This window comes from Myotis yumanensis, unplaced genomic scaffold, assembly GCF_028538775.1.
Source record: "Myotis yumanensis isolate MYYU_CA2020_CCGP unplaced genomic scaffold, mMyoYum1.0.hap1 SCAF_10, whole genome shotgun sequence".
Classification (NCBI taxonomy): Eukaryota; Metazoa; Chordata; class Mammalia; order Chiroptera; family Vespertilionidae; genus Myotis; species Myotis yumanensis.
In genome coordinates this window covers 29,353,606-29,497,784 of record NW_027223761.1, presented here as the reverse complement: position 1 = coordinate 29,497,784, position 144,179 = coordinate 29,353,606, and the positions used below count along the sequence as shown (strand labels likewise).

The 144,179-nt window shown below is 42.1% G+C and overlaps 3 protein-coding genes and 1 long non-coding RNA gene across 7 annotated transcripts; 2 read left to right on the top strand and 2 right to left on the bottom strand.

Moving 5' to 3' along the window:
- The first annotated feature begins 27,039 nt into the window (after positions 1–27,039).
- Positions 27,040–70,311, top strand: ZDHHC13 (zinc finger DHHC-type palmitoyltransferase 13). Its single transcript, XM_070428170.1, has 17 exons — positions 27,040–27,133; positions 34,650–34,795; positions 37,818–37,940; positions 39,219–39,296; positions 40,478–40,622; positions 42,014–42,078; positions 43,964–44,126; positions 45,803–45,928; positions 48,715–48,848; positions 52,253–52,355; positions 57,078–57,200; positions 58,034–58,096; positions 58,792–58,885; positions 61,162–61,245; positions 65,481–65,638; positions 68,153–68,250; positions 69,769–70,311. The coding sequence occupies exons 1-17, from the start codon at positions 27,107–27,109 to the stop codon at positions 69,905–69,907; spliced, it is 1,869 nt and encodes a 622-aa protein (XP_070284271.1). The 5' UTR covers positions 27,040–27,106; the 3' UTR covers positions 69,908–70,311.
- A 6,158-nt stretch (positions 70,312–76,469) lies between these two features.
- CSRP3 (cysteine and glycine rich protein 3) lies at positions 76,470–95,095 on the bottom strand. Its single transcript, XM_070428169.1, has 6 exons — positions 95,010–95,095; positions 85,262–85,401; positions 81,070–81,238; positions 79,327–79,459; positions 78,133–78,226; positions 76,470–76,774 (listed from the first exon to the last, which is right to left on the bottom strand). Exons 2-6 carry the CDS (start codon positions 85,371–85,373, stop codon positions 76,698–76,700), a joined length of 585 nt encoding a protein of 194 aa, XP_070284270.1. The 5' UTR covers positions 85,374–85,401; positions 95,010–95,095; the 3' UTR covers positions 76,470–76,697.
- On the top strand, positions 89,058–99,927 carry LOC139019022 (uncharacterized). The gene is made up of 3 exons (XR_011472971.1): positions 89,058–89,142; positions 95,365–95,460; positions 99,626–99,927. It is a non-coding gene; the product is annotated as an uncharacterized lncRNA (long non-coding RNA).
- Positions 99,928–114,044: 14,117 nt separating this feature from the next.
- Positions 114,045–131,478, bottom strand: E2F8 (E2F transcription factor 8). Of its 4 annotated transcripts, none has more exons than XM_070426640.1 (13): positions 131,319–131,478; positions 129,963–130,090; positions 127,606–127,884; positions 127,081–127,237; positions 125,095–125,409; positions 124,753–124,914; positions 122,919–123,056; positions 121,080–121,283; positions 120,680–120,767; positions 119,902–120,433; positions 116,218–116,350; positions 115,109–115,503; positions 114,045–114,731 (listed from the first exon to the last, which is right to left on the bottom strand). In XM_070426640.1, exons 2-13 carry the CDS (start codon positions 129,975–129,977, stop codon positions 114,549–114,551), a joined length of 2,601 nt encoding a protein of 866 aa, XP_070282741.1. In that variant the 5' UTR covers positions 129,978–130,090; positions 131,319–131,478; the 3' UTR covers positions 114,045–114,548. The 4 variants fall into 4 exon arrangements, with proteins under 4 accessions (XP_070282741.1, XP_070282742.1, XP_070282744.1 ...); XM_070426641.1 differs by having other exon boundaries at positions 131,331–131,478; XM_070426643.1 differs by lacking the exon at positions 127,606–127,884.
- Between the last annotated feature and the right edge of the window lie 12,701 nt (positions 131,479–144,179).

Sequence of the window (144,179 nt, the reverse complement as noted above, 5' to 3'; positions counted from 1 at the left end):
CACGCTGCTCTATCTTGATATTTAGGGGTCTGTCCTTTAGGTTGGGAACTTCCTGAGAGCAGAGACCATTCGTTCATTGGTTTATTCATCCACTTATTAAATAAATATTGATTGAGACCCATTGCCTGGCAGGTTCTGCTTTTGGTGCTGCAATTTGTGCAGAGAGCCAGGCCTGAAATCCATGTCCTGACTCCTGGCCCAGTGCTCTTTATAACAGACGTCCTACCTCCTGCTCACCTCACCCGGAGCCTGAGCCCCTAGGTGTACATCAGGGGAGCAGTGCCCAGGGTCCACCTTCTCTCAGAGCCCTGACAGGTGATACCCTGCAGTATTTGTGGGCAGGTACAGGGAGCTGGGAGGCACCTCTCTGCCACCTCTCTCTTCTTCCTAGATAATATCAGGCAGCAGTAATAGAGACACACACTTTCCTTTCCTGCCTCTGCCCCCTTCTCCCATGGGGCCATAGAGACCAAGCTCACTGGGTCTGGCTGCAGCCCTGGTCAGCCATTCCTGGCCATGTGACCTTGGGCAAGTTCCACCAGCTCTTCAAGCCTTGGTTTCCTCGTTTCTAAAAAGGAGATAGCGAGAGCATCTTCTCCCTGAGGTGTGAGGAGAATCTCTGTGGTTCTGCACCATTGATAAGTGGCAGTTCCTGTCCTCCCTGCCCCACCCTCACTCCCACCCCACAGGCCTGAGGACTGAAGTCCACTCCCATCCGTGGTAAGTCAGGCTCCAACTCAGCAGATTCAGAGCTAGGAAGGTTGATCTTCCTCCTCTAGTACCAGGTCCTAGATAGAGTAATAACAGTAATGACAATAATAGTGATGATAGTAATTACAGCACCATCTATCTGTGCCAGGCATTGCTAAAGCACTCTATATTTATTAAATCATATAATCTTCACTACAACCATATGAACTAGGTACCATTATCACCACCCCCCTTTTCTATGTGATGAAATTAAGACACAGAGAGGTTAAGAAATGTGTCCAAGATCACACAGCTACTGAGTAGCTGTCTGAAAGTAAGAGATATTCTGTGTAGCTGTGGTACAGCTGGTTGCCACAGCACACGGCCAAATGAAAAAGATGAGCCTAGGATATGTGAAGTGGGACATAAAAGATGCCCAGCACATCTAGGAACCCTCTTCTCAGGGCACCCAGACACCCTGTGAGCCAGGCCTCTGCTGACTCTTCCTCCTATTGGGTGCTGCCTGCATCAAAGTTCTGGAGGAGGAAAAAGGCAGGGGTGGGAGTAGTTGGTGGTCCATGCTTCCTCCTCAGGACACACAGGGCTTCCAAGAATTCTCCCAAATGTCCAGAGTCCATGTGGCACAATATTCGCTGTGCTTTGAAGTACAAAAACACAGAGCTCACACATGGCCCTGAAATGAATCATCAGGTTTTCATTTCCTCATGAAAATGTTCTCCAATACACTGGACTCTAACCAATTCCTAAACTGCTTATGACAATTCAAAATGTCATTTTCCATTCTGCCTCTGTTCTAAGGACCAGAGCAGGGTAGCCAGAGAAATGGACTGTGAGAATCCCACGGAGGCAGACAGTGGCTGAAGCATGTCTAACAATGTGAGGGTGTGCCCATCCCTGGGGGTGTTAGGTGTCTGGCAGAGGGTGACTTGCGAATTTCCTTGGGCTCTGATAGTCTGACGCATTGTCATTCTGTTAGTTAATCTTGGAAATCTCTGGAGAGGATGACTCAGAGTCAGCCATTCTGAGCAGGGTAGTCAGAAGAATACAGTCCTGGTTGTTCTAGTTTCTAGGAAGTATTTGGAAAAGTCTTGATTGATGAGTGATTAACGACTCTCAGAGAATCTTCTTTCCTCCATTCCAGCCTCTCCCAGGGCCCGTCACAGGGGCCGTCAGAGGGGCCGTCACAGGGGCCTGGTTTCCTCTATGCACACAGAAGGAGGGTTTGTGGCCCAGCAGGTCTCCATCTTGGGTTTCAGCTGGGAAAAAATTAAAACCTGAAGTAAATGGAACCCATTACGTTTACAATTGAATTTCAAAGGGCCGATTCCCTAAAATGCTCTCCCCCAACCAAATACTCTGAGCTCAGAGCACTCAGAGCTGTCCTCTGGAGACAAGGAATGTGTACCGTCCCCTGCCCGCCAAGTGTGTTGAGTCAGTCTTGCTGAAGTCCGCCAGCCTGGGGCTTCAGCCACCTTCTTTATTACACTGCAAAATCTTCTAAGCAGCAGCAGTGACAGTAAGGATTTACATTTGTACAGAAGATTGCAATTGACAAGGTACCTCCGTGTTCATTCCCGTTTGATCCTCAGAAGAGCCCCAGTGACGGGGGAAGTGGGACATGTCATTCCATCAAACAAACCAGGAATGTGAAACTCCGAAGACATATCTTAAGGACTTGAGCAAAGGCAATTGGCTTTCAGGAGCAGATCCAGGACTTGAATCTAGGGTTCTTGGTTACAAATTATTCAGCTCCAGCTACTGACTGCCCTTCTTGGGAGAGATCATTTGACTCCTTGCATCAGTGCAGCCCCTCAGAATAAATAAGCCTATGAAAGGAGAAGAGTTTCATTTTCACAACCTTGAAAGCAAAAATGCTTCAGGGGATCATCTTAGGCTACAACCGGTCCCTGCCCACTCCTCTGCATGCCTCCTCTCCTGTGTCACAGCAGAGAATCCTTAGGTGGCTTTAGTGTGGTTACATCAAAGTTCATGCTTGTTTTCATGAAGGAAGGCAGCCTGCATAGTGGCTGAGAGCACAGTTTCCAGGCTTCCCTTCCCTTCAGCTGTGTGGTCTTGGACAAGTTAACTAACTTCCCTGAACCTCAATTTCGCATGACCCATCTCATGGGATGTGATACTGACTAAATGAGCTAAAGTACTGGAGAGCTTTACAGTGTTTGGCACATAATAGGTGCTCATTAAGTACAGCCTGAACATCTATAACAATAAAAGTTTAATATGCTAATTAGACCAGACGTCCTTCTGGACGACCTTCTGGATGACCTTCTGGATGAAGCTGCAGCAGTGCAGGCTGAGCCCCTTGCACGATTTTCATGCATTGGGCCTCTAGTAGCTATATAAAGCAGACTGTAGGTAAAGCCCCCAAACTGCCAAGACTCATTCTTGCAGCCTTGACAGAACACATGCTCCATGCCAGGTGCTTCGGTGTGCATTGCTCACTGGCTCCACCCAGCAACCCTACAAGATAGGTATTATGCCCATTTTACACACAAGGAAATGAGGCTTACTTGCCAGCTATTGTCTTTCTTAAGTGTCAGAACTGGGATTTGAATTCAGCTGTCTGGCTCTTATTCCAATTGTCTACTGCACCGTAGACGGTCACCATTATGTAGAGATTGGAAAGGGTGTGTTATTGATTAGGAGTGGTTACAGGAGCCCCCAAATTGGGGTGTCCAGGGGATGGACCTCTAGAGTTGTGGCTCTCTCACACTTGCTGGGCAACTTTGAGCCAGTCACATCATCTCTCTGGACCTCACTGGCTTTATCTGCAAATAAGGAGGTTGGACAGATTGTCTCAAAAATCCTTTCTAGCTATAGCCTGATGCAATGCACCTGAGATTTCAGAAGAGACTCCAGAACAGGATCTTTGAATGGAGGAAGCATAACAGTGACCCCTGAAATCTCAGATCAGTTTTGCTGTTTGAACCCTTGTGTTTCTGCGCAAATTCAGAATCTGCCAGAGGAAAACTCTCTAATTATCCTACAGGGACAAGCCCAGCTAGTAATTACCCCTATTATTTTTAATTGTATTTTATAAGGTGCCTTTCATCCAAGATCTCAAAGGGTTTCTCAAACATTCATTAGTGGAGCCCCACCCGCCTCCTGTGTGGATATGAAAGACAGAGACTGATTTTAATGTCAGAAAGAAGAGGTGGCGGTGGGGGGCTTCATTTCACCCCTGAGTTCCCAGGAGTCATTTCACCTCTGAGGTCAAAGGAGAGAAGAACAGATATATGCCGGGGAAATGCCTACCTTCAGAAGGAGTTCAAGTGAAGAGGAGATGGATCAGAAAATGCTCCTAATTTTTCAAAAAAAATCAACTTCTGTCTGGAAGAGCCTAGGGGAGGGCCATTCAATCTGACTGGCTTCATTTCACGTTAGACTTACCCATCAGTTGTCCTTTGAGCTGGTGTGTAGCACACAGGACTGCGCTAGGTGACATGAAGCATTTAAGGGAAGTAAGGTTTTAAGCATATACCCACTGCAAATTGGGGTACATTGGTGTAAGCACAGGCACCTCCCTGGAGAGCCCTGATGCCTGAAGCCAAAGCTAAGATGCTCCAGCTTGTGGCCTTAGCAGTAAGTGCAGAAAATGAGTTTGGGTCCACGTGCTAAGTCCAGGAACATGATTCACAAATGACATAAAGGACTACTCTGAGTTGCTGATCATGAGAGCCACTCCTTTCCTTTCCTCCCCACTCCCTTGAACCTCAACCAAGCCATTTGGGGCAGTTGTACCAGGTTCCTTTCATCCACGTTCCAGGGAATGAATAGAAGCGATCACTGTGGAGGTGTGAGAAGCTTCTCTCCCAGGGTTGGGTGGGGAGTCTTTCCTGCTGGTTTGTGAACTCCTGAAGGACAGGCAGGACTCTGCCTGCCTCTTTACCACTTTCCCCAGCACATGTTCTGGGCACAGAATGGTGGATGCTCAGAAGATATTTGTTGAATAAAGGAGCATATCTCGAAGCTGCCACTCTGCTTCTGGCCTTGCAAGATGGTGTGATACAAGCTAGAGAAAGATCTTTTCCTCCTCAGCTTGGAAGTGGCTAGATCCAAAGGGCAGCCAGGGCCACAGAGCTCTAATGGCTTCATAAACTAAAGATGGAAGTCACTGTTAAGTTGGGCGTGAGGGTACCAATGTTGTGGTAACTGAGGGCCTCAGGATGAGATGGTGTGGGAAGCAAGGCACATAGTATGAGGCAACAGAGAGGAGGACTGTCCTGGCTGCTGGGAGCATGGGGGTCCTTTAAAGAAGAAGGTCAGAACCCATGGGGTAGGGCTTCCAACCATGTCAGTGGTGGGGCCTCCAAGGGCCCTTGACTGGTACTCTCCACACTTCATCTTAGCCAAAAAGCCAAGCAGCAAATGATTGATACTCTCAAGATGACAGAAGGCTGAGGCATGGCCTTGCCCACAAAGAACCGCTGGTTTGTTTTGGGGATGAAACTCATAGACAAAGCAATTAGGAAACAATGCTAGATTTGTCACTAACTACATTGGGAGTCTTCTATGTGGAAAGAGAAGGTTTTATTCATTGTAATATTTCTTGTTGGGTCTGGCAAGAGTCTAGGCACTTTTTCTGCTCCAGATATACTTGATGATTAGTCATCCAATGGGTGGCATGAAAAGTTAAATGGCCTAAGTCAGAAATGGGAGGAATTTGAAGGCCAGCATATTGGGGAGGGCTTCAAGGAGGAGGAGGAGGAGCCAGAGGAGCCATGGTGGCTACTAATAAATGACCAGAGAAAAGAATAACCCCACCTTGTCAAAGGACTTTCACATCACAAGAAGCCTGTGCAGTGAGGACAATCGGGGTCCGAGTGGCAAAGAGACTGCCTTACGGTTACCCAGAGCAAGGATGGCCGAGCTTTTTGCCTGCCCAGCATCCGTTCCCTCCTCTGGGAGTGCCTTCCTGTCCTCACTATCAGTCCATAGGGCTGGAGCTGACATCACCTCTAGACTTTGTGGGAATTCCCAATCAATCAGAATGTTGCAGTCTCCCAGCCATGGGATTTGTCCAGGGATGAATACGTGACCCATGCTGGGCCAGTGAGAACCCTCTTAAGGACTTTTTCTAGAACTCTTGGGAGAAAGGCACTTTTTCTTTTGGGGTTGCTAAACTAGATGAACGAAAGCCTGGAGCTGCTGATTGTGCACCTGGCCACTGGGTAGGGGAAAGACTGTCTAAAGATGAAGCTAACACAGAAGAAACCAGAAGTGCAAGATAAGAAGGGACTTTTTTAAACTCTTGAAGAGTTTTCAAATATATAAGTCAATGCATATCTTATTCCCTCATAAGCTACTTAGATTTAGATTTATGGCACTTGTAACTGAAAATATCCTGGTTCATATGTCCAGATGGTAAGTAATATTGTGAACCAGGTCCTGGATCTCTCCATCCATCCATCCATCCATCCAATACACATAAATTTAATGTAAATAGCAATTTCTCATGCACATTTTTGAATGAATGGCTAATTTGTCATGATGTATTTAATGACAAAGATACATCCACCTCCTTATAATCCGAGTGGAGATTGGTCAACATAGGGCAAATAAAGTTCTAAACTCAGAACTTGGAACTCAGTCAATTCCCCAAGGTAATATTGGGTTTCATCCGTGCCATCAGCCCACATCCAGACAGGATCCATCCTTTGCCAAGCATGGCTTGGTCATGCTGGTGCCACAGCCCAAATGGGAGGGTTTAGAATGTCATTGACAGGCATGCGGGTTTTCCTGTTGGAGCAGATGCCAATACTGTGAGCTCTGCGGTGACCTGAGTGCTAATTGCCAAGGCGGACTTTTCTGCTTTACCCTTACGGGACCTGTTTTGCCCCTTGTAACTGCGGTAACCACATTAAGTGCAGATCTGCCTAAAAACCACAGAAGTCTATGGCTGGCATCCCAATATGTTCCAATCTTCACTTGCTGCATGTTTTCTCAATGTTCACATATGAAGAGTCTCTGCTCTGACCACAGTATCTTCTTTTCTTTTCCTGCTGTGCCCACCTTAGATACTCTGACCTTTTCCATCCCACAGCACCGCCTCATTCTTCTCACCAGCTGATAACCCCTGTCCTTCAAGGACTACTGGTAGCTGTGACCTCATCTGCTCCGTAAACGCATTCTCTCTGACCACCCATTCCCTCTCCTCTCTCCTAAAAATGTTACATAGTTCCCGAAGTCAGAACCAGTGTCCCACCTCTGTTTTTCTAACAAACTCCACACCCCACACCAGTCAGTGGTTAGTCCTTGGTGTCGTGATTCTCAGCAGAAAAAAGGCAGGAAATCCATTTCTGTCTGAGGCTGGGTCATGTGCTCCCAGCTTGCCTACTGTCAGAGGTGAGTCAGTGGAGGCCTTGTCAAACCTGTTTCCCCACCTGAGGCTCTGAGCCCAGTCCTGTCCCCAATGCCCAGGGTGACCACAGATCTCACTGGGGGGATGTAGGCTCTAATGTTCAGGGAAGGGAGGCAACTTCCATGACAAGGGCAGAAGTATTGGGTGGAGGGGTGCTGGGAAGGAATGTCCAGGCTCCAGAAAGGGAGGCTTGCTGTTCTCTGGCTGAATGGGTTCTATCCAGGTTTCTGACACCAGGTGATTAAATTGAAGATAGGAGGTAGAGGACTACCGAAAGAGGAGGGGTGGGAACCATGCCAAATGAGACGTGATTATAGAAACTAGTTGTAAGTTGGAGAAAAGAAAGTTTGTGAGAACTTGACTCATGTCTTTAAAATGGTCAAGGGCTGCTGTGAACTAGCAGAGGTGGACTAGTTCTGTGTGGTCCCTCAGGGCCAAAGTTGGACCAAGGCAAGGAAGTTACAGGGAAGCAGAATTCTGCTCAAGCAGGACTGTCAAACATGGAAGGGTCACAAGAGTCACTCGCTCTTCCTCAGTAGGAGTGTCCACACAATGGTTCCAACCGCAACTGATTCCTCAACTCACTTCTGTTTCTCTGCACAACTCTGTCCCCCACTTCTCAAAGTGATCTCAAAACCTCATCCTCTCCCCATAAGCCACAGATTCCACTCCAATGCTAATGCATCAACCATTCTCCACTGTCCCCATTCTGGTCCCATTATCTCTTGTAACAATCTCCTGACCAACACCCTAGCCAGTCACCTAGATTCCCACCAATCTGTCTCCATGGTGCCAGAGAAAGTTCTACACTGTAAATGTGGATCTGTTACATCTCTGCTCAGAGCCCTCCAGTGGATTTCTGGTGTCCTCATGAAATGGCTGGATTCCTTGGCCATGACTTTCTTTTGGCCATAAATTCCACAGTGACTTTTAAGGCCCTTCATGGTCTGACTTATCCATTGCCCTTTCCCCTTGGATAGTACACACTAGTAATACTGGATGCTTTAGATCCACACCCCGCTGCATGTACTCCCATGTCTGGGCCTTTGTACATGCTCTTTCCCCTCTGGAAGACTCTTCTTTCTTATTATCATTCCCACCCACTCTACTCCACTCCACTCCACTTAACTCTCTACTAGCCACCTGTGAGGTCTCAAGTTCAGTGTCAACTTCTTCCAGGAAGCATAGTGTACCTATATAATTACCTGTATTCTACCAGAGGGCGGGGACATCTGTTTTGTTCACTACATCTTTCATTGCCTAGTTCCTGACATGTAGTAGCTACTCAATGTATGTTTGTTGAATGAAAGATTGTTCTTCTTTTCAAAGAAGCTATAGAAGGGATTCCTGGTTTGGGCCCTTGTCACCTCTGAGACCAGACTTCGGATAAGACACACCCATTCCTACCCTTAAATAATATGTTATCATGTGCAACAGGGATTTCCGATGTTCATTTCCTGCTTCAAACAGAAATTCACTCGAAGCTGTGATGCAAGAGGCAGCAGGAGTCTCCTCAGGGATCCTGTATGAACAGTATTTAATTGCACAATAGGATTGCAGAAGGAAGACTCACTGATGAAATGCTTGGTTTCCATAGCATCAAGCTTATTCTAGATACACCTGTAAGGGTGATTACTTTTCTGCAAGGGACTGTTCAGACATCCCACCTCCCTGAGTGCTATCTTACCTTTGGGACTCCTGTAGAACCTGGTGCTCTTCTCTCACTTGGCAGAAACAAATGGATAGGACATCAATAGCCAATAAAATGAACCTTGACCTATACACCTCAAACCTTATACAAAAATAAACTCAAATTGGACCAGAGATCTAAATTTAAAATATAAAACCATAAATGTTTAGGAGAGGACATAGGAGAAAATCTTCTTGATCTAAAATAATAATTCATTTAAAAAATTAACAAAAAATTAACTAATTGGACTTTATTAAATTAAAAGTTTTGCTCACCAAAAGACTTGGTTAGGTTAAGGGAATAAAGTATGGACTAGGAAAAAACATTTGCAATTTATATATCTGACAAAAGAGTTGTTTTCAGAACGAAGAACCCTTTAAGTTCAACTGTAATGAAACAATCTAATTAGAAAATGAGCAAAAGATTTAGACACATCACCAAAGAAGATATGCAGATGGAAAATAAACTTCAAAAGATGATAAACATCACTAGTTATCAAGAAAATGCAAAGTAAAACCACAACGTGACACCACCATGCACCTATTAGAATGGCTAAAATAAAAAAAAATGTTGAAAAACAAATGCTGGTGAGGATGTGGAGAAATTGGATCTTTCATATGTTCTTGGTGGGCACGTAAATGGTACAGCCACTCTGGATACCTGTCTGGCAATTTCTTAGAAGTTAAACATATACTTGCTATATGACTCATGAATTTTAATCCTGGGCATTTATTTCAGAGAAGTGAAAACTTACGTTCACACAAATCTTCACAGCACAATTTTTTTCATACAAACTTATTTCACACAAAATGTTCACAGCACATGGTTCACCAAAAATGTCCTTTACACGAGTGTTTATAGCAGCTTTATTTGTAGTAGCTCCAAGGTGGAAACAACCCAAATGTTCTTCAGTGGGTGAGAATTAAATAAACTGTGGTACATCCCTACCATGGACACTACCCAGAAATAAAAAGGAATGGATTATTGATACAGGCCAACAACTTGGATGTGTCTCAAGGGCATGTGCCTTAAGTGCAAAAAGTGAATGTTAAAAGGTTGGATGCTGTATGATTTCATTTATGAAATGTTGTCAAATTGACAAAATTGTAGAGATGCAGAAGGAACCTTTAGTTTGTGCTAGGTGCCCTTAGTTTGCTCATTAATTCGGTGCATTTATTGAATGCCTGAATACCAAGCACTGTGCCTGAGAATAGAAGAGTAAACAAATGGCCTTTGTGATACAGTTTAGCTCAAAAGTGGTTAATTAACTAGTCCAAGATCACACACTGGTAAGTGATGAAATTGGATTCAAACCTATGGCCCTGACCTCAAAGAGAATGTTGCCTCTAGAGTTTTTCTTAAAATTTTTTTATGGATTAAGTTATTACATATGTGTCCTTATCCCCACATTACCCCCTATACCCCCCAACTCATGCCCTACCCCCATGTTGTCTGTGTCCATAAGGCCTCTAGAGTTTTTAAGTGCCATGTGACCATGATATGTTTATGCTATTGGTTTTGTCACTTAAAAATAAAACTATCTAGAAAGCAATTACTGGGAGGTGATTATTAATTGAACCTCTAGAGCAGTGCTTCTCAACCTTCATAATGCCGAGACCCTTTAATACAGTTCCTCATGTTGTGGTGACCCCAACCATAAAATTATTTTCGTTGCTGCTACATAACTATAATTTTGCTACTGTTATGAATCATAATGTAAATATCTGATATGCAGGATGTATTTTCATTGTTACAAATTGAACATAATTAAAGCATAGTGAGTAATCACAAAAACAATATGTAATTATATATGTGTTTTCCGATGGTCTTAGGCAACCCCTGTGAAAGGGTCATTAGACCCCATAGGGGTCGCGACCCACAGGTTGAGAACCACTGCTCTAGAGGCTGTCTTGGCTCTGTTAGAAGACTTGATAAAGGCTTTCTGATTTTAAAAAGTATTGAGTTATTGAAAAATTATTCAGTATCTCATCCTTTTTGTTGTTATGGACTCAATAACAAACACAGAGAGAAAGAAAATTAAAAAAAGAGAGAGAAAAGAAGGGTAAATTTTCTCTTTCTCCTCCCAGAAAGTTCATTCAAGTGTTCAGTTATAAGATCTGGGCTCCCCCTCACCAGGATGGTTGTGGGAAGGTGACAACTTCCTGTTTTAGCTCTAGGGTGGGGGAGTAAGGTAGATGGGTCCATAAGAAAGGAGTTAGAGTCTTCAAAAGCACAAAAGCCTAGCCTGGGGAGCTGGGGTGACAGGACTGGGTTAATGGAGGATTGAGAAGCCCCACCTCCTTCCATTCCCTGGAGGTAGAAGGGGAGGAGGGCTATGAGGCTGCTGGTGGACTAGGCACAGAGCACCATGGCTTGGAGCCACATGAAGGCCCAGCAGCCAAGTGTACCTGAGGTGGTGTGATCACCACCAGCAGAGCCACCGCCCTGAAATGGATGACATGCACTGGCTTGACCAGCAGCATCTGCGTGGTTGTCTGAGGATCTAGGCCTCAGAATTTCTGGAATGTGCAAGATCCACCTTCATGTACAATCTCAGGGGATTGTACGCAGCAACCCTCAGAATGACCAAGATTGTATCTCCTGACTCTGCCAACCAGATAGATGAGGGCTGAGCAAGATTTGTGTTGATTTAGAAAAATGTGAAAAATGATGTACTTCTATCTGAGTCTTGTGGGTTACGCTGATTTCTGTGTGTGTGTAAATATGAGAGAGAAGAGAGAATGTGTCCTTCATGCATTTAACTAGCACTTGATTTACATGCCACCTTGCAGGGACATGCTGACCAAATTTGAGCACAAGTACCCTCCAGCATGTCCTCTATTTTAAATTGGTTTAAAACTCTGTGTTGAAGAATTCAGATGTGGTAGTGCGAGGAGGTGAATCCAGGTCTAGCTGACTCCAAAGCCCATCAATAGGCATGAGATTGAGGTTAATTCACCAAATTCTGCCTGGAATGGGATTGAATCCTCTTGGGGCTCAAATCTCAGAGAGATGCCTGCCATTGCTCTCAACAGTGAACTGGAAGGGAAGGTGGAATCCACTCTCATCTCTGCTCCTTTGCAGGTCCTGTGCTCCTGCCTGACTGGTGACTGTTCCTTAAACCGAGTCCCTGTGCCAGTCACAGCTAGACTGTGCTTGACGATGACCGTCATTTGCTTTCATAAGTGACCCCCCGCCTTGACTGTTATCTCCAAGAGCTCCAAGTCTTTTCTACTTGAGCTGCCACAAATTCCATCTCCCCAGAACATCCTTGCATAATTAAAAATCCTATTTCTAGAGGCAGGACTTCAACCTGTCAGGTGTTGTTGTTTTTTTTCATGTCTGATTGCCTCAGCCTTTCCAGCACCAAAGCCCAATGTATTGTAGAAAGGCATTGGAAAAAGAACAGATTTGTGTTTTCTTTTTTTTTAACATAAGACTTTGAACAACTTTATTATAATTTTAGATTAGTTATTATGATTAAAAGTTAATTTTCAACAGATATTTCTGTAAGTCAAGAATGAATAATTATTTATAAATAATTATAAGAATTTTATTTATAAAAAATAAGGCTTGTGGTTTTATTTATACGAGAAAGTTGAACCCGTCTTCCTGCAAGGCAACCTCTGTCAGCACATGACTTTAGCAATCGCTGTAAGCTCTGTGAATGAAAGGAACCAGAGGAGCTCAGAACTGTGCCTCTCGGGTTTGCATCCTGATTCTGATCTGGCTTCCTCACAGTCCTTTCCTGGGAATGCCCATCTCTTCTCCCCAAGCCCTGCTCTGCCCAAGTCCCTGCCCCGCTTCTTATGGTAATTACTTGTGTTGAGATGTCTGAGTGCTGACATCACCTGACTCTTAGGATGGGGCAGAACCAAGGAGCCAAACTCATCATTACTATTAGGGTTTATAAATCCATAATCCAAACAGTTCAGATATCAGGGGAAGACAGATAGCATTGCCCCAGGACACCCCACAATCACCAGCATGTCATTTCCTTAATCCTGAAGTTCCTGTTTACCTTCCAAAAATGATGCTGACTTTGTGGTATTTTATAATTTTAAAAGTCATAGACACACTTACTTTTTAAAGTGAAGAAAGGTACAAAAAGAGAGTAAAAATCAACCAGAATCTCACTATATCCCTCCAGATATATCAGGAATAACTTTCTTTTTCTAGATATATGTAAAAGAAGTCTTTTTATGTCTCAGTATTAAGACTAGTATTTAGTGGGTTAAGCAAAAAAAAAAAAAGTTGAAATAAGGAATTATAATATTAAATGTATATTTTAAATCTTCAATTTTAAAGGAAAATATATCTGTGTTTTGATATAGCCTTTTATGTCACTGGTGAAGGGAGTGTACCTTTGACTTTCTTATAGAGACACTATAACATTGTGTCTCCAAATTCTTGTTTTGGTTTCTTTGAAGAAGAAAGAAAACTAAAAATAAATAAATAAATAAATAAATAAATAAATAAATGTTTGTGCAGCAGTCTGAGAGAAGAATCTTGAATTTTTAGGAACCTCTGTTCCTATTCCCAATACAATAGCACTTACCCTATTTAAAAAACTAAGTGAAATTAGTTTTTTAAAGTTGCTTTTTTCTGTTTTCACTCATTTATTTTCAATTTATACAATTTTTAACCACGAAATTACAATAACAAGTCAATAGGAATAAAGAGGTTAGAGAACTTCATAACTGAATCCACTAAGCACATGAGCTATCTGGTGGGAGAGCAGTGAATGGGTGCAAAGGCCCCCAGCTCTCCATCCAGAAGCCTGAGTGGCTCGAGCATCAGCTCCGGATGTTTTCCAGGTGGAAGGGGAGAAGTGACTCAACTGGTGAGTCAGCTAAGTGGCTGGATGTTAATTAGGAGAGTTCACACTGTATAGAAACACAAACACACTCTATAATGTATTTACAAAAGATGAGATCAGACTATACATACTATACATATGGCCCATTTTTTATTTATCATGTTTATTTACATAACAATAAATATGGACAGACATCATCACTTCGATTGCATGGTGTTGCATTGTATAGATACCTAATCTCTTACTGAAACCTTTTGGACTTTGTTTTTTCTTTTTTTGCACTTGGTTGTATTTTAATTCACTTGTTTGATTATTTCCTCAGGATAAATTTGTTGTAGGAATTGCTGAATTAAAGTGTACCCCTATGGTTAAGACTTTTGATACACATTGCTACCGACTCTCCAGAAAATGTGTACCACTTTATATACCTCTGGGAATGTAACCCCCAGATTTTCCTATTGGCCTCATAGCTGCTCCCTCCTCCCCAGGCTCCTGATGAGCAATAAGGGCTCTCGGGAGGAAAGGGTTTGAAGGATGAGATCTGGCTTCTCCATAGAGATTCCAAGTGAACTGAACAGTGGTACCAAGGTGGTAAATCCATTAGAGACAGAAAATACTGGAGGGAAGGGGAGAGGGGAGGGGACCACCTCTTCCTTTCTTAAAGTCTCAGGGCAGCCTGGTGTGGCAGAGAGCCAAGGATGAGGCTCCAGAAGACCTGGACAAGATAGACAGCTCTGTCACTTACAGGTTCTGTGACCTCTAGGCAACTCATTTCACTTCTCTGAGCTCCAGTTTCTTCATCTATAAAATAGCATTATCATCTCAGTCTGCTTTGCATTACAATCAGCTAGACATGTTGCAGCCAGACTCTCAGCAGAGAATTGTTGCCTCCGCAGGGAAGGGGCTGACCTTGGACTTCTGTGCATATAACCTGGGTCTTGTTAACTTCTGAGAACAAGCCCTTCCTTGCTACTACAGTTGGGGTACTCGATAACCACATTGCCCATATTCTCAATTCCTATCAGCCTGGGTCCAGAAGCAGCTAGAGGCGCTAGACTGAAGGGTGAGGGGAACGGGAGGAGAGATAGTTGCTCCCTGAATACAAAGGTACGGTGTTGACATGATGGTTGTTAGAAATGTGATGGAAAGGCATTGAAGGAAACTGTGTGAAACTACACAGAGGGTGTAACCTTTTAAAAATGCTTCTTTTTTTTTTACAAACTGTAATGTCTTTGACTGTGCAGCCTCAATTTACACTCATGCCCTGGATGCAAGCTGACCCTTGCTCTATCAGTGATGGTCACCAACAAACCCATAACCCCAATCTCACCTGTCCTCCTAGGTCCCTGACCCTGAGGTACTTGGCATGGGTGGGAGTCATCTTCCTTATCTCTCAATAATCCGAAAAGTCCAGGGAGTAGTGCCTGCCTCCCCCTTTCTGCCTGCCCAGCTCTCTACAGTGTCCTTTTGTCCCAATTTGATGGCACTGATGCAGGCAAGCAAGCCTGGGACCTGGCAAGTGCCCAGTCAGGGAATGGTGTGTCAGTGTCCTCTTTTTGTAGACACCAAAATAGCTATTGATTCTCTTAAGGTGGCAGAAACCGTCCATTGCCTTCCCAGTAGCCTTTACAGCTCCCTTTCTTTACTTTGCGCAGGCAGAGATCCCATGTTATCAGGAGAGGAGCTCTAAGAGATGCATTTTGATTCATCAAAGCCAGTCATAGAACCTCTTGCCCGTTGGCAGATGATGGCCTTTAGGCAGGCAAGTGACCCAGTTCTGGCCACGGAAGCATGCAATATGTGTGTAGGGAGCAGGGGCAGAAGGCTGAGCTTGCAAGGAGAGTGTCCTTTGCCCTTCCCCCTTCTTCCTGCGTTAAACACTAGAAAACCTGGAAGTGAAAAAGCCCTTTTGCATCTATAAAGTGACAAGCTAGAGGATGGAAACCAACACAAGGATGGTGGGACAAAAAGAAATAGCCTGTGTCCTTGATGGCATGGTTGAGCATGCCCAATAGGACCTAATAGAGCAACCACCAGCTCAAGGCACTTCAGGTCACTTTTTCTGTTACTTGCACCCAAATGCATTCCAGCCAAATGCACAGGACCTTTGCTCCAGAGAGAAAAACCAGTCAAGAGCCCTGTGCACTTCCCTCTGGGGAGGTGAGCAAAGGGGATAGATAACCTCCTCTTCAAACACGGCTTTCTCCAAAAGCCAACCCTATCCTTATGCCCAAGCCTCCTCTTATCTGGCCCAAGTGGTCGGAAGGTGATGGCAGAACAGGGGATGAAGCTGGTTCAGCTTGCCTGGTCTCTCTCAGTTGACCCTGGGAGTGTGGGGAAAGGTTAGCTTTAAACTTGGAAATCTTGGAGGTGAGTTTTAGAGAATTCACTTAAAGGCTTTTTGGTACAATCCCATGAAACCTCTGTGGAGACAGGGATGTCTTGTTCCTGTCCCTATCTAAGGGAAACTTGAAATGCATATGGCAAAATGCACAGGAGCTGGGAAAGAGCACTGGATGTCCTATCAAGGAAGACTTCCTAGAGGGGTGCATATTCAATAGTCCTTGAAGGGTTATAATTTGAATAGACAGAGCTGGTGGTACTTGGATACCTGGAAGGATACTTGGATACCCGAAGTCTTGACTTCAGGCTGACACATACCACATGGCTATTGTGAGTCAAGAAAACACTAGCACAAGATTTAGGTGCCTCTTGATGTTATTTTCAAGCTATCCTTGTTGATTTCCTACCTGTGTCTGTATACCTGCACGTCCTCCTACAGTCATCTATGAGCAACATGCAGTAGGAAAAAACCCTGGGCTGGGAATGAGGAAACCTGCACCCTTTAAGCTCAGTGCTCAGGGCAGACATTGCTCATTGAACACAGCACTAAGAAATGGTACAGAGTAAATGTTCAGTGTGGTAGGAAGAAAAAATGGTCCTTCAAAAGATATTCATGTCCCAATCCTTGGAATCTATGAATGTTGCCTTTTATGGCAAAAGTGGGGAGGGATGGGAATTTTTGCATATGTGATTAAGTTAAATATTTCAAGGTGGGGAGATTATTCTGGATTATCTGTCTGGGCCCTAAATGCAATCATGTGCACACTTATAAGAGGAAGGCAGAAAGAGATTTTATACATACCGAGCAAAAGATGGTACAAAGATCAAGAAGAAAGAGACTTGGAGATGGGTCCACAAGCCAAGCAATGCTGGTGGCCACCAGAAGTTGGAAGTGACAAGGAATGAATTCTTTCCTAGAGTCTCTACAGTCAGTGCATCCTGGCCAACAACTTGATTTGGGCCCAGTGACACTGGTTTTGGATTTCTGGCCTTCAGAACTATGAGAGAATTAATTTCTGTTGCTTTAAGACACCAAGTTTATGTAATTTGTTATAGAAACTACAGGAAACCAATACCATAAGTAAGTGTTAATTTTCCCTCTCTTCACAATTTTTTGCTGAGCTCTGGAAAATACACGTGCACATGTATATGTAACAAATGATACACATTTCCATATATATTATTTCATTGCTGATAAGAAAGACTTTCATTATGAGTAGAAATCTAATGCTTATGATTGCTTAGATATTTACTATACAAGAATGTTTATTCTACACGGATGCTAATTAAGAATTAATCAGTCTGCTCCATTTCTTGCTAGAACAGTTATCCATCTGATGTTTTCTTCTGTCCATCTTCAGTAGCCCATGGATAGAATAATAGCCTTTTGAACAAATGTGACCCTTTCATTCTAAGGAAATGTTTGCCTCTACATTCTAGGATTTTGTTATTGTTGTTGGTTGGTTGGTTGTTTTTGACGGTGTTAGGGCTACAGTTTTTCCTCCTTTGGGAAGAAGCTGATGAAGAAGCAGAAGTTCAGCCTGCCATAAAATCAGTACACAGGCAGAATTAGTATCCAAGGCCAGCAACCTGGGAGCAATAAATCATGTCACCACAGCGCATTGCTCATGAAGCCTAAATTAGAAATAAAATCCATTATGACAAATGAAATTCTTAATAATGAAATCTTATTCATGGATGGATGTGCGTTGGAGCGGTTATGAAATATGACTAGGGAGAGGTTTGGAATGTTAATATCTGAGGATTCAGAAGACAGCTGTCATAGATAATCACAATGCAAATATTAAATTGTGAGTCACCGTGCCACTTTTGTTTTGTATTTTAATATTCTACACACGCCACACTCAGGAGAAAACACCTGCTGCAAGAAGGTGCAGAAAACATGAAGCAGTCAGAAAAATTATTGTCAAAAGATTTTCACCAGGCTGGACATCCCTGGTGGCCAGCCAGCAGTCTGGGTGCTCTGCTTGGGCTGAAGGCATTGAACCCAGCCCTTCCCCAGCCCATTTCACAGATGAGGAGCCTGAGGCCTAGAGAACCTAAGTTCAGTGGTCTGTAGCAAGGTAATGTGTGGTAGAAACCTTACTCCTAGGCCTCTGCCCCTTCCCATTGACCATACTGCCTCCCGGGACACACACTGTTTACCTTGTCAAAGCCAGTGCCTCACCTCCAGTCTTCCTTATGCACTTGTTGAATCAAGGTAATCTTTAACAAGCACTTATTGAGAGGTATTAAGAATCTGGCCATTTCATACTTGGCTGAGTAAGAAAAAAAGTACTGTTTAGAGTATGTTGATCTGGCTTATTAGGCCCTCTGCCAGTTACCTTTGGGAATCAAGGTCAAGTTGTGTTGGGGCACCAAAGAGCTAAGAATGAGCAGGACTTCAGTAGCCCTTCAGTTAAGCCATGGCTTAAATAAATTGTGGCCTAACATTATCTCTAGTCACCGCTGTCTTTATATACAGAAGCCTAAAGGAATCCCACTTGAGCTGATGCATCGTATATCTTCCCTACCACCCAAAAACATTAAACCAGGAATTGTGATTGGGTAAGTCTCTCATGTATTAGATGATGTATTAGAAGCCCACTGGCCAGCAGACCTAAACCCCTTTCTCTAATAATAGTTTCTGTCACTAATAAAGCTGAATTTTAATCTCTATGCATCTGACTTTTGTGTATGTCACTCATAATGTGTTCTGAACTTGGGTGGAGGAAAAACAGGCATCATTTATTATCCCCAACACATCCAGAAAACAATGAAGCACTTGCTTTGTATGTTCAATTGTGCAGGACACGCACCCTAGACTCAGAGTCAGAGACTGAAGGCAGAGGAAGACAGGTAGACAGGAGGTTGCGATACAGTGAGACAGGTGCATTGGAGAATGCCGTGGTGCAGAGAATGGTATCATGGGAGCCCTTGCACAGTACCGCCAATCTCTCTCTCCTTCCTCAGCCTCTTCTTCCTCCTTCCTTTTTCTCTCCTTCTCTCACTAAAATCTCCTGAGTACCTATTGTTTACTAGACATTGTCCTAGGTGTTACTGCGAGTTGGCTCTGGATTCCTGTGACCTCTCAGTGGGTCCCGTGCCATGGTTTGTGAAATAAGTAAAAGTCTATCTTTTTTCATTTCCCAATGCTTTTTTTCCTCAACCGCTGAGTATCCCAGTTCCCTTCATTGCCTCCTTGTTGTCATTACCCTACCTTACCCTGGCCTCTCCCTACAGGAAGTGCCTCAAGTCCCAGAACTACCTCTAGTTTAAGTCTGCCTCCTCCCAAATAGAAACTGCTGTCTTCTCAGGACCTCTCAGACAGACGCACTGGGATTAAGTTAATTCTCCTGACCATTCTTACCCTCTATTGTGGGTTGAATTGTGTCCCCCCAAAAGATGTTGAAGTCCTAACTCCTGGCACCTGTGAATGTGGAAATAGGGTCTTAGAAGATGTAATCAACTTAAGATGAGAGCATATTGGATCAGGATAATCCAATCCAATGACTGTTTTTATAAGAGGGAGATTTGAACACAGAGAGAGACACACAGGGAGAATACCATGAAGGAGGCAGAGATTGGAGAGCGATGTGCCCACAAACCAGGGAACAATAAGGATTGCCATCAACCACCAGAAGCTAGGAGGAGGCAAGGAAGGATTTTCCCCTAGAGCCTTCAGAGAGAGTGTGGCCCTGCCAACACCTTGATTTAGGATCGAGCCTGCAGAACTGTGAGAGAATAGATTTCTGTTCTTTTAAGTCACCCAGTTTGGTATTTTGTTACGGCCGCCTTAGGAAACTAATACATCCTGATGAATGTGTTTACTTGTAAGTGCAAATGAATTTCTGATTCATAGCATTTCAGGTAATATAGGTACCCTTCCCTGTGAATTGTCCCCACCTACAGTGCTTGCTAAATCTCTTGGTGATCATGGCAAAATCAAGCCATTCCATCACAGATGACTGGTCACAGTAGGTAAGTGACCGTAGGGCCATCTAAGCCACTAATTAATAGCAGCCAAGTGGATTCTCTCTTTCAATAGTCTAAGTGAAGAGGCACAGAAACAGTGACAAGCAGGTCACTGTAAAATCTTACAGAGTCAAGGCTGCAGTCAATGGCATGTGCATGCAGAAGTTGTAAGTAATCAGAAAACACGAGTAAGCAGAAGGCCCTGAATTAAAGAGAGGACAGGACAGATGTCCAGAGGCACAGAGACACAAGAGGGGAAATAGAGAGAGACCATGGCTACCTTGTTTTTAAAAAGGTGTCTCAGGGTTCAACTCCAGTCCCACCAAGAACTTTACAGCAGGCAATAGGGAGACAGAGAAAGTCCAAAAAGTGGCAGAATTTGACCCTAACATTTTATTCAATGTTCTGCCACTCCTGCCATCTCACCTACTGTCATTGCTGACAATCTGCACCCTCAGTGGTCAGATTCAGCAGGAACTCAGTGGCCTTAGGAGTGACCTTAGTGCCTTTAGCTTGGGAAATCCAGATGTTGCCTGGATTCACCGTCTATTCAAAGCACAGTGTGGGTTTTCTTCATTTAGAAACAGGTAACGGTTAACTAATTTGGCCTCCCATGGCCCTTTCTTCTATTTTTTGAACAACTTGCACCACGGCAAGCCAGCTTGGCTGGTTACCATGGACACCACTCTGTTGCTATAAATGGAGCTCGAAAGGCAATAGCTAACAGCAGATTTAACCAGTGTCTTGTCCTCTGGTGAAGGCAGAGCTGAGGGCCATGCGGCTTTTCTCATCAACACAAATAGTATAGTGTGTAGGGCAGGGTGGTGGAGAGAGAACAATAATTCCTATTAAATGTCACAAACCAAAGTCCTCTTTGAAATTTGGAACACATTTTGGCCAGTGGAACCTTGGTCATTATATTTCCTATACAGTCATGAGTATTCCAGAGTTGGGTTCTGATCAATGTTAAGGCCACGTTTCCCCTCATATTTCAGTCTTTCTCAGTTGCCTTTGTACCTAGTAACGGCCAACATTTATACAGCACTTAGTATATGCACACTACATGCATTCTTTCACTTAATCCTGACAACTACTTTATGAAGTGGATTCTATTACTATTCCCATTTTACAGATGAGAGCCTGGAGGCTCAAAGTAGAAAGGTCTCTTTCTAAGTGTACACAGAAAGTGAGCTTCTAAAACTCACATCTCACTTGATTCCCTGAAGCAGGTAGGAATCTGAAAATACTTTTGGAAAAAATACCTGTATGAGTTTTGAAAGACCCTGAACCTGCAGTTAGTTCTGAGGCCCTGAACTTGATTCTTGTCAGTAACAGCTTTGGCAAGGCCACAGCCTTGTCACACAGGAGACAGTCCTGCCACTGTCATCAGAGATTCTGGGCCTGGGCTCTTCCATTCTCTAGCCTGATGCTCTGGAGTCGTGGTCGGCAAACTGCGGCTCATGAGCCACATGCGGCTCTTTGGCCCCTTGAGTGTGGCTCTTCCACAAAATATCACAAAAATACCATGTGCGGGCACACACATACAGTGCGGTTGAAACTTCGTGGTCCATGCACAGAAGTCGGTATTTTGTGGAAGAGCCACACTCAAGGGGCCAAAGAGCAGCGTGTGGCTCGCAAGCCGAAGTTTGCCGACCACTGTGCTAGCCGATAAGGGTATAAATAAAAATGAATAACATAAGGTTGTTTATTCATTCAACAACTGAACATTGAGTGGCTCCATGGGCCAGGTATTGGCTATGCACTGGGAATTAATCTGTGTCTGAGACAGGGCCAGACTGCTTATGGTATACAGAGAAGACAGATAGTCAAAACATGAATTAAATAATGTTTTATGGTGCTGTTAGAAGAATGACAGGTGATAGGGACACTTACCAGGGGGCCTAACCTGGTCTAGGAATCTAGGAAGGGTTTCCTGAGGAAATGATATTTAAGTGTCTTATTGGAGCATAGAGGCTAGGGGGAGATGAGTATGTAAACCAATTAATACAGAGCTATGATAGATGGATACAAAAGATAGAGAAAAGATTTTTTCAAAATCTATATAAGAGTCAAAGTAGATTTATTACCTAGTCTGGAGTGTTGCTGTTGCAATTTGGACACATCCAGAAAACTTTCCGTAGGAGTTGGTATTTAAATGTGTGACTGCAAGCAGGTGACTAAGACTCAAAATAGCAACCAGCAAAATATAGTAGGAATACTTCCTGCTTTTCCTTCCCTCTCCTGCCTCCTCCCTCCCCCACTGCACACACCCATAAGAATCTCGTTATTCTGGCAGGTAAAATATAAAATAAAATATAGGAGGTGTGCACCATGATCTCCACACCCAGATCATATTAACTGTAGTTCTTAGAGTACTTAATTACCAGACCTTGGTGATTTGTATATAAAATGAAGGGGAAGACTCACACTTTTTAACTGTGAAGCTTTTCATAGATAGAAGATAAGAGATGGCACAAGACTTCTAAGCTCTCTCTGAGCCATCTTGCAACCGCCAGCTGTGAGAATCCAGGAGGTTGGTTATAGTTAGAAATCTGAGGCTGCTTGAGGGCTGGTGTCCTAATCCTATCTGCACCACTAATTTACAGGGTGATCTTGGACAAGTCACTTCCCTCCTGGAGCCTGTTTTCCCATTTATAAACAGAGGAAATTGGAAAAGTCCTTTGAGCTAGTGTTATAAATTATGAAAAGGGCCTCTACCCTACCTTATCCCCCCAGGCTAATGTGTTCCCTGTGTTATATTCTTGGTACTTTTTCTTGTTAGCACTTATCATTGTCTCTAGTTCTTTAAACACACACACACACACACACACACACACACACACACACACACACACCCCTACCTCTATCAGTATTTGCCTCCCCAAAAGACTTGAAATGCAGAAACTGCAGAAGAATAGAGACTGTACTTACATGTTTTAGCCTGTGCTTGGCACGTATTAGGAGCTCAATAAATATTTGTTGCCTGAAGTGTTCCCAGCGAGCACTCATCCCCACCCCAGCCCTGCTAGCTTTGTACCAGAGAGCAGGGGGCTTTCCTAACTGGTATCTGTGAGAAGCTTTGTGCTGACAGGTGTGTGTGTGTGTGTGTGTGTGTGTGTGTGTGTGTGTGTGTGTGTTTTAACATTTCAAATGCTCATTTTGATGCCAATGTTGAAGTAATTATAACCAAAGCCCCTGTTCCAGGGTCGTGGAAGAAACAAGGCCAGAATCAAAAGTTCAGTAAAAAAAACACAGTCAGTTGCCATCCATAGTGTGACAGTAAGGATTAGCAAACCCTAATGTGGAATATTTTTTCAAAGCCAACGATTGTGAAGCACTGTAAAGTCAGTACTTCTTAGAGTGATTTAGGGAGCTGAATTGCCTTAGATGTCCTTTTGTAAACCATTGGTTTAGCTGTATTCCTTCATTTGTTCATTTGTTCGGACAGCACTTCTTATAGGCTTTAGCACATGCCAGATCTTGTGCAAAGCATGGTGAGAGACCTTGAGATGGATGTGCACCAGGAGCCCATGGCCAAGTAGAGGAAAGAAGACCTACCCAAGAAGACAAGGCTGACTCAAAGAGGTCGGTATTTGTGAGCCTGTTTGATTAAGTATGTCATTTGCTGCTAGACAGTAAGCCCCAGGAAGCCAGGGAATAGGTGTTTTTGTCTTGCTCAGTATTAAATCCCCAGTGCTGAATGGTGTTTGGTACATAGTAGGAACTCAATACTATACATTTGCAGAATTGGGAAAATCGTGTCATTGAAAAGAGATTTTTTTTAAAAAAAATAGTGCTATGGGGATTGGAGAGGTAGAGCTTACATGATGGGGAAATTACATGATGGAAGCTGAGTGGGACATTCCAGATTAGTGTTGTTGCTAGTACTCTCAGCCCCATAAGGAAACTGTCACAGAGAGGGAACGTGATTTGCCCAGGATAACACAGTGTTATGGCCTACATTTTGCACTCCCAAAGTCATATGTTGAAACCTTAACACCCAGTACCTCAGAATATGACTATATTTGGAAGTAGGCTCTTTAAAGAGGTAAGTTAAAATGAGGTCTTATGGGAGGGCCCTAATCCATTATGACTTATCTTCTATATATATATAAAAGCCTAATATGCTAAGTGTCCGACTGTTCGGTGGACTGCTCGACCAGTTGCTATCATGCACACTGAACACCATGGGGCAGACAATCCGACCAGTAGGTTAGCTTGCTGCTGGGGTCTGGCTGATAGGGACTGGGCAAGATGGGTTGGGCATGCCCTGGAGCCAACCTCCCATGGCCCCTAACAGCCTCTAAAATATTTCTTCTAATTAATTTCCTTTCAATGTGCATGAATTCCTGCACTGGGCCTCCAGTGTTTATGTATGTGTATACACACACACACACACACACACACACAATGCAAAACGTCCCCTTGGGAGTTCGACTGGGAGACCAGGAGTTCAATCGCTCACTATGACATGTGTTGACCACCAGAGGGCAATGAGGAACGAAGGAAGGCCCCGATTGGCCCTGATCGCTGGCCAGGTGTAGGGACACTACCTGTTCATGAATTTCTTGCACCAGGCCTCTAGTGGTCTTATAAGAAGAGATTAGGACACAGATACCATGCACAAAAGGAAGACCATGTGAAGACACAGAGAAAAGATGGACATCTACAAGCCAAGGAAAGAGGCCCCAGAAGAAGCCACCCTGTGGAGACATGATCTTGGACTTCTAGATTCCAGAATTGTGAGAAAATAAATTTCTGTTGTGAGCCACCCAGTCTGTGGTACTTTGTTATGGCAAAGTTAAGTGAAGGCAAAGTTAGGACAAGAAGACAGGTCTGCTGAATCTCTATCTTAAACTCTTTGCATGACACCACTTGGCTGGTCCACTCAGTGCTCTCCCCCACATCCACTCATGTTGGGGACACTGGCGATGATGGTAAGAGCTAACCCATATAGTATAGTGCCTATCACATATTAGGAACCCTTCTGAGTACAGATGAGAAACGGAAGCACAAAGAAATTGAGCAACTTGCCCAAGAGCATACAGATACTCTGTGCTGGAGCTGGGATTCAGGCTCACGCAGTCTTCTCCAGGAACATGTTTCCATGTATCATGCTATTCTACTGTGGTATATCTACAAGCCATAGGCATTTTCAAAGATGAAAGGTAATGATGGCACATCAGGCCTCACTGGGTTTGATTTCATATAGCCATTAGTTATGCATAACCTTATCCCAATCTGAAGTAGTTCAGTGGAGGCATAAAAGAAGCAGAGGGAAGTGTTAGGACTTACTTGTCCCAGAACCTTCTGATGTGTTAGGTTATTAATGCGCAAGCGTTGAAATAGCAGATATCAAGCCTCCCTCAAGTTCAAAAACATCTTCTAATTCAGTCCTTGAAAATGAAATAACCAAACCACTTTAGTCAAAGCACTTTGCATTAAGAAAACTGGGTTTGGCACTAACCGGTTTGGCTCAGTGGATAGAGTGTCGGCCTGGGGACTCAAGGGTCCCAGGTTCGATTCTGGTCAAGGGCATGTACCTTGGTTGCAGGCACATCCCCAGTAGGGAGTGTGCAGGAGGCAGCTGATCAATGTTTCTCTCTCATTGATGTTTCTAACTCTCTATTCCTCTCCCTTCCTCTCTGTAAGAAATCAAATATATATATATATATATATATATATATATATATATATGAAAACTGGGTTTGAATCTTCTCTCACCGTTTATCAGCTGGGTGACTTGGGGGTTTATGATATCAGTCTGAACCTCAGTTGTTTTCTTCTGGGAGATGGGAAAAATAACACTCATCTTACAGATTAGACATAATGTATGTGAAAACACTGTCCTGGGTGCCAATGCATAGGAAGTGATCAATAAACAGTGTTCTTATTAGCTAAGCAAAGTGGCCATACTAAAGACTCTCTCCTCTGTGCAGCCTTGCCCTATCCTAGCTTGACCAAATTAATTGCTTGCTCCTCTGGCTCTTCCAGAAGTTGCCTGCACTTCCATTTGTCACTCAATTTGTCCTTCCTTGTATCATAGAAGTTGATGACACACCTATCCATGTGCTCCTCCACTCAATAAAATTATACTGAGCATTTTCCATATCCCTGGGCTGTGATGGGCCCTGGGAATTCAGAGATGGGTACCAATGGTTCCCACCCTAAAAGGGCCTGATGATGGGCTTTTGGGACAACTCATGGTTGGTGTGCCCAATAGGCAGGGGTGTTATAATAAAAACAACAATACATTTTAACAATTTTATTTATTATAGTATTTATCATGGGAAAAACCAGCACTTTGTTCGATTTCTAGACATTTATATAATGCTTTAGTATTGCTTTTATAGAATAAAAGAATCAGAATACGTTCAGTTTTTCCCCAATTTAACTCTTAAAAGTCTTAATCTAGTTTAGCCTAGCAACAGATATTTGAAAGAATAATGACAAAGATTGTGTTAGTGCCGGGCTAGAAAAGCTCCGGTTTTCTGGGGACTGAGTGCGAGAGCCCCACTGCACCACTGGAGCTCCCCAAGGTCAGGGACCAAGGCTTAGCCTATGTTCATAGCTGTCTTTTGAGCTGAACAGATCTTAGATGCCAGCTCCTTCAGTGCAGACATTAAAGAGGCGTGGGGAGTGCAGGTGGCGGCCTCTTGCCCAATCCTCCTGTAGCCTGAGCTGTGGAACTCATCTATTTTCTGTGTTGTATGAAGAAAACAGAACCCCAGATGGTGGGAGCGACTTGCCGAAGATCGCAGAAGAAGAGAGTGGCAAATGTTTTCAGTTAACATTTGTTGATTCCGTACTAGATTCAGACATTGGCGGGGGACGGGGGCAGCGGGCTTTACAGGACGGGGCAGGCGGGGCGGGGACTCAGGCTGTGCAGGAGCTGGGATTCAAGTTCCGAATGCGGTCTTGACCTGAGGCTGGAACTTCACCGCGGACTGGGGGCGGGGCCTCCAGCTCCCGGTTCCCCACTCGCCTTCCCGGTGGCAGGAAAGTCCCGCCCCCAGGCGAGAGGAGAGCAGGGATTGGCTTTCTCGAGGCCGACTGACGGGTACAGGCGTGAGCGGGGGCTGCGGCGGAGGCGGGGCCGCGAGCAGGAAGTGGGATACGGGAGGCTCGCGGCGCGCTGGCCAGCGGGTTGCATCCGCCACTTCGCGGCGTCCCTACAGTCACTGGGGCGATGGAGGGGCCGGGCCTAGCCTCGCAGGTGAGTGCGGCCCGGGATGGCTGACCCGGGGGCCTGGCGGGGCGAGGAGCGGCGGCTGCCGCGGGGCGAGGGCGTGGGTTGAGGAAGCTCCCCACGGGGCCTGGAAACCCCGAGAACGATGCTGGCGTTTCTCTGAGGAGACCCGGAGGAGGAGGCCTGGACAGAGGATTGAGTGCCTTCGCCAAGCCTCCAGCCTTCTCGCTCGGGCCACAGCACCCCCGGGGACCGGTACTCCCCCGGTGCCTGGCCGGGACCGCTGTGGGGCCTGGGAGGGGAGGGTGGCTGTTCCTGGGAGAGGTGTCAGGTGACACACCTGAGTTGGACCCGTCGGTCTTGACCTTGGGCCGGAGTCATTGCGGTTCTGTTGATTTCCCTTCTGGCTGAGGCGCCTGGGCACCCGCCTTCGCACCACCCAGCCCTGCTGAAGCTCTGGTTCCCACACCCCTGCTTACTCCTTGGAAGAGGCCAGGCTGCTCGTTTAGGCTGGAGAAGGGGGGCTGGGAAGGGAGGTGCGGGGATAGCTGCCTGCAGAACCCAAAGGACTCTCTAATGTGGAGGTATTACAGCAGCCAGATGTAGTTCCAGAGAACAGAACGGGCCGCTGGGGGGCGTTACAGGAGGCACACGTTCGCTCCAAGAGAACAAGATTTTTTTGTTCTTTTTTTTGAAAAAAATGGCCCTTTCCCAATGCATATTGTAGCTGGTCACAATATGTTGAACAAATGAAGCATACCCAGATTCAGCCAACTTTTAGTGAGTGTTTAGCATGTGCCAAGTGCCTTTAAATGCATTATTTTATTCCAGAATGGACGCATCCTTGAGAAGATGGCAATCTCTAGATACAGATGAGAACACTGACGCTGTCTCCGGTTGGAGTGAGTTAGGCAGTGGATTTTCTGTTGCCAGCAGGGTTCAAGCAGTGTTGGATGATTGGATTACTTGGCCTCTCAAAGACGCCCAATCTAGAGAGCGTTTCTCATGCTCCCCCTGCCCCTTCCTTCTTCCAACAGTCTGATGTAGCTTTAAGTGAGGAATAAATAAGACATGGAGGGAGTTGTCAAGGCGTTCTGAGTAGGTGTTCTTGGATTTTGACAGGCAAAAATAAAAAAGGTTCGTACGCAGGCTGGATTTTCCAAAAGAGTGTAGAGTTTTCACATGGGAACTATCTCATTCTCCCCCCCCCCCCCCCCCCCCCCCGCCCCCCGAGTTTCAAGGAAAAGGTGACAGGAGTAACCATCATATCTTAATTACTGCCACTCATTTACAAAAGCCTTTAAAGGGCTAAAAGTCCACTCCCTCTTGCTGAAGGGAAGGCAGCCCTGCCCCAGTTCGGTGAGAGATGGAGGGAGAGAGTGATTCAGAGGTTGAAATTAATGGGGCAAGGTAGAGATATCATTGTTGTTAATAATAATTGCTACTAAGTGTTTCCATAGTTGTGTAAAGATCTTACCTACATATGGTATTTAAAGTTTGCAAAATATTCTCCCATTCTTGACCTTCACTGTGACGCTGTGAGGTGGGGAGGGATCATGATTCTAGTTTTAGAGATTAGGCCTGAGGCTTAAAATATGGACGTCATCTGTGAAAAGTCTAATAGCCGCTAAGTAACAGAGCCAAGACTTCATTTGTTCTACTGGGAGTTAGGTACTGTTACAGGTGCAGGAGATAAATCAGAACAGTACAGACAAAAACACTCCTGCTCTGGTTGAATTTGGTTCTGGTTCCACCTTGAGAACTGATGTTTTTTTGGGGCAGAATTTGCCAAAACAATTTGCATACCTTGTTTTATTGTGCTTCGCTTCGTTGTGCTTCGCAGATACTGCTTTTTTACAAATTGAAGGTAAGACCCTTCACCAGCAAAAAGATTACGACCCGTTGAAGGCTCAGATGGTGGTTAGCATTTGTTAGCAATAAGGAATTTTTAAGTTAAGGTATGCACATGGTTTTTGTAGACGTAATGCCATTGCACACTTAATAGACTACACTATAGTGTGAACATAACTTTTATAGGCACTGGGAAACCAAAAAATGTGTGTGACTCGCTTTATTGAGATACTCACTTTATTGCAGGGGTCTGGAACTGAACCCCCAGTATCTCCAAGCTAGGCCTTTGCCATCTGGCTCCCAGTTTCCTCTCTGACCTCATTTTCTATTACTTTCTTGCTTGCTCAATTAACCCTGGCCATACTGGCCTCAAGGCCTTGGTACTTACTATTTGCTCTATCTGGAATACTCTTTCCTCATACCCGCATGGCTTATTTCCACACCTCATTAAGGTCTTGACACAAATGTCACCTCCGTGTGGCAAGCCCTCCCCAGTATCACCACTACCAGCAACATTCCCTAGTCTCCTTCCTTGCTTTTATCTCTTCTCAGCATTTAATACCATTTAACATACTTACTTGTCTTGTTTGTTGTCTCTTTCCCTCCACTGAATTAAGGGCTTTGAGGGCAGAGATGTTTATCTGTTGTGTTCACTGCTGTGTGCCTAGCACTAGGGGGTACTCTGTAAATAATTGTCCAATGAATGAACTTGGAAACTGAACTCTGGTACTTCTGTTAATGTCTTGAGAAATTTTAAAGGTTATCAGTCAGATCTCTCTTTTTGTTTTATTTGATAACTTGCAGAACAGTGAACCTCATCAGAGTTTAAAGCATACGGTTTTGTAGATTTGGGGTTTCTCTAAAATTAATGTCTATTGTAACTTTAAATGTATTTATTTACTATTTAGTAAAATGATTTGATTTGTGATATCTCATGGAAATATCATATGATCCCTTATATCTTAAAGATGTTCCTGTGACCTATTGCTGTGGAACAAGTCACCCTAAACCAGGGGTGGGCAAACTTTTTGACTCGAGGGCCACAATGGGTTCTTAAACTGGACCGGAGGGCCGGAACAAAAGCATGGATGGAGTGTTTGTGTGAACTAATATAAATTCAAAGTAAACATCATTACATAAAAGGGTACGGTCTTTTTTTTTTTTTTAGTTTTATTCATTTCAAACGGGCCGGATCTGGCCCGCGAGCCGTAGTTTGCCCACGGCTGGGCTAAACCATAGTGGTGTAAACCACCTATTGCCACGCTCATGGATTCTGTGTCAGGAATTTGGACATGTCAGGAATGGTTTGTTTCTGCTGCACCATATCTGGGGCCTCTGCTAGAAAGACTCGTCAACTGGGATGACTCAGCACTTAGGGCTGGTGTTGTCTTCACTCACACGTCTGGCAGTTGATGCTGACTTTCAGCAGGGTCACCTACATGTGGCTGGGCCTCTGCACAGCATGGTGGCTGGGTTCCAAGAGTGAGCATCTCAGGAGACAGAAGGAGGAAGCTACCAGTTTCTAAGGCCTGGGAATCACTTCTGCAGAATTTAGTAGTGGAGCGTCACTGAGGTTCCTCTGTGAGGAAGGACATGGACCCTCTCCTCTTGATGGAGAAGTATCAAAGAAGTTGGGGGCTTTGCTATAAAAATCACCACAGATGTGATTTTCATAATATCTTGTTATGCCCGTGAAGGAGAGTAGTCAGCTAGCTACGTGTCTCTTTCTTGGTATCCCACCCCTCCTTTTTGTAAATCTTGTCTGTTGTGTTCACTGCCATATCCTGTGTCTAGAATAGTACCTGGCACATAGTAGGCATTCAGTTAATATCTGATGAATGAATGAATGGATTGTAGTAGGAATTGTGTCTTACTCGATTACCTAGTTACCTAGTTACTTAGTACTGTGATTGGTAGGTAGTAGGTGTTCTTTACATTTCCCTGAATGAATGATTAAGGAAAACTCAGGAATTTGCTGGCTTCCTGAGAATTTGCTTCATCTATTCTGTTACCTTAATATTGTAGGTAGCCATGTAGCAGTTAAGCTTCCACTGCAAAAGGATGTTTGTTTGTGTGGTGAAGTCTTTACCAGTGCGCATGTCATTAATGACTCTTGTAACAATTCCTCTTACCATACAACATGGAGTTGGAAGGAACTTCATAGCTATATGACCTGCTCCTTCCATTTTACAAATGTAGAAGCTGAAGCCAAAAATGGGGTAATTCGCCACCATCATACAGCCAACATGAAATCTGAGACTTTGACCTTGTTCTCAAGGAGTTTACATTTCAATGTAGTAAAAATGAAACAACTAGAAAATACCATAAAAATAATTTTTTGATAACTAGAGAGTAATCTCTAAGAAGGATTTCCTATCATGACATAAACTGCTTTAATCTTTGTGATGGGAATATATGGTTGGTTTCCTTAAACATCTTTATGGGACTGTCTCTAGTTAGTTAACCTCCCCCAAAGCAGGTCCTCTCCTTTTTCACCTATAACTCTTGTGGAAAATTTTGGGAAGGAGCAAATCTAGAGCAAAGGAGATAACTTAGAGCTGTAGTCTCTAAACTTTTTTGATCATGCACTACTATCAGTAAAACAATTTTGAACTTGCACCCCTAGAATAAAGCACTATTATATTGTGAAAAGTAGGATCCAAAATTTTCATTTTTGTAAAATATCACTAATTTTGAGCTGAATGGAGTGATGAATGGAGCCTGCACTGCAAGCTGGCTGGGAGCTCAGGGATCCAGCTGCACAGTACAGATCATCCAGGCGCTGACTGCAATTTATCATCACTTGTTGGCAATGGATAACTCTAACCCCTATGCACTGATGGGAATGATTCTCTGTTATATGGTTGTCTGGGACTTAAACAGTTCAGCACCCCTCTATTTGATGTACATGGGGGCTTGGGACAGGGGTCAGTCACCAAATTCATATTGTCATGGAGCATGTTATTGTAAGATTTGACAATATATTTCTAAACTATATTCATTCATTAATAGGTCAACATATACACATGGTAAGGTTTTGAATTAAAGATAGTAAATATAAATTTGCTTCAAATCACCCTTTTTGGTAATTTTGAATATTTTTGGAGGGAAGCTGGCATTTTGTTTAGATTGTCTTTGTTTTTACTTTGTGTGACTAGTGAAGATTACCTGCTCTGAAGAGAAGTGTCAGCTCTGTAGTACTCTTGTTTGTGTGTACTTATGTTGTCATTATCTTAATTCATGGCCTCTTTATAGTTTAACTCACTTGCTCATTTTGGGAGGGCAACTTAGTGCTCAAATCAGTAAAGCTTAAAGAGGCCAAGTTTGTAAAATTTTGCAGCTTTCTCTTAAAAATAAAGATCAAAGGCATTGTAATAGAATAGAAGCTTTAACATTTTCCCCATTATCTAATGGGTCAGTGCATATACAGCCTTGTGTACACTTGCCTCACTTCAGAGACCATTGACTCTGAAAGCAGGCTTTGAGGTTATATAATCATTTTTAGGTTTTACTCTGATCTGGATTTAGGGTCCCCCCCCCAAAAAAAATGCTGACATGAACAGAAGGCACCTCCTGTTCTCTAGTCTTTATCACCCATTTTTGCCATTTAATCACATATTGCCTTCCATATGTCTCTGATTTACCTGCACTATTAGACTTAAACTCCTGGAGGATAAATACCCATGTCTTCATAGGGTGGGGGCCATGTACATCATAAGTACACAATAATTAATTGTTGAATAAGTAAATAAATGCTCTTAATTGCCCATGTTCTTTACATTGACATGTGTAATCCTCCCTAAGTTCCTACATGAAAAATGAAGCTGATGTCCTTAATGCCTTAAGACATTATTAGAGGAAACAAATTTGTATCTTTAGAATGAGTCAATTTTCTGTGATGAAAAATCTGTATATAAACAAAGGGTTAATCTTCCTAACATACAAATGGAAAAAGATACACAATCTACTAGAAAAACAGTAGACTGTGAAAAGGCAGTCCACCAAAGAGAAATTATGAGAGCTAGTCAACATAACAAACAAACAAACTACCAAAATTCCGATTAGCTATGAGGGGCACACAAATGAAAAACAAGGTGTCATATTTTAGCCATCAGATTGGCAAGAATGTACTGGATGTTAATTATAGGATTATTTGTAGAAGTGAAGACTGAAATCAACCTACAGAACTAACAATAGGGAAGTGGTTGAATAAATGATGCTAGATCTATACAATTGAATAATATTCAGCTATTACTGACCAGCAGAGCTGTACATGGTACATGGTTAAGTGAGACAAGCAAGTTGATGAATGCAATCCCATTGTTTTTAAAAAATAAATATTAAGAAGAAAATGATAAAAGCATATATGTATATATACTGTATAATGTCAGTTATGTTAGAGTATACAGTAGGTCCTCAGGTTATGTCGGAGATCCGTTCCTATGGTGTGACATAAGGTGATTTTCTCTGTAAGTCGGAACCCACCTACATAAGCACCTACGTCACTCACATGGAGCACATACGCAGCAGTAATGAAGTGAAACAGTAAAAAAAATTTAAAAGAAAGATAACAATTTCTGACCTTTATTTGTGGTAAATAAATAATAAAAAACATAAAGCACATATGTACATATGTCGAAATGACGGAACTTTTCTTTTTTTATAAATAAATGGGAGATGGTGACGTAACCACGAAATGACATACGTAACCTGAGGACTGCCTGTATACACAATGACAAAGGATACCCCAAATTAAATAATAGTATCTCTGGTAATGTAAGATTGGAATATTTGCAAATCACATATCTAACAGAGGACTTTTGTCTAGAATATATAATATAAAGAACTCTCAAAACTTTAAGAAAACAAATAGCTCAGTTAAAAAAATGGCAGTTTTCTTAACTTTTGTCTGAAAAAGTGTATATTTCATCCCTGTTTTTGCAGAATATTTTTGCTGGTGTTTCCAGGTTTACAGTATTTTCCTTCAGCTCTTCAAAACTATTGTGCTTTTTTTTTGTCTTTTGGCTTGCACTTACTAATGAGAAGTCTGAATTCATTCTTATCTTTGTTTTTGAACATAATGTGTCTTTTTCCTTAGGTTGCTCTTAAGATTATGTCTTTATTTATTTAGTGATTTGATTATGATATACCTTGGTATGAGAATTTGAGGTTTATTCTGCTTGTTTTTTTTTTTTTTTAGCTTCTAGGAGCTGTGGGTTTGTAATTTTTCACTAAATTTGGCAGATTTTTTGCTATTGTTTAGTCAAATATTTAAAAATATCTCCCCCTCTTCTTGTGGGACTCAAGCTATACATGTTCAAGAACTTGATTCATTAGGGATCTCTTTAGTGTGTATCTGCCACAACTCCCAAAACAGAGGCATGGCGACCTTCCTATTTGTAATGTCAATAGCCATGACCTTCCACCTCCTATAAGAATTAAGATCTATTTGTGTGCCTTTGCTTTGTCTTAAGACAAAACATAGATATAATTTGGAATTTTCTAATATTAAGCATCTAATCCTCGTGAAGAGAATTAAGATGAAAATCTTCCCTTGTATTCAACTCTAAGACTCAAAACATTTTAAATTTAATAACATAGATATTGGTGATAGTAGCAAATTTTTCATTATGTAATTGAATGTGACATTAATTCTCTTCCTGTGCTTTGTCACATTACTCCTACTCTCCAGTGCAGGAATCACAGCCATGGCCCCCACCCTTCAGGATTTGGTCGACATGGAGTCTGTGCACATGAAAACAAAGAACTTGCCAAGGCAAGAGAAGCTCTTCCTCTTATAGAGGACTCTAGTAACTGTGACATTGTAAAAGCTACTCAGTAAGTCTTCCCAGTTCTTTGTTTTACCTTTATGTTCTGTTCAAGTGTAATAATGTATGTGCAGTTCATGGCATACAGTGTATACCCAGCTCACTTCCTACTCCATTGCTAGTATGTTTGTTATAGCAGCATCAGACCACTTAACGCAGTGCACCTTAGCTGTTTATTTCCAGTCTGTCCCATTAGATTGTGAGCAGCTTCTTAGCAAAAGCATGTTTTTTTTCATCTTTGTAGCCCCATGCTTTTGCACAGTTCCTGCCTTGTATTAGGTGCCCAGTAAATGCTTTTATTGTCTTCTGGCTTGAATGAATGAATCATTTTAAGTGACACTAAAACTAGACCAGTGATGGCGAACCTATGACACGCGTGTCAGGTGACACGCGAACTCATTTTTTTGGTTAGATTTTCCTTTGTTAAATGGCATTTAAATATATAAAATAAATATCAAAAATATAAATCTTTGTTTTACTGTGGTTGCAAATATCAAAAAATTTCTATATGTGACACGGCACCAGAGTTAAGTTAGGGTTTTTCAAAATGCTGACACACCGAGCTCAAAAGGTTCGCCATCACTGAACTAGACTCTGAGTTTGAAACACAAATCTGAGTCTTCTAAAATGTACTACAACCAAAATATATAGGTGGGATGGAAAAATACCAGCTCACACCTTTATGGATATTTTAAACATTTATTTAGTGAGTACTTTCTGTGTACCTACTGTGTGCCAAAAGAAAGTCAGTAAAGTAGAATTAGGCTTCCTGACCACTTGAAACATATAGTGGGTTGTTTTGCTTGCACCAAAAATGAAATTATGTTTTGAAAGGAGATCCTTAAGATCTCTAGATGTGGGTATTAAATCATTTCCAACATTTTTATCCTCGTGAATCTCATTGATTATTAACATCCACCCATCTCTTGCCATTGAATATATTTTGAAATATTTTGTCCATCAAGCTACATTGATTTTTAATACATTTTCTTAATAATCAAATATAAATCTGACTATCAGAGCTTCTAATCAGCATGAAAAGAACTAATGTTGCCACACTAACTTGATATAATTGTTGTCAAAAGCAAGGATGTTTGGTGATTAATTAGCCTGTTTGGCCTTAATGTAGACTAATATATAATTTATGTTAGTTAAAAAATAATTGACAGTTATTTGGATATTCTAAATATTAATTTATATGAATTCTCGAGGCCCTGGGAACCACTACTTTACATGAATATTATTTGATATCGTTTATATTATTATATTTATATGAATATGAGAATGTTCTTAAGATAAATATTAGCTTTAATTAGAATGGAAACTTTTAAATGTTTCTCTGCTACTGGTAAATTTCTATAAGATAAATGTAAAAAATTAGGCTATGCACACAGGAAATTAAAAACTCACATTTTAACCCTGCCAGTATGGCTCAGTGGTTGAACATCGACCTATGATCCAGGAAGTCACTGTTTGATTCCTGGTCAGGGCACATGCCTGGGTTGTGGGCTCGACCTCAGTCAATGATTTTCTCATATCATTGATGTTTCTATCTTGCTCTTACTCTATGAAATAAAAAAATACATATTTAAAAAAATCTCACATTTTATATCATTCCTAAACTTTCCTTTGAGGTCTTAGACCTTCTTAAGTCATTGTGGGAAGATCTTTAGATAGATGTGGGAAGGCAAAAAAACCCCCACAAAAAACAAAAGCCAGCGTGTGTGTGTGTGTGTGTGTGTGTGTGTGTGTGTTTGTGTTTTCTAAACCATGAAAATCCTCATTAGTGTGTACTCTTATGTTTCTCATGTAAAGGGACTATTTTTTTTTCCCAGTAAAATGTTAAAGTTGACATTTAAAAGATGAAAAATGTATGTATCATCAACAATTTACTTCTATTAATATTTTCATTTAGCATTGTACGATAGTTACCTCTATCTTAAAAATGCCATAAAGACAGGTAGATAGGGACACACACACATTTTGGTGAGGTAGAAATGATTTAATTTTACATCATGCTAAATGTGGTCTGTTGGGACTTAATATTTTTTGTTAAAAGAAATATTGCTAATGAATTATTTTAAAAGTTATTATGGTCTTAAAATATATACTTCTCTCCTGTTTCTCATTCTTATAGTCAATCAATTAAATAACTCTCTTAAACATTCCTCAAGTCCATCCCTCACTGTAGGCTCTCATTGCCTCTCACCTGTATGTATTGCAAGAGCCTCTAAACTGGTCTTTCAGTCTCTGCTTCACCCTCTGCAAATTAGTTTCCATACTGCCACTAATGCGATCTTCCTTAAAACTCAAGAGTCTCAGAGCGTTCCTCTTTAAAACTTGCAGTAGTTTCCCTTTGAACAGTAGATGAATTATGAACTTCAAAGCATGGCATAGAAGGCCGAGGCAGTCTTTGCCTCTCTATTCTATCATATTTTACCATTCTCTTCCATATGCTTTATCCTTCCTCAGTGTTAAATTGCTTATATTTCTCTGAACATCTGTGCAGTTTCACATCTCTGATTGTTGTACATGCTGTTCCCTCTGCCTGAAATGACCTCCCTTCAGCCTACAAAACATAGTTCATAAACCATGGTTCATCCCCTTCAGAATGTCTAATTTCTTCCTTTGCCATACATACCTTATGCTATGTTTACATTTTATTGTTGAATTTATCCCATCCCAAGTTTTAGTCTCTCTCCTTAATTGGGAGGTCATTGCATGGGCTTGGTTTGATTCAAGAATGAGATTATAGTCAGGAATCAGCACCATACATTCCTGGCATATAGTGGAGAATCTAAAGAAGTTTATTGAAGAAAGGCAAATGTGAATGTTAAAGTTTATTTAAGAAAATCAAGTTCAACTCCAAATGGATGTTGTTTGGCTTTACAATATGGCCTCTTGATATGTATCTTTGTTAATATATTTCTGTGTTGACTGAAAGATCGGATGAAACCTGGTAAAAGAAAGAAATTTTGATATTTGAAATTATTTTAATGTTATCAATTATGTCCTTTTTTTTCTTATTTGAGATACGGGATTTTTGAACGATGTAAAGAATTGGTAGAAGCAGGATATGATGTCAGGCAACCAGACAAAGAAAATGTGTCGCTTCTTCATTGGGCTGCTATTAACAACAGACTGGATCTTGTAAAGTAAGATGGGATATATGTGTTTTAATTGTGTATTTATAATTCTAGACCTCTCCTTCATTTGTGTTTTCTTCAAGTGCAACTTTTAATGTTGAAGCATCCTTAGTCCTTTATTGTAAATGAATTCCTGAAACTGTGCCACACACATCAGTTATCCGAGCGTTGAAAAGGACCGAGGAGATCATCCAGTCCAGGGTTGTCATTGGCTTAAAAGGAAAACTGAAGACAAAGCCACAGGGCCCATTATAAAGATAAAGTTCAGGCAATGTAATTGAACATTGTTTTTAAAAGAAAAAGTGTAAGATAAACTTTCTCCGGAAAGTTTCAGGTAGTGTAGAAGAAACATTGAAATATTTTTACATTGCTTAATAATGCCAGGGGGATTGGATGAATAGGGGAATAATTTTACCTTTTTAAAAAGCTAAATGTGCAATACATTTTTAAGTAGGCATGTATTGGATTGTAGAAAATACTTTCTTTTCGTAAAGCAATACTGCCTAACCATTATTTTTTATTTTATACCTTAGCATGTAAAATATATGTATGTATGTGAATTACATGTAATTTGTATTATATATATTAAATTTTGGAGGTTTAAGAAAATAAAACTATACTAAAGTTTAAAATAAATACACATACAGATAAACCCCTCTTCTGTGACAATAAACTGATGCGTTGTTTGATAATGATATGCGAAGCACAACTTTGAGATAATGAGGCTAATTCCTGTAAACCACAGAAGAAAAGTCTCTTTGCCTTACAGATTCACTTATTCAGTGTATCATATCTGTGTCTCCAAATAGAAAGCAAAACATTCAAAATGTCTAACTTTTCTAAAAGAATTTTGAATTATTTTTTACTATTTTTAAAATTCATTCCCAGATAGTAATTCTAATCTTAAGCTGTTTAAAGTGATATTATTTCACTTTTTCTTTCAATTTAAGTAGCATATCTGTGTGATCCTGAACCTTTTACATATAAACCTTTAAGAGTGTTGTGGTAATTAGAATATGCAGAATAGTTATCCCATGCTCAGTATGTAAGTTATAATTGAATGCTAATGACACCAGGAGTAATTACTTATATGCTATGAATATTTCACTAGGGTTCTGTTTGATGCTGTTGTGTGAATCTTTCAGACTTCTGTTGATCTGTGAGGTTTTAGGGAGGGTTCTTATTATAATTTCTGTTTTCCAATACATTTATTACTAAGAATAAAGTTTTCTTTCTCAGCATGAATTTTAAGTTTTAAATCTGTTTATCTATGTCTGTTTTTAACAGGTTTTATATTTCAAAAGGTGCTGTGATAGATCAGTTGGGTGGAGATTTAAATTCAACTCCTCTTCACTGGGCCATCAGGTAAAGGTTTTTTTGTACACTGACATTGCTATTCAAAGTCAAGTGACTTAAGTTTATTTTCTGAACATTAATGATCAGCATTTTCCACTAGAATTTTCTGGGATTCTCTTCTGTGCTATCCAGTATGGTAGCCACTAGCCATATGTGAAATATGAAATAGGGCTAATGTAACTAAGGAATTGAATTTTAAATTTAATTTAAAATTTATTTTATTTAATTTTAACTAATATGAAATCAAATAGCCTCATGTAGCTATTAGCCATCATATTGGAAACTGCAGTTAGAGACCATTTGAAGGGCTTTCTTTCCTCCCCCCTTCATTAAACAAACAAACAAACAAACAAACAAATGTAGCTTTAAGGAGTTTCCAAAGACGGATGTTTTTCATGTTTAACTTGGGCCTCCAGTGTGATGCTCAAACTCAAATGTGTGTCTTATACTTTCTTTTATGTAATCAAAATACATATATTTTGTACTTGATCACATGGTTAAAAATGATAGTTTAGTGAACTATAAATCAATTTTTTTTCTCTTATAAATCTTAGCCATCTGAAGCTGAAGTTAATAGGCCTGTCTAAATACCTAACAATTTCTGTATGGTTGATGGGGTTGACATGAACCTGAAACTAAAGTGAATAATTGTTCATTTAAGGCAAGGAATTGGATCTTTTCTCCATAGCCAATAAATTTGAAGAATCTAGGGTGAACTCATCCGCATGTAAGCTTCATGTGGAAAATGATCCATATTCAGGTGTAAAAATATCTAATTTCTAAGAATAATATTACAGTATACCAGCAGTCTGAATGTTATATTGCAGGGTATCTGGCTCATGATTATTTTAAAGTAGCAACAGTGAAGTCTAACTGGTTTTAAAGTTTACATTTTTAGCATTAGTCATGTAACATTATTATTTATACATGGTAGCAACGTAAGGTTTAAGATAGATTGGGAGGTTATTAAGGTTATTACCTGCCCTCAAGAAGGACTGTCCAGATAGTTCTAAGTGTGGAACACCTAAGTAAAGGACATTTAGAGAATCTCCAGAGTTTTAAAAACCTTATTGTTAGGAAATACTTTTTATATCTAACTAAAATCCCTCATGTCTCAGGGATATCAGTTTCTCCCTGCATTTTTTATTTTTGCTACAGAATACAGTATACTTTTTATTCTTTATTTACAGACAAGGACATTTACCCATGGTCATATTATTACTGCAATATGGTGCAGACCCCACCCTCATCGATGGAGAAGGATTCAGCAGCATCCATCTGGCAGTATTATTTCAACACATGCCCATTATAGCCTATCTCATCTCAAAGGGACAGGTATATCTTGAAACATATCTTATACTATAGCTATTATAAATTTGAAGAGATTGAGAAGATGAGTAGTAGTCTGTTCTCATTTTTAAAGTATTAGTGAAAAATATCCAGATATTCAAATATTAGCCTCAGTAGGTCTAGCTATTGAATATTCCTTTCTAGCTTCATTGGAGCAAAAAGGACAGGTCATTTAACTCAGTAACATATAATAGATGTTTTTAAGCTTGTAAGCCAGTAATAGTTTTCCTTATGATTCTTGCAGAGATTTTCAAAAACATGACTTCAAAGCCTATATTTTTCTTCTGGCTGAATGTAGAAATGGTAATCAGATCACTGAATTAACCCATCATTGCTTTCATTGTTTGAGTCTAAATGGGAGACCAATTTGAATGTGTGCTTCTTATTGTTCTCTAAAGTAATTCCATGAAAAATGACTTGCCTTAAGAGGCATCCATTTATGGCACAGGTTAAATTATAGGTTATTGGCAGTGGGAGTGTCACTGTCAGCTATATTTGTCTGGGATATGCTTTCTCTTAGCAAAGTAGTTTATGCATTAGCAGACTCGCCTATAACAGGCGTGGACACATGTTTGCACAAATGCTGTGGAATGACTGTGTTCTCTGTAAATAAGCACTTTCTCTCAGACTTAGCCAGTTGAAGTAGAATAATTATAACCTCCTTGGGCTCACTTTGGAAATATGTTTGAGGAAGAATGCTTCCTGCTTCTCTTTGTGTTCCTTCCCATGTTGTACTCCTCCAAGGCCCATAAGGATCTTCAATAATTGAGACTCTTTCTTTGGCTTGGTTGGAACCATTATTGTATACCTCGAACCTGGGCCCATTTTATTAAAAGGTGGTATGATTCTTTTTTCTTTTTTTTATATACTAGGAAAATAGAAAAGAATTTTTCATGTGTTACCTTTTAAAACATAATATGATAAATAAAAGAAAATACAATCAGAAGATAGTTGTTCACTATTACTGTTACGTGTTTAAGTAGAGACTGAATGACTTTGTTTAAAAGATGATAGTACCAGTGAATGTACTATCAGTTAAGGTTTAAAACTAGATGACTTCTAGGGTCTTTGCTTCTAAAGTCTCTTATATTTGATGGTGATTATTATTTCTCTCTTTCCCTTAGCTCTCTTCCATTCATATTATATAACACTTTGAATCATATATTCAGATATACCTTTTAAAAATATTTTCTATAAATCAGGGAACTTTTATCCTATGGCTGTGAAGCAGAACATTCTTTTATTAAATGATACTTGAACCCTCATTATAGACACAATGGTAGTGCTAATGCATTGAAGAAATACCTCTATTAAGAAAAAAAAGAGAATTTTGACTGTGTCTACAGTTAAGCTGATTGACCCTTCTTTTTGAACAGAGTGTGAATATGACGGATTTAAATGGGCAGACACCTCTCATGCTATCAGCTCACAAAGTACTTGGGTGAGTTTAATTGAATTGCCTCATTCTGATTCTTGCTTCTGACCATTTCTTTTTTGTATATATAATTTTAAATATCTTAATCTATATGAAATGATAGTACATTCTGAAGAATAAAATAAGATTTTCCACCCTGTGATTGTGATATGGACTTTTTATGTAGTTATATTTAGAAAAGCACTATTGAAATAATTTTCTCTTTTCTGATAGCTTAGGGGAAGAGTTTGAAAGCTACTATAAGAAAACTAGAGGCCTGGTGCACGAAATTCATGCACGGGTAGGGTCCTTAGGCCTGCCTGGCGATCAGGGCCAATTAGGGCCTTCCTTCCCTTGGCTGCTGGCTGCTGGCTGGGGCCTTCCTTTGTTCTGTGCCACGCCCTAGTGGTCAGTGCATGTCATAGCAAGTGTTTGAACTCCCGGTTGGTCGAACTCATGAGGGGACAATTTGCATATTAGCCTTTTATTATATAGGATAATTTCTTTATAGAACAGATAGAGATTCCATAGCATATATTTATTATTTTTTTAAAAATAAATCTTTATTGTTGAAAGTATTACATATATCCCTTTTATTTTTCTCCATTGCCCTCTTCAGCCCCTCTCCCCCACAAGCCTTCACCACCCACTGTCTGTGTCTATGGGTTTTGCATATATGCATATGAGTTCATTGGTTGATTTCTTCCCCACCTCTGCCCTCCCCGATAGCATATAGTTATTAACATGACTTACGTTTCTTATTTTGCATTTTTTAAAAATGGCAATGGGGGGAAAATTCAGGACATCTGTAATACTGTCAACAATAAAAATATATATATATGCATAAAAAAGACAAGTTTAAATGTTCTCATAATTTGAAATCTAGATGATAAATCTGCTTTGCAGAACACAATGAATGTTGAGGATCTCCAACATTGATGACTGCTCAGAAAATACTAATTGTAACTGACCTATGGAAATAGTGTATATGTTCACATTAAGTACTTGCATATTTAAGTTTTTCTGTGTATTTCTTTTATAAACACATGATAAATGACCAGCATATAGTCCATCTTCTGTGTTTCTTCTCTTAAATATATGCTTTAGTTTTCACTTTGTCAGTTTATTTCCAAGGTTATGCTCAATTTCTGATTTTGATTTTACTTTAGACTTTTCTCCTAGGAACTGAGTTAGTTCTGATGTCATTTCCTTTTCATTCATAGAGTGGTGGGGTAGGGGTAGAATTTTATTAAAAAGCTTTTTGTGATCTTTGCCAATAACTCTGAAGTCAGATACAGTGTTTAAAGATCTCGGTAGAATAAGTTAAGTAGAATATTATTTTATTAAAAGAATCTCAAGTAGTCATGAAGGGCAGGGAGGTATTGATGATAAAACAATATTTATTGAATTCTGCATTCTAGTCCATAACTTTCTAAGATAAACACATATTTTAGAATATTATTTATTCCCAACTTTATTTAATAATAGGTTAGAAGGAAAATGTGAAGTTAGCTTTTGGTTTATCTCCTCAAATATAGTATTGTACATTTAATTTTTAATTAGATGAATAACATAGAATTTTATATTGGCCAAAGTTAAATGTATAATTTAAAAGAAAAGGTTAATAAAATAACAACATGAAAGTAAAAGTTTGAAAAACAAAAGTAGTTATTTCACTGTATTGATGTGAAAATTATATTTTCTATATAGTCACACAATAGATATCTTTTTGAGGGGCATGTGCATCTCTTCTATTAGCAACTACAATAGAACTCTGCACAAAGAAAGTCCTTAGTTTTCAGAATTTTTATTTGTTAATTGATATATTAGCTTAAAAGATTGGTTATTTACATTTTCCCCTCAAATCATTCATTTCTCTAATACCCCTTGGTATTTTATTGTTTTGAAACAGGCCAGAACCAACTGGATTTCTTTTAAAGTTTAATCCTTCTCTCAATGTGGTTGATAAAATACACCAAAACACCCCACTTCACTGGGCAGTGGCAGCAGGAAATGTTACTGCAGTTGATAAACTTTTGGAAGCTGGTTCTAGCCTGGATATCCGAAATGTTAAGGTATGACCAGGTATTTATCTCCCTTAGTTTATTATATCTTCAGTTAGAAGATTGATAAATTAACATAAAGATAAGCTATACATATGACTTCAGTTATTACAGGATAGATGTAAATAATAATAGCTGGCTACTCTCAGAACAAATATGTTAAGTCTATGAATCTGATGAGGTTTTAAAAAAATGCTCTACATTACTAATCATCAGAGACATGCAAATTAAAACCACAATGAGATATCACCTCACACCTGCCAGAATGGCTATCATCAATAAATCAACAAACAACAAGTGTTGGCAAGGGTGTGGAGAAAAGAGAACCCTCTTGCATTGGTGTTGGGAATGCAGACTGGTACAGCCATTGTGGAAAACAGTAGGGAGTTTCCTCAAATAATTAAAAATGGAACTGTTTTTTGACCCAGTGATTTCACTTTTGGGGATATATTTTAAGATCCCACTTCTGAGAATATAATCTAAGAATGTGAAACACTAATTCAAAAGAATAAATGTACCCCTATGTTCATTGCAGTGTTATTTACAATAGCCAAGATCTGGAAACAGCCCAAGTGCCCATCAGTAGATGAATAGGTAAAAAAGCTGTGGTATATTTATACAATGGAATACTATGCAGCCATGGGAAAGAAGGAACTCTTACCTTTTGCAACAGCATGGATGGATCTAAAGATTATTAGGCTAAGTGAAACAAGCCAGTCAGAGAAAGACGAATAGCATATGATCTCACTTATATGTAGAATCTAATGAACAAAATAAACTGACGAACAAAATAGAAACAGAGGCATGGCCCTAGCCAGTTTGGCTCAGTGGATAGAGCGTCAGCCTGCAGACTGAAGGGTCCAAGGTTTGGTTCTGGTCAAGGGCACATGCCTGGATTGTGGGCTCGATTCCCAGTGGGGAGCATGCAGGAGGCAGCCAACCAATGATTCTCTCATTGTTGATGTTTCTCTCTCTCCCTCTCCCTTCTTCTCTGAAATGAATAAAAATGTATATATATATATATATATATATATATATATATATATATATATAAGAAACAGAGGCATGGATATACATGGGACAGACTGATAGCTGTTAGGGGGAAGTAGGGTGGGGGAACTGGATAAAAGAAGGTGAAGGAATTAGCCAAAAAGTATGTATATATAACACAGAGACACAGGCAATGGGGTGGTGATAGTCAGAGGGAAAGTGGGGTGGAGACCAGGTGGAGATGGGCAAGGAGCGGGGGAATGGGGATGGAAAGAGACTTTGTTTGGGGCACACGATGCAGTGTGCTGATGATGTTTTATTGAGTTGTACATTTGAAACCTGTATGGTTTTGTGAACTATTGTCACCCCAATAAATTCAATTAAAAAAAAAATGGAATCATACAGTAAAAAAAAAAGTCTCGTACCCATGCTATATAAAAAATGTGATTGAGCCCTAGTCGGTTTGGCTCAGTGGATAGAGCGTCGGCCTGGGGACTGAAGAGTCCCAGGTTCGATTCCGGTCAAGGGCATGTACCTTGGTTGCAGGCACATCCCCAGTAGGGGGTGTGCAGGAGGCAGCTGATCGATGCTCCTCTCTCATCGATGTTTCTAACTCTCTATCCCTCTCCCTTCCTCTCTGTAAAAAGTCAATAAAATATTTTAAAAAATGTGATTGAACTTTTTCTTTCTTTTTTTAGGGAGAAACACCTCTTGAGATGGCTCTACAAAGTAAAAATCGGCTCATTATTCACATGCTAAAAACAGAAGCCAAAATGAGAGCTAACAAAAAATTCAGACTTTGGAGGTGGCTACAGAGATGCGAGGTAACTATACTTTCAGAATGATTCTAAATTAACTAACAACAGATTTCTATGGAGAGGGTCATCATGAATACTACACCTATTTTGCATTTAGGTATTTGAGGGAGAGAGAAATAAATAATGGTTACTCCTCAGTCTCCTTTGCCAACTCCTTTGCTTTTCCCCCACCTCATACAGTAGGGTGCCCCAGGACTTTGTCCTTGGACTTCTTTTATTTGTATTCATCCATTCCCTTAGTGATTTCATGCATTTACATGTTTTAAATGCCATCTATGTACAGTATTGCTAACTCCCAACGTTTTCACTAGTTCAGACCTTTCCAGACTCATATCTCCCAGTTACCTGTATAACTTACCCAGTTCAGTGTCTGATAGGCATCGCCAATACAACATCCAAAACTGAAATCCTCATCTTCTCCCCACCCATCCCTAACTATTCCATTCATAGCCTTCCACATCTCTATACATGGCAACTCCAGCTCTCCAATCACCTGTGTCTTTTCTCAGTCATAACATGTATCTAGGCCATTAGAAAGAGGTATAGGCTACTCTGCCCTCACTTTATATCCATTAATGCCTACTCACCATTCCACCAATGGCATTTTGGTCCAGCCACCATTATCTTTCATATAAATTATTGCAGTTGTCTGACTCACCTCTAGTCTGTTCTCAACAGAGCAGCCAGATGAATCTTTTAAAATGTATGTCAGATCCTATTATTTATCTGCTCAGAATCCTAGGTTTCTTCCTTTCTCTCAGAATAAAAGCCAAAGTCCTTACAAGGCTCCAAAGTCCTTACAAGGGCTGGAGCTTTTTATGTATTATAAAATTCTCTTAGTACATTTGTCTGTCTTCCCCTGCTAGAATTTAAGCTTCACGAGAGAAAGACCTTAAATTCATTGATGTATCCGAGGTGCTTAGAATAGTGCCCACATACACAGGGTGGGGCAAAAGAAGATTTACAGTTGTGAATACACAAAACACAGAGTTTACTTTTGTATTATTTATTAACTAGAGGCCCGGTGCACAAAAATTTGTGCACTCGGCGGGGGGGGGGGGGGGGGGGGTGGGAGGGTGGGAGGGGCCTCCCTCAGCCCGGCCTGTGCCCTCTCACAGTCTGGGACCCCTCGGGGGATGTCCACCTGCTGGCTTAGGCCTGCTCCTTGGGGGGATCGGGCCTAAGCTGGCAGTCAGACATCCCTCTGGCAGCCCGGGAGCCCTCGGGGAGCAGGCCTAAGCTGCAGTCGGACATCCTTAGCACTGCTGAGGAGGCGGGAGAGGCTCCCGCCACCACCGCTGTGCTGGCAGCCATCAGCCTGGCTTGTGGTGGAGCATAGCTCCCCCTGTGGCAGCGCACTGACCACCAGGGGGCAGCTCCTGCATTGAGTGTCTGCCCCCTGGTGGTCAGTGTGTGTCATAGTGACCAGTCATTCCTAGTGGTTCTGCTATTAGGGTCAATTTGCATATTACCCTTTTATTAAATAGGATTATTGTATTTTCCATACGAACAACTATAAACCTACTTTTGCCCCACCCTGTATATGCTCTGGAATAATTGTTGAATAAATGAATAGTGTGGCTCATTTATGAGTGTTACATCTGGAGTTAAAATTTTGAGTTCCATATTTAATTCTTATTTCTGTTCTGAAGTTAAATTGCTTGTAGATTTTAAGTTTACCTTTTTTGTTTAAAAATTAAATTTGCTCATTTGGTGTTATGCAATCTAATTTGAAAAAAATTTAAAGATTTGATATCATTTGAAATTATCCATTCTTAGACTATGGCTCAGAGAAGTAAAAATTGAAGAAGATAGGGCAGAATGTATTTTCTCTATTTGCTTCCAAGGTCATGCATTATAAAAATGTGGTGCCAGCTTCAGTGCAGGTAGTCACACTGTTGGTTCATAGGCTTTTATTCTTCTGACTTTGCGAGGATATGTTTCAGTCTCTGGCCTCTGTGTGACATTGACACCAAGAATGACTCCAGTCTTGAAACTCCTCCCTGGCTTCTGGGGAACCTTTCTTTCTCCTGGTTCTCATCCTGCATTTCTGATCGCACTGGTCACTCTTTCTTAGTTACCTCCGAGGACTTAGCTTTTTCTCCTTAATCGTTTGTGTTGGCCAAGATTCTGTCCCTTTGTACCTGCACACAGTCCTTGGGATGTTGTTCATTCATGGCTTTACCACCTATATGCTGATGAGTCCAGGTTTCCTCCTGAGTGGTAGACCTGCTTTTCTGACTGCCTCCTGAATATCCACTAGGTGTCCACATTCATCTAAAATTCCACACGTGCTAAGCTAAACTCATCTTTTCTGAAAACTTGTTCCTTCTCATTCTCTTTATTAGGGAATGGCACCATCTGGTGCCCAGATTGGAACTCTTATATTCTCCTCATTAAATCTTGGGTGTATTGATTTTTGTGTGGCCTTTTGGTCTTGGTTTATGCTTTCTGGCATATAATATTGTTTGAAAGAAATTATTGCTTTTCTAAATGTCAGCTATCATGAACACTTTTCTAAACGACCACCATTTCTTGACGGGGAGGAAAGCAAAACAAAGTATGTGTAAGTAACATTTTATAAAATGTAAGGCTTTTGAAAGATTGTTTCCAAGATTTGTAATTTCTCAAACACCAGATTTATCAGTCATCAATTTTGAAGGAAAACTCTGTGTTCTGCTATTGTATTACTTGTTATATGTTTAAGAAGTAGTTCTTCTGATGAACTAATTATTATTAGATACTTAGGAGGTAAAATCCATAAAGTTCTAAAACTCTGAATCTCTTAATAGCTCTTCCTGCTGCTGATGCTTTCTGTGATTACCATGTGGGCTGTTGGATACATACTGGACTTCAATTCAGATTCTTGGCTTTTAAAAGGATGTCTTCTAATAACATTGCTTTTTCTGACATCTTTGTTTCCAAGGTGTGTATATTAGTCTTTGCAAGGCTGATTATTGCATTCCAATTTGATTGCTTATTTCTATTATTGATTAGCTGAAATTACAGGTTTTTATTGAGCTCTGTTACTTATCACATAGAAACATCCTCAGGGTTGCTGGGAAGGAAGGGCTTTGGTAGCATGTGTTTGGCCTGAAAGCTAATTAGTCAACACAGTAATTTAATTGAATTGACAACTAGTTGAAAATAAATATCCTGGCTCACTTTTTGAAATGGTAATTTTGGTGAGTAATGGGGAGATTTTTTTAACTAATTTGCATCTTGAAGCATTTTTGCCTATTTTTCAGAAATTTTGCTTTTTCCTTTTCTAAATCTAAATTCATTTTGAACTAATTATTTTTGTTCTTAATGTTATTTGGTGGAAACAACCTAGTTAAATTACAGGAGGTTATAAAATAGTAACTATGGTGTGGTTCTATTTTTGGGAAAATATTTATACACTAGAGGCCCGATGCACGAAATTCGTGCAAGGGCCTTGGCCCCCAGCTGCCGCAGTGGCTGCCTCTGCCTCGGCCCCCGCCCACTGCGGCTTTGTCCGGAAGGAAGGATGTCTGGAAGGATGTCCGGTCTAATTAGCATATTACGCATTTATTGTTATAGATGGTTCCATATAGTCATTGGTTAAGAGTCAGATTGCCGAGATTCATATAGCAGGCCAACCTTGAACAAGTTGCTTTACCTTTCTGTGCCTCAATTTTTCCATGTATAAAATGAGGATAATAATTTTGACAATGCCTATCTCATGGTCAACACACATTCAGTGGTTAGAACCATGGCTGACACACAATGCTGAATAATTTTGTCACCCCCTCATCTCTTTTTCCCTTTCCAGTTTCTCACGTTGAATAATGGCTATCATCCTTGGATTAATGCCATTCTCAATTCTTCCCTTCTCTTCACTTCCCACATCCAGCTCATTACCAAGTCCTTCTTGCTCAGCCTACATCGGGTCTGCTCTCTGCATCTCCACAACTGGCACCCTCGATCAAACCTAACTGGCCTCCTGACTCCAACTCTTATTCCCACCCTCCCCGCCTCCCCCCAGCTCATCCCCACTTAGCAATCAGTATAGTCTTTTAAAAAGGCAGATTAGGTTCTGTCTTTTTTCCCTGCTTAAAGCCCTCCATGGGCTTTCCTTGTACTCAGAATAAAATCAAAACTCCTTGCCTAGGAGGTATTATGTGATTCATTTCCTCCCCTCTGACTTCATCTCCTTCCTTCATTGTCTCTACCCTTCTTTCTGGTTTTAGAACACATCAAACTCCTCTCACCCTGGGCCTTGGCTTTCACTTGGTCTCTGTCTGACATGTTCTGATTTCATAGCTGGAGATGTCTCATTCAGGCCCAAGTTCCAATGCCACCTCCTTAGTGAGGCCTTCCCTGATACCCCATTTGTTTTCTTCATAGCACTTAACCACTGTTTCCTGGAATGCAAGGCCCATACAAGTAGGAAACCTCTCCTGAGTGAAAGAAAACTGTAATGATGATGCATAGGAAAAGACCTAAAAGTAAATAGTGTTGCTCTCTTCAGGGTGTGATTATGAGATTCCTCTGCCCTTCTTATGCCTGCCGGCATTTTCTGGAATAAGCATATGCTACTTTTGTCATAAGAAAAAACAGAGTATTAGAGGAATCTTACCATTTAAGATTCTCTGTCACTCGAGCAGGACAGTTGGCTGGAAATGAATTAGAATTTAAACATAAAGTAAAAGCTCAAATTTCTGGAAAATAGTGAAGTTTCTAAATTGTCTGCTATTCAGAAAACTTATAACTTAGAAATAGTCATTCATTTTTCACTAAGTGGATTGACTCAGTTTCCAAACAAAATTTAAGCCAAATCACCAGGTATCATAATCATCACTTTTTTGTTTTTCCAGAGAGAAAGCAAGGGTAGTATTTACTGATCTTGGATGGGGGTATTTGAGATTTTGTTTATTTTAATAAAAACCCAAATTATAAAAAAGTATATGAAGACTTTTGTTTTTTATAACAGTGAGTTGAGGGCTTCATATGTCAGGCTTGACATATTAACACAATTCAAATGGGAGACAAATGCATATGGCCACTTTATCCATACTGCTTTTATTTCTCTCACACTCCTCTGTAGAGCCCAATTTTGTGGAGGTAAGCAGCTGCAAACTTCTACTATTATTAGGCTCCAGGGGCAGTTGCTTATTGATCCAGGCTGCTATGTGATGCCTGTCAGAAGTAAACAGTCTTTTACAAATGAGATAGTTCACTGTACTACTTAATTAGTTCAAACACATTTTTGCTGCAAAATCTCAGTCAGGTCATGCCCTGGAGGTTACATGGGCTCCATATGGCCTATTCTGGCAGCATATTAGGTTTGGGATTTTAGTTCTCAAATATTTTATCATAATATCCTAATGATCTTGATAGCTTTTAAAAAACCCTTTTCATGCCTGTCATCAACTGTTGTCTTTTCCTGCTATAAATTTAAAAACAGGTACAGGTAAACGATATTCATGCCTAGATTTACTATATTGAGTATTTAATGTGAAAGACAGATTTTTTTATTTTGAAACTACAATATTAACATTTGACTAAGTTTTGTGTGGACTTCCAAGCTTCTTGTTATATCTAAGTGAGATGGTTGGTGTTCTGATGATTAGTGCCACTTTTAACCTTTATGTATCTTTTTATGTCCAGTGGCTGCTTCTCAAGCTGTTGTGGGATGAAAGGGATGTATGTTTCAGAAATAGCCTGCAAGCCTCTAGAACAGTGGTTCTCAACCTGTGGGTCGCGACCATCGGAAAACACATATAGCATATCAGATATTTACATTACGATTCATAACAGCAGCAAAGTTACAGTTATGTAGTAGCAACAAAAATAATTTTATGGTTGGGGGTCACCACAACATGAGGAACTGTATTAAAGGGTCGCGGCATTAGGAAGGTTGAGAACCACTGCTCTAGAAGAAAGCTTGTTAGATGGGAAGGTGAATCTCCAAATATTTAAAATTTGCATTTTGGAGTATTTGAACATATGATGTGACCACCCCCAATAGAAATACAAATATGATATGTCTCAATAGAAATAAAAGAATCATTGAAAATATAGAGTGATTGGGGATGAAGTAATGTGTAAGTTAGCTGTAAGAACGAGAACATTTACTTCTTGAGATCCCTTGTGCTTCAGTTTTCTCATGAGTAAAATGGTGGATGCTAATGCGTAGCTCATTACCTTGTGGAAAGTGGCACATGGTAAGCAGTAAGTGAAAGCTGTTGTTGGTATTTAAGGGAATCATTATTATCACTGTTACTATTTAATGGAATTTAGAACTAAAATTAATGTGAGTCATACTTGTTTTCACTAATACCTCCTGTTTATCTTTTTCTCTTTTAGGTTCTTGTTTGGGTATAAGTGCCTTGTGTACTTACCAACGGTCTTTCTGCTAAGTTCCATTTTTTGGATATTTGTGACTTGGTTCATCTTATTCTTCCCTCATATCCTTCAAGCGTAAATTTAAATGCCTATCTCTTTTTGCCTTTAAAAAATAGTAATGCCATTGTTAGAAATATAGATGTTATACAAGATCCAGGGAATGCAACTCACATTTGTATTCAGTTAGTGATTTTAGTTGAAGATGTTTAGTGTTGAAAATCTACTCAACTTTGAAAATAATCTCAGAGCACACAATGGAAACAGTAGGTGTCTAGTATTTATTACTCATTAGAAGGAAAGAGTAGAATGAAATATTATTTTATTTGGGTCCATAAAATATTATTGTATTGCATTGAGTTTCTCTTCAAGGTCAGATGGATCTTTTAACTTGGTCAGCGGTTATAGTTATTAATAAATCTGCTGGGTACCAAGGTGGCCTACATGGAGGGATTTGGGGGAAGTGTGACCTCCTCAGCAGTGGTCAATACAGTGTTATTAACCTAGGTGGTGATTCTTAGTCCACAATAAAAATAAGTGTACATTGCTACCCAAAACATATGTGAAGCAAACATTTCAGAAAATGGTATTCCTAATATGTGTTTTACTCTGAAATTTTATTTTATCCTGTTAGATTTCTTTTTAAAAAACATGCTGGTCACAGCTCACTTAATTCTTTCATGGCCCGCTAATGGATGGCAGCCCATGGTTTACAAACAATAACAACAAAACTCACCTAACAAGTAGGTTTATCACTTGAAGAGCAGGGCTCAGACCAAGTCCAGCGTAGGGGTGTGCTGTGCTTTTAGGGTTGACCAAAATCTAGTCACCTAGAAGTAGGAACAGGGATTACTTCTTAGTTTATAGCTATTTATAGCTCCCAGTACGAGGGAGGCATTTCCTCCAATTTTCCATCTTCCTACTTCTTTCCAGGATCCCTTTTTCCCTTCCAAGGATTCTAGGAACCCATTATAAACTTGTTTTCCTTACAGGTAGGAGAAGAAGGAACGTGGTGAATAGAAATGTACCTTTAAGCATATTCCTTTAACTTCTATGTTATTTCTATTTCTGGTAATGGCATTTTAAAAAGAAAGGGTAGTACTTATGGGAGAGATTCATACACTCAAATTTAAGAATATTTTTTCATTTGTAAAGTGAGAGGCATATGAGCTCTTAGAGTGTATACATCTACTTTCATTAGAGCACGTTTCTACTTTAATGGTGCTTCTTATTTCTGAGCATTATTGCTAATATTTTTCAGATTCCTTTAATCTAAATGAATGGTACAGCATACCATGGAGTTCATTTGACTTTATTAATTTAACCTTTGTCTCATAATTACTGATTTGGGGGCAGCTTTTTAAGCAATAACCTTATTACCACCATTTAATGAAATCTTGGATGATATCATTATGTGATATAAAAATAATTAAATTTACACGTAACCATCAAGTAACAGCACAGAGATCCCAAGGCTGGTAAATTCTAGGGTAATTGACATACTATTGAGAAGAGATGGCTGGTTTTGTTTGTTTGTTTGTTTGTTTACCAACCCATGTGGCATTGGAGTAAACAGTTTTACAATTGTGTTTCTTGATGAATTTTTAAAATTGTGAGCAACTACAGTATTTCAAATTTTGCACAAAAAGTACTGTAGTTATTATATACAATTATTTCAGGTTTATAGAATCAATATTAACCACAATGTAATTCCACTGTAGTTTAAAAACCTCAATTGCAGAATTTGGTATGCAGCTGAGTTTAAGTACAAACTGTTCACTGTTTGCAAAGATGCCATTACATCAGAAGAACTAATTTCCGTAGCCAGACAGAATGTTAAGATGTTGGAGTTGACGAGATGGGATATTTTACTCACATGTTCAGCATAAAGCCATTTGATCCAGGCATCCATATGAGCCTGTTACTGGTGGGAGAATGTCAGTCAGTAGGTGGCACACTTCGCTGTCAGATCAGTGTTTTTCAATCTGAATGGTAAATGCTGGTTGAACTGCCATGGGTATGAACTAAAGCGCTACCCTGTAAAGGCCCATCTGAGTGTTTAAGCTAGTTTCGTCTCAGGTTACCAAGTCTGGATTGTGTGGGGGCTTCTGCTTCTACAGCTGCCATATGGGAAGGGTCTGGGGCACTGTAGAAAGAGGACCATCTTTGGAATCAGCATGAATTTAAGTTTTGGCCCTTTTCCTTATTATGTACCTTTGGGCAAGTTATTTAATTTCACTGAGTCTCAGTTTTTCTATAAATTGGGGATAATAGTGGGGTGGCTGCAAGGACTACTGTGCTATGATGTTTGTAAATTGTTCACCATGGTCCCCATTATGTAATTGGAATTCTGTAAATAATACCTATTATTATTATTAACTAGTCTTATAAATAAAATCTATGTAGAAGGCTGCACGTTGAAATTAATTTTAAGGGCAGCTCTAAGTTAGCTCCTCAGATGATCAGTTTATTTTGGTTCAGGAACTAATGGTTTTTATGAGACGGTATCAAGTGAAGGAGGTAAGATCATACTGATGAGTTGGGAAGTAAGATTAAAGACTAAAGATGAAAGATTCTGGCTATAGCTGAGTTAAGTTTAAGAGGTATAAACTCATGTGAAGTCCTGTACTGAGTTTCAGAGAATACGTACAAGCACATGTGAAAATGACATAGCTTCAGGTCAAGTGAATAAGAACCAGGGGCTTTGACTAAAAGCCTGGTGTGGGTAGTGATGCGCTGTCACGGAAGCCAGTGTATTCTCCAATAGGGTTACAAGGCTTTGAGTGTCCAAGCAAAGGACAGCAGCAATCTCACTGTCCTCTGTACTGGTCAGCACACACCTGAAGTGTGTTTGTTCTGTTTTCAATTCTGTTCTTTTAAAAGAGACAAGGGCAGGCAGGAGCATAAACAGGATCTTGACCAGGAACAGTGTTTTATGAAGAATAATGTTGCTGCTTAGCCTGAGCACTGCCTTTCCATTTCAAGTGTTTGGAAGTCTGTCATTTGGAAGCCAGTGCATTGTGTAGAATGGGCACTCACTGAGCATGACTTACTGAGCATGAGGAATAGGCTTCTGTAGGGTAGATCTCTAGTGTAGAGCTGAAGTATCTAAAGAATTCTTAAGGAAATAAAGTCCAGTTAGTCCAAGTTGAGAAACTTATTGACTGCAGGAGTCACAAGCTAACTGGAAAGGTTGAGATGTCTATAAATAACTATAATTTGAGGTATAAGTACCATAGAATAAGCATTCTTAGATTCAGATAAGAGGGAGAAGCCTTTGTAGGGAATGACCTACAAAGGAAAGGGGATGTAAGTTAGGTCTGGAGGGCGTTTAGAACCTGGACATGCTAAAAGTGTGGTTTTATAATTAGACGGGGAAGGGGGCGGTGGTGGAGATGGGGGAGCATTTGAGGTCAGTGAAGCACACAAAGCAAGGGCATGGAAGCAAGGAATGTTTGGCTTTTATGTGAGGAGATAGAGTGCAATTCACTTTGCTTAGAGGGAGCGGAGTTGTAAGTTATTCAGAGCAGAAATTCAGTTAGTTTAATAAGAGGGATCATCATATGATTCATTGGTGTGTTTTTGGGAATGTGTCATATATGTTGATCATGGTTTTCTGGGGCGGGGGGAGCAGAAGGATGTGATTCTTTAACAAAAGATCTGTCCTGTATACTTTTAAATAGTGTTCTTAATTAATTCTAAGTAAGCATATTTGTTAAAATTCAATTTCACACAATTTTCTATATCCTATCTCTTTCTTAAAGCCAGGCCTATCTGCAGATTAACTAGTAAACTAAACCAATAAGATTCGTTCCTTCCTACCTGAACCAGATGTGGTTGTGCTGGTTTCTGTGAGTTACAGCAGAGTGATTCTGCTGTTTTGGGGTAAGGTTTGTGGTTCTTGCCTCTAACAAGCTCCCAGGTAAAGCCACTGCTGTGGGTCCATGGCTCACAATTTGAGCAGCAAGTGTTTAAGAGTCTTATTTTATGGCCACCTTTTCTACTCTGAAGTTTGGCACCAGACATCTTGGCAACACCCTGGAAGGAAAATACAGTTACTGTGTCAATAATGATTTAAATTGAGCAAGGACACTGGTTTATTACTGGCGTATTGGTTGATTACTGCACAAAATTTTACTGGAGCAAAATTTTAATTTTTATACAAAGATTTTGTAGTGAGGACTGTTCATTTATACTTGAAACAATTTTTATCTCAGTTTATATCATGTGCCTTTCCCAAATAATATTTGACTTATAATCACTTTGCAGGGAGAGCAGTTTCTTTTGTTTCTAAATTAACTTAGCCTAAATCAGTTATGACTAGGTATTAAACTTTGCAGTAGGAAATTTTTGCAAGCATTTAATATATAAAAAAATAGTTTTAGTTGAAATCTCTGAACCAAGAGGCTTTTTTCTTTGAATGATTTGGTTAGAATGATCAGAAAATATTTTTCTGGATGCTCTCAGGAGAGCCACATTATACCATTAGAGATTAATTTATTTGGATCTTGAATGTTTTTCATTCTTCAGGATGCTCATGTATTGCAACTCTCCCTATCAATATTTCATGTGGGTTTCAACTATTTGACGAGGGATTAATTTGTCAACCATGACCAAATTCCCATAGGATTAGAACATAGGATGGGGCCAGCTACGGGGGCAGGATGTGTTACATAAAGGAAGATGAGGATAGAATGCAGAGAAGAGAGATTCTTAGGCACCAACGATGAAATTTGCTTGTGTCATAATTATGGGAGGTCCGATATGTTCCTTAACTTGGCTTTAACATCTGGCAGGCACTCCTTTCTATTTTGTTTTTATTTTCAGCATAATAGGCTTCCTGTATTTTTTCTATAAGACTTGGGCAACGGATCCAGGCTTCACTAAGGCTTCTGAAGAAGAAAGGAAAACGGTGAGCTTTCTTTGTAATGTTACTGATTTTAAAATAGGAGGGTGAACTTCATAGCCATGTTGGTTTCTGTCATGACTGTCTAGTGCCTGGCACCTAATAATATTAAATGTGGAATGTATGAATCAGCAAAATAATATCTCTCTACTGTCATACTTTTTCATTTGTTTATATGAAAATTAAAAAAATATATTTTTAATTTCTTTAAAGTAATACCTCACCAAGACTTTTTCAGATGTAATTTCTGTTGGTAGATATGGTCTTCTGCTTTTTTATAGTAACGCTTAGATAATGATCATATAATTAAAGTCCCTCATTTAATGCATGGAGTAGGCAGGAGCTGGTGGGGGGCAGGAGGGTCCTCCTCCTTATTGACTAAGATATGAAGTTGTCAGATGACATGGCATGTCTTCCATTGCCTGTGAATGTTTAGAAATTGGGGAGAGTGTCATCTTTGTTACCTAAACCCCGTGTTCCTCAAAGACTGAGCTCTTGGTGCTTATAACCATCAGTTCTGTTGTATGCTGGTAGTTTTTGTTTCTTTTTAGGAGTGTCTGTGTTTATTTTTCTCCAACAGATTATAACTGGGAGGTCATTGCCATTGATGGAGAGAAGGGGGTATAATTTTTGTGCATTCTAATTTATTGGCTGTGGTTGAAAATGCAGCCTTGAAAAAAATTACATTATTTCAGGCACAGAATGATGTGTTGGCAAATCTTCCAAATTGCTCTGCTAGCTACCTCAGTTTGGGGAGAGAGCTATGATTATGGTATATGACCATGCATTATACATTCCCTAGTAAATGCAAATGTAAGGTCAAACTGCATATCTTTCAGAATATCATCACCCTCGCAGAGACTGGCTGTCTGGACTTCAGGACATTTTGTACATCATGTCTTGTGAGTGAGCCTTTTCTTCATAATGTTTTCCCATAGTAAAAGCAAATTCTTGTTTACATTGCTCATGTAAACATTTATCAAATCTTTGTAGTATATTTCTACACCTTTGTTTCTACCAGGTTCTAATTTTGCATTACTGTCAGGACAATTTTCTGCCTTGAACATATAGGGAATGATGTTTATGATCTCTTGACGTTGCCTATGATTAAAAATCTCTTTGTATGTTTGTTTGCTTTTTCCTGCCACGAAGCATATGTTAAAACTAACTTGGAGCCAGAGGCTCATGGTGACCCAAGAACCACTTAGTGAAACTTCTCATTTTGCAGTTGAGGTATTATAGCCTAAACAGAGAATTAACTTTCTCCAAATTATTGGCAGAGCCAGAAATGTACCTCATTTTACCTTCTCCTCAGTCCAGTGCCCACTGTGCTGTATGGTACTGCCTCATCCCATTAGTCAGTGCTGGTAACCCTGGAATTCAGGTCCCCTTTAGTGATGGCTTTGACAAAATGGACATGTAGTCATAAATATTACAATGGCATTCCAGAGCCTTTCTGTGAATTGATGGTCTGATATTTAGGATGATTTGTGCCACTGTCTTTATGATTTAGGAATAAGATTTTGTTTGTGATTTTGTTTTGTTACCAGTTTGAGAGACTGATTTTTGCTTGGTCCTCTCTTAATTGCCCACTTAGGTAAGGAAGCCACTAAGGTCACTCCATTGCCCTGTGTGCAAATCCTGTGTGGCTCGATACGACCAACACTGCCTGTGGACTGGACGGTGCATAGGTGAAAATTTTTCAATTACCACATAAAGTTAAGCTTATAATTAGTTATGTGTGTGACTCAGAAAAAGTAGAAGGGAATCCATTTTGTAGCTCTTGCTTGTCAGAGAATCATCTCTAACTGCGGAACAATCAGTCGCCATGATACACACTGACCACCAGGGGGCAGATGCTCAATGCAGGAGCTGCCCCCTGGTGGTCAGTGCGCTTCCACAGGGGGAGTGCTGTTCAGCCAGAAGCCGGCTCATGGCTGGCCAGCGCAGCAGCAGTGCCTCTGTGGCAGTGCTAAGGATGTCTGCAGGGAGTGGGCCTAAGCCTTCAGTTGGACATCCCCTGAGGGCTCCCAGGCTGCCAGAGGGATGACTGACTGCCAGCTTAGGCCCAATCCCCCGAGGGACGAGCCTAAGCTGGCAGGTGGACATCCCCCGAGAGCTCCTGGACTGCAAGAGGGTGCAGGCCAAGCTGAGGGTATACCTCCCAACTCCTGAGTGCGTGAATTTTCATGCCCCAGGCCTCTGGTATCATTTTATAGAATTTTAGCATTTGTAATGCACTTTCATATACTGTATTCTATTTGATCATCAAACTCCACTCCTATGAGGTTGGTATTATTACCTCCATTTTAGTGTTGAAAAATATAAAAGGTAAAAAATTATTTGCCTGAAGTCATTTTAGTAGTATCAGTTTTCTCCTCCAAATACCATGTTCTTTCCATAGTTTGTGTCTTGTCTCTCTTGTTCACCTTCTCCACCTGCCTTCTTAAAGGCTCAGGTAAGAGCTAGAACCAGAGATGGCGGAGATCTGGGATTGCCTTCCACCCAAGGAACATTCGTTTTCCTGATCTGCAGCCCTGGGTTTCCTCTGAGCCATCACAGTAAAAGCCAGGGGTTTATTATGAGGAACTGTGGTCATGGGTTTTTAGGAGAAGATATGCTTCCATGATCTTGATAAACAAAAGGCTGCCTCAGCTCACTCAGGTTTCCTTGGTGCGTTTTGATGCTCTTTACTTTTCCTAGAGAACAAGTAAGAGAGAATTTTTGGGGTCCCAAACTTCATGGACCCATCCCACCTTAAAGATGAGATGATTGGCATTATAACAGGCAACTTTGAATGGCAGTGGGAAGACAATAGTAATGAGTCCATATATTTTTATCACATTGCATTTAACATGGTATTTTCACATGCATCATCCTCTGATTACTTTGGGCCTGTGAAGAAGAAGATAGTATCCCTACCCCCTTCCCCCCAAAAGGATATTATCCCCATATTACAAGTAAGAACACTGGATTAGGGAGATTGAATATTGTACCTATAGTCATGCAACTAGTCATTCATAAACCTAGGTCTCATTCCAATGGGTGTTGCTCCTTCTGGGCTTTGCTGCCTGTGGAGAAGATGGGAATGTGATGGTACCTCAGGAACTTTTGTGTCACTAGCATAAAAAATGCCCCCATCTCTAACATCAGAGGGCAGCACATAGAAGAGTGGAGCTTGGTTGCCTGGCAGGCTCACCCCCTCTTTGCTTCTATACTAGTAAGCCTATATCGGGCTGCAGGTTGCCCCTCTTTTGCTATGTCCAGTCTCTTGCAACATATCTATTTAGTGCTGCTCCTCAGATTCATTTTCTCTGTTCCCTGATCAAGTCAGTCCTTGATGTCCAGAAGTTTTACCTGTATAAGCTTATCACATGGAAGAAAGGAAGAGACAGGGTATGATTTTCCCCAATTCCTGCCTACTTCTCCCTCCAGCACAGTATAGGCCAGTGATGGCGAACCTTTTGAGCTCGGCGTGTCAGCATTTAGAAAAACCCTAACTTAACTCTGGTGCCATGTCACATATAGAAATTTTTTGATATTTTCAACCATAGTAAAACAAAGATTTATATTTTTGATATTTATTTTATATATTTAAATGCCATTTAACAAAGAAAAATCAACCAAAAAAATGAGTTCGCGTGACACCTCTGACACGTGTGTCATAGGTTCGCCATCACTGGTATAGGCCATCCTAGAGCTGTATATGTTTAGTAAACTTTGTTGTATTAAAAACAAAAACAAAAAACCTCTTTTAAGTATTGAATAAATATTAGTTCAGTTAACATGGACAATTGACCATGACATGTTAGAGTGTTTGGTTTTGGTTTAATGGTACTTAAAAGCACAGCAACAGCTTATTTCTTTACTTTTGTGAAGGCTATGGACAGGAAGTGGTTAATAGGCTCTTGGTCTGGAACATAATTGTATGAAAATATTAAATATGTTGATTTTCTTTTTTATGTAGGTTTCGGCAACCATCGCTATTACATATTCTTCTTATTTTTCCTTTCCGTTGTGTGTAACTGGATTATATATGAATCTTTCATGTGTAAGTATAAATTTTTCTTACAAGCAAGCTCATGTACCCACATCTACATACACTTTTCCTTGTGAACTCTTATATATCACATTTGGGCTAGGTGACTATAAACTATACCCTAATAAAAACTAAACGGATGTTGGTAAGATTCTCGGCATTGGGAAGCTGCAGGAAATGCTACGAGAGGTTAGTTGTCAATACCTTTGAAAAGATTTTACTCTAAAATGATCTTGATAAATTAGAAAAGTGGTAAAAAATACAAATTTATTTAAGGCAAGTGCAGATTTATCACCCAGTGAAAGGAGGAAAAATCAGCTGCTCAGGTACAAAAGCAGGTGGAGTGGTAAGTAGATAAAAGGAGGCAGGGGGAGATTGGAGGAAGACAGGTTGGGGGACTTGGAAGGTTGTCATATTGGAACAAAACTCAAAGCTCATTTCCTTGATAAATCTGAGGTCACAACTTATAACTGTACCAATCATTGAAAGGTTGGAAATAATAACTTGGAAGAAAATATTAGATCACTTATTCTGCATTCCTGAGCAAGGAAAATGACTTTTTAGTAGCAGTGTAAAGGCCATCTCTGGGCATCCCATGTAAGGAGTGACAGCCAGCTGTTCCAAGGTGATCAACAAAGAATAGCTTTTAAGTTGTAGCAAGAAGGATTTTGGTAGCTCCTAAGAATGCATGACTCTGCTTTTCAAACCTTGGAATAGGTTACCTTACTGGAAAAAGCTGTAGTGCTTGTGATTTATTTTGACTTTGTTTGTTATTGTAGTTTATTTTGACTCTGTTATGTATTTATTGTGAAAACTTTGGGAGAGTTTGGCTCTAGAGCTTCTATTTCCATCCCCCCTCCTGTTGAGCATATATTTATGCTCAAGTCTTGTATTTTGCCAATAAAATACTAATTTGTTGCTTGAGCTAAAATCTGGAACGATTCAGGAAGACATTAGGAAAGTTTTTTCCTACCTTTTTTTCTTTTTCCTTTATCATCCCATGCTCCACCCCTCCCTAAGTCCTCCCTGCCCTCCTGGTTTTCTTTAGTTAAAATTTTTAGTTTTTGAAAGATAGTTGCTTCTACACTGTCCCCCAGCCTCCCAGCTTCCCTCCCCAGAAACATTCTGTATTACAAGTTTTGTTTGGTCTGGGGTTTCATTTTTAGAGGTTGCTAATATCTATGTGAAATGGTTTGTTTCTTGCCCTGCTATAGGCATGGAGAGGACTTCACTTACCTTGCCGCCCCTTTCCCACCTGACATCACTTGGGAATGCTTTTGTGGCTCAGTATAACTGTCACCATCTCAAATGGGTCTAATAGTCAGAAGGTTGTGATCCCTGATCTCAGTTCTTGCCAAAGGCCATCAGGAATCCTGCGCATTGGAATTTGAAACTTCTTAGATTATGTCCTGTGGTGTAGAAAATAAAATATTTTTTCAGTGCTTCTTTCTGTTGAAAGGGCTGCCCTTTGAAGGCCTGACATTAAAGCATGTTCCTGGAAAACCTTTTTAAGCTGGCCCATGGACCAATTTGTGCCTTGGACTTGATCCTAGGGAAAAGGAGCCAGCTTTTACACCACTCTTGTCTCTCCCCCTTCTCTCTCCACTAAAAATAGTCCCCTTTGTTTGGTGTGTCTGTCCAGCATAAGACTGTATTGATAAGGACAGAAGTGATTTTCCATTACATTCATTCTTTCCAAGTTGTTTTCTTATGACATGCATTAGTTCTTCCCTCCTCTTTGTCTGTACCCTCTGGCTCTGAACGAATTTGTATATAATGTTTTGTTTCTTAGGAACAGTCTCACCTTTACATTCACTTACAACTAGCTTAACATATCTGGTTACTTTTTATCCCATTTATATTTTGACAGTTTTTTTTTTTTTACAATGAATGAGGACATTGTATCTTTTATCATTTCACATACAGGAAAAATGAACTTAAAAAAAAAAAGTGCTCCATTTTTCTAATGCGTCCTCCCTGTCTTCCCACCTTTTTTGTTTACCATTAACACTCCTGTTGCTGTGCACCCTCTCTGTGTGATCCAGTTGCAGCTCCTTTTGGCTCTGTACAGGCACCATCCATTTCATCTTGTGAGGTCTGTTTTCAGGGTGGACAATAAGTAACTCAACGTGTCTGCATTGTGCAAGTTACAGGGAGAAAGATCTTAGATTATTGCTAGAAAGAACATTGTAAGTATCCGAGCGATCTAAAGATGAAAACAATTGACTTGGAACCGCAATAGGAGTTCCCTCTCATTAGCCAGTGAATGTGTTAGTACATATTAAAGTGTTATATTGCATATCAGATAATGTACATGGCCACTTACAGTATATCTTTTATATTAAATCTGAAATCAGTTCTATGGAAACTTCAGTTTGAGGTCATGCTGTGTTATCGAAATAATTCCCAGAGGAGAGCAGTGGAAGACCATAAGCTGAAAGAAAGTCAATACTCTTCCTACTCAGCTGTCTTTGCTGCCTGCTGGTGGAAATTACATTCTCTTATGTCATACCAGGTGCATGGGATGCTTCTTTCTGTGCTGTCCCAATGAGAAGCTCTGAAGAGTGTAATTTGCCTTGTTACCTTGATTATTGCTCTGTGATGATTGCTGTTAGAATGCTTCTGGCATATACCCATGAAAGATAGCTGGGACTTAAATGATACAAAAAAATATATAGGTATTTGGGACAAAAATGGACAGTCGGTTGATAGTGAAGTCATGGACTCATATATCCTTCCTGTCCCAGGAGCTCTTAAGTATTGCTTTGGGAAATTGCCTAAAACTGCTGATCAAATTGTCAGAGGCATTTATGAAACCTCAGGGTACAAATCTACAGATTTCTCATTTCAAAAATAGTTTGCCCTTTATTAACAGTCATGGTGCCTGTAAAAGTCATTGGCTTTATATAACCTTAAAGGTCTGTTCCCTTGTTTCTCCTGCTTCCTACCTACATTCACCTCACTACTGTCTTAGCTATATGGGTTAGGGGTCAGTTTTCTGAAGACCATAGTGAAGTCCTCTTTTAATTGGCATATAAATAAATTCTCCTGGGGGAGAAACTGAGCTGTGATCATATGAATCTTACTCTCTTTCTGTACTTTTCTTGGGGCATCTTCCTCATGCATTTCCTCACCTGGCCTTTTTCCCTCTGCAGGATAAATTACGGTGCCAATGCAGAAGTATGCTCGGAAACTGCATGCTCTTAGCTTGTGTTCCAGTGGTATCTAGGTGCTTACAGGATTTCTTGTGCCCACAACAATGGCCTGTTGATCAGAATCCTTAATAAGAGTTTATATTTAGTTCTGTGATGGCCCATATCTTGCTATAACATGGATAAGATAGAGAATTTTCTAAGACAAATATTTATTAAACTAGAGGCCTGGTGCATGAAATTTAGCCCCTGTAGGATCGAGCCTAAACCGGCAGTCTGACAGTCCTCTCAAAATCTGGGACTGCTGGCTCCCAACTGCTCACCTGCCTGCCTGCCTGCCTGCCTGATTGCCCCTAACTACTTCTGTCTGCCAACCTGATCACCCCCTAACCACTCCCTTGCCAGCCTGATTGATGCCTAACTGCTCCCCTGCTGGCCCGATCACGCCCAACTGCCCTCCCCTGCCAGCCTGGTCGCCCCTAACTACCCTCCCCTGCCAGCCTGGTTGCCCCTAACTGTTCTCCCCTGCAGGCCTGGTCCCCCTCTCCCCCCCCAACTGCCCTCCCCTGCTGGCCTGATCTTCCACAGCTGTCCTCCCCTGCCGGCCATCTTGTGGCTATGGGCGCCACCATCTTTGAGGGTGTGGCAGCAATTAGCATATTCCCTCCTTATTGGCTGTGGGCGCTGCCATATTTGCAACAGTGTGAGGGTCAATTAGCATATTCCCTCTTTATTAGATAGGATATAATCATTCCTGAGTTCTTGAACAATTAACTTCTCTGGCCAGTGCATTTTATGCTGAATATGCTGATCTTAATGATGATTTCATGGACCTTTTTTGGTTTAATTTCTTCACTGCTGACTACCAATGCATTGTTATCATAGCCATAATTAACAGTGAGGTACCGTTTTTCATCTGTGTTAGAAGAGCTGGCATTTGGAAGATAAAATCTTGAAGTCAGGTTCTGATCTGGGCCATTATGTCTTCCTTTCTTTTTTCCCCTAAAAAAACTTCAGTGATTTTTAATCTTCCTGCATAATGATCAGCAATTTATTGTCTTTTTAAATAATGGGTTCCTTTTTGTGAATTCACAGATTGGTCAAATCATTGTGCCACAACATTCAGAGAAGATGGACTATGGACCTACCTCAATCAGATTGTGGCTTGTTCCCCTTGGGTTTTATATATCTTCCTGCTGGCAACTTTCCATTTCTCATGGTCATCATTTTTATTAGTAAATCAACTCTTTCAGGTATTTATTTCTCTTCTTATAATGCCTTTGGGTAATATTTCCAATAACCTGTATTAGGGTAGAAAGACTTTAATTTCAAATCAGAAGACTTCGTTTCTAGTGACTGTCACGTTCTCTGTGGGTGTAGGCATGTTATTTGACTCCTGAATTTCAGTTTCCTTGTCTGTGAAATGGGGATAATAATGCCTGTCTCCTCTCACAGCAGGGTTTAAAGTTAGAATGATAAATTGTTAAGTGTTGGCCCTAGGAATTACTAACCTATTATTTTACAGAGGTACAGAGGTGAATTGAATTGTTCAAGGTCATCCAATGAGTAGGAAAATCTGAATGGGAAACTTACGTCTTCTGACAGTCCCATTTAAGGGCTTTTTCCATCATGCAGTTAAAATATATGTTGTGTGAAAGCATGGTATAAACTGTGAAGCATGCAAGTGTGAGGCGATTATTCTCCCTCACTTTTCCAAGCCTGTTTGTTATCATTATTATGCAGTGCTTAAGTGGATAGAAGTAGAGAAGAAATGAAATACACACCACTAACCAGTGGACATGGTAATTGCACTTCCAGAGAAGGTCATGGCCATTAGAAAGTTCAGGCTCCAGGGCAGTAGTCATCTTCAGCTTTCTATGGCGTTTCTATCCCTTCCCTGCTGCCTGTCTTCCCCTGAGCAAAACCTGGTTCTCATTGTTGTTATGGCTGCCCGTATGGAATGGACAGCCATGATCAGTCTGTGCCTCTGCGCCATTTACGGTAAGACTCAAGATAATTAGAGCATTATTCAATGAAAGCAAAATACATTCCACTTTTATGGGGAAGGAATCAATTCTACCATAATAATAATAAAATTTTAAAAGGGAAAATTGCTAAGGAAAGGAATTAAGCTAATAATACTGACTGAACTGAAGTTTCTGAACATTCATCTTAAATTCCTATCCCTCTGATATCTACAGACTCGGGCGCTAAGAATGGATATCAGCATCCACGATTATTAGCAGTAATTACTGTCATTTATAATACCTAATATTTATACTTGCTTCACATATTCCAAAGCACTTTCTCATCTGTTTCCTTACAAACATTTGAGATGCAGACTGTGCCAAAGTAGTATCTTCTCCATTATATGGATGAGCAAACTAAACCTAAAGATGCTGAATGCCTTGCTTGTGGCCATAGGGCCAGCAAGAGGAGTTAGATGTAGAACCTAAGACTTGAGGCATCAATTCTAATTTTCTTCCTCCTTTTCTGGATTCTTAGAATAAGTACAAGTACGTGGGACTATAATATTCTTAAATTTATAAACAAAAAAAGGTTAATATATTTGTGTATTATTTTCTAAGGCAGGAAAATGGACTCAATGCTTTGGATAGTTTTCAGGTATAGGAATTCAGACCAAAGTTTTCTTAATAAACAAAACAACTCAGTTATTCGAAGCCTTTCAGTTCCTGAGGGCTCTGGTGAGTTATGGTTTTGACTGTGGCCAGTCATACTGAGACTGTCGACTGCTGGTTAGGACCATGGGCTCTGTTCTCACAATGACCGAGGTGTCAGTCCCAGTTCTGCCACTTTCTAAGCTGTGGGGCCTTGGACCAGTTGCTTCACCCCTGTAAGCCTCTGCACTAGGTATTTTAAATATATTATCTCAAACCCTTAAACAATCTAATGAAGATGATAATCTCTGTTTTAAAGATAAGGAACTTGATGTTTGGGTTTTTTGGGGGGATTAAATGAGATAACTCAGTAAATAGTAGTATTTTTAAAAATATATATTTTTAATAATTTCAGAAAGGAAAGAAGAGAGATAGAAACACCAATTTTGAGAGAGAATCATTGATAGGCTGCCTCCTGCATACACCCCCAGCGGGGATTGAGCCCACAACCTAGACATGTGCCCCGACTGTGAATCAAACAGTGACCTCCTGGTTTATAGATTGATGCTCAACTACTGAGCCACACCCGCTGGGCAATAGTAGTGTTTTTAATGACATGGGAGTTTTCAAGTTACCTTAATTCTTACCTCTCCCCAAATATATGGATTTAAATATTCTTTACTTAAGATTATTAACTTTTTCACTTGGCTATTTTCAAAGAGATACTAAGAAGAATATGCAAGTTGAAATAATTGCATTGATACGGACCTTATATTATTTTATTTATCTAAAAGTTGCATGCTGAATTTATTGAGAATCTAAACATGGCCATAAGCCATGGCTTGAAGTAATTACTAAAGCAGTTATTTCATGACTCTCATTAAGTCAATACACTGTGCTTTCCTGAAGGTTAATAAAATAAGACAATAAAAAAAAGCCCAGCTACTAGATTTACATAGGAGAGTTTACTTAGAGCTGCTGAATCTTTGCCTTCACCTTAATCCTTGGTTAGAAGTGTAGGTGATACTGTTGTTGTTTTTTGGGGAGGGGGGGGGTGGTATTGCATGTTTTCCAGTTTCCCATGATGCACTGCTAAGAGTGATGGAGCCCTGATATGGTATTTTTCATGTACCTCCCAACCTTTTTCAGATTGCTTTTCTGGGCCTGACCTCCCATGAGAGAACCAGCCTGCTGAAGCAGAGCAGGCATATGAAGCAGCCATTGTCCCTCAGGAGGACACCATACAAGTAAGTGAGATCTGTTCTTTCCACTGAGTCCTAAGGAAGATGCTAGTCTAGCCATTGGTTGCCCAATCCAGTGTCACCCCCCTTGGCCATGCTGCTGTCCTCTGACTTGCTATCTGGTAGAGTTGACCCTCTTTTTTCTTGGAAGCCTCAGTGACAGGAGATGAGTGGTAAGGTCATGAGCCCCAAGGTGGTAAGAATTTGGGATTTAGTCTATTGGACTCAGCACAAATAATAAGTGACTGTGAAGTTTTGCCAAGATGGGGAATCTCTGCAGTCAAGCCACATGGTCACAAGGTTGCATATTGCTGGCATGAAGTCAATGTGAGATAATTAAGCATGTGGCTGAGAAAGGCAGCCATAAGGCTGTCTGTACAAAGCGTTAGCTTGTGAACTTTGCCAAGATTTTCAACCTGGCTTTCTATCACTAGTAATTATTTCAGCCCTATGTTTAAGGTGCCCACCTGTGTCAGGGAGAAGCCAGCTTTTGAGGTTGGGGTATGTTCTTCCTAGAGTGTTGGTTGTATAAAACCTGTCCTCAGTTGAAAATGAGAATGTTTGTATAGGAAGGTCGTCATCTTAAGATATGAAGGATCAGGCTTTGAAGCTTATCTCCCTGTCACATGTATAGGGGTCTTGGAGGCTGGGAATGCTGTGGAGGTGACCCAGAGTCCTCCAGGGATTTGAGCGCTCACTGCATATCTCATGAGCAGTCTATTTTAAAGCACATTTGTGGTACAAGATGAAACTGTTAGGCTGTTAGACAAGGAAATCAGAGCCTGGGATGTGACTCTGATGTGTATTTAAAGAGGAAAGAAAATGACTTTATTGGGAAGAGGTGGCTAAAGTGATAGAGAGCGGAGAGCGGTGTTAAGCTGGTGATGATTGTTTCAGACTGGCAGTGATATTAATAAAGTCCCTTTCTTAGTGGTTTAACCAGAGGGATAAAAACTAAAGTATGGAAGCCTTTGTGGTAGAGGTGGAATTTTCAGCTGAGCCTTGAAAGTTGTGGGGCGAGCATGATGGAGATGGAAGGAAGGGCTATGACTATATCAGAATTTTGGAGGACTAGACAATCTCCAGGATATAAAGTGAACTGGGAGGAATTGAGATGGGCATCATTTAGAGAGCTATATAGGTTTAGAAAAAACCCATCTTGTTGATTGTTTATTTTTCTGGGCTTTGAGATAATCCAAGTGAATTAGGGCAGTGGGAAGGAAAGAAAGAAACTTACTGATGGCAGTGACCATTCCAGTGAGTGGGAGACCCAAAATGAAGCTATTTGGTTGCTGGGCAGAAGCCAGGGACTCTCGAAATTAGGGATTCAGTTCCAGAACTGGAACTAGGCTTCTGTTTTAAGGTCCCATAAGCCCAGTAACTGATTCACTTCTGGATTCCTGTAGGAGCTCCAAAGGACATTATACATTGTACAATCTCAGTGAATGTTTATGGTGTGAATGAACGTTTGTCAAGAGCTACACAGGAAATGTAGTAAGACATGTTCTCTTCCTTTCTTGGCAGCCTTGGGTTCACCCAGAACCTTGCAGATTTCTTTCAGTGTGGCTGCTTTGGCTTGGTGAAGCCCTATGCAGTAGATTGGACGTCACAATACACCATGGTCTTTCACCCAGCCAAGGAGAAAGTTCTTCGCTCAGTATGAAGCAAAGCAGCCCAAAGCTCTCACTCTGATTTGTTTGTGTTTATGTTCACGCCCTGTGGTGTAAAAGTGAAGATTTAGAGTTCACCTAAGCCCAGAGGAAACACAGGTGGTTTTTAAAGCCATTTGGTGAAAACAGAAGTTGTCGATAAAGGCATTATACTTTTTTTAGAGTTAGCAAGAGCAGTCTTGGCAGACATCTAAAAAAAAACAAAACTTTTATATTTTTTACAAATGCAAGTTACTTTTGGGGGGGATAATATTCACTAATTATGGATAAAATGTGTTATTTTCAGATACTTTATTGGCTGTTTCAAAATAGTCTGTCCTTTAAACTTGTAATTTTTGATAAATTATTTGTCTTTGTTTTATCTATAAATATGTAAAAATATTTAAATAGATATACTGTTTTGCTTTCACACTTAATAAAAAAAATTTTTGTAGTTCTTTTGTAGTTTCTGACACTTAACATTTCTCAAATCTTAAATTGAGGAAAGGTACGTATAAAACAAACTGATTCATGATTCTAGTCATGAGTTGAGATCACTGTTAACACCAATAAGCAAGATTTAATTTAGTTTTCCATCTTACTTAGAAAATTGAACGTAAGAAGTCTTAAAGATGAATTATTATTTTCACTAAGTAACCTGAAAATATTAGACTGGTGTGATTATAATTGCTAATTTCCCTTGTCCTGGAGGAAATACTAACTGACTTTAATTCTTGGTATTGTATATTATACACCCTTGGATATGTCACTTTCCTGCTGAAAACCCTTCCATAGGTTCCCATTGCTCTTAGGGTAAAAGCTAAAATCCTCATGTAACTTCTGAGGCTCTGAATAAACAACAGAACATTATTTTGTTTACCGTACTCACTCTGCACCAAGCTTTGTACTCTAACCAGATTCGTTCTTTCTCCTACAGAGCCTTTGCAGGTAAGGAAATGAAAATCTAAAGAAGTTGTATCTTCTCCAAGGTTACATAGATACTAAGTGGGATGACCACTCTAGAGTCCCAATCACTTAGAATACTGTGTGACACATATGTGTTCAATAACTATTTGAGTTAATCTGTGGAATAGCTTGTTGAATGAATTGAAGGGTTTTAAGCAGGACATCATGTGATCAAGAGTTGTATTTGAAGACTGATTCTCAACTTTTACCCCAAGAGCAATGGGAACCTATGGAAGGATTTTTTTTTTTCAAGTTATAGCTTCTCTTCCTCTCTTGACCACTGCCAGGTAAGTCTTCTCAACTTGTGGTCCATAGACAGTTTACATCAGAATCAGGCTGGGCACAGGTCGGGGTGTGGCATCCAGGATCAAGTGTTCAGAGTTTAAATTCCTCATCTCAGACCTTCCAAATTACTGTCTGAGAAGTGAATTCTGAAATCCATATTTTCTCAAAGTTCCTTGGTGGTTCTTACGCGCACATGCTGTAGTTTGAGAACTATTTTTAATTAAGGAATCTTACTTTCCACCATTCTATTTTGGCTTTTCCCTCAAGTACACAGTGTGAAAGTTTAAAAAAAAAACGGGTATGAGAATCAGTGTTTTATAGTTAGACACCTTGATTCGACTCCTGGATCTACTAGTTACAAGCTACTTGTACTCTGGGCAAATGACTTAATATCCTCGTGCCTCAGTATCTTCATTTGTATTATGTGGATACTATTAGCATGTACCTCCAAATGTTGTTAAGAGGATTAAATGTGTTAATACATGTAAAGTGGTTAGAATTATAACAGGCACATAGTAAATGATCAATAAATGCTGGTTATTTAGAAATCTTTGGGAAATAGACTGGAGAGAGAGAGACAGACAGACAGACACTAACTAGTGGTAGTGGTAGGGAAATGCACCAAATTCACCCTTCTGTCCTCTGTGTTGCCTGTTCTGGGGCCAGAATTCTGAAAATTATCTCCTTACCAGCTGACTTTCTATTAAATTCTGACAGTAAACTGGAAGAAAGAGGGGAAGAAAGGAGTTATTCCATTGTACTTGCCGGCTATTCCTCTCAGTGTTGTTTGAACAATGGCCCTTCACCCTGACAGTGACAGCTGAAAATCAGTGTCTAGCTTACCCCCCCCTCCCCCAAAGCAGTCCCGTTATACCCCTTAGAAGTACCAGCAGTAACCAGGCAGGGCTCTCTCCTCAGAGGTCTGACTTAGTCCCTGGGAGACTTCTCCTCGAGGCATCCAAACTAGGATTCCTCCACCTGTTTTCTGTCTCCCCACCCCAGAGGTGGTAGACGCTTCTTGCAGTTACCTCTGTGTTAGGTCAGTGTGTTCCTCCTTACATTTTCAAAAATATTAACTGCTGTTTAGCCAATTCCCTCTATTATTTTATTTCTCTTAAAAAAACAACTACACACAACTGGTGTGGTTTCTGTTTTTCTGACTGGACCCAGACTGATAAAGTATGTTAGAGATAAGCTTTTAATAATGGTCCAGGCTAGAAGTATTGAAGGCACAGAAGCAATCCGGCAGGCCCAGATTACTGAGTGAATGTGGGGGAGAGGGAGAGGAATCACAGGTGACTTTGAGGTGTTGAACCCAGTGAATGAGAAGATGGCAGTGCTATTCTAAGGTAAGGAAAACAGGTGGAGAGACTAGGGGGTGAGTTTGGTGGTTGGTGCCTGCTGTTTGAGATACTTGCAGGCTATCCAGTGGAAAAGTCTAGAAGGCAGCCAGAAAGAGGCCAGCATCACCTGCACAGATGATGAGATTGTTATGAAGGAGAAGGAAAAAAATGGGATGAGAATGAAAAAGAGAGCTGCCCTCCTGAAATGAGAACATCAATTTGAAAAAGAGACCAAAGGTGACAATGCAAACAAACAAACAAAAAAATGTGTGAGAAAGAGGAGAAGGGCAGGAATGTGACCTTGTGGAGGAATATGGATTTGGAGAACTGGGGGAGGAAGAAAGGAATGGAAGGAGGTTGGGTAAGAGGATAATCAAGAGAGCACAGCGTCATGGAATTCAAGAAGAATTAATTTCAAAGAGGAAACAGTCAGTGGTCAGGAACGAAGGAGAGTTGAGAAAAACAACTGAAGAAAGACCAGAGAGTTTATGGTTAGAAGTTGGCGTCGCGTGGGGAGATGCTGAGATGCTAAGAACTAAGTGGACTCTGAAAGGAGAGGAGAAGGCCATAGCTTGGAGGTGAAAAGAATGGTTTTGTTTTAATTTTTTTTAAAGCTAAGAAACCTGATCATGTTATTTGGGGCCTAAGGAATGCGACTGTTAGATTATTTTGCCCTAACTTCATTTCTTTTCCCAAATGTTTGTATAGCCACATTAGAAATAGCACGTTCGAATCGGTTTCACAAATATTGGGCAAAATCCTGATGCTTCTTCCTGTGATTTAAATGAACAGGATGGACACCAAGCAGTGAGATATACACATCTCAGGTTCAAGACATCCAGTGTTTCAGGTGGGTGTTAGTCAAGGGAGTTAATGCTACAATATACATCCCCTAAATCTCAGTGGCTTAACACAACAAGGCGTATTTCTCCCTTTTACATCAGTCCATTTAGCTGTTAGCAGGTGTTCTTCCATGCAGGGACCCAGGCTCCTTCCCAACCTAGTGGCTCCACCATTGCCTAGGGCCTCAGTGCCCACTGGCCTTCTACATCCATAGGTCTGGAGAGAATGGAGGCCTTGGAGGTCAGACCTCCGTTGGCCAACTGAGCCCCACATCCCAGTCTCTGGCAGGGGAGCATGGGAGATGTAATAGAACAGTGTGCCCTGAGGCAGAGGAGAAATAGGAAGACTGCTGATCCACAATAATGTTCTGTCTTTGTTTTGTTTTGTTATTTTTCCAATACCAAGGCCTTTCACTCCAGTAGATAGTACTAGTAAACTCTTGAAATTCTTGCAGAATTTGCATTTAGTTCTGCCTGCACTCTTCCATTTCACTCACTCAACAAGTGTTTGTTAAGTGCCTGCTATTTGTCGGGCACTGTGAAGACAAGCCTGCCACATTCTAACAAAAAGGTGAGACTTCAAGGTTTCACGTGCCATATTATATACTGGCTGTGGAAACAGAGCTGGATTAATTCTCAGGTAGTTTAGCAGAGGTTTTGCAGAGGAGATGGCATTGGACCTGTGACTTGGAATTCACCAGGCTAAGGAGTTGGATGAGAGGGTAAAGATGGAGGGGATTCCATCTTGCAGACATTCCAGGCAACAGGAACAGCATTGGCAAAAGCATGATGGCGTGAGGCTACTTGGCATCTTTGGAAAGCTTTAAGTCTTCAAGTACAGGTGGAGTTTACTTATATGGAAGAGATTGTCTAAAGTTGGAGAGGTAAGTCCAAGGCCAATTCATGAAAATCCTTATATGACATGCTGTTATGGGCCAAATTATACCCATCCCCCCAAATTTATATGTTGAAGTTCTAACTCCTTGCTCCTTCCACGCTGACACCACTCCTCAGAATGTGATTGTGTTTGGATATAGGGTCTTTACAGAGGTAATTAGATTAAAATGAGGTCACTCAAGTGCTCCCTAATCCTACACTGACTGGTGTTCTCAGAAGAAAAAACTATCAGGACACACACATGCACACACACGCACACAAGACTACAAGGAGAAGGTGGTCATCTACAAGCCAAGGAGAGAGGCCTCAGAAGAAATCAGCTCTGCCAACACCTTGGTCTCAGACTTCTAGCTGCTGAAACTGAAAATGTCATTTCTGTTGTGTAAGTCACCCAATCCATAGTACTTTGTTATGGAAGCCTAGCAGACTGAAATATATACCAAAGAATAGGAATGGAGGGGTATGTTCTAGAGATGTTTTGGAGTCAGAATCAGGGAGGCTTAGAGAGTGAGGCAAGGAAGGGTGAGGGCGAGGGCAATGCTAAGGGTGACAGAAGTTTTTAGCTTCAGCCTGCAAGTCTCTAGTGTGGGGACTTCCTCCTGAAGGGCCAGGGTAGTGTACTGCGTTCAAAGGCAGGTTAAAGAGGACTGGATTTAGTTAGTTCAATTAATCACTGGTATTATTAATTATTGACAATGATGGGAATCTATAATAAAAGGGTAATATGCTAATTAGGCAAAACAGCTGAACGACCTTCTGGATATCCTTCCAGACATCCTTCTGGATGAAGCGGGGGCTGCGAGGGCTGAGCCCCTTGCACGAATTTCGTGCATCGGGCCTCTAGTCTCTTATAAAGCTCTGGCAAAAAAGTCAACAAATTAAAACTACATGGTCCTGTGCTTGCTTCTGTAGAGAATGTAAAATGTACATCATCAGGCTGTTCTGATGGAACTGAATGACCCCAGTGAGAGTCCCTGGACTAGTGAAGCATACATTGATGTGAGAGAGTTATCGATAGTTTGTCTCCTGAACATTCCCTGACCAGGGATTAAACCCACAACCAAGGCATGTGCCCTGATTGGGCATTGAACCCATGAAGTTTTGTTTTATGAGCCAACACTCCAACCAAATGAGCCACACTGGCTAGAGTTGCATTTTCTCTTTGAAAGTGGAATGGGAAACAACCTCTGCTAGCGATTTTTTCTTTCTGAACCATTCTATTAATGCCAATCAAATGCAGAAAGTGATCAGGTGTAATTGCATTTTAAGCATCAAAAAGTAAATAAGTAATAAATGCAGTGCAGGGCCTTGACCATGACAGCATATAAGCAGCCCTGAATAACTGCTCATTTTAAAGAAAGCATTCTTGGGACTTGAGCATAGAACAGCCTATGGTTCAGTTGAGTGCTTCATGATTTTTATCAATTTTTAAAAATATGTTTTTATTGATTTAGAGAGAGAGAGGGAGAGAGAGAAATATCTATAGGCTGCCTCCTGCACACCCTCTACTAGGGATCAAGCCCTCAACCTGGGCATGTGCCTTGTCCAGGAATAGAACCAGTGACCATTTGATGCATGGGACAACACTCAACCAACTAAGCCACAGTAGCCAGGGCTATCAACAGATTTTTATTTCCATTTACTCCAAATAATTCAGAAGTGCATGTGGTGGGAGAAAAGCTTTGGTGGTTAAAAGCGGAGGCCGAAGACAGATACTTGAGCCACAGAGAACTTGCTGAGGAGGCAGACAGACATTTTTAATTAGCTACATTTCATTCGCAGGGCTGGCAATTTGATGTAAGGGAAGTTTTAAGAAATTGCTAAACCCTCAGGAATTGTGCCAGAATAAAAGAAAATCATCCTCATATCATTTATGACACAGATGCCAATGCTACGTTTCATTCCTTTTCTGGGTTTTCACAAAATGTGTAACATTGCCAAGCCTGTGATGGGACAAAAGGACCTCCTCTTCAGCAGTTTTGTTAGTTTTGATTCCCTTTTCAAATCTGCTGTCGAGTTGTCTGTTTCTGCAGGGACCCTGTTTTCTTCTCCATTAGCTGAGACTACAGGAAGCTCAGCTGAAGATTCAGGAAGACTGCTCTCCTCTGGCCTGTGTGTCCTCCTCCTCGCTCCTTCCACATTGACACCAACATGTATTATGTTCTTTGCAGCTAGTTTGTTGAGCTACCTCTCTTTTTAAAAACTCTCCTCTATTTGAAAGAAAAGATCCAGAGACATATAAGTTACCGATAAAGTATTTATTGCCTCTCCTATCCCAGGAATCAGATTAAACTTTTTTTAATAATTTGCTTCTAAAGGTCTCTTCTAACTTTGGGTAAAGACTATGATCACGTCTGAAGAGAAGTCCTGTCCAACTACCGACGAGAGGATGTTAGGGGAGGGTGTCCATCTGGGCAGGATCACTGGGAAATGTTTCAGGCCGATGAAAGATCAGAGAACGGGTACACTTTTCACTCCTTCTTTTCCACTTGTTGTGTGAGACCTCCAAACCCAATACCTGTTGGGCCAAAATTTTTGGCATAGCAAACTGGGAACGAAAATAGGGTGGGGGGAGAGAGAAAGGTTGGTTAGCACCATTATTTCAGTTCCTTGTCTGCCTACAGTTTTCACCTGTCAGAATCATCCTTTTAATACATGTTTTTTTGTAAGATAATTTGTGAGTAAAATGAATACTTTACTTTAGATCTTCTGATAAAAATTGCTTATACTTCTTTGCACTTCACTATGCTCACATTTTCTCATTGGAGTTGACACAGTCTGGCCCCTGGCTGCCTGCCTAGCCCTGTCCCCCGCTGCTTCCTGCCTCTCCAGGCACAGAGAACGATGCCCCAAGTTTGGGGCCTTTGTGCTCACTGCTTCCTGTGCCTGGAATGCCCCCTCCTAAAGCCACACTCATCCTTCAAGACCAGAGGAAGCTTGTCCTCTAAGAAGCATCCCTAACATCCCACCCTGATCACTGGCCTCTCTGTACATCACTGCCTTGTGTAGGTCTCTGCTGTGAGAGCTTTTATCACTTGACATGCAATTATTTGTGTACATGTTGATCTCCCTGCTGCTCACAGCAGCATTTTAGGGTTTTATGGCTTATGAATGCTGAGGACACTGTGTCCTCTACTGCCAGGAGAAGCCAACCATTGTGTCTCATCATGGGAAAAGCCTTGGCAACTTACAGTCTTGATTAGTAATGTCCTCCCTCCGCTCCCCTCTCAGTGTTCCCCTCACCCAACTCCAGCATAGCTCCTGGGGTCTGGAAGAGGCTCTGAGGTTGAGGATGCATTACCTTGGCCCTAATGCATCCCTCCCTTTTGTAGCATCAGGGAAGAGCTATGCCTCTATTACTTCTGCACAAGGCAAAGGGATCATGGAGGCAGCTAGGGGCAGAGCTGCGAGGACCAGAAGGAAAACCTACTTGTCGGTTCTATCTCTGTTAGTAAAGTGATGTGCAACGTCAGCAGCAGTAATGTCAGGAAGGAAAGAGGGAAAGAGCAGTGGAGGGAGGGGGGGAAGAAGGATACGTCTTGATGAACTGAAGAGAGGGCAAACTGAGTTCACCCTCCCCAATCAATCCTACCTGCCACTCAGGTGGACAGAGGGCTTTTGGGTTTTCAGAAGAGAATGTGATGCTATTTTCCAGGCCTATGGTCTCTTCCTTCTCATCTTCTCTCCCCTGGGCACCACCCCTGAGCATCTGCAAGCATCATCCCCCACATGCTCCGATGGAGAGGATCAGAGCTGGGTCAGGCATATTTCTTTTTTAGGTGGTCTTCCCATCCTGAGATCCCAAACCCTGCTCAGGCTGAGCAGCTGTGCGTCCTGCAGACATGAGCCTTCTCCTAAGGACCCTCCTCAGGAAAACATCTCAAGAGAGTCTCCGGAACCACTCACCTTTGCAATAAAGTTCTCCATCTTTGTCAGTGACATTCGTGGACTCTAGGCTCTTCCCACAGATGGCGCAGCGAAAACAGGTCTTGTGCCAAGGCTGAGGAGCACAGGAGAGTTACATACTTAATGCGGTGGGCAGCACATTCTGCTTCCATGTTCACTACCCTGACCAGCGCATCTAAAGGAGTGCCACTGCCTTGACCATTCCTGTACCTAATCAGCCTCCAGAATAATTTTTCCAGGGATTTGAAGAAAATTAGATGCTATGGTCTTGGCCAGCAATTCTCAGAACCCCTAAAAAATAAACTTATCATTGTGATTTCCATATGTATCCCTTCAGAACAGGCTAGAAGACCAAGAAACTGGAGAGGGGAGCTTGGATTTGGGACAGTGGGTAACAGTTACATGGAATATAAAGTTAAAGAAGAAAAGTGAATAAGGTAATTATCCAGGTAACTCAACCTCATTTAACTCTATATTTCCGGTCGGAAGAGTGCATGGCTTGGGTCATTCAGATCACCTGCCTTCTGCACATCTGCATGTCTACCAGGCATGGCCCAGGGGTTCTCATGTGTCTTCAAATGGCCACTCTGGGGGTGGACACTGCCCTGATATTTGAAGTCAGTCACTGCTCTCCATGGCCCTTCCACCCCTCAGTGTAAGCAGGATGTTTTCCTTTCGTCAGGCCCAGATCCTTTGGTGCAGAGCCTGGGGTCAGGCCTGAAAGAAGAGCTTGTAGCGAGTGCGCTTTGCTGTGTCAGACATTTGTCACTCTCCCGATTGCCAGGACATTTGAGGGAGGTTGTGTCTTGCTGCTGTGAGATGTTTGCTCTGTCAGTGGTGAGGCCAGCAGCAGACTGAACTATGTAGTGGTGGCACCTTCTGGAAGCATTGTGGACCCCGAAGGGCAGGGAGGCTTGAGCATGTTTATCTCCGGAGCTTCTACAGAGTGCCTCATAGCTAGTGGGCTAATGCTTGTTGCACTGAAGTCACCAGTTCTGGTTTCCAAGGGCACTGCAGGGGACAGCCTCAGCCGGGGAAAGCGGGTGAGGATGGATGGCTCCTAAAGTGGTCCCTCAGAGCTAAAGGGAATGAAGGGTCTGGCTCCCACCCACAGTTCTACTTGCTTCACTCATTCCTCCCAGCCAATCCAGTGGAGATAAGGAGCTCCCATTTGGTTCATATAGAAGTCCTTACCTTGCCCCCTCCCATCACCTTCTCCGCAGCATAGACCGACTTTCCACATCGAGGGCACTTCTCTGATTCTCCGAACTTCGCAGTGAACTTGGAAGGGTTGCTGGTGGTGGCTGACTGTGCTTGCTTTGGGGACCTGATGGAAATAGACAAATGAAACCTGTCAACCTCCCTTGTTGTGTGACCTTGAGCAAGTTACGTAACTTCTCTGTGCATCAGACTCCTCATCTAGAAAATGGGGATAGTCATAGTGCCTTCCTCACAGAGTTGTTGAGAGGGTTAAATGAGGTGACATGAGCAAAGCTTCTAGAACAGTGCCTGCCTGGTATGTGTAAGGGCTCCGAAATGTTAGCTATGATTAGTTTAAACCTTTCCTTTCTATGGTAAAGCACTTAAGAAGTGTTCCATGTATGTTAGCTTTTATTATTGTCATTTTGTTACTGTGTTGTTATTATTGCTGTGACTGTAGAGATTTTTCTGTTCCATCTGGAAATCCATTGGTCTACTTTCCAAAATGAGTTGTGAAAATATTATAGGGCAAGATGGGATCTTGACTGTTAATACTAAACAAACCATAGTCCAGTCCTTGTCCCCATGAGAGCAACGTACAAAATAGGGGCACAATAACAACCCCCGTGTTTCCATATCTTTTGGTGTTTTCTTGTCCACTTATCCCTTGAGTCTCACCATAGCCTCTAAAGTAGGCAGGGCCAGTTGGAGGAAAGTGAGGGTGGAGGGGCCACTCATAAGCACTGGGACAGGGTCTCCAGACTCTTGTCCCTCTTTGTGCAGCATCATAAGAAAACCCTCACAGAAGAGTGAGCCTTGGGTAGAGCATGGCAGAGAATTCCCTTGGAGCATCTTCTTTAAACAGAGTATCTGGTTGGGATGGAGTAATGAGAGAAATCAAAATGACTAATCACACATCCTTACACTTGCTCAGGCTCTACCATGGGCTCTTCTCTTTGGAAGGGACCAGGTGACTCTTCAGATGGTCTGACTGCTCTGTGGGGCAGGCCCTCCCTGGGACACGGCCTTTCTGCCCAGTCCCACCGCAGAGCTGAGCCCGGCCACTAGCTGGCCAGACAGCAGCTGCAGGTGAGTGGCTGCCAGTCTATACTGAGTTCTGGGCTGGAGGTCAGCGTGGTCATCAAGACAGACTGGCAGACGGAGGAGACACAGTGTGAGGTCCCAGCTCCCCTAGGATAATGGTGGGGAAACCTCAGCACTGTGTTGGCAACAGGCAGCAGGGGGGACCCACAGGGTAGTGGTAATTGTTTACTCCTGAGGCACAGCCCCACCCCACAGAACCACTCCTCCTGTGGACATTAGTCATCTTACAACCCAAGGGAAGAAATCTTTTAATGACACGCACACAGCAAACGGCCATTGCTTCCCCGCCATATTTATGTGATTTACACAGAAAAGCTCAAAGGGAAGAAATGAGACTCCGTGCAGTTTTATAAAGGTCAAACAAAGAAGCATCTGTACTTTCTTGGTTTTCTCTTGACATGAAAACCAAGGGCCATGGTGTAAAAGTAATTGCCCTTTAGAAAGGCAGATGATTTAAAGAGTCTTTGGGGGAGATGGCCCATTATTAAAACTTGGTTAGTCTGAGGATTCCTATGGTGGGCAAGTCAACAATAGTTCATTCTCCCACTTCCAGGAAACGTTGCTATGGGAACAGGATGAACTGTCCTGATAACTGGGGCTGTGCAGGCTGGGAGAAGCGGGGCAGTCACTCACTCTTGGAACTGGAGGCCCAGGTGTTCGCCTGTGTCGGTGCTGAGGCAGCCGGCGCCTTGTCCAAACCCGATCCCCTTGGGGCCGTACTTGCGCCCATAGCAGGCCTTGCAGTAGATCTCCGAGTCATGAGCTGCGACCGTGGTGCTGTCCAGAGCCTTCCTGCAGGCCACTGCCGAAGAGAGGAAGGTCCGGAGGTTGGGGTTAGGCTCTTCCTCACTTCCCTGCACCTCCAAAGCCATGCTTGGGGCCAAGAGACTGAGCAGAGCGGCCCTCGGCCAAGAACACTTTGATTCCTGACTGGTGCACCTGTCCTGGGGCACAGAGAGGGAAGCAGTGTGTTCAGTGGTGCCCAGCGAGAAAGAGGTGGAAGTGGAACCAGGCGTGTGGTCTTGGGTCAGCTAAGAATATTGTCCCTGAATCAGAAGAACCTGAATTCCGGAGTGACTTCCTAAATGACATCAGGGAAGTATGTGTGTGAGTAGAAGGTAAGGGGCTGAGGCAGGAGAGGAACTTACTTTTTCTTAATCATATAAGAATTAGGATTGAGAAGTTTCTCTACTTATCATTGCCTTAGAAGGGCACTTCGACATTCAAGGAGACAGTTACCATGGAAGCTTCTTCTGATCCAGTTCCGGAAGCCCAGAGGAGGTGAGGGGGGCAGTCCTGCCTCAGAGACCCTTAGGGCTTATCTTGGCTCAAGACCCCTGGTCACCATACGTTATCTAATGTAAAGTGTCCCCCATAATGAAAAGTGTACGAAGCAAACCCCCATTTTCCCAGAGAGAGGATTTATAGAAAGGTTTATTTTGCCAATTTAAAAGAAAAACTTTTAAGGATATAAATAAAGTGTCAAATCCCTACTTACAGTATTTAATAACATAATTCAATCACATGTTGATTTGGAGATGTTATTTTTTTTCCCTAATTGCACACAAATTCGGGAAACAATGGTATCCAGATTGTTTCTCTGCATCTTCAGCATCAGCAGTGTCTCTGAGACACCTGGCCCAGCCTCCCGGGCAGCTCACCTCCACTCTCTGCAGCCCCGTTTGCACCTGGTGGGAGGCTGTTACCTGGAAATTGTGTCTCAATCAGAAGTACATGTTAACATGACATGAGGGCAGGTTTTAGAAATATGTAGGATTTCCACAAAGTAACAATGGGCTCGATTGCTTTGTAACAATGACCCTTCATGGTTGTTCATGGTGATGCTCAGTGATTATTATAGGGAAGTCACAGCCCTAGGAATAAGAATTCACATACATTCAATTTACTTGCTTCCTTTTTAATTTTTAAACCAGTTCCATCAAATGACCTCTATAAGCAATTCAGCATTGGACGAGGTTGTTTCAGGCTCATATGCCTTCCTCAAATGGTATTTTATTTTAAAAAATGAATTGAATAAGGGAGTGTGTGTAGAAGATAAAGATGTAGATGAGGTAGGACTGGCCAGAGGCTGGTGGCTGTGTGATTGGGGAGACATATGGAAGTTCATGAAACAATTATATCAATGTTATGGGTATTAAAAATTCTGTTAAAATAAAAAAAATAATTGAATGGGTAGATGGCTGGATAGATGGATGGATGAATAAGTGGATGAATGCACGCATGCATGTGTGAATGAAGACGAGCGACTTGTCCACAATTATACAACTGAGCCATGTCTGGCCTCAGAGCTTTGACTCCTCCTCCAGTGCTCATTCCTGTCACTGCAGGACTGCTGGTGCCCTGGCACACGCTGGCCCATTTGATACCACTCCTGTGCTTGACCCACTCTCAAGCACAGACACAGTGAGCTGTGCTGTCCAGTACCCCAGACACTCGCCTGCCACGTGAAGTACTGTAACCGCAAAGTGCGCACCAAATTTCAAACACTCAGTACAGACAAAATAAGAATATAAAATAATTTGTTAATAATTTGTGTATTGATTACACATAAATTATAATCCTACATAATAAAAGGCTAATATGCAAATCAACCAGACGGGGGAATGACCGGTTGCTATGATGGGACACAGGACGCTCAACACAGGAGCTTCCCCCTGGTGGTCAGTGCGCTCTCCCAGGGGAGTAGGCCTAAGCCATCAGTCAAATATCCCCTGAGGGCTCCTGGACTGCAGGCCAGGCTGAGGACCCCCCCCCCTCCCCCGTGCATGAATTTCATGCACTGGGCCTCTAGTTTTATATATATTATGTTAGGTAAAGTGTTTTACAATTGATTTCACCTGTTTCTTTGTACCTTATAAAAATATGGTTACTAGAAAATTTAAATTTACATATGTGGCTTATATTTCTTTTGGACAGTGCTGGTAGGAAGGATTAAGATTTGTCTAGAAGTTGGGCAAACACTGGTGGGGACAGGCTTAGGTAGACTGTGCCTCTCTGAACCCCATTTCTGGGAATTATAGGGTTGCCTGTGGACTTACTTTTCGATGATAATACTAAAAAGTGTGCTTCTCTCTCGGATCTTTCTGTCTACCACTTTAGGAATGTATACTGCTCAGATCCCCATCCATCCCACCTACGTGTTCTAAGGAAAACATCAAAGGGTAGAAAGGAATGCACCACCACATGCTCACATCCTTTCTGCCACGGCTCCATTGAACAGGGACATCCTCCTGCGGACCGGGAAACACAAGACCCCCTACCGCGGGGAGCTTCACTACCATTTTCCATTCCCACTCAGGTATCAAAGTTGATCAAAGGAGAATAAAGGCCTAGAAAGCTGAATTTCCACATCAAGACCTCCAGCTTTCTTCTTACAACAACCCGTATGGTAGGTATGGCCACCTGCGTTTATAGATGGGGAGATTGAGGCCTGATGGAGAAATGAGTTGCCCAAGATCTCACAGTATATGGCAGAACCCAGACTCAAACCCTAGTCATTTTTACTCCAATGCCGGTGTTCTTTCCAATATTCCTCACTCCCACTCTTTGTTAAGAACACGAGCTATTTTTGGACAAAAGCCAGAGGGTTATGGGATAAACTCTCTTGAGCAGTGACTTTTGGATAACTGTAATAATAATGACTCTGATGGACGTGTCCGGTGACTTAAAAGAATTACCCATTGTTAAAAACTCAAAGCATCAGTAAGTCTGCCAACCCAATCACTCGGAACAGTATTTTCCCCTGTTCTTCGATGATATTTATGTTTGCTGCGGGAGGTTAGAGAGAATGGAAACGCCTGCAGCAGATAAAATGTTACTGTTTCTGGCAGCTTAAGGATGGAGTGTCTCCTGCGACAACAGATGGAGCCCACCCCTTGAAGTTCTGTTTGAAACAGTGTGATGCCTTGTGGTCACTGGGCTGCAGCAGGGAGGTGGGGTGGGAGACTATAGGGGGAGGGGATCTGCCAAATATCCAGTAAAGCTGACCCTTAAGCCAGATCTACTGGAGGGAAGCAAAGAAGGTGAGTGGCCAAAACAGACTGTTCTCCCAAAATAGGGCTATCTACTAAGAAATTCCAGAATGCACTCATGTCAAAGTGTGATTTGACTAGAGGGAGTCAAAGATTCAGGTGCTATTCCTGGCTCTTCTACGGATACTTACAGACCAGGCTCACAGGTGAGAAATGACTTATCCGAAGTCACAGGAGTCCAGCAGAGCCAGACTCCCAGGTGGACCACGAGATCTTAAAATTGCCCCAGCTTCAACATTTGTGAATCTGCGTCTGGCAGGTGATGCTAAAAATTCCCTTTGCAAGTGACTGGTGCCCAGGCCCAGAACCGCTTCCTCTTCTGACTCTTAAACAACTGGCACGTGTTCCCCTGTCTGACACAAGTTCTTTCTTAGGAAAAGCCAGTTGCAGCTGACTTCAGTGACAGCTGGCCAGTGGGAAAAACACCTAGAGCCAAAGCCATCCTGTCCAGATAACCAATGGCCGTCTTTCTCTGCCAAGTCACACCTTGCAAATGTCACCACTGGGTTAAAGTTTTCACCACTGAGGCCAGCTTGCTCTGACTTTGAGCTGCAGGGAAATGGCCTCTGAGTTGAGCAAGTGGTTGGAGAGAGGGTGCTCAGGCGAGCACCGTCCCTTCCTAAGGTGGGAGCCACAAAGTCCCAGGTGATACTGATGTTGCTAGTCCCGGGACCACTTTGAGAACCACGGATATATAAGTATCGGTGGCTAAATGTGAGCTTTGAAACGCCCCCTGCATGCTGAGGGGCCTTCGTGGTGTTCACCCAACTCACTGCAGTGGAAACAGGTCTTGTGGAAACTCCTTCCGTTGCACTGGATTTCTTCCGCGTGGTAGACTGTCTTTTCACAGGCTCCACATTTTGCACCGCCTCCCAAGTTCGGCATCTTGAAGACTTTCTGACCAAGGTCAAGTCTAACAAGATATAAAGCAAATACCCCACATTTAGGCAGCCTCGGGAGTGAACCAATCATTGACAGTGCAGTGGTCTGAAGATCAGGATACCGCCCCATTTTGTTTGTGGTTCATTCATTCATTCATTCATTCATTCAATAGTTACTGTGTGCAAGTCATTGAATAAGGCTCTGAGCAAGTCACTTCACTACATTGGGACTCAGTTTACTCTTCTGTTAAATTTCAAAAGCACCTGCTCCTATGGACTTCTCAGTGTTCTTGGAGGGAATGGATGAGCTAATTTTGTGTCTATAAAATTATATACAAATATTGTCATAATTTTTTCAATCTAGGGTTTTAAGAAATATTCCATCAGAAGTGGCAATACAAAAGAAGAAGATGTGGCAATAACCTATTACAGTGGCATTATTTTCTGATCTAGTCCAGTGTTTCTCCATTTACCTTGGATCTTGGTAATAATATGCAGATTCTGGTGGAAGAAGCAGAAATTCTGCATTTCTAACAGACTCCAGGCAGTGCTGATGCTCCTAGTAGTGGACCACCCTTTGGGTAACAAAGTCTTAGCTAATCTTGCTAATAAAAATATATAATCTATAATCTATCATCTATAAAATATCCTGTTCAGATTTATTCCTCCTATTAATTCCTTTTAAAGGAAATATCCCAGCCCAGGCAATAAGCTATATTGGCACTATCCTAGATCAGTGGTCTGGACACTGACCTTGTGCTCTCAGGGCTACCCACACCTCGCTGTGCGCATTGAGAACTGCGTAGCTTTCTTACATCTGTCTTCCCAGCTATGTTATAAAGAGAGTCACTCTTTTCCTTGCTGCTTCACAGTGTTGTTTAGAGGACCAAGTGACACGATGTGCAGGAAGGTACATGACAGAGCTCCCAGTGCCAGGTGTGATCACAAGAGCCAGGTGAGGATGCTGTGTGTCTCCCCACACCCTTTGAGCACATTCTGCTGCAAGGAGCTGCTGATACCCACAGCCCTGGGCCATCATTGTCTCCTCACTACAGAGTTAAGTTTAAGAGATACTAGGCAGCCCTAGACGGTTTTGCTTAATGGATAGAGCGTTGGCTTGCCGACTGAAGGGTGCCCAGGTTCGATTCCGGTCAAGGGCATGTATCTCAATTGCAGGCTCCTCCCCGACCAGAGCCCTGGTCAGGGCTCATGCAGGAGGCAACCAATTGATGTGTTTCTCTCACACTGATATTTCTCTCTGTCTTTCCCTCTCTGTTACTCTCTCTAAAAATCAATGAAAAAAATATCCTCAGGTGAGGATGAGAGAGAGAGAGAGAGAGAGAGAGAGAGAGAGAGAGACTATGCAAGGAGGAGCATCAGAAAAATGGTTTTCTTTCTGTGTCTGTGGATAAGTATGAATCCAGTTTTCAGTTTCTCCAGAGCAAAACTAAAATAAATCATCCATACTCAGTGAAATTTCTGAAATCCTACCAGCCCCAGGAGGGCCTGAATTTTCACTGGGATCCTTTGGTTTCTCAAAGCCTGGTGTGTCATCTTGTCATGACACCAAACACTATCAGCTCATTCCAAGTGGCTGCTTCTGACCTTCTCTTTCCCTCCTGGGGAGCTAGTCACCTTCTTATAATAGTTGGCCATTGCCACTAAGCCCTCCTGGTCACTGGTCAGGAATGTGTCTCCCAGACTCATAGCAAGGACAGGTTTTGCTAAGAAACAGAAGGTAAATAGCAAACAGACCACTGAACCCGATACTCAGACCAAAGGGAACATCCCTACCTGAATGTCCCTGCAAGGAGCTTTTCCCATTTACAAAAACAGTGTGAGGTTAGCCGGGAACATCCTATCCTTCCTCTCATAGAAGCAGGCTCTTTATTTCAGTATAATTGTAGAGAACTTTTTTTTTTAAAGGGAACAATTAATGCTTCTATTTCTATAGTTCAAGTTGTTTGGTTAGTGGAAAGAATAATGAATTTTGAGTTGAAAGGCTTGGAAATCAAGTCAGTATTCATTCATTCATTCACTATGCATTTTCTACCTAACTATCATGTATCAAGCACTGCATCAGGTACTGGTGAGGGATCCAAGGGAGGAAAACATAAAAATAATAAGAGAATTGTGTCCCCCAGAACTGAGAAGTCCACATTCTATTGAGGAAGATAGGCAACAGAGAAGAGTCTTGTGAGACGTGCCATGCAGACTCAGAGGAAATGGCTACCCACGTTTAGATTAGGAATGAGAGCAATGGTGTTGAAGGATCACAGAGGATGTCACATCCAAATGGGGTTTTGAAGGGTGACTAAGAGTTCATCAGAGAAAGAGGAAGAACACTTCAGGCAGAGAAAAGAGCACACAGAAAGGCATAGAGGCCTTAATATTCCCCCCAAAGCACAAACTGCTTATTTATTTTACTTCATTAAAATTTTAGGACTTTTATGATTGGAATAGATTTTCACGATTGACCAACCCCCTCATTTACAAACAAGGTGAGGCCTAAGTAAACATTTGGTAGTATTTTCTTAGCTAACCTCCTTTCCTTAGAGTCATCTTTCCCTTATTAAAGATGATATATTCTCTGGAAAAGAATAGGATCACATAATTTTGCCCATGTTCATTTTGATCCAGAGTTTCAATAGGATATAAAATAAAGGAGAAATGTCATATACCTCCAGGAATGTGACAGTGACACTTGTGAAATTAATGATGTGGAAATTTTCAAGGAAAAAAACCCGAGGTCAAATTTCTCACTTCAGATCTCTTCTGGAGATTTCATTGGCAGGCCCTGCAAGTTAATGGGAGAGAGATATGCCTCTTGGATGTATGAGGTGTGTGTGTGTGTGTGTGTGTGTTCAGCAATCGCCTACACGTGAAACTTTTAAAAGTGAGGATAAGATTATAGATAATAACTTCTTCACAAAGTAACCTATCCTAGTACAGGTTTTTAAATAAGTGATCATAAACATCTGACATACACATGTCAGGATTTGAAACCCAAAATAGAAATCCGTAAAGGTTCTATTTAACAGGTGCCCAGTTTCATCTCTAAAGATGGGATTGTAGCAGTGGAGGCCAAACACAGAAGACACCCCCGATTTTTTTTCTTTCAATGCTTCAAGCCCCAGAGATAAGGGTGTGATAAAGCATCCTGAATTGGAGGACATGGATTCTATGCTTGACCTGGCGACCTTGAACTTGGGTGAAAAATGGCGATAATACCATCGCCTGCACGTTCCGCACAGGACCACTGTGAAGGTCGAGGAAAGGCGGGATTTAAAGCATTGCAGCAGAATCCCTGCAGGGACATGACTGGGGACCCCCGAGGATGCCTGACACCAGGCAGAAGAGTGCGCCCTATCCATACCGTTTCACTTGCAGGAGACTCTGCACGGCTCCTCTGGGCCATGTCTGAGCTGCCAGCGCTGCCACCCTCGCATTTCATTTCGGGGCCATTATTCAGTAAAATGCGGGCGACTTGAACACAGCCCTGGGGTCTCACAACAGTTGCTAAAACCGACCCGGCTACTGAGTGACGAGCGGGGAGGGCGGGGCGCGTGCGCAGCGTGAATGCGAGATTCACATCGTGGGTGACGCATCGCGAGATTTCATCCCCACTTAGAACGGCGCGGTTTCATCACACCGCGCAGAACGGCGTCCAATTGAAAACTTACGAATTGTTTACCTCTTGGAATTTTCCATTTAATATGTTTGGGCCAAGGCTGACTGCCGGGGACCGGAACCACGGACAATCAGAGCTTGGGGTAAGGGGGACTTTATTGAGAAGCTATTCACAGGCAGGGCGTCGTCGCGCCCTTTATAGCAGGGCCTGCAAACAGCACCAGCTGCTCAGTAAGTCAGTGTGGTCTGAAAGCACAGCTAGGCCCCAGCTGCCGTGCATAACCCCCTTAGCCTCCTGCATTACTTCGGCATTCCTGAGTCTCAACACTCCCCTAGCCAGGCCCACAATGTGAGTTCACGCTGGCAAGACACCAAGGGATGGGCCATGGGCTTATCAGTGTTGCCCGGCACAGGCGAGGGCCATTAAGGGGGGGACACACCAAATATAGGCTTGCCTGTCACTCAGCCCCATTTGTCCCCTGGGTTACAGTCTCCATCCATGTCCTGGGCCTGGGGTGAGGGTGGGGGGGAGATGGCTGCGTTGTCACTGAGGAAGTTGCTCATGATTGAAACGGGGTGCAGTCTGAGATTGATGGGGATGAGACAGAAGGCAGGGCCCTGCTACGTCAGCTGGTGAGAGGGGACTCCAGACTTTTGGGTCCCAGGTCCCAGTGAGAGACAACTTGTGCAGACTTCTGAATGAATAACGCTGTGGCAGAGATCACGCTGGGAAGGTGCCCTAGTGGGGGCAGGGAAAGCCCTGGTGAGATGCAGATCAGAGTCCCAGTTCTGTCTTGCCTCTTTGGAGCTATATGATCGGGATCGGGGGAAAACCCTTCAACGCTCTGAACCTCAATATCCTCTCTAAAATGGGCATCATAGTCCTGTCTGTTTCGCTCTTGCTGGTAGGACTGTAGCATTTCAAGTACCTCAAATAACCTTGTCAACTGTAGAGTATTATAAAATGTAAGAGCCCGTTAGTTTAGTACTAACTCAAAGTGGCCGTGCATCCACGTGAATTTTTAAAAGAAAAACCAACTGTGTATCTTAGGCACATTCTTCCTAATCCAACACTTTGTTTCTTTGGTTTTTAAATACCAACTATGGCATGGAAAGGTGATACCTTAGGGCAAAAGTGGGTGGGGTGGATAAAATGGGCACGGAGTGATTCAGTTTCCTCTTTGTCCATTAAAGTACCTGGGAAGGAATCTTAGGCCCTGGCCGAGCAGAGACCTCAATCGAAAATGCCACTTTTAGCTTAGTGTTGGTTCATTTAGTCATCCTATTAGATGCCTGATCATCCCACAGTGAATTAACTTGTCTGCACTGGCTGAGGCAAAGATTTTGGATCTTGGAAACTTTTATCTGGAACCTAAGAGATAATAATTGTTGCTAATATAATAACACTAGAGGCCTGGTGCATGAAATTTATGCACTGGTAGGTTCCCTAGCAGCTGCCAGCTGCCGGCTGAATACTCCCTCCCTTCCCCCAGCCGGCCCTGCCTCCTGGTCGAACTCCCAGACAACTCCTGGTGGAGGGGACAGTTTGCATACTACACTTTTATTATACAGGATTATTATTGAAGCTAATGTGTGTCTGAGGACCTGTCCTTGGGCCTGAGTCATATCTCATTTAATCTTCACAGCAGCCCTTCAAGCTAGGTAATATTACAAAATTTAGAGATGGGGAAATGGAGTCTGAGGGAAATTACATTGCCCAAGGTCACATGGCTACTTGAAACTGGGGTCTCTCTGACCCCAAAGCTATGTTCTTATATTAATGTTAACTATTACTTATTGTTAACCATGCACCCGTTGCCTTTATATAAACTATTTTTAGTGTAACTGTCCTACTAAGTTTGTTATTCCCATTTTGCAGATAAATAAAACTGAGACTTAGAGCATAAGTGACTTGTCTGAGGTCACACGGCTGGTAAATGGCAGAGCTTCAATTGAAACCTCAGCTAAGCTGGTTCTATGTCCCATGTCCTTGCTCACAACCCACTGAAGAGGGGTCAAGACTCAGCACCTCCATTAATCAAATGTCCCAGGCAATGGGCATTGGAATCTGTTAACCCATTGTCTCTCTGTGGGACAGAGTACTCATGGGTGGGAGTAACAGGGAGACTGAATTCGATTCAGTAACATAAAGGACTTTCTAAGAGCCAGTGCTATTCAAACATGGAAAGGACTCCTTTGGGGCTGAAGAGTTCTCTCTCACCATTGATTTTACTTCGACTGGGGATGGATGTCCAAGTGCTGCAGTGTTGTGAGTCTCCTTCAAGGGTCCTTCGAGCCCAGAGACAGATTTAGAGATCTGAATGGCAACTGGAGCCTCACCTTACAGAAATGTTGCCCTAGTTGCATCCCCTCTCAAACACTGCCTCCTCTCTAGTCTCTTAATCCAGGTAATGGAGATGATGTGGCATAGTGGAACTCAGGCTTTGGAAAGACTGGCCAGAGTTCTAACAACACAATCAGTGGGATTGTCGGCTAATTGCTCAACATCTCTGAGCCCAGTGTCCTCATGCAAAGACAGGATGGGGAGGCTTGAATTAGGTTTTTTTCAGGTTAAATAAAATAATAATAATAATAGCAAAGATATCATATATAGATCCTTAATACATAGCAGGTGTTTAATAATTTGTGTTGCTATTATTATTTTTACCTCTATTTTTTTAAATTTTTATTTATTGATTTTTAGAGAGAGGAAGAGAGAGAGAAACATCGACTTATTGTTTCACTTATTTATGCATTCACTGGTTGTTTCTTGTACATGCCCTGACTGGGGATTGAACCCACAATCTTGGTGTATTGAGATGATGCTCTAACTAACTGAGCTACCCACCCAGGGTCTAAATCCATTTTCTTAAAACAAGCAATTTCTCCTTACTTCTGCTCTGTGGCCCTTCTGGTTCAGACTGTGAAGCAATTCTGTTTCTCAGCCTTCAGAGTGTGCTGCGCCCAGGAAGAGACACAGCCAGGCCAGGGAGAAAGGCAGCCCCCCTGGGGGATCAGGGTGCCCGGTGACCCAGGGCAGCACTTCCTTGCTTTGGCAGCTCTGTTGCCTAACACCAGCTGACCTCTCTGGTGACCTGTGCTTTGAAGGGAATCAGCAGAGTCCCTCCCTGTGGCTCAGGGAGACAGTGCCCTTCAGCTCCCACATGTAGGACACTCAAGGTCAATAGCTTCCTCCTAAGCTTCTTCCCTGTGAAAAGGCCCTTTAAAACGTAGACACAGTAGACATGCCTGCCTGTTACTCTTAAGGTGTAACATGGGGGTCATATTACATCTTTTCTGAGATTATCTCTGAAGGAGGGCCAACTTTCACTCTCAGAAACTCACTTTGTTCTACTTTGACCTTTGTAGTTTTTTTAAAAAAAATATGCTTTTATTGATTTTAGAAAGAGAGGAAGGGAGAAAGAGATAGAAACATTGATGGGAGTGAATCAACATTGATCAGCTGCCTCCTGCACGTCCCCCAACGGGGATTGAGCCTGTAATCTGGGCATGTGCTCTGACTGGGAATCGAACCAGTGACCTTCTGGTTCATGGGATGACACTCAACCACTGAGCCACACCAGCCGGGCTGTAATTTGTTTTTAAAGACCATGTGGCACTGGATCTGTCACTTTCTAGCCATGTGACCCTGAGTAATTACTTCACTGCCTTAAACTTCTTTCTTCCCCTGAAGAATGACTTCTTGCAGGACTCATTGTGCCAGTTCAATAAGCTACTATTGTTCTCTCGCCACAGTAAACAGGGCAGTAAACAACCAGCAAATCATGATCAGCCCTTTCCCGTGATGAGGACCTTATTGAGGCTCAGAAGAGTCTCCCGTCCTCCGTGGCCCTTAAGACAATCATGGTCTTCCTCCTTTCCTTCACTGCGATCAAGAACTAGTTTTTTACATTTGAAGGCATCACATTTCTCTTTGGCCATGAAGCCCCACCCTGGACACAGTATTCCCAGATACCTGAGCCCTGCGCTTGTAACTGGAAGTCTGCCTGCTCGGGAGTTATATTTCCTGTGTATTATATTTCTATCCCGGGTCCTTCCTCTTGTAAAACGAATCAATCATCTTCTAACTCCCGCTCAGCTTATCATTCACTCTGACCTCTGGACTTTTGTCATCACACTTGCACTTAGCAGGAAATCCTCCTGCAGCCCATGGGGCTTGGCCTGCGCCTTTTCTCAAAGGGCTCGAGTATTGTGCAGCTTTATTACGCTTTGCAAAGTACTCTCCTATACTTCATCGCATTGGAATCTAGCAAATCCCTTTGGCCTTACCTTAATTTTCCTGCTCAGAAAATGGAAACTCAGAGAAGTGATGTTCAGGCTGCCTCCCTATTCTCTAATGAATGGCTTGCGCATGTGGGCCCCAGAGCAGCTGTCTGCCTGGGCTGGAGAGAACACCAAATCCTGAGGGCCAGCTGTACTCCCTGCCAGCAGCCAGGGCTCATTTTAATGACTGAGTTGATAAAAATGGAACCAAAGGCCCAGCCGGGGTGGCTCAGTGGTTGAGTGTCGACCTATGAACCAGGAGGTCAGGGTTTGATTCCTAGTCAGGGCACATGCCCGGGTTGCGGCGGGCTTGATCCCCAGTAGGGGGTGTGTAGGAGGCAGCCGATCAATGATTCTTTCATTGTTGTTATTTCTATTTTTCTCTCCCTCTTACTTCCTCTCTGAAATCAATAAAAATATATTTTTTTAAAAATGGAACCAAAGCCAAGCCAGAAGAATCCTGTACATTTTCTGGGTCATAAAGCAGTTTTACATACACTGTGATGAATTGGATGTACCCAATCTTGAGATTCAGCCCCAAAAGTAAACTGAGGACACAGGCTCTTCCTACTTCCCCACCCTTCCTGCTGTTCCAGCCCACCCTTCTCTGCATTAGTGCTGCCTCTACCTCCCCAGACCTGGAACAGGACGTGGTCAATACAGGTTCATTAAATTTGCATTGAATTGCACTGCAGAGAGACAAGATTTCTTCTACTAGTTCACCAACTTCTCCTTGTTAGAGGAGTCACAGTCCCATCTCAGGGATGGCAACAGAAATTAGAGGTGGTGGCTTTGTTCTTTGGGTAGCATCTCCGCTCAGACCATTGCTTAAAACCACTCCTCATTCTCAGTCACACTCATGCCTGTCATTCACTGGAATGTAAAAAAAAAGGGGGGGGGGGGGCGAGGAGAAGAAAAGAAAAAGTTCTTGACAGGAGCCTAGGGGAAACACTGGGAATCACCCCCTCACTCCTGGTTAGGAATTATCCTCCTACTAAATAGAGCCCTCCGTGGATTTTCAGCATAGCAGTACCTTTTTCAGATACTGTTTTGGTTAATTTAAAATTATTAAAAGCAAGCCTGTTGCTAAACATCCTTGGGATAGGAAAATCTATTTTAAACCAACAAATGTCACCAAGTATTTCCTATATGCAAGACAGAGTATAGTGAAGAATACTCACTCACACCTTTGGAATAGCACAATTCCTTGTATTTGGAGCACTGGAAAGTTGGCTTCTGCTCTACTGTACCTATCATACCAGTTTATAACTGTGGAGTATTTTACATTCTAGAAAAAAATGTCACTACATCCATACTGATCCTTGCAGAGGAGACCAAGACCCTGAGGACAGGAGCTTCTCAAAGTCACACATCCATTCATTATGTGGTTCTAGGACTAGAATTCAGGTCTTTAGGCTAAGATAATAGGAAACATTATTCCACCATGAAAATAGTTTTAGATAAAAAATAACACCTTACTCATTTACCTGTCTGTGAGGTTCTCTTAAGCCCCCAAATGTTAATTGCCCTTTTTAGGAATTTTCTAAACTGTTAGGTCCACACCAGAGTTGAGCATAACTGAATTTCCTCACACAGGACCACCAGAGTAGTTGCTCATACTTGGGATGTGAAACACATCCTTACTCTATGGGACCTTCCATAGTCCCAACCAGCCACCAAGCCAGGTGCCCACCTCCAGCCCAAACACTTGCTTTTCTCAACTTACCTGCCTGTTCGGTCTCTGTCAGCTCAACTGAGTAAGGAGGGGCTAACGTCCTTTTAAATATATGGAGGCCTTCGCCAGCCTTGGCCTGCAGAGGGAAGGGCGGGAGGGAGGCCGAGGGGAGACATGAGTAACACAACTGCTATCAGAGGCTGAAAATAGCCTGTGACCAAAGCCCTGCGTTTTGTTCCCCCCCACACCAGCTGTGGGGCCCTTGGAGAACAATATTGCTTCTGTTTTCATTGCCAATCGCCTATGGCACCTAAGGGATCAATTTGTGGAGTGTAAATTTCTGATCAATTCGTTGGACCAGGAACAAACACAAAGAAGGAATTTATGTCCAAAATCATTTTTCCAGGCTCCTACTCCTCTGACCTTTCTGGAAATCAATGCGAGGTACCTGCAAATGAATCATGAGCCATATCTGGGAGCCCTCTTGAACTCCAAGGCACAGGTCAGTACACTCGTGAAGAGAACTCAGAGCTAAAAATAAGAGTGATGGGTGTCTGAAACAATCCTTAGACACACTCTTCAAAGAAGCTTGGGGGGAAAGCTCAGTAATCATCAGGGTCCCGTCGCTCCATGGCCCACTATTCTAGGAAAAAAAGTTTTCTCTCAAAAGTTTTGAGGTACTTTGCACACCATCTTTTCTACTTAAGAATTTAACCCGACAGGCATTATATTTATGACCAGTTTTTATAAGTCTTTGTAAATCCACATTTTCATTGGAGGTTTAATTTCTTTTTGCCTGGTATGCACATATTTTGGATCAAGCATCAAGGACTCACATGAATTGTAGAATTTGATAGTTGACAAGAAGTTCAGAGATTTAATAAACTAATTCTTCACATTATCGCTGAGGTAACCTACTTCCTCAAGGCCAGACAATAAGCCATTGGTGGGTTCCAGATTGCAGTTCAGGTCATTTGTCTCTCAGGTGAAGGCACTTTCCACTAATGTTGACCGGGATGTTGAGATTAGATGTAGGTAGTTCCTAATCGAAAGGTGTATACGTAAAATTCATATTAGTTCAGATGAGCCGTATTAGCCCTTTAGTTATAGGCCCACAAAAAAAAATTGGTTGAGTTATAGACTATTTCACTGTAAAAAGGTTGTGTTAATTTCAAAAATATGAACATAGTACAATCTATGAAATATCCTTGGTCTATGTTTTCATGCAAAAGTCTTCATCGTAGAAATGAGGAAATGGTGAGTACTCTAGAATGTTAAAGTTATAAGGGACTTTAGAAGTCTCCTAGAATAGCAGCTTTCAAATTTCAAGTGGTTTTTTAGAATGATAATACTTTTCTTCCTATATTAAATGGAACTTCAATATATAAAGCTGATAAAAGAGGAACTTACTTGCTAAAAATAGGTGGTCTATCCTATATAACAAAAGGGTAATATGTAAATTGACCCTAAAGCAGAACGACTGGAAATGACTGGTCATTATGACACACACTGACCACCAGGGGGCAGATGCTCAATGCAGGAGCTGCCCCCTGGTGGTCAGTGCGCTCCCACAGGGGGAGCTATGCTCCACCACAAGCCAGGCTGATGGCTGCCAGTGCAGCGGTGGTGGTAGGAGCCTCTCCTGCCTCCTCAGCAGTGCTAAGGATGTCTGACTGCAGCTTAGGCCTGCTTCCCACTGGCAAGTGGACATTCCCCCAAGGGCTCCTGGGCTGCCAGAGGGATTTCTGACTTCCAGCTTAGGCCTGATCTCCTGGGGAGCGGGCCTAAGCCAGCAGGTGGACATCCTCTGAGGGGTCCCAGACTGCGAGAGGGCACAGGCCGGGCTGAGGGACCCCCCTGAGTGCACAGATTTTTGCATGGGTAGGGTCCGTAGGCCTGGCCAGCAATCAGGGCCGATGGGGACCTTCTGGCTGCCAGCCAGGACCTTCCTCCCCCCAGCTGACCTTCCTCCCCCCGGCTGCCGGCTGCTGGCCAGGGCCTTCCTTCCTTGGCTGCTGGCTGTTGGCCGAGGCCTTCCTTCATTCCGTGCCGCCCCCTGGTGGTCAGCGCACATCATAGTGAGCAGTCGAACTCCCGGTCCGTAGAACTCTCGAGGGGACAATTTGCATATTAGCCTTTTATTATATAGGATTATTTCTGGAGCCAGGAAATTTGGGTTTGACTATAATGTCTCTGGCTCTTTTAAAAAAAAAGCATTTCTAATTATATAGCACAGGAGAACATTTTTATTATGAATGACTAAACAATAAGGATGTGTTTAGGGTAAAATGTAAAAATTTCCACCCATAATCCTACTTGCCTTCCTAGAGTTAATAACCGATAATATTTTGGGTTTTACTAACTTGAGTCATCTTTTAAAAGGGGATTTTAACTCATTCACATTTATAGCGATTTTGGATACATAAGGAATTATTCCTTTCATCTTATTTTGTTCTATTTTTATAATGTTTCCTTTTTCTTTTCTGGCCTTTTAATAATGGTTGTAATTGTGCCATATTTTTCTCTAATGAATTAGAAATTATTCTCTTCCTCTAATTTAAAAACTAATGTTATAATAAATATTTTTATTGGCATCTAGATTTAATTGGTAGTTATATTCTGTTTCTTCCATGAGATGAGAAACTTTTAAGAACCTTAGCACACTCTTACCATCACCATGTTGCCCTCTTCCTTCACGTTGACCTTGGAAATACACACCTGCCCACCACCTTCCATGTGCAGATCATCTGAGATTTTAGTTCCAGGTTGTAATTCGTTTTGTTTATTATGCATCAGTGGTTATTTGAACCTAATTATACATTTTACTGCTTTCTTTATCTTACATTTTAAATTCTGAGAGGGTGAGATAGAATGCATTCTTTTATTATTAAATTTATTGGGGCAACATTGGTATGCATTCTTGATAAATCCATTGATAGAGTCTCTGTAAATGAACTAAATTCTCACATAATTGAAAAGGGTCTTTCTATTAGTTTACTAGAATTGCTATAACACACACCCTACACTAGGTGGCTTAAACATAAAAAATTAATTTTCTTACAATTCTGGAGGCTGGAAGTCCAAGGTCAAGGTATCAGCAGGGTTGGTTTCTTCTGAGACTTGTCTCCTTGGCTTGTAGACAATCATATTCTCCACATGTTTTCATAAGGTCTTCCTTCGTGTGTGTCTATGTCCTAATTACCTCTTTTTTTTTTTTTTAAATATATTTTATTGATTTTTTACAGAGAGGAAGGGAGAGAGATAGAGAGTAAGAAACATCGATGAGAGAGAAACATCGATCAGCTGCCTCCTGCACATCTCCCACTGGGGATGTGCCCGCAACCCAGGTACATGCCCCTGACCGGAATCGAACCTGGGACCCTTCAGTCCGCAGGCCGACGCTCTATCCACTGAGCCAAACCGGTTTCGGCTAATTACCTCTTCTTATAAGGACACCAGTCACGTTGGATTGTGACCCACTCATATGACTTCATTTTATTTTTAAAGGAAATGTCTTCAAATACAATCACATTCTGAGGTACTGGGGGTAGGACTTCAACATATGAATGTGGGGGAAACACAGTTCAGTCCATAACAGCCTTAATTTTGTCTTACACGTGGATGCTAGTTCGACAGTCTGTAGAGTTGTTCTGTTCAGTACAACAGCCAGTAGTCACATGTGGCTATTTACATTGAAATTATGTAAAACTTTAAAAAAATTAAAAATTCAGTTCCCAGTCACAGTTGCCATATTCCAAATGCCCACACATGGCTAGTGCCTACAAATTGAACGGCCTAGATAGAGCATGTTTCCATTACTGCAGATGTTCCCTTGAACAGTACTGCTGAGCGTCTTCATCTGACAAATGAAGCAAATCCCTTTGGATTCTATGAAGAGCAGATAATAGTAAGCATGTGATAGATACATAGCAGCATGCTCAATCAATATTAGCTGAATGTTGACTCAGCAGTAAGTGAATTGTAAGATTAAGACTAGAACCCACTCTTCTCTGTCCTATTATTCCCCCAGAACAACCATAAATGAGTAAGCCATTGAGAAATGTAGGACATGAAGAAGATTGGGCAAGAGAGTGAGGTGGAACAATGAGTACAATCTTAAACACATGCCTTAAAACATGACTTTTATACCCCAAGTCAGAATAAACATTATTCTACTTAATCCTCATGAAACTTTGTAAGGAAGGTATTATACCCATTGTCTGAAGGAGAAATGAAATAAATGCAGCTCTGGAAGGCTAAGTAACTTCTCCAAGGCCACACAGTGAGTCAACAGTAAGCCAGTAGCAATATCAGGCCTCGAATCCACTACTTTCGCTTCATTCACCTAAAATCACTAAAAACTGGTAAGTCATTTGGAAACACAGATCACTAAGGAGACAGAGAAATTTAAACTCAGATTGAACCCCTTCTACAATGGTGGTTCCCCAAATTGTTTGATCATGGTCCCCTCAGTAAACATGTTTGAACAATACACACATACGCGCATATGTAAATATGTGTACATATATTTATAAATTATAAAAATTACTGTAATATATACATAATGAAATATACTCAAAAGGATATACTAAAAATATAGAAATAATTATAATAAAAGTTGCAATTTATTTTCTCATACTCCAGTATTGTTTCACATGCTCCCTCAGGTGCTGGTCCCCTTAAACTTTGGAAACCACTGCTGTACACCATGCCATACAAAGAAGGAAGAGGCTGTTGATCACAGAGGCCTGGAAATCTCAGCTTCTATCTGCTCGCCCAACCACTCTGAAAGGAAACATGATTGGATCTTAATGTGTTCAATATCAGCCACATTCTTAGCGTTACTAGGGCTCTTCAGTATTTCTGTGCACCATGAGCATGATTTTTGTCTCTGGTTCTTATTGCAAAGACAGAATTAATTTAAAACTATCATTCAGAGGTTGCTCCTGGCCACGTGTCCATCCATGAAAGGCAGAGAAATGGGTAAAGTCACACTTAAATGTATTAAGATGCTTTCCCCCAAAGAGATAAAAATAAATATTGCCATCTTCACTAAAATGAAGTGAGACTTGATGAAACAAATAGCTGAATTTACATGCATCATCCAGATTTTTAAAATTTTTCTTGTTTTTATGGCCATTCATCACTTGCTGATTATAGTGATAATGTGTTCTTTACATAATGCTTTCAGCTTAAAAGCATGACCATTGTTTCCTCTCGCAGGTGTGATCTCTTTCCTCTCTCTGTCCCTCTATGTCTGTTTCTGTTTTTCTCTCAAGCAGGGGAGGATGTAGGTGTTGTTATTCCCTTTTTATAGATAGAGAACCTGACTTGAGAGGGCAGGTTACATAGCTAGTTAATGGTAAAGTCGGGGGTTGAACCAGGTTCTCTGCTCCAGAGGCAGTGCTCTGAGGGCAATTCTAACACATCTGGTTGGCGTCAGGAGAGAGGACAGTGTAGATCCCAGAACCACTGTAGGTCTGAGCACCTCCATAGCCAAAGTTCATCTTGCACTGAGAGATCGGCAGAGCTTTACATCGGTGGTCCCATGGGTTCAGTAGAAGCTGTTCCTACATTTGTTATGCAGCCAGTACAAAGCCTCTAGTCTAGGAGAAGCCCGAAGCAGTTCAAACCCCCTGACCCGTGCAAGGCCAGCAAATTGGCAAATGCAATGAACTCACAGAGGTTCAGAAGTGGATCAATGAGATTGTTTTCTTAGAAGATATTTCCATGAGTTGAGTAGAGTCCATGACAGTCCACCTGTGTCAGCAACAGATACTTCAACAGTTCTTTGAATCCAGCCCTCCTCTTTAGCCCTGCTCCTCTTATTGCTCTGGTTCGAATATCTGCCTAGATGTTTTCTGAAGCCTCCCGTTCAGTTTTCCCCACCTCTCTCCATGTCTCACGCTGCTACCAGAGCCCTCTTTCCAAACACAGGTCTGATGATGGCACCCTTCAGCTTGAAGAGCACTGTTGACACCCCATTACTATAAGATCAGATTAAAAATCTTTGATACAGGCCAGGCTGTCATGGTTCAGTTGCTTGGATCATCATCCTGTATACCAAAAGGTTGTAGGAGCAACCAACTGATCAATGTTTTTCTCTTCATATCTATGTTTCTCTCTCTCCTTCTCTCTCTCTCTCTCTCTCTCTCTCTCTCTCTCTCTCAAATCAATAAAAACGTATCTTTGGATGAGGATTAAAAACAAAAAACCTTTCACTTGGTGTTCAATTTTCTTCATCTTGCCCCAAATTAACTTTCCAATGTTTTCTCCCACCACCCCACTTTCCCTTATCCTATCTTTCAGCCTCTCCAGTCTAATCACTGTTCTCTAAAAATAGCGAGTAGTTTCATGCCTCTCTGCTTTGCTCATGATCCATCCTCTGCCTGGAATGTCCTTTGCCTCCTGAACCAGCCCCCTCTGGTGGAATCTTCTTCATCCTCCCATGAGCAGCTCAGATGCTGCCTCTTCAGTGCAGACCTCCACCCCCACCCCCACCAGGTAGAATGTGCCACTCTCTGTGCCAGGCCCCCAAACACTACCTTCACACTTCTCATCACAAGGAACTGTGGCTCGTTCACATGTTATTTTGGCTCATGAGATGGTGAACGCTTAGGAAACAGAGAGCACCTGGATTATCTTTGTTCTTGGAGTTGGCACCTGGTTAGGCAAGCTGAAAATTTGGGGTTAAATTTATTCATATTACTGAGAGGTCTTGATATATTAAATTCCTACGAGATCTGAGTTAATCAGCAAAAGAGAAAGCACAGACTTAGCAAGAAGAAATTATTTAAGCATATAGTCACTCTACCTAAACTGTTAAAGAATTGGATACATTTTTAGAACAGTTGGAAGACTTTTATTGGCTCTCCCAAAAAGTCTGTGCTGTGGCTAAAGTGGAAAGAGTTGGAATGGGTTGGAATGGACAGATACGGGTTTCTAGTCTTAGCTCTGTTATTAGCTTAGCTGTGTACCTTTGACAAGTCGGCTCCCCTTTCTGATTCATTATTTACAAACATTCATGCTGGGTAAAATGACTTTTAAGTTGTCTTCTAATTCTAAAATTTGATGATTCTTCTTTTCTAGTTAGAAAAGCTAAGTCTTTATTTTTCTTTGCGTGTGATGACCCCTTAGTAATAAGAGCAGACATTCTATCTTGTCATAAAAACACCTTTGTCCTACCGTGGCCCCACTACATAAAATCTGAGTATTAGAAAAAGTACAAAATATTTTATGAAGTTAGAGTTCATTAGAGAAGGAAACAAACAAACAAAAGAGCTGACAAAAAACTCCTTACTATCAAAACATCAGGGCTCTGTCCCTTTAAAATTGAAAGGCTATACATTAGGCAAGGCAATAACCTCAGAAATAATAGTTGCTCTGTTGGGTTCATAAAGATAAAGGAGAGAATAAAGTGGAAAGGTCATACATGAAAACAGTTTGGAGAGGAAGGAGAGGTGCTTGGATGTTGAGTTTTAAGCTCAGGATGTTAGGGAAGGCATTCTTACAATATGTCACAGGTACAGAGAAAATTGGGAATGGAATCTTCAAGACGGTGAGTGGACCTGTGTCCCTGTGTCACTGGCTCTTGCTGAGTGCTGTGGCATTTTCCTTTTGCATAACAAGAAAGCACCCCCCCCCCCCCCCCAATATTCTGAAATGCTGTTTTATCCATTGAAAAAGCTTTATTTTTTTTTAGAGCAATTTCAGGTTCACAGCAACATTGAGTGGGAGGTACAGAGAGTTTGCATACACCCTCTACACCCTCTGCCCTCACATGCAACAGCCTCCCCCAGTATCAGTTTCCTGTACCGGAGTGGCACATTCAATCACTGAGCCTCCACGGATACCTCATTATCATCTAAATTCCATAGTTTACATCAGGGCTCGCTCACTCTTGATGGCTTTTTTTATTATTATTGTTGACAGTATTACAGATGTCCCACATCCTCCCCCCCCCCTCACTCATCTCTACCCAGCCCCTCCTTCCACCCGCTGGGCCCAGCCTTCATCACACTGTTGTCTGTGTCCATGGGCTATGCATATATTCTATGAATCTTGACAAATGTATAATGATATGTATCGACAATGATAGTATCATACAGAATAGTTTCAATGCTCTAAACATCCTCTGTGCTCTATCCACCCCTTCTTCCCTCCTAACCTCTGAAAAATGGATCTTTTTATTGTACCCATAGTTTTGCCTTTTCCAGAATGTCATATAGTTAGAATCATATAGTATGTAGCCTTTTCTGATTGGCTTCTTTCACTTAATACTATGCATTTGAGGTTCTTTCATTTCTTTTCATAGCTTGATAGGTGATTTCTTTTTACTGCTGAATAATATTCCATTGTCTGGATGTACTGCAATTTAGTTACTTATCTAAAACTAAGTGAACCATGAAGGACATCTTGGTTGCTTCCAAGCTTTGGCAGTTATGAATAAAACTTCAATAAACATCTGTGTATAGGTTTTTGTGTGAACATACGTTTTTAACTCCTTTGGGTGGATACTAAGAGTGGAATTACTGTATTGTTTGGTAGCAGCATGTTTAGTTTTGTAAAAAACCACCAAACTGATTTGCAAAGTGGCTGTACCATTTTGTATTCCCACCAGCAATGAATGAGAATTCCTATTGCTCCACATTCCTGGTAGCAAAAGGTGTGTAATGGTATCTCATTGTTTTACTTTTCAGTTCCCTAATGACATATATATTGAACATCTTTTAATGTGATATTTGCCTTCTGTGTATCTTCTTTGATGAGGTGTCTTTTCAGGACTTTTTCCCATTAAAAAATGTTTTTACTAATTTTAAAGAAAGAGGAAGGGAGGGAGGGAAGGAGGGAGGGAGGGAGGGAGAGAGAGAGAGAGATGGAGAGAGATGGATCGGCTGACTCCTACATGCCCCCTACTGGGGATCAAGCCTGCAACCCTGCCTGGGAATCGAACCAGTGACCTTTCAGTGCACAGGACGATGCCCAACCAACTTAGCCACACCAGCCAGGGCTTGCCCATTTTTTAAATTGAGTTGTTTATTTTCTTATTGTTGAGTTTAAGAGTTCTTTGTATATTTTAGATAACAGTCCTTTATCAAATGCCTTTTACAAATAATTTCTCCCAAGCTGTGGTTTGCCTTCTCATTCTTTTGTCAGTGTCTTTTTGCAGAGCTGTTCTCATTTTTAATAGACCCATTCAAGCAAAATTCTACTTTTGAATTGCTTTAGCAGAAATTCCACTTATCCAGACATTTCTTTCTAGCCTGTAGAAATAGGTTTTGTTCCATTTGTATTTCCTTGACCCAGGAATTAATAGAAATAGAAGTTAGAAAAACCATCTGTGGTCAAATCGGAGTTATAACTTGCAACGTGTGTTTCAAATATCCATTGAGGGGATGTCTTGGGTTGGCAGACTTCAACCCAATTTCTTTTCCTTTTTTTGTAATCTAGTTTGTTAAAACTACTTTTGCTACATCTGAAGTCATAGACCAAGGGATTCCAACTAATGTTCCATAAACCTGCAGGAGATAAAAAATTTATTTCTTGCTGAGTGTACATATTATGATGGCAATGTCTGTCTACTGGAATGTGAACTAAGTAGATGGCAAGATGCTTTGTGACTGAAAAACAATTTCCTGAGAGGATTAGCTGGAACCTAAGAAAGGTCTCCTGTTTACTGGAAGATGGGAGGATCTTGCCTCATGAGTGTTTAAGTGGTCAGTGTAGTAAGGAGCTCTAGCAATAGAATGCCATAGTGGTGGAGGGTGGCCAAGTATATGGTATGACAGCTGTGGATATTTTTATAGATGTGGATCCTTTTATAGATGCTGAAGATGGTATTGGTGGTTGTGTTACAGTTATTGTTGACTTGTTTGGTGATGTTTTAAGTATGTGAATTCCTTCTAGTGAGTTCTCCCGAAATACTAGAATTTGAAAGTGTTGCAAGAACTCTCAGAGGCTATAGAGCCAGTGCAGTTAGATTACAAAACTTGATAGTCATGAGACCCTGTAATTTTTTCAGTCTGCAAAGGAAGATTGCATTATGCCTTCTCTGCTGTGTGTGTGAAGGCAGATATCATGGGACTGATTTCAATAAACAAAAATTTTTCCTTATAGATCCTATGCTAATTGAAACTTAAACATCATGTTTTATTTGGGAAATTGGGAAGGAATATTGACAATGAAGATCCTGTTCTGGGAAATGAATCATAAAAACATGCCATACGAGGAATAGCCCAAGGAACCAGGCACATTTACTCAGAGAAAAATTGGTGATGGTGGGAATATGAAAATGTGTAGCAAATCTCCAAATATCTGATGAACTGTTATATATATAAGGAGCGAGAAAATTGGTTCCAAGAAAGGGAAAACCTCGGACCAATGAGGGTTGTCGCTGCAGATGGGCTGATATTGTTTCAATGTAGAAGAAAATCTTTGAGCTATCTAGTAACATAGAGAATCCCTTTTCACTTTGTGGCAATAAGAGAAAAATTACAGAATTCATAGAGCTCACTGTGGAAAAGATTGGTCCAATGACTCCTGACTGCCTGAGGGCTGAGATGTTTAATATCATGGTAACCTGTAACCCGTTCACAGCATGGGGAAGCTTTGTATTCATAGGACCAGTGGCCTCTGAAAAGATTAATTCCCCATCACAGAAAATCTTCAAGCAGAGTTTGCAAACAACTCAGATGAGATGTTATAATGGCAATTAATTTTTTAAGTTTATGTACTTTTTATGTACAGTTTTATGAATTCTGAGAAATGCATGAACTCACATAACCACCACCACAATCAAGATACAGAACAATTCCACCGTCTTCTCCAAATTACTTTGTATTAACCCTTTGTAGTCAAATCCACTCCAATCCCTAACCACTGTTAACCACTGATCTGTACTCTAACCCTATAGTTTTGCCTTTTCCAGAATGTTATGTAAATGGAATCACACAGTGTCCAGCCCTTTGAACCAGTTTCTGTCACTTAGCATAGTGTATTTGAGATTCATCCATGTGGTGAGTTATCTTCCATTGTATACATCTACCATAGGGCTCATCCTTCTCCACTTGAAGAATACTCGAGGGACTTTTAGTTTCCATTCCAGCATGTAAGGACCTTGGAGGTCATTATTCCATTCTAACAAGTAAAAGCTGAACAAATTGAATATCAACAGCTTTTCTTAGAGCCATCAGAAAATTGAGATCACAGGATAAACTGCTGCTTCCCAAATTGGAGAGTTAAATAGGTGGAATCAGAGAATCACGATTTAGGAGCAGAAACTCATAAGTATAAACTTCCATGGGAACCAGTACCAGGTTTCTTTACCCAGTACAGCATGTTCTGCAAGGATGTTAGAATTATTAGTCTAGGAATTTAAAACAACTATCATTAATATGCTAAGAGCGTTAATGGAAAAAGTAGACAATATGCAATAACAGATAGGTAATGTAAGCAGAGAAATAGAAATTCTAAAAAAGAATCAAGAAGAGATGTTAGAATTCTTTGGTTAATCCCCCCCCCCCCCCCTTTCAAAATTAGTGTATTGCATGCTGTGGATCTAGTTTGTTCATGGATTTATTTTGTTCATTAGATTCCACATAACAGTGAGATCATGTGACAGTTGTCTTTCTCTGATTGGCTTACTTTGCTTACTGTAATACTCTCTAGGTCCCTCCATGCTGTCTCTAAGGGTAAGAAATTCTTCTTCTTTCTCTCCTCCTCCTCCTCCCTCTTCTTCTTCTTCTTCCTCTTCTTCTTTTTGTTAATCCTCACCTGAGCCATTGTTTTTTAGAGACAGTGGAAGGGAAGGAGAGAGAAACATCCATGTGAGAGAGAGATATTGATTGGTTGCCTCCCCCACATGCCCAGGGCCAGGGACCAAGCCTGCAATTGAGGTACGTGCCCTGGACCGGAATCAAACCCGAAACCCTTTAGCCAACCTGGCACTGGCTTGAAGGCCCAAGTTAGGGTCCAGGATGGAAGTTTGGGAACTTCTTGTTGAGATGATCTCCAAGGTGCTTTCCTAGCCACAGAACCTCAGGCTCTATGTTATTTAGAACTAGAGGCCCAGTGCACGAAATTTGTGCACTCGGGGACCGGTGGGGGGGAGGGGCGGGGGGGGGATCCCTCAGGACAGCCTGCACCCTCTTGCAGTCCAGGAGCCCTCAGGGAATGTTTGACTGACGGCTTAGGCCCGCTCCCCACTGAAGCGGGCCTAAGCCGTCAGTCGGACATCCTTAGTGCTACCGTGGATGCGGGAGAGGCTCCCGCCATTGCCGCTGCGCTCGCCAGCCGTGAGCCCGGCTTCTGGCTGAATGGTGCTCCCCCTGTGGAAGCACACTGACCACCAGGGGGCAGCTCCTACATTGAGCATCTGCCCCCTGGTGGTTAGTGTGCATCATAGCAACCGGTCGTTCCACCATTCAGTCGATTTGCATATTAGTCTTTTATTATATAGGATATCCCATTCATAAAGCTGCTTGTTAGTGAGGTGCCAATTTGCTCACTTCCTTCAAATGTCTACCTGAAGCTCTCAATCACTTAGGTCATCTCAAATATTGTAACAGAGCAGCAAAAAGAAAATTGAGAACTGGTAGAAAAAGCCAAGATATTAAAACCAACAGGAGAATAAGTGGACTCACAACCTGTAAGATTAGTTTTGTGGAAATTACAACTTCTTGCAATAATAACAGCAGCAGGTTCTAAATCTGCTTTATGTGGTGTTAGCCAGGAGGAATGCCATGGAGGCTCAAGTCTGAGGATTAGTGGTTTCATTAAGAGCCTCCTTTCCTCTGTAGGATTAGCCCTTTCCATATATTTGACACAATTCTTTTGGTTGAGTACAGGTTCTGCTTATGTGCTACGAATTACTAGTGAGTTTAAATTTATTTGTCATAAAAGTTTATTTCTAAGAGACCTCAGAAATTATTTGAGCCCATTCTATAATGATTGAAGAAGAAACCAGCCTTTCGAGGTAAGTGCCTTATTTAGGGGTCAGAACTAGGATGAGCAGCCAGACTTTGACTTCCGGGCCATGCATATTCTAGCTGAGCTGAGCCAGGTGGGATCTGGGATGCAGGGTCTCCTGGCCTGGTCACTGAGCTGGGTCAGATTGCTGTAGTGGAATGTGGCTGAGTTCCATGCAATACATTTGTAAAGGGCACTTTGACTTAAAAAGGTTTTAGCCCCTGGATTTGCGGCTATAAAAATATCGGCAACCAAAATGGCCCCTAGTTTATAAAGTTCGAACTAGCTGACTCATCCTATTCCCTGGGCACTGGGCAGTAGATAGCCCTTGGCCACCACTAAATTTCCCCCACCCCATTTCTTTTCAAAAGTGCCACATGGTATTTTATAGTCAGGGTTTAATCAGGGAAGCAGACCATGATGAGTTATGAGTAGGGGATTTCTTTGTTTATTTTTTTGTTTGTTTGTTTTGTTCTGTTTTGTTAATCCTCACCCAAGGATATTTTTCCATTGATTTCCAGAGAGAGTGGAAGGGAGAGGTAGAGACAGAGACAGAGAAACATCAATGTGAGAGAGACACATTGATTGGTTGCCTCCTATACATGCCCCAACTAGGGCCAGGCATCGAGCCTGCAACTGAGGCATAGGCCCTTGACCGGAATCAAACCTGGGACCCTTCAGTCCTTGGGCTGATGCTCTATATTCATTGAACCAAACCCGCTAGAGCAATAAGGGATTTCTTATAGAAATGAGAATCACAGCTGTCACCAACCAGTCAATCTGAAAGGCTAAGCATTCCTCTTTTTGGCTAAGTCAAATGCACAGCCACACACGAAGGGTTTTTGTGTGTGAAAGGTCGTTCTGGCTTAAACGAGTTGAGTGTAATTCCCTGTAGGCAGCCAGCCTGAAATAGAAATAGCTGTCCCGCCTTGGGAGTAATGCTCCCAAAGCTCTATTCTCATTAGTCATGAACAGTCTGGAGTCAGCCTGTTTCACCCCATTCTGAAAACACGTGACTGATGTCATGTGATGAAGCTCTGGCGTGCGGTGTTCTGGAACCAGCATGGGCTTTGTCACTAGACATACCGACAAGTACATGCTGGCTTTGCACACATACTGTGTGACTGCGACATGCTCCTTATGCCCCTTGTCAAACGGGGCCACTAGTAACCACCTCATAGTATTGTTTTGAAGTAGATATAATGAGAGGTGCTCAATAAAAATTATTATTTTCATACCTCAAGTCTCACCCTTTCCCCTAATAGATCTAGGATTCGTCCTGTTTCTCAGGATATCTCCATGTAGAAATGCTCTTATTGTCTGGGTGTTGGATTTTGATAATGAATACAGGTGTATAATTTATATTTAGCATTCCTGGCATCTTATCAGGTCCCAAATTCCAAGGGCCAACAAGTTTGGACTCCTGTGGACAATGAGAAAGACCACTGACGGGCAAGGAAAACACCTGGGAAGAAGCTCATTGCTTTCACCACACAGGGGAGAAACAGCGTTTCTTAAGTAGTTACAACTGTTAACTTGGAATGGTGTATAGAAGCAAGGGTGGTGCCTGTAGTTCCCCTGGAATCCTGCAGTTTTCCTAGGTCAGGAGGCAAGTGATTAATCATGAGAGTAGAGGGAAGAGGAAAGTTGAAGCTGATAAAAAAGAAGTTGGAGACAGCCCTAGCCGGTTTGAATCAGTGGATAGAGCATCAGCCCATGGACTGAAGGTTCCCGGGTTCGATTCTGGTCAAGCGCATGTGCCTCAGTTGCAGGCTCTATCCCTGGCCCTGGTCAGGGAGCGGGTGGGAGGCAACCAATTGATGTGTGCGTTTCTCTCTCTCCTCTCTCCCATTCTCTCTAAAAAAAATCAATGGAAAAATATCCTCAGGTAAGGATAACAAACACACAAAAAGTTGGAGACAAAGAACCATAGAATCAGAACTTGAAAAATACAATATTCTAGAGCCATTCATTTCAGGAACATATAGACCTACACATTTAATAGCCCCCAAGGCATGACTCTTGTCATAGGTGGCTTAAATTGTTTGTTGAATTTAACAAAACAGAAGTGCTCATGTGTTTCTTAAACATGAAGAAAAAGTTAAATTATATTCAAGGAACTCTATTTAGGAATTTGGGGAACTTATTTTATCATTTTAGAAAGATTTTAATCAATAGTCTAAAATAAAAATGTTTTCATTTAAGATAAACTTCTAGAAGATTCATACAGAGAATCTTTTATTATCTAAAATAGGGTAACAGGCATGATTTTTGCATAAAAAAGTGCAGAGCATAGGGTAATAATCGAATAAATATTTTAAAAATAGAATTCAGTATTTATAGGACAAACCAGACTCTGAGCCTAACTCATGAACTATGGAAGATTCTCTTGCAGCCTTTCAAAATGCAGTTAATTACTTGACTATTGGAGGACACTGATAATATATTCACTACCTATATTTTTCTGTGAATTGTTGACAATCACGACAAGTCCACATTTAGTTACTTATCCGACTGAGTAAGTAATTGACCCGAATGCATAGGAAATTGAGATGTAAAACCACTTCTTTAAAAGTTAAATAAAAAGTTATACTCTTTTTTTAAACATATAATAGTGACACATTTCCTTCCAGCTTATCTCCTATTTTAGGCCCTCAAGATTGGAAAACTACCAAGTGGTGATAACTACTGTAAAGAATCTACAGTCCACCCATAGTCTTCTATATTATTAATAGGATTGCTCAGACAGCTTATCTGCTTAAGTTTTGGAAATCTCCTTAAGTTTTGGAAATCTCCTTATCCTTTATCTGTAGGAGCACTAATCACTTGAAAAGGACAAGGCTGAGGAAACGTGTTTTAAAGCTGGATTTAAAATATATATACGTGTGTGTGTGTGTGTGTGTGTGTGTGTGTGTGTGTATTTTCATCAAATTCTATTGCTCTAGTTTCCTAGATTCTTTGTGCCTTTTATTTCAACTATTTCCCTTCCAGGTATTTTAAATGGCACTTTGCATTCATTTGAACATAGGTGAGTTGCTTGCATTTTCTGGTGAGATAAGCATATCTGAAGGCTTTTTCTATTCACTGGTTGGCTGTATTTCTCCAGGACCAGGGAACAGAGAACTAACTGGTATGGGAATTGGGAAGCTTTGTTTTGGGTTTCCCTCTGTGATTTGTAAGAGTCCTTTGGTTACTAGGCTCGCAAATGATTGGCAACTTCAATCAAGGGAAATTTATTGGAAGGATACAAAGGCCCACAGAATGGGTAGAGGGCTGAAAATCAGGTTTGAACGTGGGAAAGTGCCAAGGCCTTTCCAGAGGCTGGGAACCAGGAACCCAAGCAACATACTTTCAGGGGAACTGAAAAAGGTGAGATCATTGCTAGGATGAAATGAAACATCAGATTTCAGGGAAGTTGACCTAGCCTGGATGGCAAGCCCACCGTTGCTATAGAGGTGAGGGACCTCCAGTTACAGCCCACTGTAATTCCTTAACTGGAAATCAGAAGGCAGTTTGAAGACAGAAATTGCATACCAGGCAATTAACTTTGTCCAGTACTGTGTTATGTGGCATCTTTAAAGTTGCTTCCAGCTTTAAAAATGGGCAGTGCTTCTCCCATGAAAGCCTTTGGAGTTACCACGTCCCCCTGATGTCTACATCTATGAATGCCTATGAAAGCAATGAACAATAATAAGACAAACTGGAAGAAGACAGTTATGAGCACCAGTGTGTTGTGTTAGTTCTCTATTGCTGCATAACAGTATTACCACAAACTTAGCATCTTAAAGCAGCACACATTTATTAAATCACAGTTCCCATGCATTAAGAGTCCGGGGACAGCTTAGCTGGGTTCTCTGCTTAGGATCTCATCAGGCTGCAATGAAGGTGTAAGTTAGGGTTGTGGTCTCATCTGAGGCCCGACTGGAGAAAGAACCACTGGCAAGCTCACTCAGGCTGCTGGCAAAATTCATTTCCTTGTAGCTCTAGGTAGGACTGAGGATTTCAGTTTTTTTCTGGTTGTTGGCTGCAGGCTGCCCTCAGCTCAGAGGCTGCATACAATTCCTTGCTATGTTGGGTTCCACAACATGGCTACTTGGATTCCTTAAAGCCAGCAAGGGAGAGACTCCAGCAATACAGGCACTACAATCGTATGGAAGCACATAATTGTGTGCATGTAATCATGCCATCCCATCACCTTTACCGTGTCTATTGGTTAGAAGGGATTCATAGGTCCCACATAGGTCCCACATATACTGTAGGGGAGAGGGTTGCACAGCGACATGAATACCAGGAGGTGGGTGTTGGAGCAAACCCATGAATCTGTCAGAGTGGCAGAACTGAGTGGGATAATCCCCAGAGCTGCTGTGGAGTCTAACATACCTCTTTCTGTGCATCTGGTTTCCCTAAATGTCAATCCTGGGGAGGTATTTCATGTGGAAAACTGATGAGGGGGGCAAACAACACCCAGGCCTCCAATCGCTCCAGCTCAGCTATAGGGAAGGGGAGGGATGTAAACAGCTTCTAGCTGGTGTTTCCCTCAAAGTTGTCTGGGCACAGTTGAATCTCATAGCCTCCACTGAACTATATCTTTTGTCTGTATTTACCATTTGGTAATTTTTTTTGTTTTTATTGCATGAAAATTCTTTCATTTATTCACACGTATATATTGTCTCCCTCAACTATACAGGGGTGGGCAAAAATAAGTTTACAGTTGTGAGTACACGAAAGTTTATTTTTATTTTTTCAATAAATCTTTATTGTTAAGATTATTACAGATGTTCCTCTTTTTTCCCCCATAGCTCCCCTCCACTCAGTTCCCACCCCACCCCATGCCCTTACCCGCCACCACTGTCCTCATCCATAGGTGTAAGATTTTTGTCCAATCTCTTCCCGCACCCCTCACACCCCCTGAAAGTTTATTCTTATATTATTGTTATGACAACTGTAAACCTACTTTTGCCTACCCCTTGCATTTTATAAATAAACACCTAAAGGCAGGAGCCATTTCTTCTATCAGGAACCATTCACATGTCCTTCAAGTAGTGTAAAAGGCAGAGGCACTTTGGAATAGCTCATATTGGTTATCTAGTTGTAGGAAGGAAGAGGGGGGAATGTGAAAATCTCTCCCCTTTTAGCTGTATTTGGTTATGTAAAAAAAATATATATACATATATATTATACATATAATATATATATATTTGAAAGGGGTGACCTTACAAATGCTCAGATTATCCTGATACAATGCGTTTGGTTTCTACCAGAGTTGCTAGGCTTGCATATGGAGGCAGGCGGGTAATGGATAAAGAGGGCCATAGACATGGTTGAGTGTGACTCTGGACTTATTGCTTTAATTTCTGAGAGCCTCAGTGACCTCACAGTCCTAGCTCATAGAGGGAGTTTTAAAAAATAAATAGCACAGTGTCCGGCATACAGTAAACATGTGGGAAATAGGTATGATGATCCTTAAGACCTGACCTGGGAGGGCACATGTCAATTCTCAAGGTGCAATTTGTCCCATAACAAAGGAAGGGCAAGGAGATGCACACTCAGCACATTGTAACTCATGTTTTCTCTTGGAGCTCAAGGGATTTAGTGTAGAGCTTTGAGTGTGGAGGAAATCAGAAACTGCTGCTTTCCACTTCCTGGAGCTGGGTCATTTGGAAAGTGTGGTAAGAGGACTGTATTGCAGCCCCTCCTCTGTAGACAGCAGGCCTGGAGTAGATGCTGGTGGTGCCAGGGCAGGGTAGCAAGCACTCCAGATCCCCCTTTCATTTCTAACCTCCCCGGGTAGGAAGGAAAGCACATGAGACTTAGCTTGGTGACCTTGACCAAGCAGCAGCATCTCCGAAGCCATTTTCACTTCTGTAAAAATGGAGCCAATGGAAGATCAAACGAGAGGCAAAATGTAGGAACATTTGGTAAACTTTGCGTTTCTAAGGGAACCCAGGAGGAATGATGCTCCACACCAAGAATTTGCCCTTGAGGTCAGTTAGATAAATTTTCATTTTCTTCCCATAGTGCCCTAATTGGTAAAATGAAAATGCTAAATACATTTTAGAAAAGTTTTAATTTCAACAATTTATGATTAAAAATACATTTATAAATAATTTTTCCATAGACTTGATTGAGGATTGTCGCAGACTTTACAAAAAGACAGACTGCAACAAAAACAGATTAAAGTTACAAAAAATATAGCTATAGTTCTATTTAAAAATACATTATACATCACAGCTTTTTCTTTGTGCAAAGTTTAAGAGAATGCTGTGTTAGGCATGTCACATATTCACTCAAAGGGAAGTAAACTTTAATACAGTTACTTTGTATAATGGTATAGGCACAGGTGAAATAATTCATTCTTTTCCCCTAGAAGTTAATATACCTTAGTTCAACATTTTACTTTTATTTTTTAGGATTAATGATGAATTTAGCTTAATACAAATATATATATATATATATATATATATATATATATATATATGAATGAAAATAAGTGTTTTTTTTGAAATTAAGTAAACCCCCAACATATTTACAGTATTTTCAGGGAATGTGTTCTCCAAACCAGTCTGAGTACATTTTCTCTATTAAACAACTCTTTAGAAAATTAAATGAAGCCAAATTTGTCAATTAATGGACATCCTCCGTTGACACTTCCAGTTTTCGCTGTGGGACAAAGAGAGTTCCTATGGAGGTTTTATTAGCACCATCAAAATCCATGCAGGGTGAGCCCGTTGATTTCACTGGTCCACCTGGGGTACGGAAGAAACTTTCAGCCACTAATTGTGACCCTTTGGGTGTTACTGGAACAGGCTGATTGGAAAGAAAGGAATGGAAAAAAGAAGTCAAACCCACACCACAGACAGGTATGCTCTAACTCTAGCAGCCTTATGAGACTGGACTAGAAGGCCATGTCACACGTGGGAGCCCAGCATACTTTGAAATCGGCTAGGTAAGCCTGGATGAGTTTTCCATTCTCAGCTATTTTTGTTAAGGCAAGAAAAAAAGCTCACAGTAACGCAATAATATGCATTATTTGCACACTTTTTCCAGGCTTGGAGAGCAGGCAGGCCTTCAGCCTCCTCACTCCCCCATCCTTTCCCTCTCCAAAGAAGAAAAGCAAAAGCAAGTCTGACATTTGGGACTTAATAACCCCAGGGAAAAAATAAGTTAAATGGAAATACTCTCACCTGCTGTGCCCCCATCATAGCAAGGGACTGTCCATTCGGTTGGTTCTGGCCCAGGACTGGCGAGTTATATCGGGTGGCCCTTCCTTGCTGAGTGCCTGCATGTTCTGGTACGACACTAACAGCCTCTATTCTTGGGGACATGGGAAGAGTTGTGGGCCCGGAGCTGGCAGACACCTGCACACTGGGGGAGATGAGCCCCAAGTGCTGCAGGGTGAAGTTTACAATGGCTGAGCTTGGGTTCTGGACAGGAATGGGGTGGCTCGAACTGAGAGCCGGGCTGTTCCCTACAGGTATGGCTGCCACGGAAGTTGGTGAGACCATTAGCTTCAAAGGTGTTACATGAAAAGAGGGAAAATTAACAGCAGTGAGTTCAGATGATGTCACTGGAATAACACCTGGGAAGAAAAGGAGGGGAAATATCTTAAAAGCACAGGCATTTGTACAAGAAGTTTACAAGGCTTAAGTGAACTTGAGACTGACCCATCTATAAAACCCTAATATGCAAATAGACTTAAGGGTGGAACAACCGAACCGGTTGCTATGACATGCGCTGACCACCAAGGGGGGCACACGCAGAACATGGTGGGCATTAGCTGCAGCAGGATGGTGGAGCAGGTGAGCGGGGGTGCCAGACCAAGGTGGGACATTGGTTGCTGTCATCGGGGTGAGCCTCTGGTGGTTACTGAAAATTCTTTGCTCCCACGTGCCGCGGTCTTGCCCGGTGCTTGTACCCGCTGCCGGCCCCGATCGCCCCTGAGGGCTTCTCCACCACCCCCTGCTCCTGAGGGGTGATTGGGGCAGCAGCCACCCCTTGCACCCACTGATGGTGCCAGCCCTGCTCACACCCACTGCTGGCACCAGCCGCAATTGCTCTGTGCTGCCAGAGGGTGCGGCGCCATCAACATGTGAGAGCAGCAGAGGCAGGAGTGGGGCTGCTGGTAGACAAGGGACTGGGGGCCGCAACGGGAGGGGCCGGGCGGGGGTGTGGGAAATGGGCCAAGGCCCATCCCTGTGCCCACTACAGCCTTATGGCCCATAGTTCCTTTCAAGGTGCATGAATTCGTGCACTGAGCCCCTTGTGTTTGAATAAATGCTTGATATACACTCACCTGCGATCGGGGAGCTGTAGATCCTGTGGTTTGGGGAAAGTGTACCTGAGTTTTCTTTACTAGACAAAAGGGACTCTGCCCCCAGGGATGAGCACTGGGTAAGAGGGATTAGATATCCTGATGGGAACAGTGTCTAGAAAACAAAGAGGAAGGGTTTATTTTAAACACAAATACTGGAAGGAAAATGGCCCTATGCCTCTTCCAGGACTAATATACCTTGGTGGTTGTCTCATTAGACTGATGCTAACAGTAGGGCTACAGGCAGGACAGCTATACAGCTCCCTGAAGACAGTATCCCTCCCTTCCATTCCAACACTTGGCCTGAGTCATACAAACCATGGATATTTTTTTCCACTGATTTTAAAGACTGGAAGGGAGGCAGGGGAAGGAGAGAGAGAGATAGAGAAACATCGTTGTGAGAGAGACATATTGATTGGTTGCCTCCTGCATGAGCCTTAACAAGGGCTGGGGATCAAACCTGCAACCCAGGTATAGGTCCTTGACCAGGAATCGAACCCGTGACCCTTCAGTGTGCAGGCTGGTGCTCTAACCATTGATCCCACCAGCCAGGGCACAAACCATGGGTTTCTTAAATGCCCTCTGTGGCCTTAAGTGTCATAACGCTACCACTGAGTCTGCTTAGAGTAGGATTCACCCAGCAGATCCCCTTCACACTGACATTCTAATTCCTGCTCTGACTCCTTGGTATGATGTGGTGCTAACTGTGGGAACCAAGTTAATGCAGTTAGACACCAGAGTGGCACTGTTATGTTATTATGGATTGTTCTTAAATTACATAGAATGGTATTTTCCAAAGAGTATTCTGAGGTGCCCTATTTCAGGGGATGCAAGCAGGCACTGCTTGAATCATGCTCACATATGTTTGGGAACTGCTGAATTCAACAAAGGAAAATGGTGTTTTAATTAGAGGATTTCTTTAATAGTGCATGCATTGTAAATCTCCAAGGGGGGGCCTCCAGCCTGTAGCATTTCCAAGGCTATCTGGCAACTAAATTTTTGGTAGTATTGGAATTCAGAGAAAACACATTTTAAGAAATGTTGACTTAGAGAAGGGGGTTGCCAAACCATGGGCCAAAAGCCAGCCTCCTGTCTGTTTTTGTAAGTAAAATTGCATCGGAACATAGCCATGCCCATTCATTTACGCATTGTCTGTAGCTGCTTTCCTATTTTCTTTTTACCATGGCAGAGTGGAATAGGTACAACGGAGACATATGGTCTACAAGTTAAAAATATTTACTATCTTGTCCTTTACAGAATGATGTTTACTGACCCCTGACTTAGAACAAAGGAATTATACATCTACAGATTTGTTTCTAATACTTTAGGTTCTAATGATTATCAAGAAAACATGCTTATACTATTACAAACTAAAGAGCATGGCACTAGAATTAAAAAACTAAGGTAAAAAAAGAGAACGGATTAATTCACCTGAGAGACTCAACTGCCATGCAGCAAAAGCTTTAGGCAATAACATTACAGACCAATGGAAATGACCAAAGTGTTAGGCTGTGTGCATCTTCCCCGTGCCTGCTAGATCACTGTACCTGAGCAAACAGAGAAAGCCTGAGAAGCCTGCTTCGGTCTTACCCTGAGCAGGACTGGCAATAGCTAAAAGCAGCTCTTGTAAACGTGTGTGTGTGTGTGTGTGTGTCCTTTTATCTTCCTCCACATCTTCCTTCTGGACATTGTTAAAACAACAGTCTACACTTTGATCTAGCTGTTAATAGGTTCTGTCTTTTCCTTGGGAACCAGTCAGTTCAGAATCCACAATGCTAAAAGTGGACCACAAACTTTAAAATTTAGTTTCTTAGCTGCTTGGCACTGTTCATTCTCTTTACTGGTAGGTTCCTTGAAAGGGATAGAAATTTTTAACCAGTGAAAATAGGGATTTTACAAATCCTCTTTGCTATTTTGCTATTGTTAATCATGCTTTCGTGGTACAAGTTGCTGGTTTAATTCTTTCAAGTCTTTAGCAAAACCTGTAGTACTCCATTAATAGTTATTTTTCAGTTTTCTGCAAACTACATTCATCATAACATCTTTTAGCCTACCATGCCAATTCCCTTTTTGAAAAAAAAATTATTAAGTGAGCAGGATGAATGAATTTGACATATTTCAACTTGCATGTTATGATCTCATCTAGCTTACATTAGCCCTCTTACCCCCTCTTCCTATTACACGTTCTATTTTATTTTCACTGTAGTTCTTATTATTTACTGATATGTTTGTGTTATTTGTATACTGTCTTCTCTCCACCCTCAGAAGTGTAGAATCTTAGTAAATGTTTGCTGAATGAATTAACACACAAATTAATACATTTTCTTTGTTCTGCTCAGTTCATGCTAAAAAGAAATGGTCAAAATGAAGTCACAGAGAGAAAAAAGAAGCAGGGGGACATGGAAAATCTATCCACTGAAAACCCTAATCCTGAATAACTAAGTGAGCAACAGGAGACCATTATTAAATTACCCCATTGGCCCAAAGAGATTATGGACATCCCAAAAAAATTCATTCAGGCACAAGCCTTGTATTTTCTCCCTCGCATGGATATTAAATACAAAATGATACTATACTAAGAGATTTTGAACGGTTACCATAAGGCCATCCTAAGGGAAGACTTGACAAACTCTAAAGCCTCCTTAATAATAAGTTACAGTTAATACCCTTCATCTTATAAGAATCACATCCCTTTACATATATCATCATGTAATCAATTCACCTAGCCTCACAAAAACTGTAATAGAGCCCTGGGCAAGTACTCAAAAGTAACCATCACCAAAAGAAGGTGCTGGGTTTGGTTTGGTTTGGACCACAGCACAGTGTTTTATACCCAGTAAATGATCGGGAAAAACTGGTGGAACAAATTCGTTATAGATGTGGGAAAACAAGATGTAGAGAAATAAAATAACGCGAGTTAGCAGCAGGGACAGAATGAGAGATTAACTTCTGCTTCCACATTGAGTGGTGCTCATTCTGTGATCATGTCTTTCACATATAATTGTCCTAAGGGAGGAAAATGAGATAATGTATGTAAAAGTGCCTAATCTTTCTGACATCCAATAAATGTTCATTCCTTCTTGAACTAAACTCTACCTAGGGAAAAAATGATCTGGAACATCACAATCCCTAGAAACCAGTGTGTCAAATATACTTACAAGTTAAGATTTTTCTACTTACACAAAATAGAAATTTTGGTTTACATTTTAGAAAGTAAAAACAGGGGGAACAATTTATCTTCTAGGCAACAGGTGCCAGTTACATGACATCAAACAAACATTAGGCACCGACTCAGAAAGTAGGAGTCACTGGAACCCCACATATCCATCCATTGGGGGTTACATCTGCTTATAAATTATTTAAGACTTTCATGACAGGTGTTTGCATTCCAGTGTGTGGTGGAGAAATGGACTTAAGGACAACCACCCGTGGTGCTTTAAAAAGACAGCAAATAATCCCTTCCTCCAAAGGCTAAAAATGTCCCTGCCATCGTCCCAGCCAGGGGATTAGCTGTCTGGGGCTTTGTTTGCATTACGGATGCTAAGGAACAGTTCCTTGTCTTCTGAGAGACTGCTCTTTGCTCTGGCAGATTTCACAAGCCACCAAATTCTCCTCTAATCAATTGGGAAGTCCCTAATACTTTGCACATTGCAAGGGTGTACTTACTGCGGAGACATTTTCAAATCCTTTTAGGTTCTCTTTAAATTTCTTTTTGGAACCACTGTCTTCGAGCATGCTTGCCCTCTTTGAGCCTCTCTCTCCAGCAGGTTCTGTGTCTTGGTTCTGTGCACCATGTCTCTCCGGCATGGGCAACAGGCTTCCGGGTCTGATGGAGACATTGGGCTTGGTGGCATCATTGGCTGCTTTCTCAGTGGTGGCATCAGTGCAGTCTTTTGATCTCGTAGCTTCCGAAGAGGGGTTAGGGCAGACTGTCGGGCTCAGGCCTTGGGGCGGTGTCATGGTGTGGGTCTGGGCAGGCTGCAAGTAGATGGCATAGGACGGGCCCGAAGGGGCTTGAGGTAGGATCACGGGCACCGCCGATGACAATGGGCTGGGGAACAGAGGGACCACCCCCAGGGGCTGGATGAGGGGCGGTGCTGGGAGCTCCAGTTCAGCATTCACGGTGGAGTCCAGAGGGGCCACTGGTTTGTAGGGCCCAGATCTCACCAGCTGTGGTTTTGCTTTCTTTCTGGGTTCACTAAAAGACAATATTTAAAACATGACATAAACACATTTTCTCTAAAATGTTCTATCACTTTAGATTGCCCCAGGTTGAAAGCCTTGCTTTTATGAAACCAGCAGATAGTTTCTGTAATATTTTGCTATGAGTTTCAGAAAAGACTGTCTCCCCAGTTTCCAAGGCTAGTGCCTTTTCTTACATAAAGTAAGTAATCCAATGGTGCAACTAAGTCATTCATCTCACCTACCTTGATTGTCAACCTACCTTGATTGCTCTTCTAACTGCATTTTGCAAATTGCTGCAAGCTGAGCCATTTTACTTGGAAAGGGTGCAGAATTCTGAGAACTCTCAGCTGGTAAAATAGAAAGAAGGGGGGTGGGTATTGGTCGAAGCGAAAGAATAAATGCTCACGCAGATGACAGGTCACTGAAGCCCAAGGAACACAAAAAATGCATCTCCCCCCAAAGCACACAGCAGTTAAATGAAAAACCCCACAAACTACTTATCCTCTAATAATTAGAGTCTAATTCATGCATAAGTTAGGCTTCAAGGGGGGTTAAGCATATGGATATGGAAACAATTCTCCTACAAGTCCCATAGGGATGTAAAAAAAATCAGATAATAAGGAATTCTGAGCAGAGCCCTGCCATGATTGAAAACACACCTTTGCTGGTCTTGATAGGGCTACTTGGAGCAGAATTGATCTTTCTCCGGTCACTTTCTATGCTCTTTACCAGTTTGATAAGAGATGGGTGCCGTGTAAAGTTTGGCTTCCTGTGTGTGGAAAAGAGGTTTTTGGCACAGTTCTCTTTTGAAGGCTGCCTCACTTCCACGTCTGAGGTGGAGAAAGAAATGACGGGGTTCACACCTGAAAGAGAAAAGGGCGGGGTGTTAAAACGTGGGCGACTCTTCTTCTTGGGATGTAAGGTCAAAGCAGGTCTAACATGATTTTAGGAATTAAGTGGTAGCAGTTGTAGATCACCAGTCACATGCCAGACACTGTTATGGGCTTTTATCTAAACAAAACCTTGTTTATCCTAATAAATAAATTCTGAGATAAGATTTCATACTTAGCATTTCGAAAACCCATTGTAACTTATAACCAGTGGTGTGCTATGGCATAATTATCAGGGTGTTTTTTTTTCTTATTGATATATAAAGAATTGTGCATCTTATAATCAGTGGTCTTTTATTTTTTAATCCTCACCCCAGGATATGTTTTTCATTGATTTTAGAGAGGAAGGGAGAGGGAGAGAGAAACATTGATGGGTTGCCTCCCACATGCGCCCCAACTGGGGATTGAACCCACAACCTGGGTATGTGCCCTGACTGGGAATTGAACCCACGACCCTTCGGTGTATGAGAGGATGGCCCAAGCCACTGAGCAACATTGGCCAGAGCATCAGTGGAGTCTTAATCTGATGAAATACGGTGACCCTCACTGCTATGGACTGAATATGTGTGCTCCCCCCACCCACCCAATTCATATGTCAAAATGTAATGCTCAATATAATATTAGGAAGCAGGGCCTGTGGGAGGTGCTAAGGTCATGAGGGCAGAGCCTTCTGGAACAGGATTAGAACTCACGGAGCTCCTCTTCCCTCATGTGAGCTTACAATGAAAACTTTGATTTTGGACTTCCAAAACTGTGAGAAACAAATTTCTGTGTTTATAAGCCACTCAGTCCATGGTATTCTGTTATAGCAGCCTGAACACACTAAGTAAGACACTCTCAACAACTCCACGAGGGAGGTACTTCTCAGGAAATGCATCCCCATTTCAGACCTTAACCAACTGAGGCATGGTCTCTCAGCTGGTGGAATGTGGGCCTGAGATATGAACTCCACCAGGGTGGCCCCAGAGCCTGCACTCCACATCCCTGCACCAAAGAACCTCTCTCTGAGATTACATCCCACCTCACAGTACCTCACAAAGGCGCCACGGTTCTCCCCATTTTGCAGGTGAGGAGGCGCAGCCTTAGAGGAGTAACGTGCCTAAGGCCACACAGCTAATAAGTGGCAGAGCTGATACTGGGCACTAAGTCTCCCTCTGCCTCCACAGCCCATGTTCTTGCCACTTTCTAACACTTCTGTGCGGGAGCTGTGGTGGAATGCAGTGTCAGAATCCCAGAGTGAAACGGAGCCTACGATACTGACCCCGGAACGAATTCATTTCATATTCTCCATGTGGACAGGCTCTGTCATGGTCACTGAGAAGCATAAGAACGAGAGCCATAGTATCTTATGTTTTGTGGTGCTTTCAACTTTTCCAAATCCTTTCCCATACAGATTCTACCTCCTGGGCCCGCGTGGGAGGTGGTTATAAACCTTGGGTTGATGATGGAGCTAGTAGCCAGACCTTCCTTAGTGCACTCATCTTCTCATTTATCCTGTGTATGTTCTTCCCATGTGGAGTGTGGGTAGGCAGGGGGAGGGAGAACAATCTCTAAATATGTGTTAATTCAAAACAATGAAGCAAGGAATTTAAGAAAACAGATACATACCACTGGGGTTAGGACTGATTTCTGGGCCTGTCCATTTAAAAGCTGGTTTTCGGCCTCTTTCTTCAGTGACATGAACTTTCTTGATGAGATCCAGGCTACTCAGAACATTAGCTATATCATACAACCTCCTAATTTTTGCTGGGGAGAAAAAAATTCATATACACCACTTAATAGAATAATGAAAGATCAAAGGACTTTGCTTCTTAAGGATTTCATATATTCAAAGAGCCATTGGATCCTAACCGGCAATGTCAGGCAGAGAAAATATGATTCTTTTAAAGTTAGCCTAGTGATACTGCTTTAGTTAAAACAAAAAAGTAGTTTTAAATATTGAAAAGACTAAGTGACTGCTGGTACTGAATTGTGAAATGACAGAAGCATGTGTTGAAAAAGGAAAACTGACTGAATGAGATCACCCTGTCAGGAACATGTCACAGCTTTTTTGATAAAAAGTCACCATTCCTGGGCCATCTTCTAATGAGGATTCAGAAGAATTTTATGAACAAAAGAAATAGAGCATTAATGATAAATGCATTGCTTCCCTGCTTGTGAGAGTTTATAACAATAGACTGATTTAATATCATATGTGTGGAAAGTTCCATAGCTCATCAAAAGTTGTAAATGGTAAGACTGTCCTTATGTAATATGCAAAGACTAGATTTATTAATTCTACAGATCTTATATATCTGAATGAGTTTTGTGAGAGATAGTCTGCTTTTACCTCCAGCTTGGTAGTACAAAATTATCATTGAGCCCCTTCTTCCTAGCCACGCCAGAGATTCTGAGTTCCCTGGGGAATTCAGCAAATTACACACCTGCAGTTCCTGGAATGGTTTCCAAGACTGTGACTAACCAGGGAAACGGAGAGCTGAAAACTGGCGACTTAGAAAAGCAGGCAGCTCATTTGTAGTATCAGGACGTGTTTTCTGAAATTGCAGATCTCCCAAGCCAATTGTCAGCATTATTGCCTTTCTCTCTACTTAGTTTTATCTTGATAGAGGCACTATCAACCCACGGATGTCTGAATATACTTTCACGAGACTAGTACAGCTCTTCAGGGATGGGAAGGGGTCTGTGTGACAGCCCCTAGGTGTTCCCATAGCCTCTGCTGTTGCTTGAGGTGGCTCTTCCTCACCATACAGCTGGATCCCCAAAGTGTCCCATGCTCAGGCTAGCCTCATTCCCTACTTGGTGGTTTGCTAATGCCTCCAGGCGAGATGGGCGTGCAGCACACCCCTCCCTGTCTGCTAAGCACCTTTTTCCACACCCTTTCTGCCTTCATGGAGGTTCTTACAAAGTCTGTTATAGATGTGAGGGTAGAATTCTGTGCCAGGAATCCAATCTATAATCCTATTCCAACTTTGAGCAAATATTCTGGCCAAAACCACTCTTTCAAACTGGCAAACTGACTGTGCAGCAGGTCACTTCTGGGGACAATTTTAGAAGAGTTCTTTGTACTCAGACATATGAAAGACAGTGGAAATAGCAGAGACCTGAGTTCCAGTTCCACTTTATAATTTACTGCTCATTTAAACTTCAGGCAACCACAGATTGTATACTAGTAAAATGCGACAGTGCTACAGTAGCAAATGAGGTGACTTTTAAGAAACTATAAGTCAAAGTGTCAGACAAATAAGAGTAGTTATATGCATATCTTTTGGATCATACATATTAGTTAAAGCAGGATGGCCATGGCTTCTGGGGAGAAGTGAAGATACAAAAGCATAATTAGAGAAGACCTGTTTATATAGCAAATATATTTGGAAATCAGTTTGTAACCGAGATTTTATTGTTTAAGAATAGGTCCAAAGGTCCATGGAGTCATGACACTTACTTTTAAACTTGCTTTTATCCAAATCTTCCACGTGGTCCTCCCCAATTAAAATCTTGGCAGCAGTTTCTAGGCTCACTATCTGAGGCGTTGACACCAGAAACAGCATCACAAACTTCTGGCTCATCACTCTTAAAGACTTGTCTTTGCGGCTGTTTACAGAGGCTTTGAAGAAGGATGAGGATTAGAGAATTAAAAGGCATAAAGGGACAAGTGACTTCTAAAAATACCACCACCTGACCAGACAGTTGACAACTGCAGCATTTTAACGTGAAAGGCAGCAGTAGCTTTAGAGCAGTTTCCTAAGGAACCTTCTCTTAAGACTTTTTGAATATCAGCTCTCACCTGCCCGAAATTCCACTCCAGGGAGTTCGACAAAACACATGTCTGTGTGTCCGTTTTGGTCCGTGTTTGCCTTGGTGACATGATCCTCTATATTGCAACTCTTACTGAAGTCAAACTCTTGTTCATATTCCTTCTTCTTGATCATCATGATCTGCTCGGCGTATTTGTTTTCCTCCCCGACGCTTTTCAAAGTCCCCAGCGTTTTGTTGAGATTATGCCGCCCGTGCCAAGTGTACCTGTTTTTGGCCAGGCGGCTCACCATGTGTAAACTCTCTAGGACATTCACGATATCGTAAATGCGTCGGCGCTCAACATCTACAAAGAATGAGCAGCTGTATGTTACTAGGATCAGATTTTGGAATGTGTACAGAATTGAATAACTTTTTTTCTTCCGTGGTTATTTGTCAGTAGGTTCTGGGTGTTACAACTTATTTACACTCAACAAGGGTGAAGATGAGAAAGACATGTCCCTACTCTCAAAGGATACAAATTAATTGACATGAATTAGCGGTGCCATTTATTGAGGGTCTATATGTGCCATACGGCTTTAAGAAATTTCTAGTCTAACCGAGTGAGGTAGGTATTATCTTGTACACTTGAATGAGGAGGAAATAGAGGCTCGGGCTGGCTACGGGGCTCACCCCAGGGCACAAAGCCAGTAAGTGGCAAAATCAAATCTTTAATACTCCAAATCCCACACTTTACAACCTGTTTTTTTCTGTTACCCCCCCCCCCCAACACACACACACACACACACACACACACACACACACACACGGTTGTCATGATAGGTATAAGGAGCTGAGATTTCTTACTATTCCTGGAACCTGCCAGATACGCCTGTGCCTGAAGGCCTTGGTGCTGGGCTATTCCTCTGCCTGGAATGCCTCTCCCAGATGTCCTCACGGTTCCCCACCTCAGTTCTTTCAAGTGCTTGCTCAGATTGTTACCTTGTCAAACCGAGGCCTGACCTGACCACTTACTTTAAAATTGCAAAGCACACCCCTAGCACTCCCGCTCAATCCTTTTATCGTGGTCCACGTTTTCTTATTTCCATAGCATGTATGACCTTCTAACTAACATACGTTATAATTTCTCATTATGTCCTTTGAATAGTGTCTATTGCTCCCACTAGAATGTTGATTCCATGGGAGCAGGCATTTTTCCTTTTTGTTCACTGATGTTATCACAAGTGGCTACAACACTGCCCAGCACATAGTAGGTGATCAATAGATGCCTGCTGAATTACAGAGTACATTCAACATAGCTACAGTGATGTAGGTAAATAGATGACTATCAATGGCATATTCTTAAAATGTGAAGTAAATTGACCTTTATAAACATGTATTAGAAGATCAAAACTTTATGGCGTAATAGCTATATATTAAAATATCCTGCATATCTCTTTAATGTTTAAGATACTTTCATGATTGAAAAGGTGCTCCAAATTTGCTGTAGACCTCTTCTTAGCTATAACTAGATTTAGTCTTTAAAGAAAGGAGTAAAAGGGGGTAGGGGGACACAGTAATTTTGCCAAACGCTCAGAAAACGCATAGGTCCTCAGAATAGCGTTGAGCAGCAGGGAGCGCTAAAGCCCTGTTCCTCCCCACCCAAGCTGCTGCTCATCATAAACTGTGCAGACACCATTCCACAGCCTGGCTTTTCAACCACAGAGCCAAGAGAGAAGTTCCAAGTTGTAGCTGCTTTGAAATAAGTCATAAAACAATGTTGCCTTCCTTTAAAGCTGCAGAGCTTTTGAAATGCAGTCCCAAGCAATCTCCATTGTGATTTTTTGCTTGTTTTAAGACTCACTGACATTGGAAACTATATGCCTTTATTTCTGAATTAATAGGGCTTTAGAGATTCATAATTCTCTGTGGCCTTCTTTGTGTCACTACAAACACTGTCTAGATGAGCGTGGGTCTGAAGGGGTATGTCCACGAAGTCACTTTATTCACCCTTTCAGTGAGCTGTTTGCATACTTACTAAGTTCCTCAGCTACTTCGTCAAGACAGATGTCGTTATTCACAGCAGGGTTGGGATAGTTAGGATATCGTGCTAAGAACTTATGACACAATAATCCTAAACTTTTCTCTTTTCGACTTGGTTGGGATTTTTCACATTCGTCTCCTGATAAGTGTTCCTACAAAGGAAGAGGTAAATATGTCTCATTCTGAAATCAAGTTTGACAGATATATTAGGGGCATCTGCATTCTATGACTAACACTGGTATGAGTGCTTTGTTTCAATAGCTGCAAAATTGGGGGCTCAAGGGGAGGGGAAGTATAAGGAGTGGAGCCAGTATAAGCTGTGTGGCAGATCTAAAAGGGAAGCTTTAGCTGCAAGTAAGTCAAAGGTTTAGAATTCCCAGTGCTATAATGGATGGGGTCCAAATCTTTCTGGTGCTTTGAAGGAGCTAATAGTCTGGGGATGGTGATGCATTATATTGCTGGCATTTCTTCAATGGCTACTCTCCTCCTCCCCCCAAATCCCTTCAGTCTGCAAACCTACGTGTAAACAATCTTTGGGCTTAGGTAATCCATTTCTGTTGCTGACCAGCCCCCTTTTCTGATCTCTGTTGCGGATCTCGGGGCTCACGGCGCTAATGAGCATTTTCAGGTTGGCTGTTGGTGTCCAGGGCTCTCCCTGGGAGGTTTCCTTGGGCTTGGTGGGCGTGGTTAAAGGGCCAAAGTCGGGCTGGATCTCTGCCAACACTATATTTGCTGCAGTGGATTCTTTCAGAGGTGTTTTCATCTGTCCCCTTTTATGTGGCTCAAAAAAGAGATTTTCCTGGTTTAAAACAATAATTAAATTCACTGTCAAACAGGATTTATCACAGTGGTTCCCAAACTTATTTGGCCTACCGCCCCCTTTCCAGAAAAAATATGACTCGGCGCCCCCTGGAAATTAATTTTTTAAAAATTTTAATAGCAATTAAACAGAAAGATATATGTATTAATGTTTCTACCTTTTTCGTAAAATATAGTAAAGAAAGGTGTAAATTAGAAACATTGAAGTTTGAAATTATGAAACTATTGAACTCAGAATAGAAAGGTAATACAAAAAAAGTTAAAACAAGTGCACCTGTGGCCATCACCGCCCCCCTGGATCGCTGCAGCGCCCACCAGGGGGCGGTAGCGCCCACTTTGGGAATCACTGATTTATCAGATAGCTTTTGACTTTAGAAATTATACAATAAATAGAATATTGCTACAGGAAAGAGTGCCAAAGGAGGTTGCAGAGTTGATTAGATTAGTAACGATATTGATACCTGTCCATTCTAAAAACTAAAGCTTCCATTTTTTTTTTAATTTTGCAACAAAGCATGGATTTAATTTTTTTCATATCTTGTTCCAAGGATTAAAAAATTTCAAAACTTACGTATTTTTAACTTTTTATGTTGAAATAATTTTAGCTTTAGAGTTAAGTTGCAAAGATAGCATAGAGAGTTCCTATACCTTTCACTCAGCTTCCCCTAACACAAGTGAAATTGTAATAAATAAAGGTTTCTGTTGCAGAAACAATGTCCCATTCATCTGTGTATCCAGCACAATGGCTGCATGCAGTAGGTGCTCAATAAAACACCACTGATGTAGAAGAGTCAGAGAGCCAAGAAGATGAGGGCAAGGGCTAGCATGTGGTCAGACTTGCTGGTAAAAATCCAGTAGGGAGCAAAATCCAGAGTGCCAAAAAGTAGGATTTCTGACCAGAAAAGGCTGCCTTTGAATATCTACCCCTTCACTTTACTGATGGAGAATAAAATTAGTTACTCAAAGTCACAAAGCTACTCTCTGGCAGTGGGGGAACTGCTACTGAGACATAAGAGGGTAAATTGACAGCAATTCAGAAATAAGACTAATGGAGACCATGTTTCTTCTACTTTTGGACACTGGGGACCTCACACATCCTTCCAATCTATTTTTAAAGAAAATGCTTGGAATGGCAATAAGCGAAAGAATAGAGACACACACTAATTCCTCAGTGACTTTAGAAACAAAGATTAATGGGACTATTTTGTATGCCTGTGACTCCTTAGGATTTATCAAGTGCTTTTCCGGTTGTATTTTCACCAAATCCTATATTCCCATTCTGCAGAAGAGGATAGCCAGGCTTAGTTAGAGAAGTCACACCCGACATGAACCCTCAATCCAACTATGGCAGTCTTATAGTCTTACATAAAGCCATGTAAGGGATCCAATGGGAAACCCTTCTGAGCATGTGTACGGAGTGGTGCTCACCCAGGAAGGGATTTTTCTAAAGGCTGCTGTCCTTAGCCTCAGGCTATCAAAGTAACTGCCAAAACCGCCATTTTCTCAGTTGACTAATATATAAAACTTTTAGGAAATTTGCACATTTCTTTTTTTGTTAACTTAACACGTCAAGACACTCCCGCTGACAATTCTTTTGCAATTTTACAAAAATATTTTTTTCTCTCAGCGTGTTTGCAGACCCTATAGTTAAAGAAGCTGGTGATTTAGTAAAAAATTATCTTAATATATAACATATCTTACTTAAATAATATAATAAATAAAATATCTTAGAAGAGGTCCAAACTTAAATCATGTCAAATGACCTTTCTGAATTCCTTTCGTTCAAAAATTCTCAGAAATATCATAATAAACCTAACAAATTTTACTATTCTTAAAAATAACTTTTCTCTCTGCTTATCTTTTTGAGACTTAAGATTATTTTAACTCTGGGCAACTGTCTCCCTCTTCAAAAATTAAATTTCCCTTCCGTATGGATTTTTACAGAAGCCAACTAAAAGAGGATGTAGAATTATTAAGATATTGGATATTGAAAAATTATGAGTTAAATCAGGATAATTTCTTTAAAACAAAGGATAAATACTGAAGTTAAAAAGGTACCTTTTCGTTCTCCATCCTGTAAATTTCTCATACTTTTAGAGTCTCTTAAAAAATAAAAAATCTGAAGTTCCTCCAAATATCCTGATGGTTCAAGTGGTCCAAACAATTTGATTAAAAAGTTTAATATCCTTAAAGAAAAAAGGAAATAGTAAAATTAGAGAAAAATAAAAGCAGGAGATCCACTGAAAATTCCTTCACGGACACCATAGGCTACTGAAACAAAGACTAACGAAAACTGACAATCTGCATTTACATTTTATTCCAGACCAGAGATAGCCCCCTTGGCCAGGGAACTACATCAAACGCCAGTAAATTCTTCCAGCAAACGGATCCGCTGTAATGGAACTTCAAACAACCCACAGAATTTCCAGTGACAGCCCTCTCTCACCTTTAGAGAAGTCAGGCCGCTCTCGGAAGCCCTCCGAACGGACTGGAGCAAGCTCAGGCACCCACCTAGCCACAGGTCAGGGCTGAGACTCAGCTCGCGAGCCCAGGTTCCGCTGAACTGACACGACCCCAAGAATCTGGTTAAAAGTCTGAACTTCGATGCTAGTATTTCTCCCCTCACACTCTCTCTCTCTCTCTCTCTCCCACACACACACACACACACACACACACACACGCGCGCGCGCATAGGCTCAGCAGTAAAGTCTTGTAAAAGAGCTTGATAGGCAACTTCCAAATTCAGTTCTTAAGCTCCAAACACACTCTGGGCATTTAAAGAACGCCTTATGATTCAGGTTTTTATAAAGATTTTCCTAAAGATGCAAAGCGCTATGTACTAGCTATTCGGAGGGCCAGTTCGCGCCACGATGTTGAACCCCACCCTGGAGGACTGCCCTTGCTCCGTAAGGTAACCAGGTACAGTCCCGCTGGCGCCACACGCTTCGCACTCAGCGCTCTTTCCCCTCCACCAGGTCAATTGCCCCCTCCCCCCCAGGCCCGGTTCGCGCGCCGCCCGCGGGGCAGTTTCCGGACAGCATCCTCGTGGTTTCCAGGGCAACGGTTGCCGACCACTCAGAGAGCCACCCGCAGGCCTGTGATTGGTTGGAGGTGCCAGGGGCGGGCCCGGACCTTCCGCCCTCGATTTAAAAATTTGGCGCGGAAAGCCGGACTGTGGCCGGCGCCGCCCCTTAGCAGCGCGGGGCTAGAGCGCGGGCAAACCCGCGCCCGGAACCTCGGCACCCCGCCCCTCCCCCTCGCTCGCCCCCTCCCCTCTGCGCGGGAGCTCAGCTCCTCCCTCCGCGGCCCCCGGCGGAGCGAGAGGCGGGAAACGGCCGCCGCTGCCGCAGCCCTTCCCAGCGCCCTCCCCGTGCCCGGCCGGCCGGGCGCTGCTCCCCTCGGCGTCCCGCTGACCTGTCAGTTCACCTCACGGTTGGAGCGGGCGGAATCTGAGCGGAGACTCCTCGGCACCTCTTCCCCACTCAGGCTCCAGAGCCCCGCGAGTCGGGCCGTCAGTCGGTCCTTGTGCCGTGCCGAGGTGGGTGCCAGAAGGCAACGCCGGAACCGGGACTGGCAGGCCGGCGGGAGAGCAGAGGTAGCGTGACCGTCCAGGAGCAGTCAAGCCCCCGATTTGAAATTAACCCGCTCCCCGCGCGAGCCCATCCCGCGGGCAGGGCGGGCCGCTCCCCTCCCCCACGCCCACTCTTCCCGGCCCCGGACATCGCGCGCCAATCCGAGCCTCCAGATCCGAACCGGCCGCGAATCACCGTCCAGGCGCCGCCCTCCGGCCCCGCCTCTACGACGGTGTTGGGGGAAAAGTTCAGCAACTTTTTTTTTCCTTTTAATTTGCAAGCACCCCCTCCCCTGACTCAGAGGTGGGGAATGAAGTTTGGCCCTGCAGGGGCCATCGGACAGGGACGCGCGCGCTCTGCGATGCCCTGCCCAGCCCCAGATCCATTCCCCTACCTCCGGACCCCAGGCGGGACCATTCCCCCTGCCATCCCTGGCATGCATTATTGTGCCGTTCGCCATCTGCCCCATGCCCCGAGAAGAAATTGGTGTGTGGAGGGAGAGGCTTGGCCAACGGGGGCCAAACTCGATGGGCGCGGGGTGTTGGCCGAGCCGTGAGAGCTCAGGTGTGTGAAGAGGAGGGTTAGGGTTGAACACCCGCCAGGCTTGCTGGGCGTCCGCCGTTCCCGCTCCTGGTCTCCCACCCGCTCCTCCCTTTCCCCTCCTCGTCGTCTTCCCTCTTTTCCCTGTTTCCCAGCCTCGGGAAACTTCAACATGAAATATTATATAGTTCCAGATTGATGGTAGGACTGGGAGACGCTGTAGTCCCACACGCTTCGTTTTGCAGACGGGGAAACCGGAGCCCGGCGGCAGCGCGCCTTGCCTTCGCCCTAGTTGTCCTGCTCCTGTTATTTGCCCTAAAACGTTTCCCCTTTTGTGGGGATCTGCGTTGGAGTTCCGGGACCGCTCGTATTGCCCAACCACACCTAGGTCAGGGCGCCCGTCTCTCGGCTGTTCGGTGCGAGGGCTTCCTCCTTTCTTGTAATCTCCTGTGTCAACTACAGCAAGTCCTGGGCTACGATTCCCCGGTCCCTTCTCCTACTTTGTGTCTATGAATCACCCGGTGCTGACTTGCGGCGCGGGACATTTTTACATTCCCGGATGCGATATAAGGGCCTGGATACTGTGATACTGAGGCTGCGGTCACCGTGCTACAGCGACCGGCCGCAGGCCCAGAGGTCGGGTGACAAGCAGTGGCTCTTCCCCCAGCAGAACTAGACCTCAGTGCGCAGGGTGATCGCCCGTTAGGTGCCTCTGTCCTCCCTTCGCTGCCAGCCTGGCACGGGCCATCCTGGCTCCTGGCAAGTGTTGTTGCTCAAGAAAGCGTTGGACCTGAAAGCCGGCTCTTGGGATGCCTACAGCTCCGGATTTAAAATAAAGCGAGGGTCACAGCACTGAGCGGCGCTCTTCCTGAGCCCCGTACACCTTTTCTGGAGCAAGGTGCAGGTATAAACGCATCAGCCAAAGTGGGCAGTTGGTGCTTCTGCTTTAGCCACTATATGTTTCACAAATTGTGCTGCCCCTCCTCCCTCCTGGTACCCATAGGAGTGCTCCCGTTCAGCTTTGCCCCGCTCCCTTAAGTTTTTACGGCCCAGGAGTCCTGTTTAAAGGGACTCTTTTCAGAAGCAGCCGATCTGTTCAGAGGCGGTGACTAATGCGCTCACATCTGTGGTCTACAGGGCCTTTCGTACCCCAGGTGTCTGAGTGCCAAATACTTGTAGGGCAGATGGTGCAAGGAGCAGCCACCTCTGGTGACGCTGCACGGAGGGCATCTCATTTAATTCTCAGCACAGGCGTTAACCATGGGTTAGGATCCAGAAAGAGAAGCAGCGCATTCTTAAGTAACAAACGCAAGGACTCAGGGTTAAGTGACAGCACTGGGATTTGAAGCCAAGTGTTTGTTCCCGAGTGTTTTTTACTGAGAGTCATGTTCTTCACTGTGTTGATCTTTACTTCCTTTGCAGGATAGTTGTACCCATTTTATAGAGAAGAAAACAGGCACAAAAAGATTTCAGTGGTGGCCAAGTTAGCTATAGAGTCAGAACCATTATAATACAGGTCACCTGCTCCCAGTTCATATATCCCATTTCACAACCTCCGAAAGTTCCAATAAAAGCAGTCTTGGTGACATCTTAGACCAGCCCTCAACTATCTAACCCAGTGGTTCTCAACCTGTGGGCCACGACCCCTTTGGGGGTCGAAAGACCCTGTCACAGGGGTCGCGTAAGACCACCAGAAAACACATATATAATTACTTATTGTTTTTGTGATTAATCACTATGCGTTAATTATGTTCAATTTGTAACAATGAAATTGGGGGTCACCACAACATGAGGAACAGTATTAAAGGGTCGCGGCATTAGGAAGATTGAGAACCACTGATGATCCTTCCTCCAACATAACAAAATATAGAAGAACAGATATGTACATTTTATTTTAATGACAATTGTCATGTCTTATTGAAACATGTGAAATTATAACCCAACTCACTGACTATGATGAAAAGTGGCTCTATTGAGTGCAATGATTTAGTTTTGAAATCTTAACCCTTTCAGATAAAGGTAATGAAAAAAGCAAGCCAGCTGAAACAGTTCCACTCAACACTATACAGTGTGTTGATTTGAGATTCAGCATGAGTATAAGATAAAGGTATAAATCTATTGAAAACTTTTAGGTTTACTGCCCAGCCAAGAGAGAAGTAACCGATCTATTCAGAGAGGACAGGTTGAAATCTGTTTTCTTATTTCCCCATCAGATGTGTTTTCCAGTTATTAGTTACATAATCCATGGGGATATTCATGCATTTGTTACTGGTCTTTTGTTCATTATGCTGTGTCATGTGTGTCACTGAAGTTAGACCAGTTTTTCAACTGTACCGCCATACTTGCAGCTTGTAGAACTTGGAGGGCTGAGATGTTATGAAACACGTTCAGCACTAAGCAATGAAAAAAGATATCAGGGGTAAAGGGGGGGATGGGCATCATCTGAGGTGTCTAGATTCGAAGGTACCTTTTAGGATTTCGAAATCATCCCCATTTTCATCATCACCAGAGCCTCACACACCGTGTGTGAAAAGATCAGGCCCCTCTCCCACTGACAGGGTGGCTGAGGGGCTAAGGAAGGAGTTGCTCTAGCTCGTGGGCTCCTAACCTTTCCTTCTTGCCCTCTTGCCACCGCCACCTCCCCCTCCCCAACCCCCAGTGATTCCATCACCAGTTCCATTTCCTGACCCAGTAGGGCAATGCGGGGTTGTGCTGTTTCTGTAGTACATGTAGGTACAGTCACCACAAAACAGCTGTCTAGAGCTTTAAATTTCACAAATCCCTGTGTGCTGGGTTAGATCACAGGTGCTCACGACTGTATCTCAGCCCTCCCCAGTCCTTTTGCCTAGTTGGTTATTCTGCTCAAAAATTAATTGTGTTGGGTCCAATCTGGGCAGAGTTTAAAGAGGGTTGATATGACGGGATGCAGGAGATGGGAGGGCCTGGGAGCTGGCTTCTGCTGGCTGTGGAGCTGACTTGATCAGAGCCTGCCGATGGCTACAGCTGGGCTGTATGTCAAGTCCCCTCCAACTCTCCTGTGACTTCCCATGGGGAACTCCACTCAACTGATGAGCCCTGGATGGTTATTTGCAGCCCTGGATTCAGTGACAGCAGTAACAGTTGCTGCCATTTATTGAGTAATTACTGTATCTAAATGTTGAAGATTCTTTGGAGATAATAGAACACAAAATACTGAGGACCCTTTTATAGAATTGGAGTCTGAATTCTGTCCTCATTGTCTTACTGCAGCATCTGATTTTAAAATTGTCATAGAGCTGAGGATCATGTAGGCACTTATCAGTAGATTGGAAGAACCAATTTTTCCGGGTTCCAGAATAATAAAAAACTATGCACACAGCGAGTGGGGGCGGGGACTTATTACATGAAAAAGTCCCAGTCAATGCTGGAATCTCATAACCTCCCTGATCAGTGATTGCTATCTTTTGGTTGCAATCCTTTGAAGCATAACTGTGCTGACCCCCTTCAGACAGATCCCCAGGTCCTGTCCTGTAACCCTGTATGTGCATCTCTGTTACAGTCGCCTCTCCTGCACCACTGTGCGCTCCTGGAGGGCAGGGAGAGGAACTTCTTTATTTCTCTTACTCCCCACCCCACCCCAGTGTTTAACTGGGTGTCTGGCCCAGACCAGCGGCTTGATAAATGTTACTTGATGGAATAAGGTTCTAGTCTTGAGTGCCATATCACCAAGCCCAGAAGATACCTTGTCTTTTTAATTTAATTTAATTAATTAATTTAAAATAAATCTTTATTGTTGAAAGTATTACATATGTCCCCTTTTCCCCCTCAATGACCCCCTTCAGCCCGCCCCCATCCCCCCTCCTCCCTGCCCCAGGCCTTCAGCACGCCATTGTCTGTGTCCATGGGTGATGCATATACCTTGTCTTTTAACCTCTATCTTCAGGATCAAGTTCAATGTCTGGCCCATACTTGGTACTCTGTAGTGTCAGAAAAAATGATCTCATAATTAACAACCCTATAAAATGTTTTTTTTTTTTACCTTAGCTAAGTACTGTTTCCAACTCCCTTTTAGTCATGACTGTTTTATCTGTTCATTCACTATAACATAGTACCCTGAATGTCTCCTATGTCCCCAAGCACTAATTTGAATTAGATGCTTAGTATATACAGGTGAGCGGAAGAGACAAAGTCCTTGCCCTTTTGGAATTTACAGTCAAGCAGTGTCTGGTACAAAGTGTTGCTTGCTATTATTATTACTGTTATCTTACTTTTTCCCTGTAAATGTGAGACTTCTTTACCATTCAATTTAGCAAAAATCTTTTTTTAAAAAAATTTTATGTATTTTTCTTCCCTAGAAATTTTTTTTCCTTTAGCCCAGGTGTATGGGTCACTTGCTCTGAGCCTAGGGTATGTGCTGTGCACCAGCTACAGGACATGGGGGCATTCCTTGGATCACTTACCACCTCTCTCTTTCTCTCTCTCTCTCTCTGTTCCAGAGACACGGACTTCATTTGGACAAGTTGTCTACTTTTCTGCGTCTTTCAAACTGCTGCTTCAGAGTCACTGGGGGAAGCCTGGTTTCTCTTGGAATCATCACTGAAGTCAGCCTAAGAGGGTTAGCTAAACCTCAACCAGCTCTCAGTTGGAGTAGGGACCCAGGAAGACAGAACAGGCTCCTGATTAGCCAAGTCAGGCTCCGGTGGGGGTGGGGCATCTCCCCAGAGGGTTACAGACCTTCACTAAGCCCTCTAACAAGCCACTTCTTCCTCAAACAGGTCCTTCAACTCCTTGGCACTTGTGAATTCCCTTAAAGTCATGGTTTCCAGGATCTGGTTCTATCTAAAATACCTCATGATACCAGATATATTATGGTCGCATTTGACTGCTCCCTCTACCGCTTTTGCAGGTTGCATTTTTGTTGCTTAAATAACAGTGCCCCCAAAGCTGGGATGGTTTATTGGTCTCCCTGCCACTGCATCTGCTGCTCTCAAGCATTTCAGACAGGCCTGTCCCACCCCTGGCCCAGGGCTGTGCAGCTGTGTCAACAGGCCTTTGAAGTTCACACACACCAGCTGACTGGTCAGCAGCCCCTGGGATCATCTCTACCACCTTTGTCACAGGAAATCAGGAAAGACCTGTGGAAAGCTGGCATTGCCCGAGAGATGGGAAGGAAAATGATGGGGTTCTTGATGAAATAGAGGAGAAATGTACCCAAATTCATGGTCCAATTCCATCAGTAGGATCTGAGATTGTTCCTCATGGATCTGTCCCCTTCTGGCTCAAATTAATACAGTGAATTGGTTTGTCTTTAATTGGACCCAAATATGTGTCAAGCAGTGTTTCTGTGGGGCTTAACACAGCGACCGTGTGCTGGTGATGCTGGTCGTTCTGCAAGATCTGGAAAGAGCTTCTGAATCATCAAAACATGAATAAACAATGTTCAGGAGAATGTGAGTGCAGGTTATTTATTTCTTTAGTATTCTCTCTTTGGGGGCATTGATGTTTTTGTTTTTAGCATTTACTGTGACCTCCCTATGGTGCAGGCATTTTGCCAGCGCTCTACATTATTATCAATCTTCTCTCGTTTAATCTTCACCACATTCCTGAGAAGTATGTTTTTATCTGTTTTGCAAATGAGGAAAGCTCTGGGAGGTTAAAACTGGCTGAGGGTAACCCAGCTAGTAAACATCATAGCAGGGACCCCTCACTCTCTGACACTCAAGCTCATATTCAGAACTTCTGCTCTGTGCTGCCTACGGGCATAGCTTTGTTTGGATAATGTGCTGGGAACTAGGAATCAGATCTTTGGCGACTAGCAAGCCTGTGCACATCCTCTTGGTCACTGAGTCCCATCAGTTTTTCCTTTCCAACGTCCCTTGCATTCTTGGCATTCTTACCCTTGTTATTGCACACTTGGACCATTGCAGTAGCCTTCTGCTCACATTGTCACCAGTCTTTTCCTTTTTCGCCCTTTCTGCTTCCCCTACCAGATTCATCGTCCTTTAACACTGTTTTGTCCTAAAATGTTTAATTTAAGATGGAATCTCTCTGGCTCACAGGATAAAGTCAATATTCAGGGCTTGACATCAAGACCACCCCCTCCCCCGCCCTTCCCCACACTAGCCATGATTGGCCTCAAACTTGCTTTCCAGACTTACCCATCACTTCACACAATCACTTCATGCTGCCTTGGATTTTCTAACTTCAGCATTGTTGCCCATGAAGTATCCTCTGCCTAGAATGTTGCACATCTTTTCACCCAGCCTCCCCTCTGTTAAAACTTCATCCTGGTCTAGCTGAGATGGCCTGTCTTCAAAGAAGCTTTCTTTAGTTGCTTAGCAGGAATGATGCCCCTTGAACATTTTGTAATTAAACAGTACATCTCACATGTTGCTTCACTGTAGTTATTTGTGTCAGTATTTCCTCCTTAATCCTAATATGAGGATGGAATCTGTGTAAGTGTGAGTGTGTGTGTATGTGTATGTGTGTGTGTGTGTCCCACTATGGTCATTCCCATTAGCCTAGTACTGTGTACATAGTAGACCCTTACTTGGTTCATGAATGAACTGATAAATGAGAAAACCAGATAGTAATAAATAAGATTTATTGAGTGTTTACTATGTGCCAGACAGTATTCTTTGTGCTTTTGTAGGTAACAATTTCTGTAATTCTTGCAACTATTCCAAGATATAGGTAATATTATTGCCTCCAAGACAGATGAGGAAACCAGGGCACTGTGAGCTGAACTAACTTGTCAAAGTTAGTGGACCCAGGATTCAAATCCAAGCAGCCTGCCTCCAGAGCCTAGCTATTCACTGTGGCTAACTCTCCAGGACTCCTTTTACCTTTCCATGGAAGGCTAATAGGTGGCCTCTCACAAGAGCTACTTCATGGGTTTATAGATTTATCATTTGTGGCAGGCTCAGGAGAGCCTGAGAATGGTTAGGACCCAGTAGTTCTTCTCTAAACTGGAACACAGAACTTTGCCCATTTTGGTAATGTGCACTGGGCAAATTGGCGAGCCAATGTAGCCAGCCCTGAGTGCTGGTGTTCCCCAGGCGATGGGTGCTATGTAAAAATAGAGCATGTTTTCCATGTCCTGTGAAACATAGTAACTTTGTCCACAGTAGTCAGACTATGGGCCTGGGATGCCTATAATATCCCACTTTAGGCGTGAGATGATTACTTATTAATAATCCTGCTTGGTCTTGTGCACAAACTCATCTCATAATTAACTGTTATGTTTTTCTTAACTTGACAACTCAATCTGTGTACCAGAGTGACTGCAAACCCACATTTATCTACTTTAGCAAACATTTGCATGTGCAGCAATTAGATTCACATATTGTGTGATCAGCATCCTTTGCTAATTGCATAATTTTTCTGCATTTAATCATCAAATGGCCTCCTCCTCCTCCTCCTCCTCTTCCTCCTTGTCTACCTGGTTTGCTGCTGGTTGTGAGCTGCATGTGGAATATCAGGCCGAGGCACCTACAGTCACAGACCCAAAGACATTCTAGGGCTGGAGGGATTGCTTCCTTATTTATAGGTCAAGAAATGAAGGCCCATGGAAGTGAAGGGACTCACCTCTCACCTATTCAAATGGCTCAGTGAGTGCCTGAAAGGATGAGTACATCTGCTAAGAATATCTCCCAAGTCATTCCAGTGTAGAAATTCCATGAATAATTCCAGGCGGTCTTGACAATTAGTTTGGAGCTTGAATCTGGGCTCAAGATTAGGCTGGGCCTAAAAGAAATCAGGTTATAGGCAAGGAAGGATCTTGAGATGTTCCGAAGTTTTAACTCTTAGCAGTTGTTTACCAGCTTCAGGCTGCTTATTGCCAGCAGATGTTTCATGATTAGGAAGGCTGGCGAAACTCTTCCCTTCCTTCTGCCTCTTTTTGTAAAATTCTTTATTCCTTTACAGAGCTAGGTTAGAAGAGAGTAGAAGCAATTAGGGATTAGCATAGAAAGAATCAGAATATTAAGAGCTAAATGGAACTCAAAGATCTGCTCTACTCAGCTTGTTTTATAATGAAATGCAGAGGGCCATATCTGAGGTCACGGGTCTGGGACTTGAGTCCGAGTCCTTCCTCGAAGTCCAGGTTTTTCTCACTACAGTGCTCTGCTAATGAAGAAACCAAGAGGACACCGTGTGTTTTGACTCCTCACACTCTCTCCCTCCCTTGGCACCTTTACATAGAGTACTAAGCCAGGAGTGGAGGGATGCAGAGCTCAGACCTTGATCTTGGCTGGGATAAAAGGGTGAGGGAAGGGGACCCATTCACATGAAGAAGATACCTGCTCCCCATTGTGGAGATTTTGAACTTAGAGAGGATTTAAGAGAAGGCAATGAAGCCCATCATAGTACTGGCCCACAGTAGGAACTCCACTGATATTTGCAGGATGAATGTGTATGCTGGCAAGGGGATGAGGGTGGGGTGATGAGGTTAGACAGATAAGAGCTGGCCAACTGTTGCTACCTGCAGTTTCTTTGCTTGGAAGGCAGAGGAAATCATGAGACCTGTCACAATGGACTTTATCTCTTCATCTGCCCAGGAAGAAAGACCTACTCATTAATGTGCAAGCACTAGGAATCATGGGGCTGGATGATATAATCCAGTGGTATGCTCAAAGAGGAGAATGGCTGTTAACCTCTGCCATATCTCTGGAGCTGGGAAACCTTCCTGCTGCTGCCGACAGTGTTAGGATTGCCCTGCTCTGAGCCTACAGCAGCCAGGGCAGACCTCTACGGTGGCACTGGACACCCTCTTTCAGATATGCCCTCTGTATCTTCTAGCTCCTGACACTTATCTAGGGACTAGTTTGCTCAGTAAACGTATATTGAATGAATGAATGAATGAATGAATGGATTATACAATGTTGAAATATATGGCTGTCATCTAGTCAGTAGGGAGAGAACAAATGGAATGGCCAAATAATGCTAAAATATTTTAATTGCCTATATAGATGGACCAGAGCAATAAGGTTAGATTTACCTAGTGCAAATGTAACACAAAGTTGACATTTTGTTTAAAAAAAAAATCGATTGTCCAAAGAGTATGTAATACTTGAAGGGATGCAATCCATGTTTTTTAAAAAAGCCAGGAGGGGGTAGGTTTCAGTGGGCTATAAGTTCAATGTGAATTTAAGATTGCGATGCAGCTGCTAAAACGGGGTTGGATTCCATAAGTAGAAGCCGGGTCCAGATCAGTGCAGGTGACATTCCCTGTAGTGTTTGGGCTTGCTCAGGTCACAGCCAGGGCGTGATGTTCATTTGGGGTTCTATTAATAGCCACACCTTAACTTGGGCTCAGTGCTTTAGTTTACAAAGTGTTTTCCCAGGCATTATCTTGTTACACTGCCCTAATTAAGATGGTTTATATACTGGCAAGGGCAAGCCAACTTGCTTAAGGTCACCTCGCTGGTGAGTGGCAGAGACCAGCCTTCTGACCCTTGTCTGTACTCTTTCTGCTGCATCATGTCCCTTTATGTGGATCAGAGCCCCTGCTGTGCAGCCTCTAAAAGCAAGGCCAGCACGACTCTTGTCAAGTGCTGTCAACAGTGGACACGCTCAGATGGGCACCTCGCCATCAGGCAGCCCGACAGTGATGCCTCAGAAACGACTTTTCCTAACTCAGGAGGGCTTTGACAGGCCAGCTCACACCCGTACACACAATGACCCAGATCTGACACAGATTAAGATATACGTTACCAAAACCCCCCAAATTTCCCTCGTGTCAACACTGACAACAGAAAACATCAAACATCACCTCCCCTCTGAGGGAGCCCAGGAAAGGACAAATCTCCAAGCTCAGCTCCCTTGGAAAGGATTTATGAGCTGGGGTGTAAAGGAGGAAGAGGAAGGGAAAATAGCTAACATCTGTCAGGTGCCTATTAAATGTCTGGCTCAAGACATTCCACATTTATTTGACTTTCCTGTTCTTAACACAGTACCTGTCTACAGCCTCACTGCTCAACTTGGTCACCATTTGGCTCCTCTATTCCCTAGTGTTGGGTTGTCATAATAATCCCTTACATGCATCTGGTCTCCCCCAATGGTTATCTTATTCACTTAAAAAAAATGCATGATCTCATTTATACATGGAATCTAAAAAGGTCGAATACATAGAAGCAGAGTGTCAAACAGTGGTTACCAAGTGGAAATGGGAAGATGTTGGTCAAAGGGTACAAAGTTGTAATTATGTAAAGTGAATAAGTCTAGAGAATGATGGCTACTCTTAATAACACTGTATTGAATACTGGAAATATGCTAAGAGAGTAGAATTCAGGTGCTCTCGTCACAGGAAGGTAACTATGTGAGGAGATGCTATGTTACTTAGCTTGGCCAGTAAGATTTTCACTGTGTGAATGTATACCAAATCATCATTTTTATTAAGAACAAGAAAAGAAGAGATGGGAAAGGCAGAGATTATTGCCTCATTTCATAATGACACACAAGAATGCCCTTCCATTCTTTTGTCCATTTATCCATTCATCTCTTCATTTATTCATTCAATGACTGTTAATCTACCAATATGCTAGGATCTGTGTAATGCACTAGGGAAGCAGAAATGTCTGGGAAGCTCTTGAGAGAGAGAATATAAACTTATAATTAAAGGAGATATCATATTTGTGTCTCATGTAGGAAAGGCACGCTCTTAAATAGGGTAGTGGGGTGTCATTGCATACCATGACCAGTAGGTGCTGCTCTGGACCCCAGGAGCTCAAGAGCCCTTTTCAGCATTTCATGCCAAGTTTTAATTTTATATTCATTACTGTACTTAAAATCAAATTCTAAGTCCTATCATTGAAAGGCTGTATTAAATTTGATTTTAATTCCATTTATTTGCCTTTAATTGTACCATGTTCTTCTAAAAGTGGTTAAATTAAATCTAGTTGTGTCAGGGCTTTCTGGGTAAGTGAAAGACATGTCCAGGAAATTCAGACTCCCAAGTAAATTAGCATCTCCAGTGACTGGTATTAGGTCCTGGATTTCTTTCTTAGGAAATGCTCATGAAAAGTGAATGCTATCGGGAAAAGATTTAAAAGGTTACACTTTAAGATGTTAGGATATCTCCCAGGGGTGGGAATATAGATGGTTTATTTTCATGCTTGTCTGTATTTTATTCTTTTTTTTTTTTTTACAATGAGCATGTATTAATTTTATTGTTGTTTTTAGTTTTTTATTGAAGTATAACCTACAAATGGAAAAATATGCAAATCTTAAGCAAACAACTTGGATTTATATATTTATACACATGTGTAGCACAGATTAAGATATGTTACCAAAACCCCCCAAATTTCCTTCGTGTCCCTTCCCAGTAAGCTTCCCACCTCCCTCCACTGACCCCCTAGGAACCACTATTCTAACACATAGATTACTTTTGCCTAGTTTTGAACTTCATATGTATGGAATACATAAAACTGACCAATCTGTCTTGTTGTTGTTGTGTAGCAAAAGCCTGTTCTTCACTAGTGTATAGCATTCCATTCTGAATATATTGCAGGTATTTATTTTTATAGTTGAAAAAAATACTAAAAATGATTTAATATAGACACAGAAACTGCTTCTCATGCTGGAGGCCAAGAAGACATTTCAACTGCTCGTTAATCCTCAAGTGCATGGACTTAGACAGCCATCAGGCATTGGTCTGGGCACAGAAGCCCAGGGTCTTTGAGAGAGGACGGGAGTCAGCTACTTGTTGGACATTGAGTGAGGCTAGTTCTGACTCTCCCACTGGGGTGCCCTTGGGGCAAGTCTCAGTTTCCTTGTCTGTAAAATGTGTAGGGGTACCAGATTGAGAAGGAAAAAAACGAGAACATCCAATTAAATTTGAATTTCAAGTAACCATGGAACAGAAGCAAGAGAGAGGGAAGGGCAAGAGACAAGTCAGAGTGGGAGAAGGGACTTTGATCTCCTGGCCATACCCAGAACCATGGGTTCAGCACACACTTGAGAAGGGCTTAGTCCAGGGGTGGGCAAACTTTTTGACTCGAGGGCCACAATGGGTTCTTAAACTGGACCGGAGGGCCGGAACAAAAGCATGGATGGAGTGTTTGTGTGAACTAATATAAATTCAAAGTAAACATCATTACATAAAAGGGTACGGTCTTTTTTTTTTTAATTTTATTCATTTCAAACGGGCCAGATCCGGCCCGAGGGCCGTAGTTTGCCCACGGCT

Bases quoted from the DNA above. Each gene is read 5' to 3' on its own strand.
- E2F8 (XM_070426640.1), bottom strand. The intron at 120,768-121,079 runs GTGTGTTTTCAA...CTATTTTACCAG, and splicing joins CCCTATCAAGACCAGCAAAG to CTGAGAGTTCTCAGAATTCT. The intron at 116,351-119,901 runs GTAAGTACACCC...TTTGTTTTCTAG, and splicing joins GATTTGAAAATGTCTCCGCA to ACACTGTTCCCATCAGGATA.
- ZDHHC13 (XM_070428170.1), top strand. From the start codon at position 27,107: ATGGAGGGGCCGGGCCTAGCCTCGCAG. The intron at 48,849-52,252 runs GTGTGTATATTA...TTTCTCTTTTAG, and splicing joins CTGACATCTTTGTTTCCAAG to GTTCTTGTTTGGGTATAAGT. The intron at 68,251-69,768 runs GTAAGTGAGATC...CTTTCTTGGCAG, and splicing joins CTCAGGAGGACACCATACAA to CCTTGGGTTCACCCAGAACC.
- CSRP3 (XM_070428169.1), bottom strand. From the start codon at position 85,373: ATGCCGAACTTGGGAGGCGGTGCAAAATGTGGAGCCTGTGAAAAGACA. The intron at 81,239-85,261 runs GTGAGTTGGGTG...TCTCTTCGGCAG, and splicing joins CAAGACCTGTTTCCACTGCA to TGGCCTGCAGGAAGGCTCTG. The intron at 76,775-78,132 runs GTGAGTGGTTCC...TTTCGTTCCCAG, and splicing joins TGGAGAACTTTATTGCAAAG to TTTGCTATGCCAAAAATTTT.